Source organism: Glycine soja, chromosome 4 (genome assembly GCF_004193775.1).
Source record: "Glycine soja cultivar W05 chromosome 4, ASM419377v2, whole genome shotgun sequence".
NCBI lineage: Eukaryota > Viridiplantae > Streptophyta > Magnoliopsida > Fabales > Fabaceae > Glycine > Glycine soja.
Genome location: NC_041005.1, coordinates 49,859,235 through 50,000,445, shown reverse-complemented (window position 1 = coordinate 50,000,445; position 141,211 = coordinate 49,859,235). Strand labels below are relative to the sequence as shown.

The following is a 141,211-nucleotide window of genomic DNA, read 5'->3' as shown; positions in this document are numbered from 1 at the left end:
CAGTATTTCCTTTCTATTTTTATTTTTTAAACATGCTGCATAGTTACTTGATTCGGAGAAGAGGAGGTGTTGGGACTGAAATAATATTTTTAAAAAAAGTTAGACAGAATAATAAACTTTTAAGCTATTTAGATTTGTAATGTGTGAAAAATTAACTGATTTAAAAGAGTGATTTCACTTTTTTTTTTATCAACAAAAAAAATTCATTAATTTGGGTACTGGAAATACCCCATCGGATTTACAAATTCAGAGTAACTTCCTATCCTCTAACATAGTATCAATCACTGGTTATAAAATATTTACAAAGTGCATTATAAATAAATTATAATCGATGGTTATACATGTAGACAAATTAGACAATGACATCCTCTCAAATCCACGCCTGTTATAGAGCATTTGCACACCCTCTTTTAATATCTTCAGCAAAACATGATATGCAAATCACCTGCTTCATATTGACCAATTCCTTTTGTGCCCTTATATCCATTAACTCCCTTGTCACCCCTTCCCCCGAGCATGACCAACTTGGTTGATAACACCTCTTTCCTTCACTGCAATTAAAGAACACGGTGCAGTTTTTGTCTCCTTCATGCCGATAATCCCAACCAACCCAATTCCTTTTAAATAGCAACATTCAGTGTATCATTTTCAAGCAATATGAAGGGTTAGCATACCATTCATAATATGAGAATGAAGCTTTCTTCCACCTAGTTGATATCCAAGACCATGCTTTATACCTATATAATTCTATTACCTCGTTAAAATCCTCCCTCTCTTCTGCAAAAATAACTCTGTTTCGATGGCTCCATAGGGTCCAAGCCACTGCACACCATACTGCAAAGGATCGCTTTCCCAACCAATAACAATTGTGTTGCTGAAGATGCATACAGGGATCTTTATGGCTGACCCATTGTACTCCCAGCCTAGCCATTTATAGCAATTTGCCCACACTGCCATAGAAAATTTGCATTTAAAGAGCATGTGTGTTAGATCTTCCTCCTCCATATTACAGAATACACACCGGTGTTGTAGTCCTCCTAGTCGAATCCCACGTTTTTCTAGGTTCACACTAGTTGGTAATCTATCTTTGAAAACCCTAGCTCCAACAAAAGAATGAGATAAAAGATGGTAATTTCATATTCCACACCACTTTAAGTCGTGGCTCATGTTCATTTTATTCAGGGTGGATCAATGAGTTGTATCTATGTTTTATCGAATAGCCTCTTATGGTTGAGTCTTTCCATAGCAACAAATCCTCTGAATTTTGACCAATATTTACCTGTTGCATCTGCTGCATTAGGTCCTCCACCATTGGGGTTTCCCATTCGAACCATGCTCGCCTCCACACAAACGACCATATCCACCTCCCAGCAACCCATGACCCCATCTCCTTGATAGTGCAAACTTTCTGTTAAGAATTCATGTATACCCTCGTGTAGTTAGATGCAAAGTTATCAGTCTCTTGCCACGGGTAATGCCAAAGCAACATCTTCCCCCATCACCCACTTTCCACACCAATTGTTTATCAAACCACATTTTATTTTGCCCCTCCCCACAAACAGAAACAAGGTCTCTCCACCACCAAGAGTTGAAATTGTTGACTCTTATGACTACCACCACCCCTCATTTCCCATATAAAGACCTTACTACCTGCACCCATAAAGATTTTTGCTTTAAAGCTAACCTCCATCTCTATTTCCCTAGGAGCGCAAAATTGAAAGGACTAACACTCTTGATACCCAAACCTCCACACTCCCTAGAACGACACACATCACTTCCTCTTATCCTCATCACCTTCAACCCCAAAACAACCTCAAACCATCTCAATATAACTTTTATACACATGTCATTTTGAATGGTAGATTTAGCTATAAATAAGGAGTCATCCGCAAATTGCAAATGAGATCTCCATTTTCTCCTTACCCACTTCATAACCTCCATAAAGACCCTCCTTAATCGCCTTTCTCATCAAACCCGCCAAACCCTGGGCCTCCGCAACAATAAAAAATAAGAAAAGACCAATTGGGTTCTCATTGTCTTAAACCCTTCTTCTCAATAGAAAATTCTTCGGACAGACTACCATTCACCAATGTAGATACCGAAGGCGATTCTAAGCCCCCTTAATCCACCTTACCCACCTCTCACAAAAACCAAGCCTCCTCATCATATAAAAAAGAAAGTCCCATGACACAGAGTTATAGGCTTTCTTAAAGTCAACTTTAAAAATTAGACACTTGTTTTTGTTGGGATATGGTATTGTTTATTACCCCAACTCCATCAGTCCCCTCCATCATGTCTAGTCTCCCTTTCTCTTTAACACCTTCCACGCCAACAAAAGTGATTTTACTTAACGAACTAACTGAAAATCCATCTTTGGATTTGGCATTGTGGGAGTTCATGCGGATTCTCAGGCAGTTGCTAATTGTTTATTTAGAGACAGAGAAGGGTGTGCATCGTGGTGGAGCATTGTAAATGCTATTTGCAGAATGATTAATACAGGATGATAAGTTAGTTTTTCTCATTCTATCAAGAGGCTAACAAGTGTGGGGATGCGCTTGCAAATCTTGACTTGTGTTATGAAGGAGGATCAAGTGATGTTAGATTGTGCACCAACTTTCTTAAAATAATTGTTTCTCTTTGATGTTTCTGGAGCTGTGACTCAAAGACTAATTCATTTGTAGTTCTTGTTTTCTTGGGCTTCGATCCTGTTGAGTATCAAAAAAATAAAAAATAAAAATCCACCTTTGCGGAATGAAAACAATTTCTTTTACCACTCATTTTTCCATCCTTTTTCAAATTATCAAAATTCATCTTTCTTTTTTTGTTTCTCTCTCTCATCACACGCTAGCTCTCTCTTTTTTTCCCCACACTTCACAAATTTTAGCACATCAAAGTATTATGCTCTAAGATGACAACAAACCCCTATTTGTGGGTATCTTCCTGAATTCGTCTTGATTTTGCCAGGTATTATTTGTTTTGAATGAGTATAAATATGGATGTTATACGACTTCTTAAATTAGGGACGAAGACAATAATGAGTATGAGTACATAACTATTTGTCTCCTACTAATACCTATCTTGCTCACCTTTCCACTCCAATATGAAAATATGATTTCATTTGTCCTCTTATTGCAACTATACTTTCAACTAGTTGATGGAAGTCCTTATATATTTAAGCTTCTCCAACGCTAACAATTTTATAGTCATGATTTTTCTAGTTACATGTATTCTTTTCAAAGCCAATTATTCTTATCTTCCATTGAAAGGATGGAGACTTGATTTCAATTAGATTCACATGAATCTAAACATATATTAGTATAAGTCATAATTTGACAAACCTTAGTTGCAACTTATATAACTAGATGAAATATTCAACAGTGTTAAGGAAGTCAAACTTGCCAAAACTTCTTTATAATCCGGCATTCAAAACCTAAGCGGAAGTTTCAAAAGTATGTATCCTTTCTTGGAAATTTTCAGTAAGAGGAAAAGTACACACAAAGTATTGAGAAAGATCCATACACCAAAAACTTTGTTCAATATAATGTGTACTAATAATTTAATACAACAATTAAGGGTGTAATAGGTAAGAATTTATCTTTAACAATATAATTTAACATAATCTATAAATTTAAAGTTTATATTCAATTTTTTAAGAGAAAAAAATAAATTAATTCATTTAACTAACAATAGGTCTCTTTTTAAGGCACGATTTGACCTAAAAAGCCTATTTATATAACAGCTTATATTGAATCCGTTGTTGTATTTTTTAGATTCGTGATATTTAAAAGTTATATTAAATGCCAAATAATTTAAATTGAACTGGATGAGCTTGTTTAAAACGGATAAAATTCTTTTAATGCTTATTTATTTTATTTATAAGATTCGAACTGAAAGATTAAAAAACATTAAAAATCTTTATCATTTGAATTAATATGCGTCGGAAAGAGCTCATTATCTTATCTAAAATTTATATGCTTTTATTGGCACATTCAATTATTTAAGATCAAGTCATTTTTTTATAAGCAAGATCAAATCAAAATTTATGTCATATAATTCACTAAAAAAATCATGTCATATATAAACTGTAAATACTAAATAGTGTCATCGACTCGCTAGAATATATATGCATCCAATAATATTGGTTTGCTTCACGAAAAGATTTCTTACAAAATGGTTTTGGCACAGTACTTTGCAGTCAAACACTTAAATATACATAATTTATTTTCCTTACTGTTTTTAGCACTGATATTCAACGTTTCATGCCGGTTGTATCCTTATCTAAAGTCTACCTGATATCATTCTAAATCTTGTTATGAAAACTTGATTGAATTAAGTTTTGGGTTTCATATTTTAATTATAATTTAATGTTTGTCTTATTCGGCTCCTCCTATAAACTTTTTTACTCCCTTTTTCCATTATTTGGATCACCCATCATTATTCATTAATCTTAAGAGTGAAAGGAATTCCCATTATTAAATTAAATGTGTACATAAGTCGTACTCCCCTGGTCTACGTGGTTTTCGTTTTATAAACTGATTTAGCAAACCACTGATTGATAGTAGCTCGTAATTCGTATCATATCCTTCCTATCTCAAAGCAGGGTAGTTACACTCTCTGAAAATATGTTTGAGACTTCTTTATTTTTATCAGTTTCCAGAGTTAATTTTTTTTATCAGTTTTGAGAGTCAAATTTTCTTAAATAAATAAGGAAAATAATTTTTATTTCTAATGAAAAAAAAAATATTTTTTTTAAATAATAATAAATCAACATAATCGCAGTATGCTAATATTTTATTTATTTTTATAAATGCTACTATATATTTCTCTTAACTTTATTAAAAAAAAACTATCTTTCTTCCTAATTAAAGTTACGCCTCCCAATCATAAACAAGTGTAAAACTTCCCAAAACTTTATGGTTGGATAATCAGTAGATAATACATCCAAAATTAATAATAACAGTTAACACAAATTGTAGAAACTTGTGTTATTTAATTAAATGATCTAAGATTTCAGATTTTGAGTAAGAAATAAATTATTGTTAAAAAGAGAATATTCATATTACGTATATTCACGATCACCAACAAAAATTAGTAATGACTTATGACGAAATTAGTTTGTATTAATACTATGATTAACAAAATTTAATTGTAAATTCTCTTTTTCAATTATATTTTTTCATTTATAAGATTCAAACTTAAAATGATGCATATAAGGCGGATTGTCTAATTCCACTCAAACAAATTACATGTTAATATTTTTCTTATTTAATATCAACATTTGGAGCTTTCCCTCTAGCCATACAACGCTTTCCTCCCCCTCCCAAGGGATCCTCTCCCTCCATGGAAGTGACCGATTCAAAGGGAGACAACTCAAGATCCTTGGTGTATATGTGAAAAAAAAACATTAATGAAGAAAAATGAATAAAAAAATAGATTTTTGAGTTAATATTAAATTAATTTTCTTCTACTAATAGATTCTATCTTTAATTTTACATATAAAATTAATAATAAATATTTTATTAAATTTATTATTTATTCAATAATTATTTATTAGAATTTGATTTATAAATAATTATGTAAAAAAAATTGACTCTCTTTTAATATACTCCTGGATTTGTCCCTGTCCATGGGAGACTTCCTTCCCCCTCTCCACAATGAGAGGTTTTTCTCTTTCCATCTATTTTCTTTCCAACATTACCTCTTTGCCACCACCTCTTTCTCCAACCTCTCCTTCCCTTTTTTAACTACTTTTTACATCTCTTCTAGTCTCTATTAGTCTCTCAGTTTACCTGTATTATCATCCTCTCTGTTGATAATTGTCTATCTTTTTTTTCCTTTTCAATGAAGCTTGATAGAGGCCTTATTACAAATGGGATCCTTATCACTAGAGGTGAGTTTTATGTTACAATGTTTTGAGTTGTTGCTAAGCACGTGCAGATCAGGAAGGAACTACAAAGAAAAGAAAAATTGAAGAAAAACTTAAGGCTCTATCTAGGTTTCTTTGTAATTGGAGGAAGTGATTTCTCTGCATTTCTATTTTTGGTGTTTGTAATTGTAGTCTTTGTGAAGTATGTCAAAAGTTCCAAGTCTCACATTGAGTAGTTTAGCTTCTCTCAAAGAGTATATATATCTACATGAGATGAGTCATAAATGGGGTGAGTTAAATTAGTTAACAAGAAACAAGGTTCTTGTGTGCATGAGATTGGATTAAGTGTCTTGAATGTATTACAAATCATCTAATTATAATTTTTATGTGATTATTTTATATAATGAAAATGGTTGATTAATTAATAAGAGAAGAAAATTAGGACGTGTGAATCACGTGATGATGTTGGCAAGTGAAAAAATAATCCAACCAAAGAAACGTACAGAAACTTGATGAAGCGCAATAATGACAAGTGAAAAACATGTAGTTTTTTTTGGTAACGTGCAAAAAGGAAACAAAACAACAACAACAAAGAATTTAATTTGTTCCAATTTATTATTTAGGTTTAATTTATTCTTTTAATTTTTAAAATTAATTTAATTTAATTTTTTAATTTTTTTTCAACTTAGTCTTCTAATTTTTAAAATAAATTTATTTATTTTTTAAAAATATATATTTTATAATCATTTAAAATCACTTATTTTTTGAACTGTCACAAACAATATGTAATTTCTTATCATCTGAAACACTAAATTAAAATAATTTAAAATATTAGAAGATTAAATTAAACAAAAAAATTAAAAAATTAAAATGAACCTAAATAATAGTTGTGAGTCATGTTTGATCATTGATGTGATCGAGATAAAAAATTATGTATAAATTTATTAAATAAAAAAGTAGGATTTATAAAAATTCAGAGAATAATAAAAAATTAAAAAATATTACTAATTTATTTTCTTTCTCCCCGTCTTAGGCATGTCATCCACAAAATTATCAATGTCTGTTTAGTTTTTAGAATCCTTTTACATAAAAGTGAGTAAATGGTTCATTGAATAAAACATTGCAGTGATTGCACGTTGTTGTGCATTTAAGCTTTTCTTATTTAAGATCCTTGCAAAAGTAGAAAAGCAAGATAAAGCAAAAAGGAGCTCCATTTTCTCTTAATACGGAGTCATATCTTTGTCTCAAGAAAGAGAACGAGACTGTTAATTTCCACGAGAAAAAACGAAAGCAAAACAAGAATGAAACTTAAAAAGCGATCCCTCGTATGGTCATTTCTTTTCTGGATTTGACTCATTAAAAATTGAAAACAATACAACGTACTTATTTTTATATTAAAATAGATTAATTTAGTTTTAAATTAAGAATATTATTATTATTTATTTTATGCATTTTATAATAATTAAATATATTTTTTAAATTTATATTTTATTTATAAGATTCAAAAATAATTATTAGAAGCAACCAAAGTCTTTATCATAAATCAAAAACAAAAACAATGGTGGAGGTCCTTTCTTTTGGCTGTTCCCAAAACAACTCTATTATTTACTGAATTGTCAAAAGATCGTGGATGCCATTCTCATATTCTTCCGATTCTCAATTACGATGACATTTTCTTTCCATGGTAGTGCGTATGTAGTTTGATGAACAGAAATTAAGAAAATGAGTAAAAAATAATTTCACTTGTGAAAGTTGTAACTTGTATTAATTTAATATTAGAATTTATTAAATTTATGACAGAATTATGGTATGTTAGTTTTCAAGTTTATTAACTTCAATTTTAATGTTTAAATTTGATCGATTTCACATTTAAATCACTAATCTTTTATGAAATTAATAAACTTACAGATTAAATTGTAGGGGTACAGATTTTTAAAAACTAAATCAACCCAAACTCTTACTTTAGGACAAGAAAAATAATCTATTTTTTGTTTGTGAATACAAAGTTTAAATGAGTTAAACTTCAACCCTCATTAGGATTAGATAAGATCTCATAACTTAAAAAAAAACTTACAAATTACTTATTATTTACAAACGCGAGTCTCACAATGATGATACGTGAATTTGAATTCATATTTGTATGAGATGAATCACATTTTTATCAATTAGACCAATATTCATTAGTATATATCTCTCTTGTTACTTATCACGACCTTCGTATCATCAACACCCATATTTCATAGCAAGTGAAACATATAATGCAGATAAATGCATGACAATTTAATAATTGTTCTATATTTACAATTATAAAAATATTGACTGGTGTAATATGTTATACGGTTATCATTTAATCCCTCCCATATAATATATAGTGTTTAAATTGGGTTATTTTGAAAAATATGAATTTCAGAAGCATTAAATATATTTTATTTAAATTACTAAAAAAAAATATCAAATAATATTTATATTTTCTTTTTTAAAATAGTTTAAATTGCTTTTTTTTTCCTTAATTTATTTAGTAACTTTAATTTGATCTTTTTTATTTTTAAAAGATTCACTTAGATCTCTTATTTTTTAAAATAGATTCAATTTAGTTTCATTTTCCTTATGTTAGTTGTGAACATTTTAAAAAATGGGTTTAAATTTTGTTTAAAATGTAACTAAATTGAGCCTATTTTAAAAAAAATACAGAGCCTAATCAAATTTTTTTAAAATAAAGATATCAAATTGAATCTGTCCTAAAAGAATCTAGTTAAAACTTTTAAAAATAAAAGAGATAAATCAAACCTAATAACTAAATTAAGGATAAAAAAGAATTTAACCTTTTAAATAGTCTCATTTCAAAAAAATTATAAAAAATCAATTGCAAAGATCCTCCTTTTCCGTCGGTGATCGTTGACTCGTTGTCTGTCGGCTTCTTGTACGTAGGCTAAGCAGACTTTAATCCCCAACTTTGCCTGAGTCTTTGTCTGATTTTCTTAACCCATTTTGTTTTGTTTATTTAATTATGGTTCTAACAAACCATACACTTAGCTATCGATCAATTTGACTTCTCCAATTAAAAAAAAAAGGTATAGAATTATTTGAACGAGGCTAGGAATTGGGACTCTTAAGACATCATAACCCAACAATTAATGATTTTAAAAACTGAGGCTGATCATAAAACACGACATCTTCCACTTGCATAGAAGCATTATTAGGGCACATTGATTCTCTTCTTGGTATATATGAGTGAAGATAACATGTGGAGACCAACTATCCAACACCTGTTTAGAAAGAGACGCATTTAGAGCAATAAAAATTAAAGTTGTTATTATTCCCATTATATTGCAGTCATGCCTGAACAACCAGCTCCCACGGTTTGTTATTATCCGAATTATGAACTTCTTGATTTCTCCAGAACCACAATTTATAGCAGTCCTGAGCCCAAATACCACTCCATCTATCCACCTCAGAAGTCAAATTAAGCAACATCCAAGACTAAAAATCTGAACCAAAGAAAGTATAACGATACTGAGGAGCAAGTAATTAATTGAAACCAAATCTGAGATGCCAAAGGACAATCTCTCAAAATTAACATGTTAAGTGATTTCTTGGAACTGAATACAATGATGACAGAAAGGTAGACCAATTCCCCACCTATCCAATCTCCTAGCAGTACTTAACCGCTGATGCATAACCAATGCAACCAGATAAAAAGTATAGCTTTTATAAATATAAAAAACGATTATATTATCTACAATTCATATAAAAATTAACATATAATTTTCAAAATAATAAACAAAAATGGATTGTATACAGACAAACTTTTCATTGTTAGTTCTTATATATTTTTTTTAATACGTAGCATAATTTGACTCGATCGATACTAAATATGAAATTATATTATTCATACAAGCAAAAAATCCAACTTAATTGGCTTAGTAGTGTGCGCAAATTGTCATAAATTCTTTCGTATCCAAATTTGACTTTTTCTGATAAAAAAAACTGCCTTATTACTTTTCACAACATCAACCATATTGTATATTATCAATATTAGTATAACACTCCCTTTCAAAAAAATAAATTAGTATACCACTCTACAAGTGTAGGCCAAAATACAGCTTTAAATATGACCAAGTATGTGTTTGGATGAGCATATTTTGAATGAAATTTAATTTTGTAAAATTGATTTTGGTTAAAATTAATTTTAAAATTATGGGATTTACCTTTGGATGTTTTATTATAAAATAAAATTAAGATTAACATTCAATATAAAATTTTAAATCTAACGCATAATTTACTTAAAATATGTGTTTGAATGGTTAATTTTCCTAAGCTGTTGTCAAACAAGAGGCATAAGAGTCGCCCCTTGAAAAGAAAACAGAATAGAGAGAACACATATATAGACAGTACAGTCACACAGTACTTGTTCTTTGCTAGAAATGCAGATACAGGCATAGTTTCAAGCTCTCGAGGAAGATTCAAGTTTAAGATCACATATACTTTTGCCCCTAAATTTCCCTTGTCGAGTTGTCGTCGTAGTAATCTGGATCCTTACCCACTTTCTTTATTTCTTGTTCAATAAACCATACACTTAGCTGTCAATCAATTTCAGTTATCCAATTAAATTTTTAGGGTTAGCCAGGCACCTATCTTTATCAAATTTTCAAGAAAAGTAAAAATTAATGTTTGCCACGTGCATAAACCATTTTTGGAATACAATATTCAAAATGGTTATATTGTTTATACTTTATATAAACAATTATTATATTAATTTAAAAATGACAGAAAATATAATTATCGATCTAGAAAAGAATTCCTGGTTTCTTCTCTAATAGAAAATACATGCAGTACAATTTGATAGTATATACCAATAATACCATAGGGATTTTTTTGACTGATCTCATCAGGTTTGTAGTTTTAAAATCTTAAGGGAACAGATGATTTAAAACTAATCCTAATTTTCCTATTCAGTTCAGTTTAATTCAGATTTATCGGCTCATGACTCGTATTCATCCCTACGTTATATACTTCTATTTTTTTTTCTTTGGTGATACACCGGACAAGCTGAGTCCGTGATTCTCAATAATAAAAATATAAAATGCATAAATAAAAGTTGAATAACATTTTTTTCTTTTCATAAATTGTAATGAATCTTTATGAAAAAAACAATAATCTATGTTTTCTAGCTAAAAATTAAATTTAAACCTTTATAAAATTAAATTAAGAAAAATTAATTTAGAATTATTTTATTTTATTACATGTTAATATAAAAATATTATATATTATTTAATAATATATTTTCTCATTATTTAATGAATTAAACATCACGTATATTGTTAAATTCTTAAAATATTTTAACATCAAATGATAAAATTAATAAACTCTTTTAGATGACTGATTTAAATGAAACTATTTAATTTATAATTTATAATATCGTAGAAGCTAGTTAGAAACTTAGAATCAAAGAATGAAAAACACAATTTAAAACATATAGCTATATATTTGGGTTTTGGGTTTCTCTAGAACACTGGGCCAGGGAGATGCACTGCGTGCTGAACTCATGGCTGTTAATGTTGGTCTCGAGACTTGTTGGCAGCATGGCTGTAAGTCATTAATTTGTGAAACAGACTGTTTAGAGGTGATCTTGTTGTTTGAGAGGAATGGTAGAGATTATCATCAAGATGAGTTTCACAAGCATAGATGCTATATATTAAGAGGATATATCTGCTACTAATGTTTGCTGTGTGTTTGAGCTAACTAGTTTCTCGTGATAGATTAACTTTCTTTTAGTTTGTTCTTGTTTATTTCTATATTAAAAAACAAGACATACATAGCTATATATTTTTCATGGTACACATGCATATATACGTGTGTGTATGTATATATATATATAGATTGGATGAGTTCATGAATCAAATATTAAAGTTGTCATTCCACTGATGATTTTATTTTGATGACCATTGTTTAAAAGACTCTGCTCACACATGATCGATCATGAAAACAACCAAACACTTCCATAAAGAAGTGATAACAACTTCATAAAGGATTTAGTGCGTGTTTGGAAAAAAAAAATAGTTCAATGTGATCAACATTCTCTCTACACATCCGATATCTGAAGTACTAAGAAATTCTAGATCATTGAGGCCTTTAGATATGAATTTTGTTGCAAATGTAGTGCATGTTTAGAACCGCGTCTTCCACCTGCAAAAAATTAACGTCCAAAGGTTCTTTGATGCAGAAAACTAGCTGCTTCATCTTTGACGTTGAAAACCACATCCCGGATGCCACATCAAACTAGCTCGCTGGTAATGTGTAAAACACCATTCCAAACACGCTGTTAGCTACTTACAACTTTTAACTGTGTATGTCTACGGGAAATATTTCAATAAAAAATTACTATCTCAAATTAAGATTGTTACTTCCGTTTCTTTTTAATTATAATATTAAGAAATATAATTAATATTTTGTTTATATTCAAATTGTTATATAATTTTTATTATGTTTTTTATTTTATTGATTACGTTTTCTATCAATTATTATTCTTTATTTCTCTCCTTTTAATTTCATAAAAATGTATAAAATGATTACAAATTAGGTGAAGGTATATGAATAAATATATATAATTAATATTTTTAAATTTTTTTAAAATAATAGTTGAAAAGGAACATTTTATCCTAAAAATCTAACATTTGGAAAGGAATGAAAGTAGTACAAATTTTGAGAAAACTTGAAAAGTTCTCCTCTAATTTATTATCCCACAAGCTTTTGTACTCCACATTCAAGAGTTATGAGAAATTATAATATACACAGTTACACACACTCACATACTATTAATGATTATCGCACACTTTCCTCACTTTTCTTGAACTTGTATGTTTCAAAATTTTCATATCAAAATGATTGAGTTCCACCATAAAAATATTCTAAAAAATAACTATTACTATACATTACAAGTCACTAATTAAGATTTAAAATTTTAATTTGTTATTCCTAACATGCATATATTTGACCCTTAGTCATCGGTTCCGGTCTCTTTTGTTTTCCCTTTTCAATGTACAGAATGTATTTATTAAACCTAGTCATTTGATAACTCCAATTCGTTTGAATTCATGATGCCCAGCTGTATAGAAAAAAATTCTCCAAGAGGATATGTTGTAATAATTCATACAATTGAGGACATATTAATTAGCTGGGGATAAATTAGCACTCTATGAGGTGGCAAAATAAGTATTTAATCCACATGTGGAGATTGTTAAATTTTTCTTAAGTCTAAATTGATTTCAACCACCAATAAGTTGTTGGTTTGAGTGATTCTGAACTCCATTCTCTTAAATAAAGTCTTAGATTTAAGTTTTATAGATGAAAAAAGATGACTATTCAAGCTTTTTGACAAAAATTAATTATCAATATCATGATATAAAAAAAATTGATTTCAACCTATATATTTATATTATTGTGTTGTGAGAAAAGTACACACGATTACCTTGTATTTTATAATTATTCTTTTTTAGTTTTGGTTTCGCTTTTGGGGTACGTTTACTTTGGGAGCTTGATAAGATCTGGTGACTCACAATACAACTCTACCTGTTCAATTCTTCAAAACAACCATTAATTTATCCATTCCATCTCTTTCAAAAAATGTCCTTCCCTTTTACTAATTTTTTATGCAGCGAAAGATAGGCAAGATTAAATTGCACGCAGAACATCTCATAACAAGACAAATATCATACTTTCATACATATACATATACGTAGGTAAAAATAAAAGTGCTGCCGCTTTCATCATTGTACACAATGAGTTCATAATTTGTTTTGCGTAAAATGTTTCAACCTTTTTTTTTTTTGGGAGGCTATATGAGTGTATCTTGCAAGTTATTTAAGTAGTTTATATGCTGCTTTAGCTAGTTTATACTGTAAATGGTAGCAATCGGTGACAAAGCAAAGACCCCATGCTTATACATAAAAAAAAAAATGACCACATGCTTAAATTTTTTATACACCGAGTGGTACAAAAGTATAGAACATCTGGACAGAAAAAAGTTGCATGTACGGAACATCTCATATAAAGAGTATCATATTTACCACACATGCATATAAGTAGGGGAAAAAGAAGAAGAGGAAACTGTTGCCATTTACTTAGTGATTAGTCAGCAATCAGCATGAATTCATAATTAGTTTTGTGTAAAACGTTTAATGGAGACGACAGAGAAAGAGAAAACATTAATTTTTAATGATGTACATGAAATTTAAATTATTTTCTTAAATATTTTTTATTTTGTTTTTGCAAGGTATTAATTTATATTAGTTTTCACAACTCATAAAAATAGTTTTCAACAAACTTAAGGACTGTAAACATTGTTAAGGATATCCCTATGCTGTAAACACTACTGACAAATCATTTTTCTTTTATTCTGAGTAATGGGCCAAGTCCCTTCTAGTCATCCTTTACTGTTTGATGAGTTAGGCCCATGTTTTTTTTTTTACATGTAATTAACAACGGGACTACCGCTCAAAAGTAAAAACTTTCAGTTACAAATTTTTGGACCCGTGCACGAGTTATTTTTTTTAACTATTATATATTATATAAGAATTACTTTGTATTAATATAAATCAGGAATAATTATGAATATAGAAAAATCATAAAAAAATATTCATGTTATTTTCTTATACTTATACTTATGTTAAAAAACTTGAACCAAGTATATCCATTTAAGTCATGCACTGCATTCAATGACATATTCTATATATTAGTCCACCTTTTTCTTATAATATACAATTTCAATTAACTAATAAATATATACTACACTAACAAAATTGACTTATGTATAAATATCCACACACAAACAAGGTCACTTCACGTGATGTGCTAATATGCATTGTGAGTGTATTTTTTTATTTTTTATTTTTACTTTTGAATCCACTTGACACAATTTTGTGAAATATATATATGTTCATAAATTAAAATCAAACACATACTTAATTTAGGAAACAAATCAGGTTTGTTATTATCCAAATTTATTTTCCCCTCCCCATTCTTTAGCTTTCGTTTTCCTTATTTCTGAGCCTATGACAATAGACTCATAATAGCATACAAGTTAATGTTAATGTGTTTGGATTTCAATTTCATTCAACCCAATCCACTTTCAAATCAATTCAATATTCACGTTACTACTTCTTCGTGTGCATTAAAAAATGCAATTCTTCCGTTCAGCACCATTTTAACAGATATCCAAATACATCCTTAGTAGTTACCCAAACTATGAAGTTAGGGTTTTTACTTTTTCTTTTATCACGCTGGATTAATAATGCTATTATTATATTCAATTTACTTTAAAAATTTAATTACATGATATATTAAACTCCCTTTAAAAATAATTTAATATAATCTACAATCAATTTTTTTAAAAGAAAAAGTTAGGCAGGCCTTGGTGTTTGGTGTTTTTACTTTATCCCTGGATTAGATAAAGTAAAACTCCAATACCAAACACCCCATTTGGTGATGAGCATAAGTAATCTTCTGAATCTAAAGACAAAACCCTCTCTGAACCCTATCCCAACCCTATCCCTCTTCTCAGATTCATTCCATCATGGCTCTCTCCAAAGCCACCTTCTTGACGCACCTCAGAACCCTCTCCAATTCTCACCGCCGCCCTTCCTCGTGCGTTTCAATCCGCCTCCTCTCCTTCTCCTCCCCGGAGGAGGCCGCGGCGGAGCGCCGCCGAAGAAAGCGCCAGCTCCGCATGGAACCGCCCCTCTCCGCCCTGAACCGCACCCAAACCGCTCCAAAGCCCCTACAATCACCCTATTATCTAAACCCTAACAACCCCAAGCTCCCGGAACACGTGTCTGCGCTCACCGGCAACCGGCTGAACCTTCACAACCGAATTCTAACCCTAATCCGCGAGAACGACCTCGACGAGGCGGCGCTGTACACGCGCCACTCGATCTACTCCAACTGCCGCCCCACCATCTTCACCATTAACGCCGTCCTCGCCGCCCTCCTCCGCCAGTCCCGCTACTCCGACCTCCTCTCCCTCCACCGCTTCATCACGCAGGCCGGCGTGGTCCCCAACATCATCACCCACAACCTCGTATTCCAGACCTACCTCGATTGCCGCAAACCCGACACCGCCCTCGAACACTACAAGCAGTTCCTCAACGACGCCCCCATGAACCCTTCCCCCACCACCTACCGCGTCCTCATCAAAGGGTTAATCGATAACAGCAAACTCGAACGTGCAATGGATATTAAAACCGAAATGGATTCCAAAGGGTTTGCCCCTGATCCTCTTGTTTACCATTACTTGATGTTGGGGCATGCTAGGGTTTCCGATGGTGATGCTATTTTGAGGCTTTATGAGGAGCTGAGAGAGAGATTGGGTGGGGTTGTGCAAGATGGGATTGTGTTTGGGTGTTTGATGAAGGGGTATTTTGTTAAGGGGATGGAGAAGGAGGCTATGGAGTGTTACGAGGAGGCTCTGGGGAAGAAGAAGATGAGTGCTGTCGGGTATAATTCGGTGCTCGATGCGCTTTCTAAGAATGGGAGGTTTGACGAGGCGTTGAGGCTTTTTGATAGGATGATGAAGGAGCATGAACCTCTGAAGAGGTTGAGTGTGAATTTGGGGAGCTTTAATGTGATTGTGGATGGGTATTGTGATGAAGGGAGGTTTGAGGAGGCCATGGAGGTTTTTAGGAAGATGGGGGAGTATCGGTGTAGCCCCGATACGTTGTCGTTCAATAACTTGATTGATAGGTTGTGTGATAATGGGAGGATTGTGGAGGCTGAGGAGGTTTATGGGGAGATGGAGGGGAAAGGGGTGAGTCCTGATGAATTTACTTATGGGTTGTTGATGGATGCTTGTTTTAGAGAGAATAGGGCTGATGACGCAGCTGCGTATTTTAGGAAAATGGTGGACTCTGGGTTGAGGCCTAACTTGGCTGTTTACAATAGGTTGGTTGGTGGGTTGGTTAAGGTTGGGAAGATTGATGAGGCAAAGGGTTTCTTTGAGTTGATGGTGAAGAAGCTCAAGATGGATGTTACTAGCTATCAGTTCATAATGAAGGTGTTGAGTGATGAGGGGAGATTGGATGAGATGCTTAAGATTGTTGATACGTTGTTGGATGACAATGGGGTTGATTTTGATGAGGAGTTCCAGGAGTTTGTCAAGGGGGAGTTGAGGAAAGAAGGGAGAGAAGAGGAGTTGACCAAACTGATGGAGGAGAAAGAAAGGCTGAAAGCTGAAGCTAAGGCGAAGGAAATCGAGGCAGCTGAAGCTGCCAAAAGAAGTGCAAGAGCAGCAGTAGCTTCTTTGCTTCCATCCAAGTTGTTTGGGAACAAGGAAACGGATTTAGAATCTAAACGCGAGGGTGAAATTCAAGCTCTCAATGAAGAGAACACTAATGCCACTGCTTCCGAGGCGGAGTTGGTGGAGGAAACGACTGAAACTGAGGGTGATAGAGCAAGTGAACAGTTAACAGGTTGAAGTTGTTGCAACTTCTTGGTGCTTAGATGGGGAGGTATAATAACGTAATTGTGCATGGATGAGGAGGTATGATGTCTGTGTCTCTTTACCAGAAAATAGTTTTGAATCATCAAAACCTACGTTACCAACATTTTGAATCATTTTACATGTAATTAAATTTGTTGGAAAGGATTATGCAATTTACGGTTTTCCCATTTTACAGTGCCTTTTTATATTGGTGTTCCTGTACTGGAGCAACAAGATCAGCCATTTATTTCTAAAAGGGATAGTGTTTTCTGGGGATTATGATGGATTTTCTTAATTTGCAAGTAAAGCAATGTTGACATTGGTGGTAGATGACAGGTTAGAAGAAAGATGAAGCAACTTATTGTATTTTGGACACCGAGATGAGTTGTGAACAACATTGTGGTGCGTAAAAAGCTTACTTCTTTTCACTGTTCTGCTATCAATGATCTCCTGATTCAACTACCTTTAAGATGCGTGCACTCGTACACACTCTTCCAAACTTTTAAATTTTGAACAAATCCAAATACCAAGATGTTGAATCAAATCTTACAATTCGTTGTGGGTTTGGATGGAATTAGATTATTTTAATACTCCATTACAGATATAATTGATTTAGGCATGTTATGGGAAATTTTTTTATAATAATCTATTTTGTTTCTATATCCGAAACAATAATTTTTATGGCAATTTTTTTTTAAGAGTAGGCTTAATTATCAGTTTAGTCCTCAAGTTATATTAAAAGATTAAAAGATTAAATATGATGTTGAAGTTTTTAAAAGATTCAATTTGATCTTTAAATATTTTTAAAATATATCAATTTAATCATTTTTGTCCAACTAAATTTTCGCCTATAGAAGGATGAATTCCAACGATTTTTGTTTATAAACAGTGACAGATTTTAACCGTCATTATATTTTCCTCATATTTCTCATATCAATCCATCAAATTAAAAAAAAAAATCCCACAATCTCTAAACAATCCATCAAACAATCTCTCAATCCCTGATAAATCAATCAATATTAAAAAATACTCCCCAAATTAGTCAAATTAAAAAAACCCCAAATCTTGGATCTAGATGTCATTAGCCCCATCAGATCTGGAGACCAAAGAAGTGTTGGGGTTGACAACCGATTTGCCTCTCTACATGTTGAGGGAGGAAATGATAGTGACGACGAAGGAGGCTGATGTGGGGGCATGGTTGAGGAGGTCGTGACAATGGGCATCGTAATGTCTGCAAGCGAGGGTGGTGGAAGAGTACGTGATGGGTTAGCTCAGCATCTTCGACGACAAGAGACTCACAAAAGCCATGTGCTTCCCTCTCCTTATCTTGCTTTTGGCAATGGTGATGAGCACAGATCTATTCATAGTCCAGACGACAGACGACAAGTTTTTATTTTTTTAAAACTATTTTTGATGATTTTTTTAAAAGCTTCAATAAAAGTTCATTTTAAGAGTTTTTAACTTTATTTTTTTCTCTTTATTTAAATTCAAGATAACAATTATTAAACACTGTTTAGCTTTTAGCTTATAAGTTATAAGAGTCTTTCATTTATAAAATTCTACTATTTAAAACTTTTCTAAAACATGAATTGAGTGCTCGAGAGTTTATTCAAATTGAATCTTTTTATTTTCACGTAATTTGAACAGTAAGAGTCATTTTCTAGTCTAGGACCCGATATTATATTATGTATTGCATAAGACCATTCAAAATGTCAAAACTCTCCCTTTGAATGTATCTGCATTCTCAAACTTGAATTAAAAATCTAATTAAGCTAGAATAGCCCTCAACCAGTAGTTCTTTTTTCCATGTTTGGTGGTTATCTCTATAGGAGTCTACTGTTCTATCGTGTGATTTATTAATAGTATTCACCAATCTATCAATTATGCTTCTATTAAATTTATGGCAACTGGCAACTAACTTAACTCGGGTGTTCAAAGCACGGAATACGAATTCCAATCAAGCAAATTTTGAAGGAAGAAAATCTTGTTTATTACACAGCTTATGAAATCTGAAAATTTCAGAGCCACCTTAGTGCCTTAATCTATTACAACATGCACAAAGTTGGTACAAATATATCTCAAAAGAGTGTCAGAAACACATGTAAGAATTCCTTTCAAATAACATGTCAACTACAGAGATTTGGCATGCACACCCCAGCATCTGAATTCTGTTCTTTCCATATTCTTCCTGTGACTCTGAGCTTCAGCTCCTTTCTATCCCCACCAGAGAAAAATAGGGCCATATTTCTTTGAATAATGAGCCCATCATGGCTATCCCTAACCTTACGGTGACTATCACGAACACTTCGTGGTGTACCCTCCCAAATGAGTTTCCTACCATTGGCCCCAACCTCTAGGCTATAGCTATAATTCCGAGCCTCATTTTCATCACCCATAAAACGAAGGAATGCCATGTATACAGGGGCCATGCCAAGCTGGAAAGCTTCAAAATGAAGGCAGAAATATTGGCCAAAACAATGAAATACCTACCATACAAAATGAGTTTGTGCAAACAAAAGAATCAGAGGCAGTGAGGAGTATAATTAAACTCAAAATAAGATTAAATGTTGCTGCTACATGATAGGGACAAAATTTAGATATAGTTCCTTCAGGGCTGTTTGTGCTATGTTGTTCAATCAGAATTGAAAATAAGATATAGAAGTTTGCATTCAAAGATTATGTGGATTATCTAAGTGAAATTCTAATTCTAATTGGAGAATAGCACAAACAACACCTAAAGAACTATATGTAAGTTTTCTCCATAAAAGAAAGTTGTCCTTAACCATCATTCTTCAATAGGGGCCAAAAATTGTTTAACTAATCTGATGAGACACAAATATGGTTGAGCCATGTAAAACAGCAATATAAAGGAGTGATAGAATAATTGTCATGAGCATTTAAAGCATTTTGCCATAGCATCAGTTCCTCATCTCTTCTCTCAACAGACCACCTATATGAGTTTTATGAGCAAATAAGTGGTGGTAATGAACATCAGAAATTGTATTCCCATATACAACAATTTTTTAACAGCAAATATATGACAAAGGGAAACAATCTCCTCCCCCATCGTCTTCCAGGATTCAAAAAATGAAAGAAAAACAAGACAAAAAGATGTGATACACTTACTGTGAGCATCCAAGTGGCATTCTCTACTTCTCGTGGATTTGATTTCACATAACGATGGTTGAATGTGCATCCTGTGTGCATGTCCACTTTATGATCGTCCCTCAAATGAGCAACAAGGAAAGGAATATCCCCAACAACAGAACACTCCGATCCAGCATAAGGACAACTATATGGTCTAAAATTGCATACTGTCTCATGCTTAAGCTTGCTGTAGTATGGAAAGATTTCTGGACATCCAAGGGAGTAGTACTTGCAAGGTAACTCAAGTGATTCAGCCACCTTCTCCAGTGCCAGACACCTAATATCTCCAAGCTCTTGTCTACAAGTGGGACATCGGTTGTGCACCCTAGTTTTACATGTGGAACACAGTGTGTGGCCATTGTGACACTTCAAAGAAACTAATTGTTACATTTTATCCCCCTTATGGAAATACACTTTGCAGCTTCAATCATGACAAGATCAACTTTTGGACAACTTGATGAAAATTAACACAAGAATTGCAGAATCAAAGATTGGCTAAAGATGGGAAGAAATTTTGGGTTATGGCCCTCTATAGGTCAGATGCTTAAAAATTCACTAGCTTCACTTTGTATGTCTGTAGCTATGCAAACATGCACGCAAATATTGACTATTGAGCAAACTAAGGACCAAGACATCTGAAGAATAAACCTCATTCAATCTACTTGTACCTATTCCAAGGTAAGTTGTACCCAGCAAATTAAAAGATGCTCTCAACTTTGGAGAGAAGTCTAAGGTGTTGTCATTAAACCAAAATAACTTCCAAGTAACAGTTATATTTTAAAAGGGGTGATACAAATACGTTTGTTTAATTTCAATTATCACTCCAGCATTAGGCATGAGAACAATAGGTATTTTCAATCTAAAGTTTTTACTTGCATATCTTTTTGGGTATGGACTTGCTTTACTAGCCTGTGTATTTTAGTTCACTGATATTTTAAAGGGCTTAATTAGACATGCTAAGGGATTGGAGGATAGGAGATCCCTGCTTGAGTTGATGATTTGGTCTTTCTGTTGTCTGTGTTCTTTTTGGCTCTTTTGCTGTTTTTCCTATTTTTAGTCATTCTACCTACCCTATGAAATTTCTGATAAAATTTATGTGCCTTCCGAGTTTCACATTCAGGTATGATTACATAAAGATACATTGAATTAACCACTTTCAACATTATCAATAAATTACAACCAAGACAATACATCTAGCATCATACTAGCATGCCATATGTTCGCATTGTGAATACATTGACATCCAGCAACTCTGAAACCTATCCAACATGAAGCATTTTTCACAAGATATATCTATTAAACAAAAATCTATTAAAATTTTGGGTCTTGCTCTCTCGAGAAACAAATGATCATGCTGTAAAGATCAGAAATTCTTGTTACCTAACTCCAAAAACCTAATACTTTACTCAATGCTTGAAAGCAAAATATGTAAACTATCCTAAAATCATCCTTCCCTCAAATGCAAAAACATGTCTAGAGTTACAAACACTGCCAAGCAATAAGCAGAAAAAGGAGTGTCAAACAGCACCAAGAAGCCCTCCGTAGCCAAATACATACAGCCAAGACAAGATTAAAATTTGACAACATAGCAAATCCCTCTATTTGACACCATATCACCATGAATTGCAAGTAATCTCATAATTCCACAATCAACATTGCAGACTCATCAATTCTAGTCAACCAAATCTAGGTTGTCCTTATCCCCTGCCCCTAGAAAAACTGAAGAAAAACTCAAAATCTGCTAAACCAAATCCACTCAAACCCCTTCTAAGAGTCATCAAATTCACCAAAAGATACCAAACATGAGATGTTAAAATTGGTGAAAGAACATACCTGATGAATTGGAGGGTACATTGAATTAGTACAAACAGGACATTCCAGCAACTCATGGACGCTGGTTGCCGGAGCAATTCCGTTGGGGCCCACAGAATTGATGTTACTAGTGCCTCCATTGCGAGGCTTTGTGGAAGAAAACTCAGAGTGATGATGGTTGGCGTGGATCTCATCCTCATCCATGCCGTCCGAGGATGACACACACTCAACGCTCATCAAGTCCATCAACTCACCAAACCAAACCCCCTTCCTTCCACCACTGAAGGTAAAAACACGAAAAGAGAAACACCCACTTACGAAAATCCGAAATTTCACCGAATTAATTATCTGGGCATTCCCCCTTTTTTCTCAATCTTCTTCCTTCAATTCCCTTTTTTCTTCTCTCACTTTTTAGAAGAAGAAAAGAAAACAGAGAGAATAGGAGAAGAAAGATGGGGATGGACGTGGATCGATAAATGGATGAATAGGAGGGTTCCTATAAAACCAAACTCCGTTCTGGTGAAGAACAGGTTCTTTTCTTCGTTGTCTCTCTCTTTCTCTCTCTTCCGAGGTTTAGATTGTGTCGTGCTGTGAAGAGAGAGAAATGAGAAGAGGACCGTTAATTTCAGAAAAATTAGATTGTTGATGAGTCGATCCAACGGTAACTAAAATTCGTCTAATTTGTTTGCTAAAAAAAATAACAAGTTCACGTAATATTTGTTATTAGTAGTTAGTATTTTGTTAGGTCACATGTTTGTTTTAAGAAAACAAGATAACTTACTCCCGTTTACTACAATTTTTCAAATTTCTACTAAATAACGTGTTTGTAGCTCCTCTAATATTTAAATTGTTAATCCTATTTCAAATTTAAAAACATAGTGGATACCAATTATTGCAAATTTGATGTGAAAACTTGGCATGCAATGGAAGAACTGAATTGGGTTATCCACTTGACATTTTTTTCCACACTAAACTTTACTTAAAAACAGAATAACAATGATATATAATGGAGACTACCTTAGCCTTTTTCATTGAAAAGGAAAAAAAAGTCATTTGATTTGGAACTTTGTTTTTTTTTATTTTAATTAGAAGCAATGATCATTATGTTGGTGGTCTACTCGATTATTTGTGCATTTCTTCTAAAGTAATTACAGGGTACGTACCTAAAAATAAGATAAGGTTAAGACACAAAACAAAACGGAAATATTGTCGTTAAGTTACACCTAATCAAAGTTATTTTTACAATGCATTTAACAGTTACGGGTTAATTAATAGCATAACTAGTGTTGTTAATAAATTAATTGAACTGTGAGAAATCATCTTAAAATGGAAGAGCCAGACGGGATATCTTATTCGTGTCGATGCAAAGCCGTAATCACTGGGAAAAGATCCAACGCAGTAATCACTACATAGAAGTTGACACAACGAAAATGAAGTAGATTTAGTTCTCATTTTCTGCATTCGCACCTCACCCAACTTTTTAGAGATTTTTTTTATAGTATTAAGTAACATTGTGAGAGATAGAGAGACTTTGGCACGAATGATGATGAAGGTTATAGGTTTTGGTATAGTTTCACAACTTTATTTTCGGTGCACGTGGCTTGGCTTGCTTTGGTGTTATATTTGATGATTGATATTGCGATAGCAAATAATACCAAATCATAAATGCAATAAATATGCTAGGCGCACAAAGCTGACAAAATTAAAGTAAGGGCATAATTAAAAGAATGAAAATAGTCGTAAGAAAATAGTAATATAAGAGTGAATTATACTCCTATTTTTCTTAGAGATGCTAACCAACACTTATTTTTCTTCTTATTTTAAAATATATTTGTTCTTGAGAAATTAATATAAGTTACACTTTGTGATCTTTTCAATATAAATAATTTCTTTAGCAATCAAGAATAATCATAAAAGTCTCTTAATGATATTGTGAATATCTTTTTTTTTTATGACCATGCTATTGTGAATATGTTATTGTTGATTTTAGTATTTTAGAAGGCAAAGTAAATTTTAAATATTTTATTATTGATTTTTAAATTTCATTTAAGACCTTTATTTCTTATTTTAAGGACACAAATCAATAATGAAAATCTAAAATTAACTATTAATTGTATTGAGAATTACTACGAGAAATAAAAAATATCTATGATACTCAATCAATAACACATAAACACTTATTTTTTAAGGAAGATGGGAGAGGATTGCAATTTAAATATTTCTCCAAGGAGCAGACAGAAATGCATATTAATGTGAATTAATATACACAGGTAACATTCTTTAATTCAAATAGTTAAAGAGTAACGCTACAGATAGAGTTATTAGTTATACTCACCATGTTGCACTTTATTATTTGATTAAATTATTTGTAGAATAGTCTGGTTAAGGATTTTTTTTTTATTAAAAAAACTCTCATATGTGTGAAAAGTACTTTATCTTATATAAGTTGTCTTCTAAGACAATTCACATTCTTTATAAAAATATAAATTACAAAAATTATGAAAAATATTTTTAAAAAATTCATCCTTATTAAATAAAACATATGATTGTCTAATAAAGATAATTATTCCATTTAATATACATATTTGTCATAACTAATTTATCCTTCAACTACTTTTAAAATCACTCACAATAAGTAGTTAATGTCTAATCATGAGAGTTATTACAAAAACAGTTAAGGAACAAGACACTCAGCCTGCTTTTCAACTAGTAAATAAATAGATAAGATACTAATAAATAATTAAAATATTTAATACTTAATTTCCAAAATAATAAGTATTTAAAAATAAATAATTTTTTATTTTCTAAAATAACCAACATTTAAAAAAATTGAAATACAAAACAGACATGTCACAAGAGACAAAATACTAACACGTACTTTGACAAGGCTAGTGATTGTTTCAACTTCTAAATGCAAATATAGAAAGTTCGTGTATACTGTACTATATAAAATATAAAATACTCATAATCGGCACTTGTTCATTGAATCATTCCCCACGTATTTTATGCAGCAAGAGCTGTACCTATGTTAAAACGAATTATGATTTTTCTTAACACTCACGAATGAAATGTTCAATAAAACTTGCAATTATCATGTTTTATTGAACCAACCGGATGTTGCTCTACTAAAAAAGTTAAGTTGAACTTGAATGGCCTAAGTCAGGAACAAAACCAGGAATAAAATGAACCCGAATCATTTAACAATACACATTTTTGGTTCTTTAAATAATGCCACTCAACATTTACATAACGAATCAGGTACTGCACACTTATAAGAAGTATGTGGCATTTAGTTTACCTCACTATGATTTGTGCAAAAGCAACCACGGAGTTTACCGTGGAAACTACATTGATTGATGGTACATTGATTTCAAGCCCAAGCCACATAAGCCAAATGTATCAACTATATGTACAAAGACAACTGTAATAAATAATTTGCAACAAGTTACATGCTGGCAACAATGGAAGGAAGTTCCGTATCTGCTTCATTATCTGCGGCTGATGCCTCCATGGTCTATGTGCACAAACAAAAGCATGAGCATGATTAGGAATGATTTGATAGCCGCAGAAAGAAAATTCATGTATCCCACAAATTATACACACCTCTGAATCATTTTTCTGCTCCGAAAGATATCGATCCAATGCATCCTTACCATAAAGGATTTTAGCCCCTCTCCCACGCCCCTCACCTCCAACAGCCTCTTCATCAACAACAACAGCATCTATAACATCATCGCCTGTTCTAATATCAGGAATCTGCACAAAAAGTTCAACAAGCTAAGCTAAACAATCTACACATTTCATGATGCAGTACAATCCAATAAACCCAATTCCTAATGAACAGAAAAAGATCATGGTTTAGGAGGTACTTGTTTCAGTTTCAAAAGTCGTCTATTCTCTAAATAATATTAATAATAATAACAGAGGTTAACTAATAACTAGCATGTAGGTGGATGCCAAGACCCAAAGCTTAAAGATTGCCCAGTGTCACTAAGTTTTACTGTCTTTAATGTTATGCACCCTCTCTGATCCTACAAGACACCTGCATGCCATGTCATACACTATGAACAAATTATTTATCCAAAAGAAAATTTATAGCATACCTCATACATGGCATCTACCAACACATTTTCTAATATTGATCGTAATCCCCGAGCACCAGTATTTTTAGATATTGCCTTTCTGGCAATTGATCTTAGAGCGTTTTCTGTAAAATGTAGCTTTACCTGAGAAAAATTACATCAAATTGTTGTTAGAACAGCCATTTCAATCCCAACAAAGCCTATTATAGCCATTCAAAATCCAATCAAGCAACTGATTCCCCTATTCCTTATAATTACAATGAACAAATAAGAAATAATTTATAAGTGGAAAGGCCCATAAACTTAATGCGCTAAGGTTTTGCGTCAATATGCAGTATCACACCAATTATTGTATCTTCTCATTGGAGAGAAAACATGTTACCTGTAAAATATCAGGAAATAAAAGGAGGCTGGTAAAAACTTACCCCATTCATTTGGAACATCTTCTTGTATTGCTTCCCAAGAGCATTCTTTGGTTCTGTGAGGACCTATAGAAAGTTAAAATCATTAATGGCATTACGTAGCAAGAAAAATGGCCTTGTAAAGTTTAAAAATAAAGCACTATTAAAGACATTTTTAAATAAACCACACAATTTAATTTACAGGTGAAATAAAAGAAAAAAATTCAAAATAATGCCAGATGCTCGTGAAAAAGCCAGTCCTTCTGACTTTCTCACCATTTGTCATTCAATTATTTAATCAATCAATATATACCTAATCCACTACATGGATACATCATTCAGTTGTGAACACAGCCAAATGAGAAAAGCATTACAGATACATTTTTTCTGAGCGACCAAGTTGAATTGTTACACACATGAAGCCTACCTGAATGAGTTGATTTTCAGTTAAAGCTGACAAACTGACAAGGATAGGAAACCTCCCAACAAATTCAGGTATTAAACCATATGCAACAAGATCACTACTTTCAACCTGCCAAATAATAATTTTAAAAAATGTAAAGATCCAAGTTGAATCTAGTTGGGTTAGTAAAAGCCAGGCTATCCTTACAAGATCTGCCTCATGAAACTTACAGTTTGTAATAAAGATGATGCCACAGCAGCTTCTGTGACTTTACCAGTCCTCATGTTTGCACGTATAGGCGCCCCAAATCCAATAGAAGAATCATGACGGCTGAAAGGGAACCAAAAGTTACTAGTTACATACAGAAACACCACAGACTCCATAATATTAATATCACTACTATTAAATTTTCAAGATTTGTGCAACCTTTCTGAGATTGTTTTCTCTAAGTCAACAAAGGCTCCTCCACAAATGAAAAGTATATTCTTTGTGTCAATCTGTGAAGAGACACAGATGGCACAACAGCTATAAATAAAATGTTAACAACAGATGTCTCTTACGTAACAGTATACCCAAAATGAAATTCAACCAAGCCAGAGTGCATATATACACAAACATGTAAACAGACTGGAGAATGAAGAGAAAAAAAGAACAAGAAACATCAGTTAAGCTCTCTCAAAGGTTTAAAATAAACAACACTCTTAAATATTGAAATGTGATTGCACCCATGTACCAGCACCATAAATATATCTGATAATCCCTACAAGCACATAAATAGCTGAAATTGTAAGGCACCAAAGACTAATGTACACATACCTGAATATTGTCACCCCTAGGATGCTTTCGGGCTCCCTTCTCAGGAACATTGACAACCTTGATTGGAAAAAATGCAACAGGATCAATATAAAATGAATTGCTAAAAATACAGAATTAGAAAAATAACCAGGTGCTTTAATTATGCTTCACTTTGCTACTCCAACATCATTTTAGTAGCAGTTTCACAAAACTATATCCAATAGCTTTCAGTGTTGATCATTATGAAAAGAACTAACCGTCCCCTCAAGCATCTTTAGTAATGCCTGCTGAACACCTTCACCAGAAACATCTCTACTGATATTAAGGCTCTCAGCCTGAAATGTAAAGAGTAGATGTAGAAAACAGCAGACATATATTTGGTTTTGAAATTTGACAGATGGGGAAAAAGTCAAAACAGGGAGGAACCTTTTTAGTAATCTTGTCAACTTCATCAATGTAAACAATGCCTTGCTGTGCAGCTGCAACATTATAATCTGCAACCTGGAAATAAACTCATGCAATGCTTGATTCAGACTACAGTTTGTGATGCTATGTTTGTTAATTTATGATTCTTTCATCAACTTGCAACCAGTCCATCTCACAAAAGAAGCAATCAAATTTTATAAGATCAATAAACCATGGAGAAAACGATACTTTGAAGATATAAGAAACTAATTCCCAATAACAAAGAAAATTTTGCAAAAGCATGCATAAGTACCATCAGGCACTATATACTATGTTCAAATCATAAAAGTACAAGAACTGAAACCGTATGATCTACTGAAGGTTGAATCACAAATCAAACCCCTTAAACCCAGCTTACGCTCCACTTCTCATTAATAAAGCTTTGAAACATTAACCCTCTAAGATTGGACACAGAATCATTGATCTTGTTTAATCTAAAGATACCCAAATTACTATTTTGTATTAAAAACACAGTCAGTATTCATCAGAGTATTTACCATGAGGAGCTTGTATAATATGGATTCTACATCCTCTCCAACATAACCTGCCTGTTTGAAGGTGACACTGAGGTTAGACATGTGACATAAACATGGCTTCCACAGAACAAAAATTAAGATGAAAACATTTTTGAAAGATGATTATAATCACAGGAGAAAAGGAAAGAAAATGATTCCCAAAGTACCTTCAGGGCACTTTGAATTTGATAATGAAATGTTTTGGATATAATCTCAATTTCTCTGTTCATTATTTGCATAAAACGTTTACACCTTTTGATAACATAAGATTATAGGATTGCAGAATATGTCTTTCATGCTGAAAAGTTACAACTTACACACGAGCTTTACAAGTTTTTCAAAAGAATAAAGCCTCCAAACAAAAGCATTTTTTCCCCTGTTCCCACCTTACTATTTTTCTTTTATTTTAGGAGATGAAAAAACAGAAAACAAAAATAAAGCTCACAAACTTGCCTGAGTGAGTGAAGTTGCATCTGCAATAACAAAGGGAACATTTACAAACCGAGCCAAAGTTTTGGCAAGTAATGTCTTCCCTGTCCTTGAAACAGCATCAAAGAAAAACAAGTTACACTAGAAACAAGGCATTAATGATTGTTCAAAGAAATGATATAAAAAGCAAAAGGTCCCAAACTGGTCCCCCAACTCAACCTCAATTATTAAAAAAAAATGATTTCATGGTAGAAAATAGCTATATAACCAAAGGGCTCAGCACAAAATTTTAACATATTGGTGCAACTGACTGAGAAACTACATGACTGAGAATCATCTATTCTCCACTCACTCAAGCAATTTGTTATTCCAAAAATGGAAGCATCATATCATACATTATACAAAAACTAGACGAATATAAACACTAAACACCCAACCAGAAGGCAAAAACTGATTTACCTGATCCTGTTGGCCCCATTAGAAGGATATTGCTTTTCTCAAGTTCAACTCTATCATCATCAACAGCATCAGTCTTCACATTATTATTATCTGAATCTCCTGCAGGCCTAACATTCCAAATAGTAAGAACACGTGAAAATCAGTCAATACCTACATACAATCAACATAGTTAAAAGCTCAGTAGAGAATAATAACACTAACCACTTGGACGAAGAGGTTTCATTAAATATCCTCTTGTAGTGATTATAAACCGCCACAGAAAGCACCTGATAAACACAATGGAACCACAAATAAGGACAACAAAAACAACACCAAAACTCAGAAACAAAAGTGTCAAAAAAGGATAAAAATTGAGAATTTGAGGCACACCTTCTTTGCCCTCTCTTGTCCAATAACGAATTTGTCTAGCCCCTTGCAAATCTCCTTTGGCGTAGGGAAACTGTTCCCCAAGTTGGAGCCACCCCAACATCCCTCTTTCGAATCGCCGGAATTCGGGGCGGCGCCGCCGCCGGCGACATCGAAATTCGAATTCCCGGGGCGAACGACAATCCCGCCGCCGGACCAGACTTCGGGTGGGTCCCCCAACGAGGAAACGACGTTGTAGCCTCTCCGAACCCCGAAGCCAGCGCGTGGCGGGCACCCAGAGTCACCGGCGCGTGTGAAGTTGAAGACCAAGTGCCTGAAGTGGGAAAGTGCGAGGGTCGCTGTTTCCTTGTAACTGCCAGGCTTCAATCGAAACACAAGCATGGTTGGGGTAAGATGTTGAACTGGAAGGTTAAGATGTTTGGGGTGTGAGGAGAATCGAAGAAGAGATAGAAAAGGACATTTGATTTAGGGGTAGGTAGTGTTGAGGTTGCCGGAATAGGTGATTTGATTATTTTGATGATGATGCTGTTGTGAGTAAAACGCCACGCCACTCTACCGAACCTCCTCAAATTGTTATTCGTTTCGACACACTAAAAAACACTTTCAGAAAGTGAAGTGAACGATCACAGGTTGACAAAATAGACTAAGATACCTCTCCCTGAAATGGAATCGATTATTTTCTTTAGGATAAAATAAATCACCATCTTATAAATATCTTTTCAATTTCAAAGATTTTTTTTCTCTTCTTCAATTACTATTTTTATTTTTTGTTGCATTTTCAATTTGGATATAAATTAATTTTATAAAATAAAAATCAAAACAAAAAAACTACATAGAGATATTTGTTGTGTTAAAAAAATGTTTATGATGTGTATAACTCACTTTATATTTTATATGTTAAAATTATAAAAATAACTAATACTTTAGCCATTACACAGCATAAATACTTATTTTAGACATTTGAGGAAGGAAAACAACTTGCAGAAAAGATTTGTTCCTGGACACTCTCTTTCTTTTAGCCTTCTCTTTTCTCTCACCGTGTTGCTCTCAATCCTTTCTATATTTGTTCTAACATTTTTCAGAAGCTCTCGTAAATTTTATAACAGTTTTGACCTATTTCGGGAGGCACATCATTGTCCCTCCAATTACATGTTCAACCTGCTAATGCTTTTTCTCCCTTACACTTGCTCCCATTTGAGGCGTAGCTTGCTTTTAGGTAGGTATTTGCGATGACAAAATAGTGAAATACCTACCAATTATTTCTCATCAACACAAGTTTACATTTCTCTTGTCTTCTCTTAAACCATACTAGATTAAGAAACCTCTCTTTTCCTTCCCTTCTTTGGACCACACTCAGCTTATGGATTATTGGACTAAACGTAACACAACCTCTAATCTAATAGCCGAATCAAGTACTGGAAAATATATCCAATCCAGTATACTTTTGTAACCTTGTCCTCTCGTTTTGGTATATTAAACTCATCCATTTTTATCAAATCGATGTTATTCGATCTAATTTTTCTTGAAAATATTTTTGCCCACTTGAAATTATTCAGACATCAATTAAACAATCCACAGATTCCCCAGCGAAGAAGAAAGAAAGAAGGGGGATAGGGGGGGCCTTCGATCCTCCAGAAACTGCAGAAAAAAATGAAAAACGAAGGGCTACAGTTAAATGAATTTTTTAAAACTAAAAGCGGAAAAAAATGAGTTAACAGAGATGTACAATATTCACAGCCTCTAATCAACACTCAATACATGAGTACGAAGAGCTAACAGATACACAAGGAACCAAGAAAAAGGTTGTCCTAGCCTGTATGTCTGGTCTAGAAACCAAGCAAACTGAAAGGTAAATCTTATACCGGTGTCATGAAGGCTAATCTGATTTTGCTTTACAGCAAAACTTGGAAGAAAAACAAAGTCTTAAACTGGAGAGGTCTCCAGCTTCAAAAATCAATGTGCTTGTTTTACTATCCAAAATTTATCTTCCAATTTAAGAAATCAAAATGAGAAAATTCTCATTCCAGAGCCAGATTACAAAATGGATAACTACAAGCTCAAGAACAAAAACAAAGTTGCCAGCCACAGGCTCTCTTCTTCATTGTATGCTGTCAGCCATGATTCAATCATCTACAAGCAAATCTGTCAGGAGCAGTCTGAGCCTGATGATGCCATTAAATTAAAGAAACATTACAACAGTTAAAGTCAGATATGAAATGCTCCCATCAATTGAAACCACTATGTGAACTAGATATTTGATAAGCTTGGAATTAGATAATTTAACATGTGCATGCATCAGTATTCAGTATGAGACTCTTTGTTGAAGTTAATAGTCAAAAACCATTGCTGAGTTTGATAGTATTTTAGAATATAATCATCCATCATTTCCTCAGAGAAAAAGGATCTTTAGTGCTCTTAGTAGAAGTAACTTAAACCATATTCTAAAACAATCCAAATAACTTGGGTGAGGTCAAAACAACATATGAATTAATCACCTAGGTTTAGAAATCCAATTTCCAGATAGATTACCTGAGTTGCATCTGATGAACTTTGTGCCAAAAACTTAAGATAATCAGCCTTCTTTTTATTGTAATTGAACCTCGTCGTGTCCAACAATATTTGTTCCCTTTTTAATTCCTCCATAATCTTTTCTTTCTTCCATTTGACATCCTTCAATTGTCTCTCAATTTCAATGTGGTGGTTATCAAGTCTCATTGATCTTTCTGGTCTGGGGAATCTCACATCAACATCTTCCCTGCACATTCCCCAGATTTTTTTAATTGACATATTTAATGATTGTATTCTTTTGAAAACAAATTACAGCATACAGCGTCTAAATTGAAGCTTAATTTTTTTAAAAAGAAAAAGGTTCTTTAAACAGATTTGAAAAACATAGAACAGTTCTTCATCAATAAACACAAAAAAATTATCAACTTTAGAACCTACAAAACCTTAAATTTACAAGATTTAATGATCATCTGTTGAGGTTCCATGTTGTGTGACAACATATCAAGACTGCATAGTTCATATCATGAATTTCTATACAAATTCTAGTAAAAGATTTAGATAATTGACATTGCTAGACCTCATTATGGATAGAATTTTACAGTTAATCCAGCTGAATCACCCAATATTAAGAAATAGAAAAGATTTATGTGGGATACAATTGCAAGAAAGGTTATTCTCTCGTCAATATCTTCAGTTTTCTTCTTAAAATGGAGAACACCAAAGTTATTCCCATTCCCAGGATGGCATAATTTAAGGTTTCAACCTGCCATATAATTCTCAAAAGATAAAGAGAGACAGAGAGATAAAATACACACATCATGTATAACTAAAAATCTGTCGTTCATACTCTTACCTATTGCCCAAAGAAAATACACCACAACTCCTAACCATTCCTCCATCTAAAGAAAGAGCTCCTTCACTTATGCAAGGAAGTGCTTGTATCATTTCAGCCCTTGTCTTATATACTTGTAGACGAGAAAAGAGATTATAAAACAGAGTTTCTCTGAGGCCATAACCGCTGGGAGTTACACAAAATAGGTTTGAGCTATCTAAATTAATCATATTCACTGCAAAACCAAGAAATCCAGATGGAAGCTCCCCATTGGGCAATCTTGGGATTAAAAAATCCAACTTCCGTTGTGCATCATTAACCACGTAATTACCAGCATAAGGCCTAAAACATACAAAATGAAACAAGTTAAAAAACAACAAACAAAACTAACTTATCCACAACCACAAATGAAAGGTATAAACACGAGACTTTTAGAAGGCATGCCTCAGATATTCAAGACATATCACTAGAAATCGACCATCCAAAGCCCTTCCAATAGAAGCACCTAGCCCATGAAGACCACAACTTTTATTTATGCAGCCTTCCATATCATACATTTCAAGAGCTTTAACCCCTTCATAAGTTTTGCAAACAATTGCCAGCATAGTCTCCACTCCTAGATACTCCGAGAAAAGTCTGCAATTCAAACAAGTACAGTGAAACTATCTGCATCTGTGCTTACATATTCATAGATATTAGCAACACCAACAAAAGCTTTATCCTACTAGGTGACGTTTGCTACATGGATCACATGACGACATTCGACTCGGTTAAAAACCAAATTTTCAGAGATATTAGCAATAAAGAGACATACGTTATTTTCCGTCCTCTTTAAAGATAATTCCACTGATACCGAAGAAAAGAGAAGTTATTACAGGTTTGATATAAGTGTGTGATTTGCCAGAATGAAAATATTGCCAAATATACCTGCTAAGATTGTCATCCTCAACTTTGCCCAGAGTAGCAACAATACCCACAACATCCTTTGTCAATGTAAGATGAGAAGCCTGAGCTCCATGACGAATCTTAAGCTGGCACAAAATACCAGCAGCAGATTTTTCATGCTGCAATATCTGTTTATTTACTTCCTCATCATTTGTAGGGTTGGGATTGTCCATATCACCAATTGTGGCCTTACTTGAAGACTCTGATTTCCCAATAGTAATTATGAATACAAAAAGAAAAACATAAATGATATTTGCTCTTCATTAGTAGATAATAACAAAATGGAATGAAAGATTACTTACACAAAAGAGAAACAACATTTAACAAATAAAAAATTGAAAGTTTATTACATCCTAAATTGCAAATGGCTACATTTGACATATGCACCTCAATTTTCAGTCTATACATATAGTAAGCTGTAATGTAATATGAATAATATCAACAGTTCTCCATTAACCTTATAACCAAAATCATGATGCTTAAATGAACAGATAAAACTAGTGCACCACCCTTCAGAATCCTCTGGAGACCAGAAAAAATATTACTGAACTGACATTTTACTTTGTTGTCATCAGAATACCTACTTTGTGATTGCATGCAACAATATAAAAGCTTACAACATTGGTTCAGTAAATACACCTTACAGAACAGGATCATAAATATTTTCATTATAAGTATCTTCTTGCCCACCTGCCAAACAGGCAAAAAATCCTTAAAATGCACAATAAATGTACCTTGCAAGTGAAGAATGGAGTCATCTAATTTGTTTTTTTCAGAGTTTAAATGATATAGGTTGTTCTCATGCTGCTTAATTTTTGTCCCTAACATACGTAGATCATCTTCCAGTTTCTGCAAGTATTACATGGGTATGAGGTAAGTTTGTATAAAGCATCATCACTCAATTGAAACCCAGAAACTCAACAGAACAATGCATCTGCCATAAAGTAAGATAATACAACTTGTTCTCACACAAAGAAGTAAGGTGAAATTAATTTAGTAACAAGCAATTAGTAGGGAAAAGCAACCTGGGAGTGTCGGAAGATGGATTGCACTTGTAGCATTTCTCCATTTTGCACACTTTCCTTTGCATCAACAGTGCCTTCATTCAAATCCACTGGCACCAGTGCTGAAGAAGCTCCTTGGATGGATAGTGGATTTGTATGAAGAGAATGCTGCACAAATGGAGCTTATTGACATTCATAAATACAGATTAATGCTTGCACAAATGAGCAATAGTCCAGTACTTGATTAGAGAGGGACAAGGGAGTTCCACCGCATAGAAAAAATATAGGTGTATGTGTGTAAGAGGTTTTCATAATATGAGTCTCTTCAAGAAAAAATGCAAGTATGAATTATGAAAAGGTGTTCTTTCAAAATCACGTGTCTATAATATATTCATGTAAAGATGCAAAATACTTATAAAAGTTTGTGTTCTATCATGAGAGTATATGTCTCTTTGAAGAGTTGTTTCTCCTCAGCAAAAAGGCATGAGTTGATATATGAAAGGATCCACTTTACTTGTAGATTCAAACCTGAAATTGCATAGTTTTTACACTCTATATGACTTCTATCCTTTCCTTGTGCAAAGAGAGAATTAAGAAAACATGTTATTATGTAAAATATCATTGTCTTGATTTTGGGTGTGCAATACTGCAAACCAAATCAAGGAAATTCCACTGTGTCCTAGAGGGCATTCATGATTACATCTTTGGCATCTAGTTTACAAAAGAGACTAGTGGAGACAAATCAAACATAAACATTAGTATATACATACGCCTTGAAGTCCTGCAGTACGCTTACGCTCTCTACTTTGTTACAAAATCATCACCACCAACAATGTGTGTTAAACAATTGGATATAGAAGTACAGAGCAATGCATGTGCTGTTCCGAATAACTGTAGGGCATTTAACCCAAATTGCATGAGGCAACCATTTCTTCTTATTATAAAATTTTTACTTGCTATCATGAAGAGCATGTTGGAAAAATGTTAACGACTAGCCAAAATCATGTTGAGTTTCAATTTCAAAAGAAGGTAAAAAGGAGAAAAATAGCTTCCACTATCAACGAGAATGCGAGTGGAAAAAATGCAGGTTACAAATGTGTCAGGAATTTAATTTTCTGGATTTGTTAGTATGGGCGAAGAATAATAATTATAATAATAATACTATACCCTAAAATAAAGTTAAAAGAGAGTGATTGATTAGAATTAAAATCGCGAGCTGCAGGACAAAAATCTCCGATCAATAATTATCTAAACCCTTGGGGAAAAGCCTAGAGTGTTGAAAAGATGCGATTAGGCCTCGGTCAAGCCGTAAGAAAAATAAAGAGGAAACTACGCGAGACAAACGACAAACACAGTGGTTTTATTTTGCATGGAGAGGGAAAATTAGAGGAGAATGCAGAGAGAGAGACCTTGTTGATGCCAGTGGGAGTGGGCGATTGAAACATGACTGAGTGAGTGAGTGAGTGCAGAGTGCAGAATAGAATAGAATGTGAAAATTGAGAAAGGAAGAAAAGGGGCAACAGCAACAGAATCTTCCTTTGTTCTCCTTCTATGCTTTCTCAATTTAGTTGCACTGTTGACTCAGCACTAACCAGCCACCTCCCCGGTTATATTCCAACTTCCAACTCCAAATAATATTCACTCATTCCTTTTTCTTTAAATAGTCATTTTTATATTTGCAGTATTCACAAATAGTGTTTAAAAGATAATAAAAAATTTAATTTTAATTTTCAAAAACTTAAAAAAAAAATACTATAAATTCATTCATCTATTAACTTCAATCCATTCACATCAAAGAAAGAGCCTATCTGACACATCCAAGGACTTATTTGTGAACATATTACACATTAAAGGATATAAATGACTATTTATAAAAAATATGATTTAACCTTATTTTTTTCCTTTTTTAATCATTACAAACATAACATTATCATAATCACTAAAAAAAAATAGGAAAACAAATATATATTAGAACAAACATAAACATAATATTGATTAAAAATTTAATTTTCTATTCATCTTTTGAGATAAATTTATAAATGCGGTACACATTCAAGATGAAAATGTTTATTTAGTCTTGTTTTTTTCATGTCCGTATGATGTATAACATTTAATATTGATAAAAAAAACATTAATATAACATTTATTTGTTTATTTGACTGAAGTAAAAATATACATACAAGATACAACATTTAATGTTATTAATTTTAATATTCATACAAATATGAAAATAAATAACATTTTATATAATATGACATAATTTTGTTATTAAATTAAAATTTTGGAAAAATAAAATTTTAAATATATATTAGCATAATATATAGAAATTGATAATATATACAAGTAAACTAGACTTGAAAAATCTCAATATTGCATTTAATATTATTAATATAATATTTATCAACGTGCGATGCACGAGTAGACGCACTTGAAAAATCTATATCATCTTATGCATCAGTGCTTGGCATCACTTAGGATCTTCGCACCACAATGAATTTGAGGAAAATAATCCCAAACAAGACGAGGAAAACTTATCATTGATTTATGTTTTGTATTTAATTATACATTTTGTAGTTTATTTTTTATATTTTGTCATTGAATGTCGCGTTATGTATCTATGACTATTTTAGTACGATTTCTTCTGTATTCTTTCATCCATCTATATTTATCAAGTTATTTATGAAAAGAAGTTTAGAAAATTGTTTTACTTCAACTCCTTAAAAATAAAATAAAAATAAAATAAATATCAAATTAATGACAAAAACAAGTTTATGTTGTACAGTAAAGATGCAAAAAATATTACATAATAAAAACTTATTTCTATTATGCACAAACACTCAACTACACAACAGAAACAAGTTAACAAGTTTTCTTGTGTTGTAGGTGGACATACACAACAAAAACTTATTTCTATTGTGTGGGCGTTTTTGTCAATATAAAATACCAATTATTGGGGGATTTAAATAAAACACTGAGAGGGATGTTAATATTTAAGCCCTAACAAAATGAAACCAGTTGAGATCAACGGGCTTGAGACTGGAGATTGTTGTCAGATTTTTGGGCTACGAGGGAAGGGGAGAAAAGGGTATTGCTATCGGCATTAACACTTTTGCTATTAGCACTACCATGGGGGTGTATTTTTGCTTTATTACGAAATTGTCTTTTATTCAAAAACATAATAAAATCATAATCCTGTTGCCTACCTAAGGGGGTGAAAACATAACAGGACAACGGAAATATAATTTCATTCCACGAGTGTGTAACGAAATCATATTTCTGTTACACAAGTGACCATAGCAACTCCCGGGAGAAAAAGATGAAGAACATGTTTGCTCATATATTGGGCTTTGGACGGCTCATAGAAAGGAGAGAATAACTCATTTGAACCACAACAACATTTAAACTCAATCTACTAATCTAATACTAGCCTACTTAATTGAATTTAATCCAAAATACATCAAAATTAAACTCATTAATTAATAAATCAATAACAAACAAAAAATGAAAGGTGTGTCTCACCAAAATTATAAGTTATAACCATCTCAAATGCATGAAAAAATAGGGCACATAAATAAGAGTACCGGTCTTCCCAATGAATACCTTTAACCTTGTTCCCTTTTAACGCAAGCAATATCTTCCAAGCGCCAAAGTCTTCCATGCATGGTTTAATAATAAAGTAACTTTCGCATCATCACACCTCAACAAGATAAAGAAATATATAGTTATTTATCGTGTTGAACTGTTTCATTGGCCGAAGAATATGGTGATATATATACTCTGAAAGTTTGTAGCAGCCAAAGAACAGCGAATTCGACTACAGCAGCGAGTAACTTGTATATAATTTTATTTTTGAATTAAAACCTTTTATTGATTCATGTATTTAATTTTACTAAATTAAAATTGATTGAATAAATAACCCGACGTTTATTATAATTAAAAAATCACGATTTTATTTTAGTATCTAACTTTATTCAAATATATATATTCCTACATCCTTTGACAGAGCTTATATATATATATATGCATCAATAATTTTAATATCTAATTTTATTCAAATCTATGCCTGTGTGATTTGTTAAAGTTGTGGGTATGTATGTATGCGATGTATCAGTTACTTTAATATCTTGTTGATTCAAATATATACTGTGTTTTGACAACACTTACAAGAAGGTTAACAATTTATATATTTGAGGGTGAATCTTATATAATATAAATAAATCATATATCTCCTGTAATTTTTTTTATACATTATCTTCTGTTATAAACTGTCATATATATATATATAACATTCTTTCGTTGTCTCGTCAGCGCTCCTCGACTGTCCTGAGGAAGCTGAAAGAGTGAAAACGAAAGTGCATATGAAAGCTCCATGATCTATGAGAGGGAGAGATATTCTATTTGTTTTGTCTAATTAAGTTGGGAAGAGAGAACTTGGCTTTTCTTTCACCACATAAAAGCTTTACAAAGTAGACAGGGTATAAGAGGAATATAATATATATTATGAAGAAGAAAATTATATGACAAAACATATTGAGAGTCTATATTGCTGATCAAATCAAGTAATCATTGGGTTGAAGTTGCGTATCCACCTCGATATCTATTAATTGAGGCATCATTCATGATATCTTGCGACCATTACCATATGACTAATTGCACTAGTAATTTATGGTATTCACTCTTTTTAGTGCCAATTCTTCTACTTTAAATATGTTGACATATTTAAGAGATTACAAGTGATGTCATGTTTGTTACTTTGTTCTAAAAAAATATTTATAAATTATTCTTTACATTGACTTTGAAAATTTTAAGGTCATCTCCAGTGAAAAATACTTGATAAATTTCTTAGGATAAAAAATGAATTTTTATTTTCTTTTATTATTAGAGAAGTTCAGATAATATTATGAGTTTCGTAAGTTTTGAAGTTTTAATATGTGAATCTTATATAACTAACTCATTTCTAAAAACAAATTAAAATAAAAAAACAATTACATATGCTCTAAAATACTCAAAATCGGTATCTTAAAATTTTAGCCATTGAAAATGCCTTTTAAGTGATGTAATACTCAAAATCTGTTATACGCATACATTGTCTCTGTCTCTTAATCCTTCAATGACCAGTTGTAGTTGTAAGCCCCTAATCTCTGTCTGTTTTCTGATTAATCAAATGGGAAAACTAGTTTTCGTTTGCATTTTAATCTGTGTGGTTTGACAGATTTTTTTATTGAATTCAGTGGGACTAATTGTTGAAGATGAAGAAAGAATGGACAAGCCAGCATACATGACGTGCGAGCAAGGGTTCAAGCTCGTGACTCGTGACTCGTGACCTACTTCTCAGTCACGTGAAGTACTCTGCAGATAAATATATAGGTTCATTTTTCTTTGCCTATATATTTTAATATAGTTGCGATGTTCTGTTTCTACCTTATTACAGGGCAATGAGCTCTTCACAAAATGGATGAGGTTTCATGAAAAACAAAATGGCTACATTGATTGAGACTCAATTTATTAGAATTTTTATAGATTAAGTAGGTTACAATGTTTAAGCAAAATTTTAAATTTTAAAATGTTGATATGTTGGGATGAATTTAAAATGCATGCGAGAGTGTGTAGAGATCAACCTCAACATTTCAACTGAACTCCTCTTAATCTTAACATTGAAATGTTGATCAATATAACTAGGCACATACAAACTTCTAGGTGATTCTATTCTATTTATGAAAGATATATCTCACTATTCAACAGTTGTCAAAGGAACGATATTCCATCTATGATGCACACCGCGATATGAATGGTTCAACCACGTCTTTTCTGCTATTAGTAATCTTCAGGCTAAAAGTTATCTAACATTAAGCGATAGTTATTACCCCACTTTTCCTCAACAACAAAAACTTACATATGTACACAATACACATCAGTGTATATACTAAAAAAGTTATTTTACGAGTGAAAAAAATATTATTAGATTTTACTATACATCAGTGTAGTAAATGATAAAAATTAAAACACATATATGTGATTTTTTAGGTAATTATGTAATTTCAAAAACCCTTTAATCTTGGTAATCTATTTGTTGGACGGCTCAAATGTGATCATTCTACTCTCTTTATATAGATAGATATAATTGTTTTTTATAAAATAAAAATAAATAAATATTAACCATTGTATCATATCATCAATTGCCTAGATTATAAAATAAAAATCATGTAAGTTTTTTAAAAGGTCACATAATTTCTTTAAGTGATCTTGTAACTAAATAACTTTTTATTTTGACAATCTATGTATAACTAATTCTTACAACTTAGTCACATTTAAAACTTTTAAGCATTCAATGTGGATTGTAAGAAAAAATCGTTATTTCAATTAAGAAGTTTTCATAAGTTAGAACCTAAACCAAGCAAAATCTAAATCAGACTCATAAATTACTCAGAGTACCGCAATAGATTAGCTAATTAAATAAGTAAACCGACATCACTAGATTTGAATTAGTTTTCTAAATCGGCCTAAACCATGTTACTTAATGAAAAAGTCAAATATGATATATGTTAATTCTTACAACTTTAACCACTATGCTACAATTATATATTGTATCACAATATTTTTATTATTATATTTATTTATTTCATGATTATATTTATATTCAGTATATAGCGGAAAACAAATTTTAACTTAAAATGAGAAAGTTTTTTTTATTATTGAAAATTAAATGTGAGTGTATTTAAAAATTATAGGAAACCACAATTTCGTGTATCTCAATGATTTTTAGTTTATATTTGCCTAAAGTTTATTCTAAGATTATATAGTTACTTAAAATTTGTGGGTGTGTGAATTTTTATATTAAATGGTCTTGTAAATATTCAGCGTAAAAAAATTCCACTCGTGTATTTAATTAGTTTAATTATTGACAGACTGATTAAATAACTCAGTTTCTCAACTCGAGAAATTGAAGTTTAATTGATACTAACTTTGATTAAAACATTTACTTTTAATTATCACAAAAAAAATATTTTTAACTTAAAAAAAATACTCCTATCTAGATACTAACATAAAAGTTTTTACATTATCATTTACTTATGTCATAAAATAATTTATAATTAATTGATGAAATAAATTAACCTTCACAGAATCACATTTGACAATATAAAGTGTGGAACTTAGATCCGATTTTATTTCCTCCTTGTATTTGGATTCTCTTAAGCGATTACGGTTACTACCAATTTGTCTCTCTCAATCTCATGTACTGTACACACAACAAGCTCTGCCTCTCAGAGACTCACAACACCATCCCTTCTTTCTTTCTCTCAATTCTTCACAGTTTCTCGGACTCTGCTAAATGACCAAACACCTCTTTCTAATGAATCTCAAATATGCCAAGTAAAGGCCATACACCAACATTGTTTGGCCTCGGCAACAGGTACGTACGCACGCACGCGCACATGTTGTTTCATAACATAAACCCATTTTTTTTTGTGTGTGTCTCTGAAATTTAGTACACACAGATACACGCCTTCTTTGCTAGCTACATAACGTAGCGTGTCGTTGGATGTTTTTTGGTTGGTCGAATGAGACTTGGGATGGTTACAATTCACCTTTTGAGGTTCTGACGTGTCTGAATTTGTAATGCATATGATGATGGCGGCGGCTTAAGAAGTAGATCCTTTCCTCGACGATGGGGAAGAAAGGAGGGAGCTGGTTCTCGTCGGTGAAGAAAGTTTTCAAGTCCTCTTCTTCTAAGGACTCGCCGCTGCCGGAGAAGAAGGTGATCCATTCCACTGTTTTTGGAAAATTATTTGCTATTTTAGAATTTTAATTTCATTCTTTTGATTCATCTAAATTAGTCTTTCTTAATTAGGATTTTCCATTTTGATTGGAGTTCCATAAGCATAATGAAATTCTTGCCTTGTCTTTTCTTTTTGTTTTTTGTTTTAGTCATTTACCAGTTGAGTAAATACGCATTTTCATGGTTTGAACTTTGAAGATTTCCAAAATTGATTTTAATCTATTCCTTTAAAGATTATGATATTCGTTTCACTGTTAAACCATAATTTTTTTTAATTTAATTAGAATGTTGTAAAGATTTTTTATAATGTTTTTCGACTACAAATTGTGATACTCCGATAGCATTATTTGAAGAGTAATTCAAGGCATTGATTTTCGTACAATGAAATTAACTTTCTAAAAATGTTTTTTTCAAATAAATTTTTTTTATCATCTTATGGGTAAAACTAAACTGTTTAACCTTGGAGAACATTGAACCTGCATCAATTAGTACTAGATTCTTTTAAATTTATTGATATAATTGTGATAAATACTCAAATGAGTTTTGTGGGTAGTTAATTCTTTTTTATTAGTAAATGTGAATTCACTATCTTTTCCTCCTCTCTTCTCTCTTCATCTTTCCTCAACATGAATCAATCTTATATCTCCATAGGCATAGTTTTATGTTACTGAAACATGATTATTTCTAAGATTGTTTCTAATACAAAGATAACTGTGGCCTTGTAAAAAGAAAAGAGTTAACTCCAACTTACAGGTCGACGACTTAATTGTGTATATTATGATCATTAATACCGATTCAACTCCAAGTTATATTGAACCAGTCACGAGTCATGACCTTTCACTCAATCCCCAACAAACCTTAAGAAAGCAGAAATTGCGTAATTAATGCCATCACTGCATTCTACCTTACACATTGAAGGCCAATAGCTCCTCCGTTAGGATACTAAAGTAAAGTCGACTTCTTAGTTGTTGTTTTTGTTGTCTTTTTGTGCTGCCACATAAAAAGGATGAGCGACCTAGTCCTAATAAGGACCATCGACCCAACACAGTGTGTATTTACGTGTACATGGTCCCCTATCATGTGACCATGTATATCAAATAATTTACTAGCATTCGTGTCACATAGTTATCATACCACCCACCCCATCACATCATTCATCTTGATCATCATGTGCTTCCCATGTCAGATCTCCATCACGTGTTAAACAAAACGCATTCTGTGTTGATGTTGTTGTGTTAGTCCTTGTGATTTTCCCCAAATGAGTGTTAATTAGGAGTTTGATGGATGTTGGTATTTCCACTTTCAGAAAGAGAACAACAAGGAAGAACAGTGGCAGCATGTGGCGCCAGAGGAGGTTTCTGTGGAGCATTTTCCTGCAGAGAGTTCTCCAGATCTTACCAATGAAGGGAGTGTCACGTCGTCAACACCAGTGACTGAAGATACAAACCCTGCCGTTGCCTTTGCAGCAGCAACTGCCGCCGCCGCCGAAGCGGCCGTGGCGGCAGCTCAAGCAGCCGCTAGAGTTGTGAGGTTGGCGGGTTATGGACGCCAGTCCAAAGAAGAAAGAGCTGCAATACTCATTCAATCATACTACAGAGGCTACCTTGTATGTCCCTCCATTGTCTTTCTCTCACAAAATTACTGAAGTAATTATTTCTTGTCTTCTTTGAGTGAAGTTGTTGTTAATTGTTTAATATCACGCTATAACTGTGTAACATATTAGTTCATTGGTTTGGTATGGACCATATATATGCCACCCACTCCCAAAGTTTTACAGTTACTTGTATTAATAATATATGAATCACACTTTGCATGCAGTACTTATATGACCCCCTTCGTCTTTAAACATTGATTTATTATACACATATGGTAAACTTATGGGGAAAATAATTGAATTCATTGTGTACGGAGTAGCAGAAAACTAACCAGAAGAACACAAAATTAGGTTCGGATAATAAAAGGGGGGTCATCTGCAAGTACAATATTTATGAACTCTTAGAGTTAATAATTAACTTGATCATTAGAAATTCTTACGTGACTACAACTAATAAGTTAAGAATAATATTTGTTGTGCAATGGAGAGAGATTTTTACTTATGGACTTTGAGCACAACACGAACTGACACCATACTTTAGGTAGGTCTTTTCTTTACTAATATGTTATTGTTCACCATTTTCATTTAAATTCAATGTGAGACTTCATTTCACTTATATTTAGAATAATTATATTTAAAATAATTTTTTTTTTCAAGTGTGAGTGTGTTCCACATGATAATTTTTCCCTCACGCGAAAGCCATTGTGGTAATTAGTACAGAATTATTCCCTTAAACATTTTGTTAGCTTTTGATTGATTGTGTCTAACTTGAAGTAATAGCTTCCCAAGTAAGGTGAATTTGTGTTGAATTGTGCAGGCTCGACGTGCATTGCGTGCTTTGAAGGGATTGGTGAGGCTGCAAGCGCTGGTGAGGGGACATAATGTGCGAAAGCAAGCGCAAATGACAATGAGATGCATGCATGCATTGGTCCGAGTGCAGACAAGAGTAAGAGCTCGCAGACTGGAGTTGACTGAGGAGAAGCTTCAGAGAAGAGTTTATGAGGAGAAGGTCCAAAGAGAAGTAGATGAACCTAAGCAGTTTTTGAGCCCCATCAAAATGTTAGATATGGATGGTTGGGACAGTAGGCGCCAAACTAGCCAGCAAATTAAGGATAATGATTTGAGGAAACATGAAGCTGTAATGAAAAGGGAGAGAGCTCTTGCTTACGCTTTCAACTGCCAGGTATTCTTTTTTGTCCTTCCTTCAGTCAACCCCACATCCACCAAAATAATCTAGTCTTTAAATGGGTAGAAAATAGGACGTTCTGTTATATATATAATTTAATATCAAATTCACTATTAAATTTTACAATTTAATATCTAAATAATTTTTTAACTTTAAAAAAATGATTCATGAAAACTTAATCACCAAACTAAATTAGAATTTTTGTTTTTTCATTCAGGAATTAAATTGTAATTGTTTTATCCACTCGTAAGTTTTTCAATAATTTGCGAGAAAAAAAAAATCATTAGTTGAGAGCACGATGGTGTTTGGATCACATAATAATATCTCCAGATGCATGCATTGGAATAATAGTTCCATATTATTTCATTATCCTATATCCATTTTCTTCATTGTTGATCATTTGGTGTGCAGCAGCAGCTGAAGCAACACATGCACATAGACCCAAATGGTGATGATATAGGAAGCTATAGCACTGAGCGTGAAAGAGCCCAATTGGATTGGAACTGGTTGGAACGTTGGATGTCATCACAATCACCCAACTTAAGACCACGTGAGACCCTTTATAGGACTCTTGCTACTGCTACTTCCACCACTGATGACATGTCTGAAGAAAAGACAGTTGAAATGGACATGGGTGCAACTCTGGACTCAACTCATGCTAATATGGGCTTCATTAATGGAGAATCTTTTGACACAAGCCCAATTTCTAATAGGTACCACCAGCGCCACCACAGTGCTGGTGTCCCTAGCTACATGGCCCCAACCCAGTCTGCAAAGGCCAAGGTTCGAAGTCAAGGCCCGTTTAAGCAACGTGGTTCACCTGGGCCTCACTGGAACTCATCCACAAGGAGAGGTTCTTCTGTTGGTTTGGGCTGTGACTCATCTAGCTCTGGTGGGCCCACTGCAGCCCATGTCTTCCCAAGAAGCCCAAACCCAAAAATTAACGAGATTCGCCTCCAATCTAGACGGATTTCAGGTGGCAGCCCAGATAATGTTCACATTGAGGATTGGGCCCTTCCCCTTGGAGCCACCAACGGTTGGGCTTGACTTGATTAATTATTTTTTTCTTCTAAATATCATAATCATAATAATAGCATGTTTTGTATGGTGTGAACTTTGGTCCTTGATATGCAATGTGCTTACTATTCAAGGAAAGTTTAATATGTCGTGGTGTCGTGTCATGAACAACAATATTTGAGATTGTATACCCCCTCCCCCTTAAACACACCCAAAAAGTGAGATTGTAATGTCTAGTAACCCCATTTTCTGTTCTGTTTCGCATGTAAGAAAATGTTTGAATTTTGTTTTTTTTCATAAAGAAAATATTATTTGTTTGAGTGCTTTCTTTTCATTGAAAATGCACAATTTTTATTTGTGATAAAAAAATATATATACAAAATTAATAGCTTATTTGGGTTCACATTTTTTAATGTAATTTTTCACATCTTATGTAATGATTATCTTCACTCTTAATGTCCCAAACATAATTTTTTCGTCCATTTAAACACAATTACAAATCGAACAAAATAAAAATAATATAATTATATTTAAGTTTAAAATATTTTACACAATGAATATATAATCCTTTTACTCAAAAGGAATTATTAAGATTAAAATCAATTAAATATAAGTATAACTGTATAAGTATAGATTAAAATAATATTACATTGTGATATGGCCAAAAATAGAAAGAAAGGTAAAAAAAATATCTTTAGTCGTTTTCCTTCACACAAAAAACATCGTTAATCTTGGTTATGGGTTTTGGCGCGTATTCAGGATCTAACGCATGGTATTCGTACGTATTTCTCTTTCCAAATCTAACTTGTAGCTTACATTACTACATGTCATGTGAACTTGTGCTGGGTGCTTTCTTTTTGCTCTCTGGTTTCCTTTTTGGTTCAGAATCCCTTCCCTCCCGCATTGGATTTGTCTATGGAGTCTCTGGAACTTGTTCCTCTCCTTCTTCTTCTGCGTCCTCCACCATCTCAATCTTTCAACAATTCACGATCAATAAGGCAACTTCGTTTCCCTTCTCTTCTCAATAGTAAAACTAGAAACGCCAACTTGCGATCATTTTCCGGTAACCTTCAAGGTGGCGGCGGTGCTACTTCACAAGACGGACCCTTCGCTTTCGAAGACCAAGTCTCTCACCACAAAGACGATAGAGCTCTTGTATTAGCCAGAGAAACAGACGATTTTGGCTATCTCGTTGGCTTTCGCTTGCTTCCTAATTCTGGTTTCATACCTTTCTTTTTCATTAAATTTTCATTTCCATACTAAAATTCATAGACACATTTTTATTTATTGGCATGCATGTGAAATTCTTGCTAGTACTTACTCTAATTCCGTTAATTTTAAGTCCTCTGTTTTTATTGAATTGAAAATATGGTGTATTCTTGTTATGTTGTGACAATTAGAGAATAATGTTGCATCCAGCAAGTTTTAGAGGATGTTATATATATATATATATATATATATATATATAGGTCTTGAGGAGTTGATCAAAGTGTTGTCACAGGTCTTGAAGAGTTTATGAATGTGTCACACTCTATAACTGAGGAAGATTCTAGTAGCGATGAGGTTGAAAAACCCAAGGTTGAGGATACAGAAGAAGAGGAAGCTAAGACTAGAGTGTCACATAACATTGTTGTTGTGACTTCTGAAGCGGCACCGTATTCGAAGACCGGTGGCCTTGCCGATGTTTGTGGCTCTTTGCCAATAGCACTGGCAAGCCGTGGACACCGTGTCATGGTTGTCACGCCGAGATACATTCATGGTACTTCTGAGGATCTCAAGTTTGCTGGGGCAGTTGATCTTGATCAAAGCACCAAAGTGTTTTGCTTTGGAGGTGCTCAAGAAATTGGCTTTTACCATGAGTATAGGGAAGGGGTTGACTGGGTATGAACTTCAGATTATTTGGTTTTAGGCTTTTGTTACTCTAGAGTTGTTCAAAACCATTTGATTTTTTACATCGTAAGATCTACTTTGTTTCTTTGTGGATGATGCTTGGTGCTGCCTTGTTGTTTTAGGTATTTGTGGATCACCCCTCATTCCATAGACCAGGGAATCCGTATGGAGACAAGTTTGGGACTTTTGGGGATAATCAGGTATATTCTTGTTAAATTCTAGCTTTGATGCTAGATTAGTATTATACATCCATGAATAACGATGAACTTCTTTCTCATTTGGTTTTACAGTTTCGGTTCACTTTACTTTGCCATGCAGCATGTGAAGCCCCATTGGTGCTTCCATTGGGAGGGTTCAGTTACGGAGAAAAATGTTTATTCCTTGCTAATGATTGGCATGCCAGCCTAGTTCCTATGTATGCATACCTACTTTTATCCACCCTTTTTTTTGCAATTGAAGAAATACAATGAGTTATTTCCCTAAGCATATTATTTCTGTTATTAAAATAAAGAAGCAAATACATTTGCTTTAGTAAAGACTATCTTTCTTCCAATGGCTCCCCTAAAGTCTAGCAATTTGTTATCTAGTTTGGAAACTACATTTTTTCCTTTTTATAATTAGAGTGAATTACTCTCCTCTCATATAGATGCTTCAATTGCACCACCTTCCCCTGAGAGATTAAGATGTGTCATACTTTAACCATTCAATTGTAATGTAAACAAACTTCTTAGGGACAATTTTTCCCTCTGTGATTCTCAGCATCATCAAAAACGATGGTAAGGATGATTAAAACTTCATTTCATCTTATAAAAACCTATAATCAATAATAGTTTTTGTAGTTAGCCGTCTATGCCTCTGAAAGTTGCATAGAAAAGAAAATGCCGCTAGAAGGGTTGTTCACAGTTGCTCACCATCACGAAGGAGTTTGTTTACATTAAACTGAACTAAAGTGTAGCTTATTTTGTCTCTCAGGGGAAAAAGTATAATATTTAAAATTAGGGGAGTGGCAATGTAGTTTAAGCCTCTCTCAAGAGAGGTCAGTGTAATTTATCCATTTACTTATTATTAGGCTTCATTATGGCATGTGAGTTTTCACATTTTTAAGTTTCATTTGGAGGATATTGTGATTTGTCATATTATTGTCTTACTGAGGATGAGTACTAGCACTTTGTTTGTGGTGCAGACTTTTGGCAGCGAAGTATCGTCCACATGGGGTATATAAGGATGCACGTAGTATATTAGTGATACATAATATAGCACATCAAGTAAGTTAATTCATTTTCATTTTATTTTGTTGATGTTACTAAGAGCAGCGCAATAACATCATTCTTTAATCTCTGTTTCTTAAAATGAGATTTCAAGCATCAACAACAAAAGTACAAAACAAGGGTCTTTATGAGTTCTATTTTATACTTCCCATCCAAATGCCTTCAGCTGGGCTGCCTCTTATCAGTGATTATTAAGTCACATTCTAGAAATTAGACAGATAGGTCCTGAAAGGCCTATAATAACAAGTACATTGTTAAAAACTGAAAATTATTACTTTTATCTTGAAGTTTATGTCAACAGCCAAGCACAAGCCCATTTGGCTGGATTTATTTTAGACTTCATTAATATGTAATATACTGTTGTGTTGGTGGTTGTCATATTGAAATGAATGAATTGAACATGATTGTGACTGTGCATGCATATCAAAGATGCTAATTTGTGTTAGTGAACAGTCTTGGAAAATGATGTAGTGTTTGATCTGTAATGCTACAACTAGGGTCCATAATGCTTTGTTAAATATAATGTCCATTGATATTAATTCAAGAAGTTTGTAACATAAGGACTCTGGTGAGACTGTGTTAGCAATAACCTACAGAATTAGTTGTTATAAATTCTTAGATGGTGTATCTCACATCTTTAAGTTGTTTAGTCTTTTATATCAGTAAAGAAGCTGATTAACTTATATGTTAGGGAGTGGAGCCTGCAATTACATATAGAAATTTGGGGCTACCTTCAGAATGGTATGGAGCACTGGAATGGGTGTTCCCTACTTGGGCAAGGACGCATGCTCTTGACACGGGTGAAGCTGTCAACTTTCTAAAAGGTGCTGTTGTTACAGCTGACCGGATTGTTACAGTAAGCAAGGTCATAATACTGCAAACTATATATTCTACTTCTGTTTTATTGTGTCAAATATTGGGTATTTCTTTGTTGCTCAGTATCCTTTCTGTTCCTCATATTGGATACTCATTTTAAAATGTTGTTAATCACTCAGAAGATAAAACTTCATCACTATGATGTATGATATCATAACAAATTAACAATTTTGTAGAAGACAAGTGTCTTGTATTTACTATGTAATGATATGCAATGCATAAAGATCTGCCTCTCTTTTCCAGGGCTATTCCTGGGAGATAACAACTAGTGAAGGTGGATGTGGTCTACATGATTTATTAAGCAGTCGAAAAAGTATTCTCAGTGGTATGTTTTTAATTTTTTGCATATTTTTTTTTCTTATAGCATACAGTTTGAAGCTCATCCTATCAAAGATTTATTTATGACTAATATTTTGGAGTTGGTAACATGTGGTTTATACTCCTAATTCCTAGAACAACTGTAAATCTTTGAGCAAGTTAAACTCAAGCTTGGGCCAAATAATTATCGTCAGTGCAAATGCGTATCTCCAATAAAGTTTCAGATTATATGTTTTACATTTAAGCTTGATGTTGCTGGTGGACATTGACACCCATAAAAGCAGCTTTATTTCAATGTAAACTTACAAAACTGATCAACAGGGTGATCAACAAATTTTGCTATTCTTGTTACACAAGTACCTTGTGATCTTCTCAATTTAACAGTCAATACATATCTTAAGTATTTTTTTCCTCTGTTGTGAATCAAGTCCCATTTGAAAGCAGTATTTCATGTTTACTGGATTTGATGGCAAATAACTAGTGTCACAAATTTGAGACACTAATGTGACTAGAAGTCTTCTAATTGATTAGAAGACTTTCATATCTGTATATCCAATTGCAAGATTTTTGTTCCGTAAAATGCATAGAATCCTGTCCAACTTTCATTTTCTGCAATACTGCACCTCAGTTTTTATTTAATTGTTATTGTAGTTTGTAGAGTGACTAATTTTAACAGACTTTGGTTTCTACACAGCAAAATTATTGTGATGGTTTGTTCATCGGTGTTATTATCATTCAAGCATAATACCATGTTTATTGTTTGGAAGGAAAGAGAAAATAGAGACAAATGAAAACTTTTGAAATTTGAAAAATTGTATTGTTTGATTGAAGAAAAAGTAGAAAGAAAGTTTAGAGGAAAGAAAATTCGAGAAGCAATTTTAAAAATTTTCTATCCTCCCTTATTTTGTTGCGTCTCATGCAAACATACATAGGGTAAGTGTAGCATTGGTGGCAAATCATTAACATAAAATATACAAAATGAGGGAAAGAAAGGGGAAATGAGCCAGAGTTAAGGAGGGTTCTATTCATTTTCCGTTTTGTTTTGCCATCAACCAGTATAGTTCAGATAACTTCTTGCAAGTCAATTAGGTAATGCATTTGGATAAAATGCTAACGCTGCTTTGGACCAGTCAAAGTTGTGTGTTTGTTTGTCAATCTTGACTGGTGTCATAGAATCTGTTGTATGGATACTGGTCTCTATTTTGAATAGAAAATTGTTGAAAGTCCCTCTAATTTATTGTCAGAATAACATCCCAATTCGATTTCACAAATTCACTACTTGAGTAGCAAAGGAATTGTTTAGTTTGCAAGCACTGCGAACTCTAGAAGCTTCTTTTGTCATTATTTTTTTTTTCTCTCATGATGCTGTCTTATGCTATCAGTTGTACTAGTAGTTGTGACTTGGGAATCAATGAATGTGAATTTGAAAGCAAAACAAAAAAAATAATTCTTTACTGAATGATGTGCCTTGATGCTCAAACTTGTAACAATTTTTATTATTGACTAGGGATCACAAATGGAATTGATGTCACTGAATGGGACCCGTCATGTGATAAACATATTGCTTGCAACTATTCTGCTGATGACCTTTCCGGGAAGGTTGCTTTACACTTTCCCTTTATCAGTTATCACCCTTCCTTTGTATCTCATTAGCTGAAATTGTTTTATCGTAATTATATGTAATGTACAGGCCGAATGCAAGATTTCTTTGCAGAAGGAATTGGGTCTTCCAATGAGGCCTGATTGTCCAATGGTAAGTTTGTTATCTGCAATGCAAAATTCTTGCTCACTCTTTCTGGTATTGACTGTTGCTGAAACTTATAGATTGGATTCATTGGAAGACTGGACTACCAGAAAGGTATTGACCTGATTCGCTTGGCAATGCCAGAGCTCATGGAAGCTGATGTTCAGTTTGTAAGTGATTTTATATATGTGTTCTATAAACACATGCTGTGGCAATCAATAATTAAATTCATGGAATGGTGGTATCTGAATGTAGGCTGTGTTTACTTGTAGGGTATAAAATATATCTTGAGACATTGCAGACTATACCTGCTAAATAAAATTTTAAACATCTTGATACTTACCATAAAAAAAAATCATGTGATTGATCATTCTTCAAATGCAACCTCCTTGTATGAATAATTTCATTTGAGAGTAATTGAGGCCCCTTGAATTCTAATTGATGGATGTAAGTAGAGCTTTTGAGTTCTGCGGAGTGTGTTGTATATTTGTGACCCTCCTATATGGTTAGTTATTTTTCCTTATTCTTTTCCAGGTTATGCTTGGTTCAGGAAACCCTATTTATGAAGACTGGATGAGAGCAACAGAATCAATTTATAAAGATAAATTTCGGGGTTGGGTGGGATTTAATGTTCCAATATCTCATAAAATAACTGCAGGGTAATCCAAAATTTATGAATCTTTTATAGGACAATTGCAGTTCATTCAAAATTTCCTTATTATATCTACATCAACTATGCTTCTTACTGTATTCCTGGTATGGTCAGCTGTGATATACTGTTAATGCCATCTGCATTCGAGCCCTGTGGACTGAATCAGTTGTATGCAATGAGATATGGAACTATACCCGTAGTTCATGAAACTGGGGGGCTAAGAGTAAGTCAAGAAAATATAAACAATTGACTAGTTCAATATGATTTCTTTGCCTTGATGCCTTTCTCTTCGTACAGGATACTGTTCATAATTTTAATCCCTATGCTGAAGAAAGCAGAGCTGAAAGCACTGGGTATGTTGTCCATGAGCTTTGATTTATTATTCTTCAATTATCGAATTGCCATATTTTCTTAATGAACCTTACAGTTCTTTGGTCCAGGTGAAACTAACATAGTTATAGCATAATACAAAAACGGAACCTGTATAATAAGCATGGCTCTTGTTTAAATTTCTTGCTGTGAATCATGACAGTTAGAGATTTTCTATTGCTGATTACTAAGTATAATACAGTGATTAAAAATAAATTAAACTTGTAAAAGTAATGTAAGCATAAAAAAGTGATCAGATAAACTCCCATAAGCCTGTAAAAGCCTGGATAAAATATGACCGCATGTAACATTGCCAATTATAAATATACGTTGTAAGAACAGATTAGGTGGTCACAACTGTCGACTGGAATTGTGGTAGGAAAAAAATAGTATCTAAGTTAACAAAAAGCAGGTCCATCTATTCAAACTTAGTTTTATGAAGCCTTTAAATTTTGGTCACTGTTGTTTTGAATTCCTTAAATTTAAATTTGTATTTTTAGTCTCTCAATTTCAAAAAATGTTTTTTTAGCCTTCCTGTAATAAAAAAACACACCACAAATTATGTATTCAAACTGCCAAAAAATCAGCCTAGAATTGAAAAGAGCATTTTTCAAAATTGAAGTCTAAAAGAAGCAAGTTTAAATTTAGGGGATAAAAAACAAGAGTATCCAAATTTGAGGGAATAAAAACATATTTAAGTCTTTTCTGAAATATAAACTAATGGTTAGCTTTCTAAATCTATTGAACTGCTTCTTGCTATGTTTTTTTTTTTCTGACACTGTCAAGGATAACTTTACAACCCCAGGATTTCACTAATACAAGATGAATATGCTCATTATATATTTTCTGACATTATTTTGAACTTCACTGACAGGTGGACATTTTCTCCACTAACAAAGGAGAGCATGCTAGCGGTAAGCTTAATTTCTGGTCCATTCAAATTCATTGTTTTTAAATTAAGCATAATTTGATAGCATCTTAATACAATCATGGCATGCTTGGTCTAGTTTACTCTGACTGATGAAATAGTTCTTGGTAGGGATCATTCATCTCTAATTGGCATTGCTATCATTCATTGTGTTGGCTTTTTGAATCTCGAGTCGGCCTCTAGACGTTAAAAACAGCCATATGAAGTTACTAAAACATCAAGGAATCTGTTCCATTCTCATTCCATACAGTCTATGGTGGACTAACATATTGGAATGTGGACTTGAAGCCTTTTTTTCTTTTCTTTTTTTTCAAACTTTCATCCTTTGTTCTAACAATATTGTTACAACAGGAATGGCTAACTTTTCTCATTTTCATGATGTTCCGACTAGAATGTTTCACCTCTTTTGTCATCATGATCTTAACTTTTCTATTAATTTTGACAGGCTCTAAGATATGCCATTCAAACATACAATGAATACAAGTCTTCTTGGGAGGGATTGATGATAAGAGGCATGACAAGAGATTACACGTGGGTAAATGCTGCCACTCAATACGAGCAAGTCATTGAGTGGGCATTCACCGACCCTCCCTATTGCTGAAAGCTGAAATGAAGTTTGCATAAAAGATCTACGCAAGATTTTCTTTCAATACTCAGGCTACTTAAGAAGATTATCATGTTCATAATTATGGCTTAGTGATAACAGGAAGGAAGCAATTTTTCTTTGCTCGTTTGAGTCCACCAGCTTGGTGTAATTTGATTATGAAACGCAAAATTTATTTTAGGAATGCACATATCTCACCCGTCTTGAGGCCGTACTCTTTTGATGATATGATAGGGTACATAAACTCAGCTAGGAGGTCCTCTCATAGAATAACTCGACTTTGTAACTATGCCAATATTATTAAATGCTATTACAAGTTTTTTTTTACCGTACAAGGGACAAATGAATAATCAATTGTGATGCTTAGTTATTGCTTTTTGAACTGGAACAGGGTTCTAGAACCGGTCATGTGCCACATTGGAATTTTTATAAATCCAGAGCTGTTTATTAGCATGTGCGTTTATTAGCATTGGTTAAAACTTAAAAAGTATGAAAAATGACCGACACAATTTGCAAGATGCGTCAATCTTTGTCTTGTGCATGCATCTCTTTGATATCCAAAGGCTGACCCCACCCACTTTTGTCTTAGCATTGTTTAGGCAACTCCATGCTAGTTTGCAACTAGGGGTGGAAATGAGTCAAGCTAAGCCAAGCTTTACTAGGCTTGAGCTCGACCTGAATTGAACACGTAAGGCTTGAATTTGGCTCATTACCTGATAGGCTTTTTTTTAAGGCTCGGCTCGGCTTATATAAAAGTTTGGTTTGGCCCACGAGCCTATTTAAAAGTTTGCTTAAAAACGTCTTTGATTAATTAATTATTTTAAAATCTAGTGAAATACTAACTAAAAAAAGAAACTTATAAAATTTCCTATAAGTAATGTACAAATCCAAAAATAATTGATAAACAAAATCATATTAAATTCAATTCGTTAAAGCATAAAGTATATCAATAGAAAATAAAAAGAGCATAATATTAATAAATGTATGAATTAGAGATGATTTGCAGAAAATGAATTTTATCCTACGTGAACAGTGTGCATGAACAGTAATAAAAAATGGAATTTTAAGATTCTAGAATTATTCTCCTCTCTGAAAAAAAAACTCTCTAAACTAAAACCTTGGTGCTGTTATATAGGTCCTCAGCCTCAAAGCTTACAAATCTATTTTAAGTCCAAGCCCATAAATGAAATAAAATAAAATCTGGACAAGATTATAAGATGGGATGAAATAAAACCTGGACTAAATAAAATCGAGATAGAATAAAATCTAGATAAAATAAAATCTAGATAGAATAAAATATGGATAAGATAAGATTTGATAAAATAAAGTTATTATTATTATTATTATTATTAGTTAAACAAGTCGGCTTGTCAAGCTTAACAAGCTTTTTTTATGGTTTGAGCTTGGCCTTTTTATCTAGAAAGGCTTTTTAAAAAGCTTGAGCTTGACCTTTATAGTAAACAAGTCGAGCCGAGCCTTACATAGGCTGAGCCAAAGAACACTCGACAAGCTGCTCGGCTCATTTCCACCCCTACCTGCAACCCAATAATCTTTGGGTCACTTTTATCTAATTCATTTGGCGATTAAGTTATACTAGACTTGATGAGTGATTTTGACAGAATATATCCTACAAAAGGAGTAAAAAAATTTAAGTGTGATGAGGTATTATACAGAATACTAGTTTTTTAGCTGGTCTAAATAACAGAAACTTGTGGAGGAAGGACTCAAAGGAGGATACATCATAGTCTTATTAAGGAGACAAATGCTATAATTTATGATGGTCATTAAAACAATATAGAAATATGAACATTTTTTAGAATTACTTAAGTAGGATAAGACTTGAGGTTTTTAATATAATATGTTGCAGTAAAAAAAAAATATAATATGCTAAATTTTTGTTGAATGCTATATCGTTTTAAAAAAAGCATATAAAGTTAAAGTTGTTTGACTTATTTAAAAAATATAATATAATATAATGCTAGTTTTTATTATTTTTTTAACGATATAATTCTTAATTGTAATTTAAAATTTAATTTAATTTATTTAACATTTTTAAAAAAAATCAATATTAGTGGTTAATTTGTTATTTTTTATTAATTTTTATACTAGAAAAAATTGGAACCTATAATTTTATCTTTTTTTTTTCTTCTATCATTAAATCAATCTTATAACTCTTAACAATTAATCTTAACAAATATTTAAGTTTAAGTTAAATCAGTTAATTTATAAGTTTTTGTCCATCTTCTAGTTTTTTATAAAACTAGTTAGTTTTACTACAACATAATCTATATAAAAATAAATACTTATCCTCCACGTTACACAAACTAAAATATTAGTTAGTTATTATAAATAAAGTAACAAAATAAAAGGAGTGGAATCAAATTTGTTGCTCAATTTTTAAAAAATCCTTTTACGGAATACTAGTAATAATATTAAAAAGTGATAATTTTAGAAAAGAATAATGATTGATAGTGGAATCGTGATGCCTGAGAATTGTTTAATAAGGAGAGATGTAAAGAAGAGAAAGGCAACAACAGCAGATGGGTTGGGGCAGAAGAGATAGGAGGACAAGTTGGTAATTTGGTTGGGGTTGCGGTTGCGGTTGGGCGCGGTGCGTGGCCACCCTTGTTTAATTTTTTTCAAAATCCCTAATCTGAATCCCAATGCCATTGATGTGAATTGGTGCAAAGCAATGATTTCGAATCCGGAATTGATCCACTACGCCTGCATCGCTCGATCGGAGACTATCCTGGGGCAGCACCAGAGCGAGAAGGAGCCCAACATGGAGGCCTTGGCGGCCCAATGCGTGGCCCAAACACCTCCCAACCACTCCCTATTCTCCCACACCGTCAACCACCGCACATACACCTTCCTCATCGACCCTCCCTTCGTCTTCTTCTCCATCTCCCACCACTCCCTCCTCAAATCCCAAACCCTCCCCTTCCTCCACCGCATCAGATCCTCCTTCCGTCAAACCCTACCCCCCACCAACAATCACCACTTTGCCCCTCTCTCCTTCCAATCCCAATTCCACACCATCTTCCAAAACGCGCTTCACGACAACAACAGATCGCAGCAACAACAACAACCCTCTCCTCCTCTCAACCCTCCAGCTCAGGGCTTGAAGAAAAAGAAAAGGCCCAATGACGCGCCCGCCACGCTCGACGTCTCCGACGACGCCGTTTCGCTCAAGCCCCAGCTCCACAACCACAGCAACAAGGCCAAGCACGTTTGGAAGAAACACGTGTGGGTCCTCCTCCTCCTCGATTTGTTCGTCTGCGCTGTCCTCTTTGTCATCTGGTTGTGGGTCTGCAGCGGCTTCAAGTGCATGGCCTATTGAATCATCCAATCCAAATTTCTAAACACTCTACTTTTTTTTTTCTTCTCTCTCAAAATTGAAAAAAAAAAAAATAAGTTCACGTTTTTTCGGGTTCGTTTTTGTCCCTTCTTCTTTCTCTGGAGGTAGGGATTTTTAGCTTCTTGTTTTTTTTTTTAAAAAAAATTATTTTATTCACACTTGATAACTGTGAAAGTTGCAGACTGCAGAGAGAACATACGCATACCTGTTATGTATATGTAATATGTAATTGGGGGGTTTCGGTTTTCTTCTTCTTCCTTCTTTTTTTATCTCCCATTTCCATTGGAAATTTCCTTCTTTCTCTTAATGGGAATTGCATATCCAACCATCAAGGATCCATCTTGTTAACCTATCATGTTCAATTGTGCAAAATTACAGATTCCACGTGTTGACTATCATATTATACTTTCTTTTCTTCTCTGCTTGCTAAACATTGTTATTACTATCGTAACTTGATTTATTATGCGATGCGGCATGTCTCGTATTTGGTTCACGGATTGTTTACTGATTATGTTAATTCGGGTATTTGTTCTGAACTTTGATACATGTGACTGTTCCCATGTATTGATATGAAGGGTGGAATTCTGTTTTAGAAACTGCAGAGTGAGTGACTGATCAATTAGGGATTCTATCCTTGTCAGTTGTCATACAGTTAATTTCTCTGCTGTCTGATGTGGTCAAAAGATAAGTTCTGTGATTTCTATAAAGGTTACAAGGAAAAAAAAAAAAACCAAACCCGTTTGGCCATATATTTGGTTGGTTTGGTATTAATTAACATTTAGTAGGAATTGTTCCTAAAGATCTTTAGTTATAGTTTGATTGATCAGTGAACGTACATGCTGTTAGGTTGGGGGTTTCGATATGTAACTTTCACACCAGATAGTCAGATACAGCAGGAGTAAATTTTTTATTTTTAGTTTTAAAATACAATTTCAAAACATAAATGTGTTCGGTGAAATTGACACTGAATTTGTTAATTTTTAATAATTTCAAAACTAAAAACAGAAAATCATTCGAACGGGATACTAGCTATTGTGTCTTTAGGGTCGGTGTGGTGGGATAGGGAATGGCAATTTTTGTGCTGGCACATTGATGTGGCCAACTATGAAGGATCCCTTTTAGGGTTGGTTCATGGTCGACAAAAGAGTTCAGTTTCAGGGTTACCAGCACATGGGCAGCGAACACGTTTCAGAGATAAGACCATATGGATGCCAAATTATGGGACTAATTAACAATTTTATTTAGGGGGGGAAAAAACTGCAATTATTGTGGCAAGTTGGCACTCGAATATTAAATATTTTAACAGATGCGGCATAACAAAACAATTGTTAGCTTGAAATATCTGATTGACGTTTCCAATAGTGTGTATTTGCATTAGTGCATATGCCTCCTTTTCATTATCGATTGCGTGTTATACTTGACATTAATGTCTAATATCTATCCAACTCCATATATACTTTCTCTTTACCTATACGCTGTATTTTGAACTCTTGAACGCTCTCATGCTATACACAGGTTAAAATCTATATAATTTTATCATCTGACTATAATTAATCATACATCATTAGCTGCATATACATTTATATTGATTTGAAGATAGATATGCTTGGGTCAGTTGTATGGATGACCTTTTCTAGTATAATTCAAAATTCAGAAGGCATTTTCTCATTTTACACTGAAGTTTTTTTTTTTTTGTTAGCTTTTGATTTTTACACTTATTATGTATTTTTTATCATATGAACATGAAACCAAACATGATATAAATAGTATATATAAGACAAGCGACAACAACGCACTATTCAATATATGTCTTTTGATATACTTTTTCTATTGCATTTCTAATGTTGGTTAAAATTTGTTAAAAAAAAAACAAAATCACTAGTGAAAATCATTAAATATGAAGTGGGTTCCCCAATTTTTTTATAAACAAACTGGAGTTTTTCTTCTTTTTTTCTCATGAGGTGATTTAGACTTAAGATCAATCCATTTTAAGTTCAATATCTATTAGTCTAAGTGATAGAGAATTTAGTTTTATTTAAATAAAGTTTTGGGTTCCAACATTATGAATAAAAAAATATACGCATTCAGAGACTTCATATTTTGTCTCTATCGAATTTTTGAGTTCATTGAGATCCAATGTGATTTCCAAATCTGAGACCAAAAAAATCTATTTTAAGATATCCCATGGCAATAGCTCTTTATCATATTGGCTTTGAACTGCTTTTAGAAATCTTTATTTCACTTTCTAAAGTTTTAAAATTAATTGATTATACTAGAGTTTTTTTTTTTCTGTGAATGATAATAATAGAGAGTTGTAGTAAGGGGAATTTTGACTTTAAAAAACTCGTTTGCATTAAAAAAAAGTTAACATACGCTATATTAATTTTCTTGAAAAAAATTAATATTTTAATATAAAAGTATAATTTAATCATATATTAAAAATGAGTGTTATTTACCCAAAATTAAAAACTCTCTGACAACGGCCATGAGGTTGGCACTAAATAGGCCATAGATTAGTTGACATTAGATGGGCATGTGTTCATAACTTTTTTCAGTGTTAAGGCATGCCTAGATCATAGAACTAATGGTTGAAAGCCCGTACAAACAATCATTGAATGTCCTTGTCATGTCAAATGAAATGGACTTCTGAATAAAATAAAAAATGAATCACATCCTACCTATAATACACCGTGGAATCCTTCCACTGGATGTTTGGGCAAAACTGAATGCCTATCATTTTCTTTTTTGAATTTAAGTGTATGAACTTTCTATGATCAGATCATCGTTACTTGTAACTTAAGGATTAATGTAATATAAGATCTTGTTGTATAAGTAAAAAAATGATTTATTTAGTGAAATAATTTTTAATTTTTTTAGTTCATAAAATTTCTTTGAACCAATTACACAGTGATGTATTGCATGTGTTATTAGTGTCTCTCCCTATGTATGGATTTGGGTAACACTCATAAACTAAAAAAAATCATTGTTACTTGTATCATATGCAACCACTTTTGATATTCATGTAGTGTAAACTTTTTCTTTTTCTCTTACTAATTTTAAAATACACATAAAAATATAATTTTGTCCCGTTATTCATTCACACGTATCTGAGCAATAATTAAAAAACAGCAAAGAAAATACGGTTCTTTTTCACTAAGCAAAACTTCATGCCACCTTTTCACATTGAATTATCGAATAAACTTTATGTTAGTATAAATTGAAGGGTAACTTTTGTTTTGGCTAAATTATACTTTTAATTTTTTATTTTTTTCATTAATATTTAATTTAGTCATTTACATTTTAATTTTGCTTCAATTTCATTTTCTCATTAATTTAAAATTTACATTCTAATAATTTTAACATAATGACCATTAAAAATCATCACAAAACAATACTTATAATTTGAACATATTTCTACATTTGTAATTAACAAAGTGACATTTTTATTTATCACAATAATTAGAAATTACAAAAATTTAAAACATCTTTGCAAATAATGTTAAAATTTCCTTGCTTGATTTCTCTCGTACACTTCATTGAATCTAGAAATTGATTGAGGATTATTCTAGATCGATGTATTCCAATTATAAGACCTTAAATTTTGTAATAGATAAATGTCTACATGAAAGAATTAAGTGGATCATGTGAAACCCATGCTTTTTTCAACCTGAAAACTTGACCCAATCCGTTTTTTTTTTATTGGAATGATTTTCTTTAATATGTTGGTTATATGGAATAAAAACTAGGTACTCTTATTTTTCAATCATATTTTTACTTTTATATCTTTGATAAATAAAATAAAAAACAGTTTTTTGAAGGTGATATTTTTGTTTAGGAAGTGGCAAGGTGTGAGTGGAGGGCGCATGTGTATGTAGCGTGCACCCTTCCACATTCTTTCTCGTTCTCGATCTCTCTCGATTTTTCCTTCCCTTTTCTCCATAAACGAGGTGCTTCAGATTTGCTCATAATCGGAGGGAATCGAATCGAATCGAAAGGAAAGGAAAGTGCAGAATGGATGACATGCCGTTGCCGGCGCTCTTTGAGCAAGCCCGCAAGATCCACGCCGCAGCCACCGATTCCGGCGCCGACCAGGTACGCTATACTCTTCTGTCTCTCTTTTTGTTTTTGTTTTTGTGTTCTTCATCGGATGGATATGCTTTGTTTTGGGGTTCAGGAGGTTGTGAAGAAGGGGTGCGAGGCTCTGCATAGATGCGAGGACATGGTCAATAATCTAGGTTTGTTCTCTCCCAACGAGACCAAAGAAGATATCAGCACCACGAATCTCAAATACATTCTGGTTCGTATGTTTGAGTTTAGTTACTTTTACTTTTAATTAACGCCATTATTTTATATAATCAAGGAAAATGAATACCACCATGAACCTATTTAGGTCGTGTTTGGAAGAGTTAAATAGGTGTTTTTACTTCATAGCAATAGAGCCATCGTTGGAGAAATTATTTTTAACTCGGACACTCCATCAAAACATGTCATGTCGTGTCGTGTGAGGCAGTAATGTGCAGTTAGGTTAAGTTTATGATGCTTTTAGAGTGAAACTTGAACCATAACTGTTTCATGCTGAAAATCTGTTATCAACAAAATCCAAACTGGAGGAAAATGGTTAGTGAAGATTCTTTCAATATGGTAATTGAAACTTGAACTAACTTTACGTGTGCCTATAGGGGCTTTATTTCAATTTCTTGTTGAATGGTTTGGATTGCCATGCTCAGCTGCTATTCAGCTTCTTGAAAGATTTAGTGGTGGGTTTACTAATGGAATGAGTTTCATTACGGGAATGCTTGTTTTTATGCTGTTCCCCCCTGAGCAACAGAAAAGGAATGTGCAACAATTAGTACCAACAAATCCAATCATCACTATGCATTTCTTCCCCTGATTTGTTGAACCAAGTATAAGGATATGTATAAATGTGGTAAGGCTAGACATATGCACCACCCATGGGATATTTGCTTCATCTGTTTTAACTTCTAACTTGTACAGATTGGTAAAGATAACTGAGTAGTTAATACTTAACAATGATAGCCTTTTACTATTTTACTAATTTCATGTCATAATTACCTCAGGTGCCATTTTATCTTGCGGAGTTGACAGAAAAAATAGCACAGGATGACAGGATACAGATTCTAAAGTCTTCCCAGGCAAAACTTAAGGTGAGAGCTGATCTGTAGAAAGGAACCCGCTCACCTTTTCACAACAGCCAATTCAACATAATATGGACAATTCCTTATTAAATTTTCATAACTTTCATTTCAATCAATGATTACTGAACACAGCCTTTTTGTAGGAGTTTATCTCATTTTGTGAAGCAATGGAGCTGGTCCCAAAAGAGGAGTTAGAATCTTACATTGATGGGGCACCAAAAACTGTTGCTGATCAGAGGGCCAGGAAGGTGTACATTTTTTATTTTTTTTTGTATAAATTATATAACATGATTTTGTATAGAATTCAGGCACTATAAGTTTGAATCCTATTGTGCAGATCGCTAGGTTCAAACGTCAGAGAGCTGCAGAATCAAAGTTGTTGGAAATAAAAGAGCGAAAGGAACGACGTGGGCGTTCTACTAAAGCAGCTGCCCTGTCCACCCCTGTTGAGGCAGGAGAGGAAGAAGTATTGGATGATGATGGGGAAGAAGAAAGAGAGGTTTGTGTCTGATCTGCTATTTATTTTAGTGTAATACTGTATTTTGTGAGCTTATGCTATATATATGTATTGCTGAAAACCTGTTTTTATGTGATTCATCCGCTTCCCATTAGATGGGCATAAATTCAGCTTACTTCTGTAAACATTGGTAATTAGCACTCACTGAATATATTTCAAAAATTGGGATAAGCTCTTAAAATTTGGTTTCTGAGACTTATAGTGGTCTTATATGTTGCCTGAATGGATTGTGATTTATGAAATGGATTTTGGCTGTTTCAAATGCCTTAAACAGTGTGTGTGTGTGTGTGTGTGTGTGTGTGTGTGATTGCTATGAAGTATGAACTATATCTGCTCATTGTAGCATTCATTTATTTTTCCCCCTTTTTCAGGCTTGGATCACTACCATATCTTTGGCAATCTGTAAGGTTGGTTTGTACTTATGCAACAGTTTCAGTTGTTGAAGCTTCTGTTTCCATTGTTCTCATGTTTATCTTGTGCCATATTCAGGCACTAGATATGCTGGATATGTTGAAGAAAGAGGAAGAGATGCTTTCTGCTGTAAAGGATAGACAATCCAAGGTAGTACAATGCTTGGTGTGTCAAATACTTCATGAAGCACTGTTGTGTGTATCTAGTCAGTCAGCTGTGGGCCTGTTGCTACTATTTTACATTGATAATATTATTACACTGGAAATCTTTATTACTTTATGAAACATTGTTGAGTTGAAAGTTAAAACTTGAAGAAATGTTACGAAGTAGCAGAAAATTGATACTTGGCTAACTTTGTTAAGAGATCATAGCATGTTTCTCAAGCCAAATGTAGCATATATAATTAAATATAATAGACAGGTTCTATTTTAAAAAAGGAACAGGAAATTGTACATTCCCATACATACTGTCTGTATATCTGGTTGTACAAATTGCATAGTATCATAAATAGCTATTCCGAGTATCCCCCGGAAATTTATAAACAGATACAAATCTTTATACTTAATTTGGTTTTATTTATTGTTTCTTATGATTTTGGCATGTTTTAGGATGGGGATAAGGAGTTCTCTAAGGATGTTCTTGATGAACGTGCCAAGAAAGCAGAAGCTTGGCATCGTGATTCTGCAGTTCGTGCACAGTACACTAGGCCATCACCACCAATCACATGTGCCACTTTCGCCCAAGATGTTCTAGAAGGAAGAGCAAAGGCTTCACAAGAACACGATCACAAGCATCAACCCCTAATATTTGGACCAGCTAGCCTTGTAAATGGAAACATAACAACTGAGAGAGAAAGAATGGCAGCTCAGGTCTTCCAACCTAGTCATAGGTACGCATTATCCCCTTTATCAATAAATGCATGCAACCTGGCTAAGAAAGGCTTTGGAATAGGGAAATATAAGTGTTTTTAAACAGACCATGTGCCCAAAAAGAGATGAAGTTTTATTTCCTTGTAGTTTTCAGTGTTATATTGCCTAGGACTCCCCATTGGTTGCCTATGATTGAGAGAGTAGAGTTGTACAATATTACTAAGGATGGACTTTACTTGCACTCTGGTTACATTTTTTGAGATGCTAAGCTGAATTTTTTTATGAAAGGATGCCAACTATGAGCATTGAGGAGGCCGGGCTAAAAGAAATGGAAATAATGAACAAATGGCAAGAGAGAAATGTCAAACTCATGGAAGAAGTCAATTCATCTTGGCACAATGATAGGAAGTCAAAGCCAGGAGAAGACGATGATGATGAAGATGATGATGCTGCACAGGAGAAAGCAAGGGCTTGGGATGACTGGAAGGATGATAATCCACGTGGTGCTGGAAATAAGAAACTTACCCCTTGTGGGTAAACTGAGGTCTTCCCTGGCTTAAGTAACGGGCTTAGGATAAAACTGTTTTTAACGAAATCCCGTAATTTGGAGTTGATATACTACTTGTAGTTAGATTGTGTTAAGATTATATGTATACCAGGATTTTCATTTGATTTACATGTGTTTTTCTTGTGAGTGCTAGTAGGGTCCTACCCTACCCCACCCGGTTTTGCATGCTCTTTCCCAAGTATATTTGTGGAATTTGTAGCTTGCTTGGCAATTTACACCAGAGGTTGCATCATACTAAATTTTCTAGAAAGACAAATAGCTTTTGAATAATTTTGAGGGAATAGTTACATCTCTTTTAGAAAGTTTTTCAGTAAAATCTTTGATTATACAGTTTAGTTGCACCTCAAATTTTACCTTTTAGAATCATGTCTTCAAAAATTTGTATTCAATGAAGGTTTTAAATGAATACACTGTGAACCTTGGTGAAATGACAATGAAATTATTAATCCATTGGTTTACATGTGTATAGGAAATGCGTGTGTATGTATTTCTCTACTATCAATAGAATAATGATAGTTTCAAGTTTTTGATTTAGTTGTTCTCTGTTTAATCGTTGAACAAAGCCAGGCGTCCCCAAAGATTTGTGTATTTTGTTCAGTGTGCAACTGTGCATGATGTATTTGAGTTGATAGGTAGGGACTAGTTTTGTTTGGAAATCGAGAAATAGATTTTCAAACTTTTTTTTTATATATTCACAAATAGAATATACAATCAATTCATTATGAGTAACATTTTCATTTTGGAGCACGCATATTAAATATATTTATCTATTTAATTATTTAGTTAGCAATATAAAATGTTTGAAAGGGGAATTTTAACTTATTGATAGATCATAGGAAATTGTCAGTGACCGTGTTTTACTTATTTTAATTATATTTCACATTTAAATATATTAGGTAAAAAATTATTTTGAGATAATTTATTGTTTAAATTGACTTTTTTTAAAGCTTACTTGTAACACCAATTTGTCTAAATTTTATAGTAAACTTATTAAAAAATATATGAAGTTGTTTGCAATAATTAATTTTATATTTAAAAATAAGAAAATAAAAATAAAATTTCATTAAAAAAAGTTTCTGTTTTTAATTATAAGTTTCAAAGTTTAATATTAAAAATTGTTTTTTTTTTGTTGAAATTATATTATTTTTTGTATACAAAAATTGTTAAGAGTGGGGAGACACCCCCAAGGACAAGATTCTCCCAAGAATTGTATTTCAGTTGAGACCTACATAGAAAATAGAAATTATATCTGAAGATTATAATTTAAATCATCACAAACATGTTTGAAGAGTAATGATCATAGTTTTTCTTTTTCACCAATCATGTCATAATCTCAGGAAAATCTTAAACCAAACCTGCCAAACTTCTACCTATACTGAACTTCATTTCTACAGAAAATCTCTGTCCCCCTCATATTAAAAAAAAAAAATAGAAGACAGAAACAGTAGCTAATAATTGCTCTCTTCCTCCCCCTCTCTAGGGAGGTTAGAGGTGTTTTTCCCTTTCTCTCTAGGGAGTTTTGATATGATTTGATGTAAAGCTCATTTATATATTTGTGCATTCACTCATCACCGATGCAGCACTGCTGTCTGTGATATCGTATCAATTTGCATGGGCCCAAAATAAGCATCACCAAAAATTCGAGATCCGTGGTGGGAACATATATAGGCCTCGATTTTCTTCCTTAAAGATCAAAATTTTCTTACACTTTGCTGTCATACTATTGTAGTCAAGAAGGTGGATAAATATCAATATCCACCGGTATGGTAACCCCTCCAAGCTCGCGTTATCTTTGAAGTTTTAAAATCAAATTTCAGAAGAAAAAATTATAAAAAAGAACATTTCTATAATGTATTGGAGAATTTGAAGCGACATTACCGAGTTCACATTCCACTATCAGATCTTGAATTTTCGAAATTATAAAACCTTTATATACAAAACTGCAAAAGGTTGGGTGAGTCATCCTCCGGTCAATAATTAAGGCAAAGGTATATATGATATGATATAGCTATACATACATAAACAATCATTGTCGTCCTCTTCCAATAAAAATATCAATGATACTTATGTCTGGCTGACTCTGCTATTAATTATTGAATAATCGTTAAAAGAGTCTAGTAAACAATAATATTTCCACGGGTTTATATCAATTGTTTGAGGTTGAGAAAGTTTTTATGAGTCAAAAATCAAAATTAAAATATAATATTAATTAGTGAAAAATTCATTGTAATGTATTATGTATAAAAAAAACACATTAACCATAAAAATCCATAAAAGTTGAAAAGAAAACATAATTGAAGTTCTGTTTTTCCTTTGGTACTAGACTTTATTGGACTTAGAAAAAGCCACCTACTTAAAGTATCTCAATTTTTTCTGCTATGTATTAAAATGTATATGACCCTGACATTCATAATTTAGTTTGTTGTTGTATAGCTTTTGTTTAACAGGTTCCAGCTTTTGCACATCTCAATTCTCAAAAGGAAACCAGTTAAATAGAAGCTTCAAACATATCCCTCTAGTGCATTGCGGGTCCATCATGACCGTTGACACCTTTATTGCTTGGATATTGAGAAATATGTACTGAACGCAACATATATTTTTGCCCCACAACAACTATCAAGGATCTCAGATATTGTAGAATTGGTGGCATCTCAACATATTTGAATTATTCCTAACTTGTGAAGGTATTATATTTACATGGATGCAAACAATTCCCCAGTAATCGTAGGATTAATTCACGCATAAGATACGTGGTCCAGGAGAAGGTTACTAATTCGCTTGTTTGTATTGTTGTTGTTATACTATATACTACCAATCATGACAGGGACCGAATTTTCAAAAATGGGTAAACCACGTTGCAAAGCAACCAGCACTTGTTCTCAACTTGTATACGTATAAGGAAAACATAAAAATATACTTTGTGTAACTGCTTCCATGCACTTTCATATATGTACTGTCCATGATAATTTCATTTTTTATTTTTTTTATCTCCTGTTGAAACTCTAGCTTGATCCCTAGGAATCAAAGCCAGACGTATCCGACTCAATCAATTGAGCTGGACCCTTGACAGTTGAAACTCTGGTCTTGCAAGTATTTTTTATTACAGAAATGTCTTATTGTATATTTTAATGATCAATAGACAGGTAAGCAACTCTGAATTTATTCAATATTCTAAGCCAAATTGATTTTGGATATCTATTCTTTTTGTTGCTGAGTTTCTCTCTCTTGAAATTAATGGTGACAAGCATCCAGGAATCTAGTGCTTTTGCTTGCTAAATGGTTAAGGCCTTAGGCAAAGAGAAAAGAGTGTGAAACAGTGGGGGGGTTGGTGGTGAAGAAAGGGAAAATTAAAATAAAAAGAAAGAAAGGAAGGAGCATGTGGGGTTGACAGGGCAGTGTTTCACTGAAAACCAGGGAGCATAATTCATTAGATTTCTTTCTATTCAGTGTAGAGTAGTGGAGTACCCTTTTTCAACCGAATGTGCAGTGTTACACTTGTAAGCGCCCATCTTTCATGGCCCTTTTATAGAAGAAGACACCTTTGACATTAGTTTACATAGAGCTTTGCTGTTTGGTGTGACTGGTTGAGTTAACTTGTCCATTGGAATAACACTTTTTCCCTAGCTGCAGTTTCTGCTTCACTGGATGTGAGTTGCAGCAGTGGGAAGAGTAAGTTGTTGAATTTTATTTTTTTTAAAGGAAACTGTTGCTTTAGTCACATTCTGCACCCATCAATTTCACCGGGTATTGCTGTTCCTCAATTATTGCACTGCCAATGTACTAAGCCTAGTTGGTTTGGTTTTTCCCAATTATTGAATCATTTTGTGATCTGTTTTATCCGAAGTGGGTCTGTGCTTTTCCCCCATTTATGTGGTCTGAATCATGTGAGTTGTAAGGTAATGTGGGAATTACAGTCTTTGCTGGTTTTGTTTCCTAACTTTTGGTTTTCAGTTGCAGAGGTGCCAGGGAATCCGATCTCACAGGAATGGGTGAGAAGGAAGTTTCTGTTTTGGATAGAGATGGGTGTGACAACAAGAGTGACACTGAAAGCATGTATCCCATGTATTTTGGTGTTTCTTGTGCATTCTTTGCACTCCAAGTCCTCACAGAAGAACCACAAGTTGAGGTTGAGAAATGGTCTAAAATCCGTGACACAATGCTTCAAGGGAGTGCTCGACTCTTGGGGTTGGTTGTGTGGAAGCTTCAGAAGGGAATGCGAAATGGGGGAGAATGCAAACTCAAAATTGCTGAGGGAGAAATTGAGAATCTGAAAAAAATGAGGCATGAGGATGCCAAGGCCAATGAGAAAGTTGTGGGAATCTTTGCAGCACAAGAGCAAAGCTGGTTGAGTGAAAGGAGGAGACTTCGGCAGCAGATTGGGGCTCTACTGAGCGAGCTGAGAGTTTTTGAGAGAAACAAGGATGCTGCTATTTCTGAATTAAATCAGAAATTGAAGGACATGGAATCTTTGGTGGAGTCAAGAGACAAGGAGATTGAACAAGAGGAGCAGAAGAGGAAGGAGCTAGAGGAAAAGCTGAACAATGTCGAGAAGGATGCTGAAGAAACGAGAGAATCTGCTAGGCGCGAAGCTCAAGAGCATTCTTCTGATCTTAGGAAGCACAAAACTGCTTTCATTGAGCTTGTGTCAAACCAAAGGCAGCTTGAGGCTGAACTCGGTCGCGCGGTTAAGCAAGTGGAAGCTACTAGACAAGAGCTTGCTTCTGTGGAGGAGAAGAAGGAGGAGTCGGATTTGATGGCGCAGAAATTGTCTTTGGAGATCACAAAATTTCACAAGGATTTGGAACAGAAGGATAAAATTTTGTCAGCAATGTTGAGGAAGTCTAAGCTGGACACTGCAGAGAAGCAAATGCTGTTGAAGGAGGTTAAGTTATCAAAGGCTAGGAGGAAGCAAGCTGAGCAGGAGACACAAAGGTGGAAGGCTGTTTCAGAAGGAAAACATGAAAGACAATCCTTAAAAAGCATGTTGGTTAACTTGAGTTCAAGGATGGATGTTTTCCCTGGTAATAGAGGTGTGCAGCATAGTTCCACAGGGTCCTCACACATTGCAAATGAACCAGACCAACTTTCACCCTTTCCTGATCACTATTTGCAGCAAAGAAATGGAGACTTATGTAAGATTAATTTCTTCAAACTTGTATTGTTTCTGTTTGTATTTGTTGTTGGTGTATAGACTATAGAGTTGCCTTGACCCTTTGTCCTATTATTTTGTGTCCAGCCATTCCTGCTAATGCTAAGCGTTTGGAAGATTGGGTGAGAGCTGAGGCAGAAAGGTATGCAACCTTGATTGAACAGAGGCATCACTTAGAGCTAGATGCTTTTGCTGAACAAATGCGACTCAAAGATGAAAAATTAGAGGCATTTCGGTGGCAGTTGTTGAGAACAGAATTAGAAATGAAACAGATGCAGGCACATGTGGAGGGGCTGGTCAAGGATGTGACACAGCTAAGGCATGACAAGATGAGATTGGAGACCTTACTTTTGGAGAGAGAAGATGAACTGACTTCCCTGAAAGAGCAATTTGTATCAAAATTGAGGCCCTTAAAAAATAACTCAAATTTGCCTCCACAATCTTTAGAAATAGCCCAAGAGGCTGTCTGGTCAAGAGTGAAGGTTGTCAAGAGAAAACCAGGTGAAAAAGTGCTAGAAACGATGGAAACTTTGGTTGAGGAAGATTGTGAGAAGGAAGTACAGTGTCAGCCCCATGACCAGGTTAACGGTGCTAATTTACTAGTTCAATCTCCAGAAACTGAGATTGAAGAAGAAAAGAGTATTTCTAGGGAGGATAGTCCTACTACTCCTATGCAAAATCAAAGTCCAAGTAAAGTAGAAGCTGATGCTTCTGAAAAGATAGCATCTACCAGCCAGACCTTAAGTACAACAAAACAGTCCCTAGGGAAGATGGACCTTCATGCTCTTGGAATATCCTACAAGATCAAGAGGCTGAAGCAGCAACTTGTTCTTGTTGAAAGGTTAACAGGAAGGCAAGCCAATGACGAGCATGCAGAAATTACTGATGATAGCAAAGTTGGTATGAAGGCTTATCTGTCCTTGACAACGTTGCTGAATAAACAAGTTGGAAGATATCAATCCCTCCAAGAGAAGACTGACGATCTTTGCAAACGGATGGTAAGTAAGCATTAATTCTATTTAGTTCCATTAGTATTTTTTTTGTCTCTACAATCCATTGACAACATCCTCAGAACAATCTTTTATCCATGTCAACATTTTTGGCTTCTTTTTAATACCCATTTTTGATATATATAAAAAATGGACTAATGTTAAGCATCACTCAATAATTTTCTTGCACATTATTTCAGCACGAGAATGACCTCTATGCAAACCGTGGAGATGTGAGTGCTGCAAGAGCAAAGGAGAAAACATCAACACTGGAGCACTTCCTAGAAGAAACATTTCAGTTACAAAGATACATAGTTGCAACAGGACAAAAACTGATGGAAATTCAGTCCAAGATACTTTCTGGCTTTGTTGGAGTGGCAGAAGAGATGGGGAAAAGTTCAGGCATTGACATGAACCGGTTTGCCGACAGCATTAGAAATCTGTTCCATGAAGTTCAAAGAGGTCTAGAAGTTAGGACGGCTAGAATTATAGGAGACCTTGAGGGAACTCTAGCTCGTGAAGGAATGACATGTTTGAGAAGGTAGCAACGGATTCTTGTGGTCTAGAATGGCCTTTATGTGTTTATTTGTCTATACTATACTTATATTACTGTAGTTATTAATAACATCAATTTGTATATGGATGTTACACAAAGATTCCAATGGTATTGAAACTTCCATGATTTTTCCTGTCTCCTTAGTTGACTTGAACGAACTCATAGACCCACCATATTAAAAGGTGACAGGGCATGCCCCAAAAAAGAAAAAATAATAGTAAGCTTAATGTATTTTCCTTATAGCGTTAAATAATTTGCCGTTTGTTAGGTTGGATAAATAAATGAAAAGATAAGTGTACTGTGTACAGTGCTTTTATTTCAAAATTTTCATGTTCCCATGTTTAACAAACTCGACCAAATACACCTACCTTTTTTTAATTAGCAAGATATATGTCACATCCTTTTCACTTTAAAAGCACTATGTGTAAAAATTAAAATATTGAAGTATTATGACACTTTGATCTATATGGATAGTTATCTGTGCAACAAGACAGAAGATTATTCTTTGAATCAGCTGAAAATTACACTACAAACCATTTTTTAACCTTTCTCACTTCTAATCACATGAGCTTTAACTGGACTTCGTGGAATGTTTTCTTTTTGTTGATATAATATTTCCTCCAATAAGGTGCCTTTGTATATGGTATATATTGCTGTGGTGATGTTGCAAGTTCTCTCTTCTTTCGAGTGTTGTCATGGAATAAGTCTTTTCCTCATCTGGCTTTGCAAATTGGAAAGTAGAAGAAAAGCATAAATATGAAAAGAACAACAAAAAAGTGCAAGCACCAATTCTTCTGGTCCATAAACTGACAGCATTTTTTTTTGTTCATCCATAAAAATCAAGTTTCTTTTTGGGTCGTGAAAGTGTGAAAGAGAAATGTTCAAAACATTACAATATGCTTATCTTTTCCTTTTGTTGGGCCACTATCGGTTGGATGAACCCTCAAAAGTATCGTCGTGGGCTCGGAAACCATACAACTTGCCTAAAATCTAAGAAGCAATTCGTCACCACTTTGGAAATATAACAATTTTCGGCTTTATTATAATATGCTTGGGCTCAATATCATATTCCTTTCTCTAACAAAAAAAATAAATATCATATTCCTTCTATCTTACACTCCCCAATCCCCATCACTGTTATTAAGCACTATCCAACTAGCTAATGTGGTTGTCATTCTCCAACCAATACTATAGGGTTATTTTGGTAATCCTGAAATTGAAAGTAAAAATTAATTAGGGATATGCTTTTAATATAATTTATGAGTTTTTAAGGTTGAGAAATCATTAGGTAGTTTTGAACTACTATCTATTTATGATGCAGATCAATTTTTATATAACCCGTATTTAAGTTTTTTAATTTAAAAAAAATATTTAATGATACTTGAATATGTGTCATATGGAGAAGGATTAGAATTATAGACTAAATGATATGTGTCATATAGAGAATGATTAGAATCATAGACTAAATGATGGTTTAAATCCACCTAATAATTTTTTCGTTTTAAGACTATACAAAACTATCTATTAGATATGTTCACCAATAACTACGAGGTGGATATTTGAACGTTTACTTAGGATAACCAAACATATACTTGATAGACAACTCTCATCAATATATCGCATATAGGGTGTGATTACTTTTTCGTGACATTCACAGGAACCTTTCTACTTTTCAAGACAAATATGTAGAAGGAAGAGATGTCGGATTAACCTTCATTTAAACGTAACTGAAAACAAGCGCACATGTAAATGCAGTTATTAAATGGACAACAAACTTCCTTAATGAGTTTTAGCTATTCAAATCAAACATTGATTTCTTGTCTCTTTTTTCTCCTGTTTTAAGTGTTTCATCCCTTCAACTAATTCTGCTTCTTTTTCTTTTCTTTTTTTTATATTATTATTGACCTACTACGAAAGTACTAAAGAATCTACATCAGTGAAAAGCCTTTCAAAACTCTTAAGACAGGTTGGACCGACACTATACATGATTACATGGCAAAATTCTGAACATAATTAAAGTTAATTTTATTGGATCCACATAACTTTAATTCGAATTAGTTAAAGCTTTATGTACTGGGCTTCTCAAATTTATGGGAAAGCTAGGAATGATCTTCTAAAGGCATATATATATATATATATATATATACTCATAACCATGCACTGCAGCATCAGATTGGAATTAAGACAGTGGTGAGGATGGGCTTGCTAGTCATAGTCACCAAGAATCAATACGCATGTTCCCTATATGTGCAACAGTATCTATTAGAAGTGGTTGTGATTGGGTTCGATCTATTAAGTTCTATGGAAGATGAAAGATGTTCTAGTTTCGGTTTACTTGTCAAGAAGCCCTGAATTTGGCACCCATCGATTAAAGGTAACCCTCATAGCACAAATTGTCGATGGTATATAACATTACTATTTTTAAGTTGCTTAAAATTCAATCAATAAACGAAATTGAAGGAGGAAATTCACTATATAAATAGTTGCCAGTTTTATAGCGGTGGAGAAATTTAGAAAACGAAAGCTTACTATTTCTGGTACATGTATCTCATGTGTTCCTCAGCAATAACCATCACTATACTGCATGTCCTCAGACCATATGCATATATTACAACTATATTACTTCATTTGATTTCAAATTTTCAATGTATGGAATATATGATGTGATTCGCTTGTTTGGTCCTAGTTTGGAGAACATTAATTAAGGTGAGGAACCAATAGTTGTGAGAATGAGTGGAGCAGTGGCACCTTTAGAATGTTTAGAAGTTGAGTCCGATTAAAAATAATGTCATTTACTTATGTAATGGATCGATAAAGATATATTGATAGTTAAACTTGTTTTTTTTTAAATTAAAAGTTTAATTACCTATTTAATTTTTATAGTTTTCAAACTTATCCCATTTAATTCTTATAATTAATAAGTAAATTTTTTAATCATAAGTTCAATAACTAAATTTTTTAATCTCTAATATTTATATTTTAATTTCCCAAAAATTTCTGTCCTTACAAATTTTTAACTTCATTAGTTAAAAAATTTTAATGACAAAAATCTTTTAGAAATTGAAATATAATTAAATTTCAAATATTAAAAAAATTCACTTATTAATTATAGAAAATAAAAAAAATAAATTTGAAAGCTATATGGACTAAATAAATAATTAAACTTAAATTAAATTATTAACACAAACATCATAAATCAACATTATTCAGTTTATTGATAAACAAACAAACAAATTAATTCTTTTTCTATATTAATATTAGAGGAATTGTTTGTTAGTATAATGTGTCTAGTATAAATTCACTTTATGTATACTAATATGTGATTTAATTTTCATTAGATAAACTATATATCTCAATGGAAATTATTTTAACTTTAAACTGTTAGTATATGACAATATTAAGTTTCCATAGAATAATAATTAAATATATCTAACTGTTACTTTATGATATAATGTTTTAGGATTAAATTTTAGATAAATTAAGCATTTATATAGAGAGTTTTTTAGAAGTTGATAGGTATTTAATTTTATAGTTGATATTTACTTATAATTTAAAAAATATTTTATATGCCAAATTGACTGATAAAGTATTAAGTAGTTTATAAAATATATAAAATGTTATTATATACTTGATCTGTTTAATGAAAACTTTGAATTCAATGGTTAGATGATAAAATTCCATTTTACAAAACATCTAATATATATATATATATATATATATATATATATATATTCTAGAGTGTTACTTAGCACCCTCATATTCATTCCCTTCAAATAATTCAGTTAATGTTGATTTTATATTTATTTTATTTTATTATATTTCTAATAAAATCTTAAATCAATTATACTACATAAAAATTGTATGAATTGAAATATTTACATTTTATATTTATTTTATTTTTTGAATTTTATATAATAGATATAAGAAGCGTGTAAATTAAAATGACATATTTTTTATTGATTAAAAATATGTAAAAAAATATTCAATTACAAGTATATTTAAAAATATAGTAATTTGTTCTATTATAAAACACATGTAAAATTTAAAAAAATTCATTAGTAATAATGATTAAGAAAAAATTTAATTAATTCACATTGATAAAAATACACATACACAGTAAAATTTAGATCAATTCACACGGATATATTTTACTATTATAAAACATACATGTGTACAATTTTAATTAATTGTTCGATAAAAAAATTTTAAATCAACATTAATTTATTCTATTGTAATTAAACAAGTTCATCCAGTTTTTGTTATCCCAAATTAAACATACAAACAAAAAAAAAAGAATAAAATAAACTTTTTTAAAAAGAAAGTTGAAAGAAAACATACAAAATATCATTAAAATGAATGATATCATACGAAGGATAACACTTTCAATAATAATAATTTTTAGAACATGTCTATATATAAAAAATATATTTAAATATTTATTGAAATATCTAGTAACTTATATTTGTTAAAATTTAAACTAAAAAATTAATAATATATTAAAAATTTAAATAATATAACGGAAAAGTAAGAGCTACCACATGGTGTGTTCTTATCAAGGAATGATTATTGACTTATTGTCAACGTCACATGATCATGTGATTTTAATAAATAATCATGTAATTTCCCCAACATCCTATCATTCTTTTACAAGATTGTGAAACGTGTCCTAATTTTATTTCTTCTCAAAAAAATTTCATGTTTTACTATAATTGAAAAAGAAGGAAGACTTTGGAGAAGACGGAAGAGGATGCACAAATTTGAAAAGTAAATTAGGGTTCTGAATGGTCGCAGTATAATTAACAAAAGATTGAGATCACGTTGGACTTAATAGGGATTTCATTCTTTATCTTCTTTTTTGCTCCTTCCGCTTCTAGGTTTTATAAGATTGTAATATTATATTTTGGTTCAGGATTAAGTCTTGATTTATCAACAACTAAATCTCTAACATAACTAGGACTATAATAGATGTTATGTTTTGATTGAGATATTATTATTTTATTTCAATATAGTATTTTTTCCCATCACAATTAGGATTACCTTAGCACTTGATTTCATATTTGGCAAATTTTATACTTTACTTGATATATTTTCATGACCACTCATAATTAGTTAATGGAACCCTAAAGTGATTAGGTTATGATTGTTAAGGGATCAATTTGCAATTAAAAAACGAATACATGCACTTTGGATTCCTATTAATAATTGAAAAGTTAAGAAATGGACTTTTATATACTATGTAGATAGATATATAAAAGAAAGTACAAAATATTTTTATTAAGGAATCTTTTAATATCTTATTGTTGTTGTCATGTATAGGATCAGTTTACACTAATTCCAAATGTTATAAAATGAAATTTTTAATAAATTTTCATAAAAAATAAATTTAAAATATGGACAATTAAAAGGTTATAAACTGAAGAAATAAAAAAATGGAAAAATGAAGTTATACAATAAAAAAGAAAATTAATTCAAAATATTGATATTGGTAAAAATTGTAAACGAACTTTTATATAATATATAAAATAGATATATAGCAGAGAGTAAAATAATTTTTTATCAATGGATCTTGTAATATCTTATTGTTGTTGTGAACAATTCCTATCAATGTCAAATTTATAAAATGAATTTTTAATTAAGTTCTTTATAAAAATATGTTTAACTAATTGAATAACTAAATTTAAAATTATAAAAAATCAACTTTATAAAATTTTATATAATTTATAGATAATGTTTTTTTATATCACACCACTTTAGTTTAATAGATAATATATATCACCAAGTTATAAAAGTAGAAAATAATGCTGCTAAACAACAAGGAGTGAAAAAGGCCTAGTATGTGCGCGCTGGTATTCTCCGATCCTTTCCTTTTGTTTCTTTTTCAACTTTTATGAGCTGGAACGTTTTTTTGTCGGATCGAACTTTTTCCTGGTTGGCTATAGTGTTTATGTTTCTTACGGGATCAATTCTTTTTGTTATATATATACGTTTTAACATATATAAATTTTATGATAGAAATTAGATTAAATATGTATTTAAATTATGCTTAATAATTTAAAGTTAATGTTATCATATTTTAAAAAATCAGACATTAAGGCTCTCTAGCTAGCTAAAAGGCATTCATTCTATTAGGATAAGGACGACTCTCTTCGTGCAATATTTTCAAATATTTTCTTTGATATCCCAAAGTTTATTCATTAGTCATGTAAATTATTTAGAAAAATGGCCTCAAAAGATTCTCGGGATCAACAATAGCAAATTCAAAACTCCTTTACAACCCTATGACTATGAGTACAAATAATTTGTATAAATTTTAAATTCTTCTTCTTCTTTTCCTTTCATCAACGATTTCCTGTTTGTTTGTTTCTTTTTGATTAGTTTCTACTTTATCAATAAGGCATGCACTTTTCTTTGACTCTCCTAATTGCCATTTCATTTTGGCGAGCTTATGTTATAATAATAGCAGTCTGCATCCACATTAAGAATAAAAAAAGTTGTCTTGGTTAAAGTTAAAATAAAATAAAGAAGTTATCAACGTCAAGTTCCCTCTAACAAGAAAAGATATAAAAAAATATTAAGAATATTTGTATTTTGAAAAAGAAAAAGTGCATTCATATTATCCATATAGATTTATTAATGTAATATATGTTTACTTGTGATGAATTATTGACAGAATTAAATCATCTCATATTATTGAGTAATATAATAATATTTTCATGATGTTATAAATATAAATTATTTACTGATTTTACCATTAACTAATTTCTATTAAAAAACTTAATTAACCATTTTAGTTGAATTTCTCTTACTTATTTTTATCCAACGCTAATAAGATTTTGCAATATATTCTTAAAGTTATCTATGGTTCAAGTAATAGTGATTTTCACAATAATAATTTTAATCTTTCCAATTTTTAATGATCAATAATCTCGTGATTTATCTTACAATACTCATAAATTCTAATCGGTACAATTTTTCTTAAAAAAAAAAAAGAAGAAGAAGAAGAAGCAATTCTCACTGTTTCAACGTGTCAACCTATATTTGTACCGGACAAAGCACACAAATACAGAAATATATGCATGGTATAGGCACCTACTTCTGATTCTGTTTTTATTTAGACTACATATATTCTTTTCTTTAAATATTTAATGTAACGGTATATTTAGGATTCAAATTCTAAGATCTCTAATTATACTTAAACAATACCAAACAAATTGGTTCAGCGGTTCAATGATTCTCAATTTATGAATTAGCTTATTGAAAGGGTTCTAAAAGTGTGAATAAATCAAAATAGGAGAGTAAATTAAGTTTGACCCCATGTGGCGCACACCTTGTGTGGGGATTGGTAATTCAATAAAATATATATATTTTTTAAAAAAGTTTGGGTCCATATGTTAAGCGAAACAAATTAAATTATTGATGCTTTGGCTAAGTATGGCTTAGATTTTTGATGTGATAGTCATATTTTATATGTAGCTCCTTATTTCATTTTTAACATCTTGGAGACCAATATATCTTGTATTTCTAGGTTTATTAATGAAATTTCCATTAAAAATCAAATAGGAGAGTATATTATCCCCATTTTGTGTTTCTAGCAAAATTCAAGTTATAATTAGTATCTATATTTTTTTCGTAAAGATGAATTACATTCATCATTATTATATTATTTGTTTGAATTAGATCATAATGATATATTTGAAATGGCCTATCTGAAATGAAAATGTTGATGTCCCAACCAAAATTCAAGATTTCTTGGCTGAAATCTAAAGTCTCTTGCATGAACTGAACTTTGGCACCGTTGAAATTTTGTAAAAATAGATAAATATTTGCAAAAAGTCTGACAGTAAATGTTTGACTAAAATAACATTGTAAAATAACTGCATATATCGTGGACTAAGTTACAGACAAAAAATTAATTTTATAATCCATCTAAAAAATCAAACCTTATATAGATATATAAGGATTTTAATAAGAAACTAAAAGTCTTAATTACAGTAATTATAAAAAAAGAGTATTTTATGCAGTATGTAATGATATTGATTGCATTTATATGAGTCTAAAATAGACTTGATTACTTGAGACAAGATTTAATCCCTCTAGAAGATAATATTCTCCTGTAGCAATAAAGTATTTTTTTACTCTACAGTAATATATATATATATATATATATATATATATATATATATATATATGCTTGTATATATACTGTTTAAATAACCCATTATACGGATTGTCCCTAAGCCCAATCCTCAACAAGTTTCATTTATGTATGCAAACATTATCATGAGTCATTCACGGCAGTTCTATTAAAAGTTTCGCCAATCAGGAAAAATTGATAGTCGATTTTGAGTGTTTGCATTATAATTAGAGAAGTTTTAAATTATGGTTTAAGTAAAAAAAATATTATCATTTAATTTTTTTTTCGTTCATATGATACGGAGGTTTCCACCTAAACGATGGGATCTACACAGAGAGAGTCAACAAGGATCACGGGGTGGCTCTTCTCCCAAGAAAAACTAAAGAGAGATAATGTTTCATTTTGACTTTATATAGATTCCAAAAATGACAAAACTCATAGATGTAGTATTTCAAGTGTTTCAATTTTATTTTTCATTAAAAATATTATTATACTTAATGTTAATTTTTTAGATCGAAATTTATTATGAAAGTTATTAAGCCAAAATTTTAATTTTAATTTCAATTAAATGACAATTAACAAAGAAAAAACTTAAGTTGTTATGTATTGTCAATTAATATTAGACGGTAAACATTACCAATAAGATTCAATACACATGTTAGATTATTGGGTTTTTTAAATATGTTGACAAAGGTTTAATTTTTTGTATGAAAAAAACGTTATTGAGAAAGACAAAACTAAACTTGCTTTAATTATTTTTAAATTTTGATGGTTAATCTTATCATTTTGGACTAAAAAAATATCTTACTTTCATTAAAAAAAATCAGAGAGTCAACGTTGATTTCTATCTAGTCCTTCCTGCGGTTACCCTACAATTGGGGGTAGAGTAGAGTGCAACTTGTTGATTTCCTTTCTACATTTCTCACCTCTACCACATCTACAAGTCACAAACCAAACACACGTAATTTAAGTCATTTCCATGACTTTTGAAAGGACCCCAGCAAATTTGTTGTTCAATATAACAACCACAATGCACAGTCATTCACCACTCTTCTCTCTCTTCATTGACACGTTTCAATCTCAATAAAACCACACATACCCACTTCACACTAGCTAGAGAGAAGTGAATTGAAGTAGTAACAACTACCACCATTGATGGAGTCAGAGGATAACAAGTGCAGTGATCATCATGTGCCAACAAAGCTCTCTCTCTTAATCTCACGCCCAACCATGCCGCCGGAAACTCCACCGCCGCAGAACACAATCTCGGTTCCCTTCAAGTGGGAGGAAGCACCGGGGAAACCTAGGCATTGCCACACCGAATCGGAGCCCGAGGACAGTGGTAATGCTGTTAAAAAAACCTTGGAGCTGCCTCCGAGGTTGTTGTTTCTGTTGGACACCAACAAGGTTTCCGACGTTGACGGTCCCTCCCCTATCACCGTGCTTGATGGACCTTACGTGGGCCGGGCCATGTCCTTCACCACCTCCTATAGGACTCCCAGGGACTACTGGAATTCCAATTTTGGGTCCTCCAGGTGGACCGGTTACAAGAAGATCACCACAGAGGACGCTGAGGGCACTTTTGACTTTTCATCCGACTCCAGCTCTACTATGCCTAACGTGAAGATCACAAGAGTTCCCAGACGAGGAAGCTTCTGGGCTCTGTCTAAGCCAAGGTCACATATGTGGGTAAGTCTTCATACTATAAAATTAACAAGACTACTTTCTAACTTTTCGTGAAATATTTTTCATTTACATTAACTTTTTTGATAGAATATACGGTGTAATATTTTTCAAATACTATTCGAATAGTTAAGAGATAAAAATAACAAGGAAATTTTGTTCAATAATCGTTCCTGTTCGTTATTTTTAACAAGAATTTTCTTGATTGATTCAATATATGCTCAATCCATGGATTCCATGTTCGTGGCAAAGTAAGGGTAATAATTTTGATCTGTGTACGTTTAAACCGTCTATCATTGGACATTTCACATTATTTTGTTGCTTTAAGGTGTCATGATATATTGATATATCATCCAAATCATACATAAATTAAAGCAGAGCCAGCTAAGGCGTTAGGTATGCATTATAAATGGCATGTTGTCTCATGAACAAAAGTGATGTTTGACTATGACTATAGAGCCACCGAAATTATAAAAGCTTGTGTATTAGTATGTTTGATTTTCTTTGTAAAAAAGAAAAAAGTGCTGATTTCGTTTTTAAAGAATGTTTTCCGTGTTAAATTTTCTTGAGCCGAGTATACCCTACACTTACGCAAGAAATGGAAAGACTTGCTTACTTTCTGTGAGTCAAGAAATTAAAACTGTCAAACAGCAGCAACATTTGGGTACCCAAAGTTGGACTTTCACTACCTGGCTAAAGAAAAAGCACCAACTGTTGTTGTTGTTGCTTGTGGGAGTAAAATACATTATTTTCTCCTAAAACATAACTCTTATTTTTATTTTATTAAACTAAAAAGACTTATAATAAGTGTAACTATTATAGTACACAAAAAATAAAGTTCTTTCTTCATTGGATTTTCTTGCTAGTTGCGAGTGAGAAATTCTTGTTGCCTTTTGGGGAAAAAAAAAAGAACAAAAAACATTTTAAGAACATCCCCACCATAATACTTTTATAGATATCGCAAATCATTCAAGTCAATGATGAAAGGTAAAGGTCATTTTGAAGGAAAAGAATTAATGTGGACACTATTTTTTTTTTCTTGGTTGAAAGTTGAAACGTTATATGCCTGGATTTACTAAGACTTTACAAAACTAAAATCAATGAGAATAATTGGTTTGTCCACCAATAAAAATATCGAGTATTTCTTGGTTTGAGAGATTTTTTTGCCTGCACCGTTTGGCTATTTACTCCTTGCCTGGGCCTATGACTTGGTTAGGTTGATATCTCATCTTATAATTATATTTTTATAACTGCAGGCAAGCATTTATGAAAGCTTTAAGCAAGTGGTCCCATGGAGACGCAAGCAACAAACACAGAAAAAATGTGCTTCCCAATTGAAAACTGTTTGATATTTTAGATTTTTACTCTTGTCAAATGGAGTTGTTTAAGTAATTATATCCTTCTGACAGGAAAAAAAAAACGACGTCCTGAACAAAAAAAAATACCATTTAGTATATAAATAAAAAATTATTTTACACGTCAAAGTCGTCTCTCATAGCATATACGATTCATACTGACTGTATATAATATATAATCAACTGTATATGTGTTCGAGATTAAAATTATTCAACTATGTTAAAAATGAAAAAAAAAATATTAACTCTATAAGTTTAATGATTATGTATTATCAATGTAAAATATTTACATTGTTGATTAATCAGACATCATCAATAATATGACTTGTAAAAATAATAAATTTACTTACAAAATCTTTTAGTTAGATGATGAAAATATTTCTTGAATAATCTTGAGTTGTCTACATCTTGAGAGAAAAAAACAATAATAAATTGATTTGATTAATGATGTAATATAATAGGAAGAAAAAGATAAAGAAAAAGGATTATTGATTAAGTGTTTAATTTTTTATATATAAAATATAACTACTCTTAGATGATAATGTAACATTATCAATACATAATTTATTTTCACTTACTCTATATATTCATAATTATATAGATAAGATTTATCATAGCCATAATAAAACAAGTGAAAGTAATTCTCCATAATATATTTTGGCATGACCCTAAACACACCTAATTAATTTTCCCCTAATTCTCCAATATATTTTGTTAGCAATCATTTATATAACTTATTAAAAAAAATCAACGAACTTATATAATGATGTGTGATTCAATGATATTACAAAATTATTTTATAACGTTTGTGTATACATTACAAAAAAATAACCTTTATTACCCATGGTTATTTTTTGATAGGCAACATAAACTGCCAAAAATAATGTGGTTTATATCATTAGCCTCCATAATTTAATGTTTCTTTTATTCAATAAAATATAGGACTTGAGTTTAAATTAAACCCCAATTTTTTAGCCAAATCCAATCATGACCAACGTGGGTTAAATTTGTAAAAATTGTCAAAAAACTAAAAAAAAATAGACTTTTACATGACTTTAGATTCATTTTTTAAGCCCAAATTGAATTTGGACTTTTTAGCCTAACCCGCTGTAGTTTGCAATCCGCATCAAGTTAGATCACATGAGCGCAGGTAGTCCATTTTGCCACCTATAGCCTTGTGTAAGACTCTTGTATTTCTGCACACCAAAATTTTGTCTTCAAAGCCTTCTCGCTATATATTTTGAAGAAAAAAAATGCAATAATTCTAAAAATTCTCTATTGTCTTTTTATCTTTTTCTCTCTCTTTCTCACCTTACCTTAGGTCAGCCATTGTCACCATTAGTACTAGCCACCATAGAAATTGTTTTCTAGATCTAAACCAATAGAATCTCTCCTTTCATCAACCTTTATCATAGCCCCATGAAAATTTTCCCCAATCAAAGTCTTGACTAAACCCTAGTTTCAATCTTTAGAGACATTTTTGTCCATCATAGTAAGCATCTCAAAAATTTATTATGATTAAAACCTTCTTCATGTTAACTACAATAAAATCATATACTTTTTCTCTTGTTTTGGCAGTTCCAATGAAGATCTCATTGACCTTTTTTATGGTAACTCCTCGATAACCTATCATTTATTTCCATTTCTCTCACAACCTTTTTCTTTGAGATTTTTGTTTCATCTTTTTTGCGCTATGGTTATTTGTATACATTTGGTGATTTTTAATTGTTATTTATGCAATAATTTTGTGATTATATGATATTTCTAGTTTTACGTTGATGTGTTTATGCTCCCTCAGGTTTTCTATCATCATTATTGATTCCATGCACCATGGAAATTAATTTTTAGATTTAAACGGATAGAATTGCTCCTCTTGTCAACCTCTATCAAAGCCCCCATGAAATATTTCCCCAATCAAAGCCTTAATTGAGCCCTAATTACAATCTTTAAAGACATTTTTACCCACCACAATAAACATCTTAGAAATTTACTCCGATTAAAGCCTTCCCCGTGTTAACCGCAACAAAATCTTATACTTTTTCTCTTGTTTTGGTTGTTCTAGTGAAGGCTTCATTGTCAACTTTTTTGGCAACCCCTCAATAACCTATATGTTGTTTACATTTCTCTTGCAACCTCTTTGTTTGAGTTATTTGTTTTTATGTGCTCGTTTGCTTTGAGTTTCTAATTTTGGGTGTTTTGATGGCCACTAATTTTTGTTTGCCAAGGTCTTGTACACTTGGGAAAATAGCCTATTAACTCTTAATCCATATCATTGTAAGTGTATCTTTCTTTTCCCATCCCATTTGGTCTTAATTAAACCTTGTGTTGTTTGATTGCAACTCTATAGTGACTTCAAATGCCATGTAATGCTTTCTTGTAATGATTTCTAGAGCTGACATTTGGATTGTCATTTTCCTATAGGGTGTGGCTTGATTTTCATGATGAATTTTTCCTATTGTTCCTAGTACCTCCTATCATATTATATCCTCATTGATAGATGCAGTAATTAATTTTTCTCAAGTTTATATTTATTTAATCCATGTCCTCTGACTATATTACCATGTGTTTTTCTTAACTATGTTGCTCAGTTTGGGTTCAACCTAGCACCATTAAGTCCCCCCAATGTGTTCTCTTTTCTAGATATGTAATGTTATGTTGGACTAACTTTTGACTTAACGTTAATAATGTGGTTCCTTCTAGAGTTCTCACTTTATAGGATAATATTATATTAAATTACAGTGAACATGCAGCTTACTAACATACTCTAACTAAAAAAACAAGTGCATATATGTTAGCAAATACAGTTAATCCTCGATTCAACATCATGGGTTCTTCTTATAACATTCATCCCTCTGCCTCCTACACCTTTACCCCAACAACCATCATTTCCTATTTCAACTACCTCTCAACCTTAACCTTTGTCATTGTCTTTTGTTCTTCTTCCTCATGATTTGTTTGAGCATGTGCCATACAACCAAAAGAATGATTTGCAATCATTCAGTTAGAAGTCTAATATGTCACTCTCATGTATGTAATTGTTAATGAGGAGCTTTAGCATAATCCAAAGTTTAAGAAAACAGTCTTGGTGAGCAGAATGAGTTATTATTTCCCAAACAATTTTTCTCTGTATTATATATGTGTTATGTGTGTCACTGACGGTGTAAAAAAAAATTGATACTATCATCCAATCATAATTCGCTGTTAATATGACTTTTAAAGTAATTATCGTAAAAGTCAATAAATTTACTATACATGGTAGGTTATGATTGGATGATAGTGTAAAACTTTTTGTATTGTCAATATATAATCCTTTTCTCTCTCTCTCTCTCTCTCTCTATATATATATATATATATATATGTGTGTGTGTGTGTGTGTGTGTGTGTACAAAGAAATGATATAATATATTGAGAAAAAGTGTTAGGGGAAGTGTATCTTTCCATCCACCCACACTGTTATCCTAAACTTTGGATTATGTTGAAACTCCTCATTAATTATTACATCCATGAAAAATGATATATTAGACTTCTAAGTGAATGATTGCAAATTATTCTTCTTGTTGTATGGCACATGCTGAAGCAAATCAAGAGAAAGAATAACAAACGGTTGAGGTTAAGGGGTAGTTGAAATGTTAAATGATGATTGTTAGGGGGTAAAGATTTAGTAGACAAAGGATAAATGTTAGAGGAAGAATCCATAATATTGAATTAAGGATTGATTATATTTAATTATTAGCATGCATGCACTTATTTTTTAGTTTGAAGACATTAGCAAGTTATATCGTTAGTGTATTTTAAGATAATATTTAGGTATGACTAAGCATTATTTAAAGAGAAAAAGGTTGATGCACTTACAATGTAAAATAATTTTACACAGTCATCCAATCACAAGTTATCAAGTATGATAAGTTTATTGAATTTTTTAATAATTTCTTTAAAATTTCATACAAACCGTGAGTTGTGATTGAATAATAATGTAAAACTATTTTATAGTATCGAGGGTTATACACTGACAATGTAAAGACTATTATACAGTCATCTAATCATAACCCAACATGTATGGTAAGTTTATTGATTTTTAAAATAATTATCTTAAAGTAATTCTATCGGTGACTCCTAATTAGATGACAAAGTAAATATATTTTATAATGTTAATGCATAGACATTAAAATTTTAAATTAACTTCTATTCATAAATTTTATTTAAATCATATATATAACAAAAAAATTGAAAGTTACCTAATGTGTTGAAGACAAACTTAGACAATATCAAACATGAAAACAATAGAAACTAATTTTTTTATTTATATATGATATGTATTTCTCGTCATTTTTTTTATGAAATAAAACAATTTTTCAAATATTTTAATATTTATTTTTTCACACTTATTATTACATTATATATATATATATATATATATATATATATATATATATATATATATAAATGTGAAATACATTATGAACTCACTAAAAGTAAATTAAGAACACAAGTTGGGTTCTACTATTCTCTATTAGAGAGAAAACTAGTGGGTGTTCTAAAATCGTACATGATAGTAAATAACTTTCAAAGAGAGTTAAAAATCTAAATTGAGTTCTTATATCATACATATTCTTAATACTTAATATTTGTAAAAATATTTAAAATATGAGGAACCATCTTGAATGATATGTTATAGTAGGTCATTTTAACCAATTAGTTTAATTAAGGATTTATATTTATTGTTTGGTCGTTCCTCTTTAAATTTTCTTTGTTTAATCCTTAACACATTGAGTTAGTGGTATGGAGTTGTGAGTTGGCCACTCCTACGCCCTCTCCCAAACCACTTGGGCGCCTCACTTGCCACGAAGGAGAAATGGGTCATCAAAGTGGGCTTTTCCACTCAGCCACATGTGTTTGGTGATATTTGAAAGCTTCATAATACACATAACGAATTAATTTGATCGTCCGTTTTGAATTTGTGCTAGTTGGTATTGGCATTCATCTATGACTTTCTTCCCGCACAGTAAACTTAAAGTGTGGATCTAGTAGCTGCGATCTTTTTCTTTAATTTAATTTCTTCACACAATAAAATATGGTTTTTTTTTCTTAGTTTGATGAAAGGCTTTTTTTAACTGACTCAAAAAACAAGGAGTGATAGTTTAGGAAGGTAGGAATGTGGAACAAATCAATACTCTTGAATGGTAAATAACTTTTCCAATGATGACCATTAACAACCATCGCCATTCCTGTTGAGTCACAGCGCTCCAACATCGAAAGAGTCCTCGAAGATTTTCTTTATGCCAACTAAAAGTGGACCTGTAAATATCTCCTATAATTTTATTTTTTTAAGAAATCAATTCAACTTAAATATTCTTTCATAAGTCTCTCACAATTATTTGTCTCCATGGGAAAAAAAAGGGACATACGCCCCCAATCCACTACATGTTCTAAATATATGCAATGGTGTGTTAATATATTAGTGTTTAAAATTTCCATCTTTCTTTCCCCTTACCACACTGCACCCTTCTTTAAAATAACTGCTTCATCATGGATCATGGATCATGGACGGCTATCCTCTTTTAAATCACCGAAACCGTAAGGCCGACCATTGTTGTACCAAGAAACAACCGACAATATTAATAAAAGATAACAGGCCAAAAGAACTCATTAACATTCTACTCCGACTGAAGTCACACGAAATAACATGAGCTGTGCAGTCAAATTAGTTTCCTATTTCAAAATATAATCCTAAGATAGCTACTAGAGTCCTTTCCTAACCTATTTTATATGGTTTTTCTAATTTCTAGATCCATATACAACTAGCCATATCTTTTGTTCACCCGCAAATTCATGGCAATAACCACAAAGGTCAAGCTTGGAGTGATGCCATGCACCTTCTCTTCTTGTAATTAGCTTTAAAGCAAGCTTGCCTCAGCTTCTTGGCTTCTTCACTTAGTTCCATTCCTGGTAATTTTTCCAGCAACCTTTTATGCTTCTCCAACCTTGCAACCTCGTCTTCCAAACCCATTTCCTGTACCACAGAACAAATTAAACACTTTCAAACATTGACCACTGCCTGAAAAAAACTAATGGTTAAGACTTAAGACCAACAAATTAGTAAAAATTAATATAATTTCTCAAGTATCATATCCGCGTGGGGTCCTACTCCTGGAATAGTAAACTTTGAATTGGTCATCAAGTAAAAACAAAATTGTTTACTCCTTGACTGATTAAGACACGGGATATTGGAAAAATCCAAAGAGAACGTTGTTCTCAGTTCAGGTCAGGTTCATTAAATGTTTGTCATTCTCATAGGACATAGTAGCTAGCAAGGTACCTTAACATTGTCGATGAGTAATTGCAAGCTCTTGAGTTTCCTATGTGGCCACCTCTTCACGTTGAGCTCCCTGCACCTTCTCTTCAACATGGTTAGCCCCACATTCAATCGCTTCGCAGCTTCAGTTATAGGAACACCAAAATGCTTCCTTATCTCATCAAATTTTAACACACATGTCTTCTTCTTACTGCTACTAGACACCGGCTGTGGCCTCTGATGAATAATATTCTGCACATAACTCGCAGTGGCTGACCCATTTTCAATCGTGAACGAAGAAGCTTCACCAAAACCCTTTTCCCGATTACAATGGACCCCTTGGGAAACAACAATGTTCAAGGGCTTTTGGTCCAGCTCCTCCTCCAAATATTCACCAAGGGGTGGGAGGCTGAAATCGAGGTCCAGATTTTCTAAATCTGGAAACTCATTGAAGCAAAGGTGGTTGCTTGAATATGGCCAATCAAGCTCGGAGAAACCCTCCAATGGTGAAATCTCCATTATTCTGGAGTTTCATACTCCATTAAAAATAAATAACACACACACGAACGAAAAAATAATGAGCTATAATAAAGAAAGAAACAATTTTGTACTAGTATAAGACAAAAAAAAAAAAAAAACAGAAAGAAAGAAAGTTGCTATCAACCTCGAAAGGAGAAATATCAATCATAGTAAAAGCAAAACAGAAAGAAGAAAAGAGCTTACTTGTGAGTGTGGTTTACTTGAGCAGAGGAAAAAGATGAGTTGAAGGTATGAGGAACGATATCGTGGTCGGAGACAAAGACAAAGCCCATATCGGAGACAGAGAGAGAGAATGTGGGGAATGCGCGTATGTTTATAAAAGGGGTTGAGAATGTGTGTATTTATAAGTTTGGGAAAAAGAAAGAGCGAAGGGAAGGAGGGGCTGCATCATAATCATAATCATAATCATATGCATTTGAGTTTGCATTAACGCCTAATTACTCATTAATCAGTGGCCGGAACTAGCATTATTCATCCATTCTCTCTCACGCGCGCATACATACATACATACATTCATCTGCATGCCGTGAACGTACAACTCAACTTTAACTCTTGCTTCTCCCTTATCTTAACTAAATCTACAAATTAACCATCTCACTAATAACAATAATAATGAGTGGAGGCACATTGGTGACTATGGGAGCAATTGCTCTCGTAAAATTATTATTTTCTACTTGTAATATATTAAATAATTATTGTTTTTATTAGCATAAACTAAATAAAATATTTTTTCTAAAAAATGTAAAAAATTATGATAAATAAATAAATTGGGACTAATTTTATTCATTGTATCTTTTTAAATTTGTAAAAACTCAAGTATTTTAATTTTTTATTATAAGATTGTGTATTTTATAAAATTTTATAATTTTTTTGCATATAATAATAAAAATAATTTTCTCGCAACTAATTAATGGGGAAATAAGTAAAATCCAACCCAACATTTTTTCTTTCTTTCTTTTGAAGTAATTTTAAATCTTTTGAAAACATAAAAAAAATGAAATCTTTTTAGTAGAATTAGAAACATATAGAAGTATTCTTTTGTGTGTACGTGCATGTGGGTGAGGGGGTTGTAAAATCATCATTTCATTTTTAGGAGATGTTGTTATGTACTTGCAGACTGCAGACAGTTGTTCATAAAACACACGAAAAAAAATACTCCCTATGTTAAGATTATGGAAATTCATTAATATTTTTATTACTCAAACTAAGTTTTCAAAATATTCTCTATATATAAGATAAAGACTTTACAGTAACTATTAAAAAATAATTTGTCACGTATTAACTTTAGCTGAAGGAGCATTGAAGAATTTGGATACGTATTTGGTATATGGGATGAAATTGAAGCATGAAGAATCATTGGCCCTCTCAAGGCTAAGCTCAGGATTTGGCTCTTGCTCATGCTCCGTTCGACTGATAAGCTAGGCTGAAACTTAACAAACAAAAATAATAAAAAAGTGTTTTTTTTGGGGAGCCAAAAAAACATAATATTTTAATAGGATAAATACATATTTTATCTACTAATCCCTTAAAACATAAGAATATAAATTTAGTTTCTACATGTGTAAAAAAAATATAACATTAATTTTAGCTTATAAGATTCAAAGGTCAATACTGATAAAAAAAATTCTGTTATAAAATATTTTTAATCATCGATATTTTTTTTAAAAAAATTATGACCTAATAGTTAAAAATATTAATTATATAAAAAAATAAAGGGAGAATAATTAAAAATGATTGGAAAAAATTGCATGGGGCAAAGTAACGTGTATAATACATATTCAAATAAGAGGAAAGAAATAACACTGAATATATCTAATTTAAAAAAGTAATTTTTAAATTGTACATTGTTATCTAAAATTTAGAAGAAGAAGAAGAAAAAAAAATACTTTAAAAGTAATTTCTAGAAGAATATCTGATTAACTGATAATGTAAAAATATTTGAAAATTAATCTCTGATTTAACGCGACAAATTTGTTAGGTTTTAAACTACTCTCTTTCATGTTTTGAATTATTATTTTAAAGAATGAGCTCGAGCTTAAAAATAAAGAGTTTTGACACTTTCAAATCAAGAACTTACCTTAGAAAATAAAACAGACTATTAATAAACATTTTTTTACTGCAAAGTTATTAATAAAAATAAAGAAATAATTTTAGTGAGTTATAATTTATAATATGTTTTGGATTAAAAGTAAACTTTATTAATATTATTTAAACATAATTAATTATATTAACACACGTGATTTGATATTTATATCTTTTAGTTGGGATTTGATTCATGATTTGAAATTATAATTGTAATTTAAAGTATTGATTTATTATCAATCAAATTTGATCTAATTAATAAAAAAAACAAATTCTAATAAAGATAAAGATCTAATTTTTTATTATTGATATGAGAATTTTATCAATAAATAATTTGTAAATAATTCTATAAATATTGTTTAGGTAAACCCAACTTACCTAAAGTTTGAATGATAAAAAAAGTATTGATTTACCTTAAAATGAATCGAATCATTAGAAGAAGAATTAGTGACATTACATGTCAAATAAAAACATAATATACCTCACCTCCTCCTGATTATTATTTTTAAAAAAAAAAATACTCCTACTTTATAGTAAAGTGGAATTAAATGCGTATTGATTGTTTAGGCGTACTAGAAGAAGAGCATGAAATTTGCGAGGAGAATCAAATGATGAAAAATGTGATGGAAGTTCATTATAGGAGTCAGTGCTGTTTGAAACTTCAATTGTAGGGAGTTTCGTTGTTGTCTGCTGCACGACAAGACGACAAGAAGCTGCTGCTGTGTTTTTTCCATGCGCCACTCTCTCACTCTCTCATCAACACCTTACGCAGTACACACCACGCTCCAACGCCTTGCCTTATCTACTTTTCATTTATTGTCCTTTTTTTTCTAAAAAATAAATCATTTTTAAGTTTTTATAAGGAATTTAATATTTCCACATAATTTTTAAAACTTTATTTTTAGTTAGTGGGTGTCTCAAAATATTAATGAAATATAATGATAATACTAAATATTTTTTTATAAAATATTTCGCTGTTAATTTTATTGGTTAATGTCTTGAAAATACTTATTAAAAGTCTATCCCTTTATTTCCTCTTCTTTTTTTTTTTGTTTAACAAACAAAGTCTTATCTCTTTCCATCGATATTTTTATAAGCTCAATATTAGAGATCTATTAGTGTACTAGCATAAAACATGTTTGTTTTTATTTAATTTAAATATATAATAAACAAATTTTTTCAAGGAAAACTATTAATTCATCATATTTTTATGAAATATTAGACCGAATATGTAATTAATTTTTGGTCGAACCGACTAGTTCGGTCTGGTTTTCAAACGACTAAGAGTCCAAAAAGAGTGAAATTTTAACTTTTCCAAATTTTATATTTAATTTATAACATAAGACCGCATTTTATATTTAATTGGATTTTGGTAAAACAAATTTCTTTTTTTTGTGTGTGTAAATTTTAGAATTATGATAAGTGTTTCTACACTATTATACGATAAATAGGAAAATTATAAAGGACAATAATATAAAATGCGAAACAAGAATGTTCAAACATAATCCTTATGTATTTATCAAAACTTGAAATTGACACACATTTAAACATGGCTAAGCTGGGACACGTTGATCGAGAGCAAGTTTTGTTAGAAAGACAAGAAAAGAAATCTAAAAAAAAAAATAATAATTCACACACTCAAATAAACATATGAGTTAAAAGTGTCATGTGTATTTCGTAAACCTTGAATAATATATCTTATTTCAAGTTTTATAATGTAGGTGTGTCTATAAACATTTTTTTTGTGGAAAGAAAACAGCACTACTCCATTTCATTTATAATCATAGAGTAAATATAATTTGGAATCCAATCATGAACTTAGTTGTGAGCATAAAATTTGATACTCTTATTAAGTTAATTATGAATTGTTTGTCTCGTAATGAAATTAAATGAAACTACTCCCCAAAAAAGTTTGGAAAATGATAAATAAGAGCTTTAAAAAAAGATAATAAAACATAAAAATCAGTAGCTCCTTTATTTTCATTGCTTAATCCATCTATCACACGTTTGCAATCCAGCTCAAAAATAACGTTGTGCACTTGGAGAGTTTGTAGCCATTCCAATGCGTGGAGAAAAGACCACGACTCCACCAACCTCTGCTTCCTCAGGTTCTGGAATTCCTTGGATGCAGACCGTCTATAAACATATTTAAAGAAGTTAACAAAATAAAACAATTTATTAAAAATATTCATTACATAAGAACATACAAGTTAGTAATTTATTCACCATGTATCTGTACGATCGAACACCTAATAAATAAATAAATAAAATCAACATTGTTGCTTATGTTGAAGGATAAACTTTAGCAGGTTCAGCATGTGACAGAGTGACAGTGTGTTATTCAGCAAAAAATGATTAAAATAAAACCAGTTGTTTAAACTTTAAATTGAAAAAAAATAATTTAACATTTTTAATTAATCAATAATTTAAAATTTTATATATTAAAATTAAACTCTAAAATTATTAAATATGACTTATATATTCACTTCGAAAATAAGAAATAGAGCTTTAATGTAGTATCTTTTTTATTTTATATGAATTGAGGTGCTTTAGCTTATCTTTAAAATTTAAGAGTGACTCAGCTGTTGCGGTGGCTCTGATTTTGGGACCTGAAAATCCAAATCATCTCTATAGAGCTGCGTTGATGCAGACCAAAAACTGGATATTATATTAACTTAAACACACTTTATTGTGTTTAATTATTGTTGGCCAAATCACTTGGAAGTATAAATGGTTTTAGTATCACGTTATTTTGATTTCATTAGAATTGAGGTCAGACATTTTATGCTATGCTTGATTGCAATGACAATAAAAGGAAAGAAAGAGGGGAAAAAATATATAGTTTTCTTTGTTTGGTTCACTTATAAATATAAAAGGAAAGAAAGAGGCGGTGGATTTCATGTTAGAACCCGTTTCTTTCTAATTTGGAAAGAAAGGAGCATAGAAAATGTAAATTTGAATTAAAACATAAAAAATATTTTTTAAGTTGTAAAATATTGTTATTTTTGTTTTTATTTCAAATAAATTTTAATTTAATTTATTTTGTATCTTGACTTTTTTTTTTTTTTTGCATTTGAACATATTTTATATTAATATATATTTTTCTCTTTCTCCTCATTTTATACTCAATCAAATAAAGAGAAAAGAAAACTCATAAATTCAGTTTCTTCTACTTTTCTTCTTACTAAACAATTATTTTTTTTTTTTACTCTTTCTTTAGAGTTATACTCTTTCAATTTACTCCTTACCAAATAAGTGATAGAACATAAATGATTACTGTACTAAAATTAAAATTAAATTATTTTGGTAATATTTAAGTTTGATTTTTAACAAAAATAATTTTGAACAAATTTTATGTATGTCTCGATTGAATTCCAGAACAATTACAATTTCTTCTTTTTGATGAACCAAAATATTAAGACAAAAAAATTAGATTCTTTCTTTCATTTTTTTTTCATTTTTCTTTTAAAATCATAATGTCAAGCAAGATCTTAAGTTCAAGTTTTATGAACTAAAAAAGTGATTGAAAAAAAATTACTATTTAATTTTAATTTTTTTAACAGAATAATTTTTTTTTGACAAAATTGATATATGTATATTAATCTATATATTAAGTGTGGTAACATTAACATGCTCATTACGCATGATAACATTAAGTATGTTTGGATTATAACTGAAAAAGTGGTGTTTAGTTGAACTTAATTTTGTAAACCTAGTTTAATTAAAGTAGGTTTAATGTAGTTTAATTTATGTTTGGAGTTTTTCGCATTCAACCGAAAAGGAAAAGAGATATAAATTTGAAGTAAATCTTAGATAAGGGAAAGTTATATTCAATTCAATAAAAAATGATTTTCTAAACAATGTCATGCAACTTTTTTGAGGTGTAAACCTCACATTGTGTTCAGTTGGGATGAATGAAAAATAATGAAAGAGAGTGAAAAGAGACTATTTAGTAAAGATAAAAAAAAGTTAAAAAAAGATACAATATTTAAATTGGAGTGATGTGGCCGATAAACAAGTAAAGATAAAATAAACAAAAATTAAGTATTTATATATTTTCATTTGTGCCGTCATGTTGATTGATGTGTTTTCTTTCGTTTCAAAAGCTTTTTTTTAAAAAAAATAAAAATTAATAGACATAATCAATCATAGTCCTTGTGCTATTTTCTTTTTTTGAAAATAAGAGCCATAATCGATTATATCTGTAGTATAATGGATTATGCTATTTAAAAAGAAAAACAACTTCAATTGAGGTGCAAGGGGGCAGTATCATGAGCTCGAGAAGGGTAATGTCACGAGCTCCAGAGGGGTAGTATCAAAACTCAACTGTGAAGTAATTTTATTATGGACTTTCACCTTATTTTTTTAGGAGAAACATTTTAGCGTGGACGATCTTTCTCCATTTCCATTGCTATTTACAACCCAATCAAATAGCTGCGCACTTACTTTTAGCCTTCTTTTCATTCCACTCCCAACTGAAAGTGCACATTTTCACTCCAATCGAACGAAATGTCAGTTAAAATGTTCAAATGTAAAACCAAATACACCCCGCAGATGTTAACATTAACATGGTAAAAAAATAAAAATTCTTCCTAGGATTAAAAATCATATTTAGAATGTGAAGACTCTGCGGGATACAATGTGTGATATTACATTTTTTCAAAAAATAGTTCTTTTTAGATTGTTTTGAATCAAACAATGCTAAAATAATACTAGTTATCGGCTTATTGCATGTGGAATGATGGTATATGTTAAATTTACATTATTCCTGTCAGTCTCGTCATCCACTTTGGACAAATTCAAGTCAGAAAACCCGCAAAGATAAAAGTAAAACCTTGTGTGTACCTGCTACACCTTTATGAAAAACCAAACACGCCCTTCCAAAATTAAAGAGAAAAACAAAAGGAAAATTAAAAAAAAAAAAAATGGTGCCATGAGATGACAATGATGCGAAGTGGGGTTGTCTCAGCCAGTTTCTGCTTCCCAAAGCAGCAGTGACTCATTTTTATTTTTCTCTTCCATATTTTTAATTTTATTTAATATTTTCAAATAACAAAAAATAAAAAAGACCATATTAAAAATTCTCCGGATTCCTCAGCCAATGTTCCGACGTGCTCTCCTCTCCCTCTGTTCTCTATTCTCCAACTGTACATGTTGCAAAACTTGATCTGTCTCTTTCCTTTTCTTTGGTAAAAAACCCAACACCTAACCGTTTTGGTGAGTGCTGTAGTGAAGGGGCATCACACAGTGTCTTTTCTTTGACATTTTGGTTTCCAATGGGAACTAGATTTCCACACTTTCACTTTCCATACTCCTCTTGAGCACTATAATAGCACCAAAAAACTCGTTCAAAAGGAATACAAGGTTGGTTTTTGCATACCCATTTCCCGGTTTGTTATCTTCACTGCTTAAAGTAAGCAACTTAGTTTCTTGCAATTGGTTTTTGTGAGCTGTTAGGAGAAGGGTTACTTGATTGTGCTTTGGAAAGTAACCACCTTCACTTACCCATGTTTGCTTTCTTGTTGTTTTGAACTTGTTTGTTGGAAATTTTGCAACTTTTGATGTTTTTAAGGATTGGGTCGGGTTTGCTTTTGAGGATTTATTTTATTTAGATTTAATACAATGCGAATGATGGTGAAGATTCCGCTAAAACTGGAATTTTGCTTTTATGTTTAAATTTTTTTTTGTCTTCTGTGGATTCAAAATTGTCTCAGAGAATTGTATTTTATATGGATGCTCATGTATACTATTTCGGACAACTATATGCTTTGTAGGATAATCAGCTTTCAGTATCTTATTTGTTGTTAGAGAAGAGGCTGTCTCCTTCTTTATCTGTCTTGTTAACTTGGGTTGTTATCATTGTGTAATTTATCAAGGGTTTTTAGCTTTCACTGTCTTGGTCTAAAAAGGTGGTTCTGATTTTAATTTTGATTTTGATCTGTTTCTCTTTTTCTTTGGCAATGCCTTTCCTTTTTACCCTCTTCACTCTGGCAACTTGACTATGAATTTGCAATCATTTTTTTTTTTTTTTTTAATTTTTCCTTTATGGATTAGGTGGTCCTTCTTCCTTTAGTTTCATTCATGGGAAAGGTCGCAACTTCTGCAACCCTGCCTGTATCTCAAGAAGCTTCCAATTATGATGAGGTTTTTATGCAGCAGAGCTTGCTCTTTGATGATAGTCTGAAGGTACTTATGATCTTTTACTTGCTGTTTAGTTGGGAATATTGGTATCTTTTTTTATGATAGCTCTTTGATTCAAGAGCCCTTGTTTTCACTGTTAAGACTTAAGATCATTGTCTAATGCATCTGTGGCTTTAATTTATAGTCTTCTTAATTAAGTGGGCTCTATTAAGTGTTTTGCTATTTGTTTTTATTGTTTCATCTCTGTTCCTAGGATTTGAAGAATCTGAGAGCACAATTATATTCAGCAGCTGAATATTTTGAACTCTCATACTCCAATGATGACCAAAAACAAATGTGAGTTGCTGTGCTAGAGCTGCTCTATATTTATGCTGATACTGCCATATCCTTAAAACCCCCTCTTTATTGTTGCTTTCTCTTATGTTTGCAGAGTGGTAGAAACATTGAAGGATTATGCCATCAAAGCTCTTGTAAATACAGTGGACCATTTAGGTTCCGTGACCTACAAAGTAAATGATTTGTTGGATGAGAAAGTTGTTGAAGTTTCTGTAACAGAGCTACGAGTGTCTTGTATTGAACAGGTATACCTAATCATCTCCATTCAGCTTCAGATAAATAAAGTCTACTCAAGCAAGGCTGAAAGTTGTGGCTAAGATGAAAAATTGATACCACTATCATATATTGAAATGAGCATGACTTGTTAGTGACATAATTTCTTGAGATATGGAACATTTATCTTTATTGCTTGTGATGCTGAGAATTAATATCATCAAGGCATGCTGAAAAGCATTTCATGTATAGCTCTTCTTTTTTCACTTAAAGACTCCAGGACATTTATAAAATATCCAGTTATCCAAATGTTTTTATTGTTCAGTGCTTAGTGCTGTATTCACAGAAGCTTCTTAGAGTTATCTGCACATATACCAATTGATGACCTTTTCATTCAATTATCCCCACCCAGTAGTTTCATTCATTTGCTACTCTGCAGTCAGAAAACAGTTTTGGGTCTTATTGAGAAACTCTTGAGAAGTTTCATTTGCTATTTTATCGTGATAGTAGTATTAGATGAACTTGATGGGTATGTTCAATTTGCTAAAAAAGTAAGCAGAAAACAGCAAAAATATTTGTTCCATGTTTGGTTTTAGAAATGGTCATGTGGACAAAACAAAACAATAGATGAAGCACAGAACAAAGTTGTAAATATTTGTTACTCAATAAATCACAATCAGTTGATAACTTTTCACGCACATCATTCAAAAGTAAAAGAACCCACTAATTTGGCTAAACGTTATATCACAAACCCTTCCTCCACCATCAAAACTGCTTGTGTTGTGCATCAACCTCTAAACACCATATGAAATGAATGCTATAACCCAGCTTCTTGTACCGTGTTGTTTTACTGGTCATGTCCCTCAGTATGTGTCAAACACTACAATCTTGATAAAGTACATTTTTGTTCTTTAGCAAATGGCAACTACAATAACAACTTGGAGAGTAATATGATTTTATTACATCAGATAATGGGAGTTGGTGAATGTACCTTTGGAAAACTGTATCTGGCAAAATGATTCTATAACAACTATAGGAACATGAAGGATCAATGGAACTGTCATCCTTAGCTATTGTGGTTGATGGCTGATATTGATGGCCATAGTGAATTATCTGTATTTTATTCACAAATTTTTGGTAAAAGGTTTGATTTGACAATACCATGGTATTTGTGTGGCTGTTTGGTGCTCTATTAAAATACCATGCCCCTTTCAATTCTATGCAGAACTTTGCATCTGCAACTATGCCCCTTGTTGATATTATTGAAGTTTGAATTATTATCATATTCAGGAAGAGAAAATTTATGAAGAACACTAACATTGTGTTTCCTTAATGTGGGTACATTAGAGAATAAAGACGTGCCATGAGTATATGGATCATGAGGGGCGTACGCAACAGTCATTGGTGATCAGTACTCCAAAATATCACAAGCGTTATATCTTGCCAGGCAAAGTATCTTGAATTTTCCTATACTCTTTCTTCTTATGGTGCTGCTTTCTTTTTCCCTTCTATTATATTTAGTTTCTGTTACTGTTGAAAAGTATGTTTATGATGTTGAATGATCACATATTCGCATTCCTTAAATTCATAAGTTCAGTTGGGGAGACCATGCATGGTGCCAACCACACAAAGTCAAAATATGTGGGGTACAACCTAGATGACGAAGGTGAATGGCCTCACTTTAGGAATGGTATCTCTTGCTACCCTAATATTTTAATTCCACCTATCTAGGGATTAACTTAAGTATAAACTTATATGCCTTTTATTACGTTTTGTATCCCAAAGCTGTTCGAGCTACTATCAGAGAAACACCACCATCTACAGCGAGGTAACAACAAATTCCGTATATTATTATAGGATTGAGTTAGTCATTGTCTCAATGAGGATCTTGATGTAAATCTTTACTTTGATGCAGAAGAGGACGTTCCCCATCACCATCTTTACAACCTCAGAGTTCTGGAGCTTTTTCATTCACTTCAACTATGCCTAAAAAAGATTTAGGTTGTATGCACATAGTATACCACTCTCACCGGACTCGTATATAAGCAAAAATAACTATTTTCACATTGATTAAGAAAGCTAGTTGAAATAATTGAATTTTACTACTCTCAAGTAAAAAATAACATTATTCCTAAAATGTCCTTTGATAGGCGTAATTGCCTATTCTATCATTCTACCAAAACTAAGAGAGAAGATAAAATAATAAAGTTGATATTCTTCATTGATACCACAATAGATACCACAATAGAGTGCAAACTTTACAATATATAATAACCCTAATGAATAACAATCATACACTTGTCATGATCTAGTATTTTAAGAAAATTAAAATAAAACTAAATAATATCATAAGGATAATATCTAAATTATCTTTTCTAGAAAAGTCACCTATTTGGGGTTTCCTAGGTCCAATCCTATCATTTTTCATTGGAACTTGATATCACAAATAAAATAAAATTCTTGAAAATAGAGTTGCAATTAAATGAAGGGTGTTTTAAGAATGATATCATTAAATAGGGATGAAATTAATTAGATTTACTTATATTTGAATCTAAGATATAAAACGATTTCTTTTTTTTGCTTATATGAGTTCAGAGGAAATATATTTCAATTCTCGAGTTTATTTTGGTTATTACTGATGTCTTCCATATTGATTTCGTTGTCATTTTCACATAAAAGATGAAGATATAAATCTTATTATGTTTGGAATTACCATCTTGTTACATGTACTGAAGAGAGGCGATCGGTTTCACCATACCGGTTCCCCCTTCTACGCACTGGATCTCGGTCAAGTAGGCCTCCAACACCTAAGATAAGTAGACCAACCACTCCAAATCCAAGCAGACCCACCACACCAAATCCTTCTAATGCAAGACAAAGGGTGAGTAACATAAATCAATGATTGTTTTCTCAGCATATCACCTATAAATTCTGTAATTTCCTTAACTGCATCTCCATTTATGTTTCTACCAGTACCCTTCGGAGCCGCGCAAATCATCTTCAATGCGATTATCTGCAGAAAGAGACCATGGCAAAGACATAGAACAATACCCTAGTAAGAGTAAACGTCTCCTGAAGGCCTTACTAAGCCGACGCAAGTCTAAGAAGGATGACATGCTATACACATACTTGGACGAGTACTGATACTATAAAACCTATAGAAAGCAAGGGAAAGATGTCATAGAATCTTGGAAACAAGTTTCAATTTTGCTTGCTAGTTTGATAGGTTGCACTTCTTTGTCATTTAAAATGAACGTTTATATGGTAATTTTCCATCATCTGTATTTTAAATTAAGTGTAACTAAGCACACAAAATTATGATGTGTGATAGTGTAATAGTTCAAACTTTATTTTTAAGATGAATGCTATATAATCAAGTAAATTTGGCTGCATTTCTCTTTGTTTTTTGTAGCAAGTTGAAATTCAAGGTGTCTGTTCCACGAATTATTTCCCCTATAATGTCTGATGTAAACAGAACTCTAATGTCTGGGATTTATAATGTTGAGTGTAATTTTTCTTTTGTCGCTCACCGTGGATCTCCACAAACAGAAAAGTTCGTGGGTCAATTATTTTCACTGTGACCAACTAATTGCATTTTAATGATTTTACATTTATTTTTCGGTCTTAAATATTATTAAAAAAAAAGTGAAACATGTCAATATGTCCTTGTCAATGCTCATAATTTCTTGCACCTAATGTGGATGAGCATCAATTCAGATTCGAACTTACGGCCAACTACTATAACCTACTGTCATTTTCCTTCCGAATAAATGCATCTAGTAGCTATCGTTGTTTTTAAATAATGTACCAAACATAGTTTCATAACTTTCATTTAGCTCAACTGATAAGAGGTGATAAATTTAAATAATGTTGTGGACCCATAAATACAGTTTATAACTTGGATTCAATACTTCCATCGCTAATCAGGTACAATGCTTTTGAGATTCTTTAGGATGCCTTTTTTTTTTTGTCTCTCGATCTCTTTTTTTATTTTATTTCAAACACTTCCAATTTTAATACTTTCTGAATTTAATTTTCAGAATATGTTTATTATTTTCCAGAAACTAAAGACTAAAATGCGGGTACGTCATAAGTTATTGTTCATGGTCAAATGAGTTGCAAAGTTGATGTAAATATTTTTTTTCCTTCGAATATATTTAATGTAGTTGCTGAAACCTGAAACCAATGATTAAGCATTCTTATAGTATTTTTAGTTTTTGGGACTTCCATTGCCCAAATTCTCAGTGCAAAGGATGGAATGCGGCTCTTCAGTCTTCCCAATCATCTCTATAAATTTCTGCTAAAGTTATTACATGATATTTTCTTTTTTTTTAATTCTTTTTATTTAATTACTTCATTTAATTTTTTTTTATCAAATTTTCATATATTTGAAGTATAATATTTTAAAAAAATTAAGCTTTTAAATTTCAAATTTTATTTTTTTGTAACTATTTTTCTTAAATTTTAAATAAATAGAAATTAAAAAACATTAGCTTTTAATGAATTAAAAATAAAATTATTATTTTATGATATATTGATCTCAAATAAATCAAGAATAATAAAAGATATTTATTCATAAAATATTTAATAATTAGTAGTTTTAATTATTTGTAAATTCTATTTCGTTTTAATATTGCACATTTAATATTGGGATCTTTTTATTTGTTTATGTAACTATAAAAATCCTAAGCCAGTAAATTAACAAAAAATGAAAGGCTTGAAACTAAAAAAAAAAACATATACGAGAGACAAATGAAAGGAAAACGTACGCACCTACTTATATATATTGTACGTAAAATGAATTTTTATTAGAAGAATGGGTGCGGAATTAATCAAATTTCTACTACTAAATTAAATTGGAGATTAGAGATTCTTATACCATGTCATCAATTTACCATAATTCCAAAATCTTAGACTATCAGCGAACGATGTTTTGTAGACTTAAATATGTTTTAATATTTGATAAATACTTTATTTTTGAATTTATTTCTTAATAATTTTATGTTTTTGTCGAGTTCTAAATAAAATAATTTTATTTTTGATTCTTAGGTATTTAGTTTTCCTCCTTGATAAATTATCAAATTTAGTATTTATTTCTTCATAAATTAACTAATTTTGTTTTAGTCCCAACTATTAATAAACGATTTTTTAATAAAAAATAAACTTAAAATTCGTTAATTTATTATGTATTAAAAAAAGTGTCAAGAAGTAAAGATAAAATTATTATTTTATTAAGGATTTAAGACAAACAAATCATATATTTATTAAAAATAAAAACATATTTAAGTTTGTTTTACATTGTATCTCTAAAACTCTCCACCCGAGAAAAAGGAATCCAATTTAACTTTTTGATATGGCAATCTATGGTGCATGATGCATTTTTTGTTGAACTGTGGCACCATCTTAGATAACTCTTCTAGACTACTAAAATAAGTATAACGAAGGTTTTAAAGGATGCACTATTTAAACAATGTATTTGAAGTCCTACTTACGCTTACGCTTAGAACATCAATTATAACAATTTTCACAGTTAAACAGGAAAGGGTGCACTATTCACGAGAACATTAATAGATCGTTCACAAAAGGATACTCTGAATAATACAATAGAGAGGATACTCACATTATCATGCATCGTTTCACTTTGTTGGGTTGCAACTGAATCAAAAACTAGTTGAGAAACTATCGGTATAGCTTTGAAAAGTTGTTTCATAACTTCAGACAATCACCTCCTAATCAACGACTGAGGTTGCATACACATCTACAATGAAAGCATTCTCTTCATATCTACAATCCATTTGAAGAATTGTCTTTTCAGTTTTCAGTTATTCAATATAATATTGTTCTAACCAATTTCCCCATATAAAGGTAAGTTTTCAAAGCAAGATTTTCTCAAGTAGTGAATAATCTGACAAATATGGACACTGAGACTTGCATGATAGCATGGGCAAACTTTAAGTACCCTATTAGTATTTGTAAGAGATGGCCAAGTTCAAGTTTTTAAGAGAAGGCAGAGACTACTCTCAGATCAAAGAAAAATTAATAAAGGACTACATATGGCCTTGTACATATTTCAAGTAGTTCAAGTAGCTAAGTACAATTTGATATTTAAAGCAAACAATATACAAATCTACCAAACGTATTCCTTCTGCACTACAACAACAACTAAACCTTTTTCCTATAGGTGGATCTTTCTACACTATGTTAAATATATACAACTAATGGTCTCAAATGTATGAGGAGTATTTACAAATGATGGCAACGGAAACCATGTTTAACATCATATATCCACTCGTGTCAATCTTATCAGCACAACAACAGAACTCAAATTCCAGAAAAGCATAGCAGAAGCCTGCAATTGATGTTAGTCAATGTCCTTTATAAGGGAGGAAACATCCATCCCATTGTCCAACCAAGAAGCAAACCAGCACCAGCGAGGCCTAATCCCACAGCAAAAGCAACAGCACACTTTGTAATCACACATCTTCTGTTACTATTCTTCCTCTTCCTAGCTTTGCTATGACTTTTCTTAAGCAGCCTTCCCCTGCATGGGTCCCAGGGTAAGGATGCTGGAAAGAGATTTGGAAATGACTGGTTTTTGTTTCTGAGTTGCAGACACAGGTTCTCGAGCTGCAACATGTGGAGCCACTGCTTGTAAGCAAAGAGTTGTGAAGCCTGTCGAAAAAAGAGACTCAGGATGTGCTCCTTCTCGCTGTAAGCTCGCTGCGCTGCTTTCTCAGCCTCTCTTGCTCTTGTTTGAGAGTGACACAAAGCTTTCAACAGCTCAGACACGCTACCGTTCTCAGAATTTATTTGGCAACCTTCGGTGCTTGAGCTAGAATCTTTGCTCTGACTGGAACTAAACATATGGAGCAGAGTTTGTTAATAAATTGATCATAGAATAATCATGAAATTTCAACTCATCAGTATAAAAATAGTAAAACTTTTTTTCCAAAACAAAAGTCACCAAGTTGTTGGTATGCATCCTAAATTCCAACTTGATTAAAAAAAACCATGTATGTTTCATGAGTCAGGAATTCAATATATCCAGTACAACAATTATAATCTATCATCGTATCTTAAATTTCCAATGATTCTTAGCACCTGTGCAACTTTGTCTACAATTTATAACCTGAATATAACTAACCTTAGCCATCCATATACATGTCTAAAACATCACAGAATCTATACACTACTTTAGATGATGGCATACAAAATGCAACCTACAGGTTTGTAACTGAAGCTAGGGTGATGTCAGATAACGGTTAAAAATCAGCTAGTGCATATCAATGACTCAGCAGATCTTGTAAAAAGAGAAAAAAGGGGGATCAAAAGGTTAGAAGGAAAAACATATCTTTCAAGGATTGAAGTATAGCTTGAAAAGAGAGTAGGGAGCAACAAGATATATTTCTAAAGGATTAAGAAAACCCATCAATGCATTTTTTTTTGGTGAATCAAACTTGCAAATGTTGGTAGCTATATACATTTATAAAACTGAGTTGCTCATCAGCTACAAAAACAGGTTTAAATTCAGCTAAATAGTACGTCATCAAATTCCCTGTTAGCATGAGATGGATAACTAAAAGTATTTTTAGGCAAGTAATCAGAGCTAAACACCTGTCAAAATAAAATACAATAATTTTGAAACCTGTCCATATTAGTAACAATGAGGTATCTTCATGATACTTGAAGACCGCTATTCCATTTGGGTTTAAAAAGGAATAATGGATACAGTAACATCTGATATATATATAAAAAAAAAAACAAACATGAACTATCTCGTACGAAAAATGTAAGGTTTGGCACTGAAAACTAGCATCAGTCCCCAACAAATAGCATTGGAAAGAGCATAGCATAATGTAGTTAGCATCTATAAATAACAACCCTTAACCCTAGTCAAACGTCATAGTTAATTAGGAAGTTCAATACTTTAAAAAACTAGGAAACATCAAATTTCTTCCAAAATAAACTGACCATGATGGCCAAGATTGCAGAAAACAATTAATTTCTAAAAGTATCCCTCTACTGCTCTACAGCATTACCTGGAATGCTTGTTTGAATCCTGAAATGAACAGTCAGAAGTGGATATCCCAGTTGTATAACTATCTGCATAGGAAGAACCAGTCTCAGTTTTACGGTTCAAAGAAGATGGTGGAGTATTATCATGGTCAACACCCTTTGGGTAGGAGGGTCTCTGACTGACATGCTTAGTCTGGGGTTGAGGGAGATCACAATTCTCAATATGCTCAAGTGACTTCCGAGCAACCAAGGAAGCCAACTCATCTTTTCCAGTGGTGCGCCACCAAGCCCCAGTTTTCTCTGCTCCCATCAAATGTGATTCTAGATCAGATGATGCCATTTTGCCTTGTTCAGAGACCAAGAAATTGGAAATATCACAATCCATAAAATGACTATCTTGAAAATAGAATTCCTCCTGATCTTTCTTCTTAGGAGTAAAATGTAAATCAGTATTCAGTGAAGCCTCAAATTTTGGCATTCTGGTATTGTTGTTTTTCATACATGTAGGAGAGACAACATGCCACGGCTGCTCTATAGATAAATTGGCACTTTGAATATTAGAAAGAGCATCAAAGTCTTTGACCAATTGATCTCCCCCACTCTTGACGCTGCCATTAAGAAATTCAGAATAGAAGGTACCAAGTTCAGACTCGTAGGAATTCAGCTGTTGACATGTATAATTTGCTTCATCCCCCAAGTCACTTTTCACATGTAGCCACCATTTCATTTCTGGTAGCTTATCAGAATTCAGATTGTGGGGGATACAGACTGCATTGGCATGAATTTGATCATTAATAGAATTACTAGGAACCCAATCAGATAGTATTGTTTTTGAAACTGATGACGGATGATCAGGAGAACTCGGGGGAATCCGGAAATCTTGAGTAAAACAATTAGCTGTATAAGGAGCCTTCCCTTCTGCTGATGCCATTACTTATTGTTATTGGCTTCTGAGTAATGACCTACTTTAAGAGGAAAATTTTGGTGGCTACAGCATCTGTTGAATCAGTAAGACACTCAAAACATTACATGTAACCTAGGAAGATTTCAAATTCACATCTCAACGAAATTTTAGGAAGTAGACAATGTGCAAGACCAACACATACTAATCTTCAAATTTAGCTAAAAAGGAATATGAGAGCAAAAGGAACACAGGAAAAGTAGGTCCACCAGCTACAACATTTGTTACCAGACCCCCCACAAAAATCATTGTAGAATGTCAATTGCTAGCCATGTTTCTATTTCCCTATCAATCAATCCATGGGAAAAAAGTTTTCTTTCCTAATCATCAAGGGGGCATTTTATAGAAGGAAAAAAATTCGTGTCCAGGAATCATAATTCATGAGAAATTGAGAACCATAAATCCTGTGAATCTAAGATTCTTGGGAATGACTAAAATCTGCGTAGTTGGTCATAAATATTTTGGGAATATTTATACATGTTTCCTCGGAATCAAAGAAATTATTTATCACATTTAATAAGACAAGGAACATTCATCTTCAAACATGAATCAAGCAGGAATGCAAGGACCAAAAAGTCAACTACTCACAAGTAATAGTATTTCTTTTGATAGAACAAATGAATCCAACAAGAGAAAACTTCCTTTGCCTTTTTTTTCCAAGGAAGAACTAAGTTGCAAGAACTTAATGATGAAAACTAATTGTCAACGCACCATGGACTAGATCTAGAGCCATGAAAACCCAAAATCAATAAAATAGCTTCTGGTGAGTAACATAGCCAATGCAGTAGTCAAAAGGAAAACTTTGGATGGTTATTTGCAAGACAAGGAACATGTCCATTTTGGGTGTACAAAATTCCGCTTAGAGATTCTGGAAAAAAGTGAGCGTGTCAGGGCGAACATCATCACATACATACATGTCAAAGGTTGATACTTGATAGTACAAAGGTTGTTCATGTTCAGCGAAAGAGCATCATCATTCATTCAACAGGTGAAGGTGAACAACACAGAGACATGAGATCACAAAGAAGCAAGGAAGGACAAGAATATTCAATTAACCGATTAAAAGTAGAATCACACAGAGACTAAGAGAGAGAGAGAGAGAGAGAGAGAGAGAGAACCTGCCTTGTTGATTATCATCTTCTAAAGTGAACTTCCATGTTCCTTCTAACGCCGAAACATGTCATACACTTTGCTTGTACACCTGTCCAAGAGAAAGAGAGTGCGTGTTTTGCTACGAGTAATGTAAAAGCATGGTCGTTGTATTGACAACCGTGTCAACAAAACACTATCAATAATTGTGTTACTTACTTGCACCCATGCGCCTAAATTTATATAAAAATATCTATCTCCTTTCTTCTCGTCTGGTTCTCATAGTCCCATGCTTTCTGAACTATTGTTTCCTCATCCTTGTATTCTATTCTTTCTCTCTAATATAATTGTTCTGTTCTCGATAGATTATATGCTCTTTTTTTTTTTACTTTTTCTGTTTAAGTTTATTTACTTAAATACATACTTTATATTATTAATTTAAACATCAAAATTACTTATAAATTTTGTTTAAATTTCGTGTAAATTATTTATTCTCTCTTTCGTGTCCAAGTGTCCAAATTCTCGGGAACTTTGTGTCACCATCGCACTCAACGAAGATTGGAAAGGCTGCTAACGGTGACACCTATGCAGTCACCTTGTGACTCGTCTTTGTAATATTAAATAATTTTAAAAGCTCTTGCAATATTTTTTTTATCAATCCTCGTATTTTTTTATGGTAAATATTAAATGTATTTTATATTTTTAAGATATTAAATATCTTTTTATTTAATATTTTATATAAGGTAATACAAATTTGTAAGAGAATGAATAAGAGTGAAGCTTTTATTCCCTTTGCAGAAAAGGTACCGGCCACCGATATTTACTTATCTTATTTAGTTAGCTATCCATTTTTGCTTATTAATAAAAGAAAATTACTGATATTTGCTCATCTTATTTAATTAGCTATCCGTTTTTGCTTATTAAGAAAACGATGCTTAAATTTGCATCCAAACCATCCCTTTAATGTCACTCTCGTATAAGATAACCTCCATTTAGGACTTTTTCTCCTCATTCCTCACCGACTTGTTGCATTTTACAAGTCAATTTTATCTTCAAAAACGATGCACAAAACAATTTGAGAGTATGTATGGATCACGGCTTCTCAATATATTTAGTGCATGTTTAATAATGATTAAATCTGAAGAAATTATTTTTTAAGCTCTCTTGAATTTTTTTTAAATACTTTTTAAAAAATAAACTAAATCAAACCCATGCTGATACTATTTCTTATTCGAACCCTAACAACACTTCTCTTTCTTTCCATGTTTAGGGAATAGTGTTAAGATATGGTGTAATAATTTCATCAAGAATGATTATCCAATCTAATGAAATTGAACTTATCCCATATTTATTTCTTTCCCATTCGTTTTTTTAGTATATTATTTCCTATTTTCGAGAACAGGTGTAAATTGTTAAAATAAATTAAAACATTCCAAAATATGTATAATTATTACGAAGCTGAAACTTCTAATTTTAACAAGGCCATTAGGGAAGTCTGAATTTGCACCCCCAGTCCCAACGCGCCTTACAAATGATGATTAAGCTCTAAAAAGAAATAGCACTAAGGCGTTAGGCATACGTACCCCCTCACTAGAAAGCAACTCATGGAAACATTTATCCTTGGTTTGATTAATAACAAATAGGTAACAAAGGAGAGAAAAATTCAAAATTTTGTGTGGGTCCCACACCTTTACTACACTGCTTTAATTCTCTTTCCTTTCGTTCCATTTCACACGACCAAACTTAACCCTTGGAGAAATACTTGAAGCATAAAGGAAGGATAAAGATCACAATCAATCAATCATAATCATATTATAATACCCCCTTCAGTAATTAACCATCTGCTTATACTTTTTACTAAGCACTGACAACCTTCTCTGAAGGGTAAGCTTTTCATCTTTTTTCCCTAGTTTATCCAAGTAGTATACAATTTTTTTCAAGGTAACCAAAACCTCCTCACTCTCACGTCCAAATTCTCTCTCTTGAATATTCAGGATCCTTCTAAGCAGCTCGAGTAACTCACTTTCATCCCTACCAAGTCTGGTTTGAATAGACACCAAACAATCCAAAGCCTCCCCTGCCATGCATAATATATGATAAATATAAATTTCATCCTAACAAAGTAAAAAAATGGAAAACTTAAGGTTCAGTTTTTCCCTCTTCGGTGCAAGAATTGGATTACTACGCTCATCAGTGAAATGCAACAAAATTAAATGGCCTGAATAATGAATAACTTGATCATATTAACATGAGCCTGATCAGGTTTTCAATGAGGCAAGGGAAAGCTTACCAACGGGAAGAGAATTTTTTCCAAAGGCCTTCTCACGGATGCGCAAAACCTCCAGGGCAAGTTTCTCTGCTTCTTCATCTTTTTTCAAATGGTAGAGTGTAACTGCAAGGTGTAGCATTGGAAAGCTGATGGACTGGTCATCAGTTCCCTTTTGTTTTATCATGATTTGCAAACTTCTTCTCAACAAGTGCTCGGCATCCGCATAGTTCTTTGACCGTGAATATGAAGTTGCAAGATTTATCATGTGTGTCACTAGGCTGGGGTGCTCCTTTCCCTTGTACCTCTCAGTGATCCACAAGCACTCCTCTAATAGCTCTCTGCCTTCTTGTCCTCTTTGAAGAAAAACAATACAAAAAGCTTCAATTAATAACCTACTGTGTTTTTAGTCTTACTTTTTATCCCTTTATGTATCATTCTTTATTTCCTTCCTTTTTTTTGGGTTATTTTTTAGGGAGAGAGGGGTGTTGGAGACTTTATTCTTAAATTCCAAAAAATACTTAAATCTTTCACTCCTAACCAAGGTTAAAGAGACGCTTACCTCCCAACAGTATGAAGTAATTCGGCTAGATCTACCCTCATCTTTTCCATTATATTGTCATCTGGTGACAAGTAATTTGAATCCTTCATGACCTGAATAGCACGTTTAAACAGTTGAATTGCTTCATCGGATTTCCCTGGACACCATTTAAATAACAAATAGCATCACCAAGTAATTCCCATATATAACTTAAGACCAAATAAATCTGAATATAAGTGTTTATTCCACCATTCTTCTACATGACACAGGACCCACCATACATGAAAGAAATTCTAATCAACATTCAAGTTCACTGTGAAAACAGGTAAGAAAAATAAAGGGTATATAAAGTAAAAATGGAATATACAAAGAACAAATAAATTGTACGTGCAAGTTTATAAAGTTACCTTGAGCACACTTAACTCGGGCTAGGGAACTCATAGCCATTCCAATTTTTCCATCATTTTGTCCATATAATTCGGTGTATATGTTGAGAACTCTAGAAAACAAGAAAATAAAATAAAAGTAATATAGAAGAAAGAAAAGTCAATAATGCACTGAATATGGAAGGAGAAAAAAAAGATAGGAGGCTTAACCTAGTAAAATGAGTTTCAGCGTCATTGGCTCTCCCTTCTTTGAGTAACAGATTGGCTAGACTTAGTAAAGGTACAACCAAATCTTTACTTTTGGTACCTCTACTTGATTCCAAAAGAGTGATCACACGCTGGTATGTCTCTATTGCTTTTGTTGCTTTTCCAATAGAACCAAGAACTTTTGCCATACCTAAACAGGGTGTGACAAGAAAAGTGCTATCCTTACCTAAAAGAAAAAATTATGTTGAGAACATCAAATTTTTGAAAAAAGGAACACAGCTATTAAAAGCAAAGTTGGCTTCACCACAGATCATTTCTACTAAGGTTCTGGAGATTGAAACTGTTAAAACTTAAAAGTAGCTTCTAACTTGACATGCAAAACTGAAAAATCTCAAGAAAATAGCTCCAGTTTTCTAATCAAATAGATCAGCAGCACAACATAACCACAGCCACAATCATTCACCATAGGTAAATAAAATCAAATACTACATAAAAATAATAGGTTTAAGATCTGTTTTTGCTCCCTGTAAGTTCGTATTATTTCAATTTTAGTCCCTGTAAAATTTTTTGTTCTTTTTTAGTCCTTGTAAATTTGCACTTTTTCAATTTTGGTCTTTGTAAGATATTTTGCTCATTTTTAGTCCCTATAAATTTGCATTTTTTCAACTTTGGTCCCTATAAGCATGAACTTATGAGGATTATAAATGAAAAAATTGAAATCTTCAAGGGACTAAAATTGAAAAAGCACAAACTTACAAGGACTAAAACAACTTATAGGAACCAACATTGGAAAAATGTCAACTTACGGGACTAAAATTAAAAAAAATGAACTTATCGGGACCAAAAATGAAAAGGGCTAACTTACAAGGACCAAAAACATATTTAAGCCATTAATATTACTAATTGAAAAATGTACTCACCATAGGTCCTCTCCATAATGTAGACAGCCCTCTGATACACATCCAATGATTTTTCAAACTTGCTCAATGTTGCATACATACTTCCCATATGCATAAGTATTGAATCTAGACGAGGAGCATCATCCTTCAAATTGTCAACAACTTCTTTCATCTGGCCATCAATGAAAACATAAGAATGCACTCCACGGAGAAAAGGGAATTAGTCACTATAATTTTAGAGGGAACAACAATATTAAGAGGTGTGCAAACGTAGGCAGAAATGTGGAACATATAATTAATTCCAATTATCAGTTGGGTAAATACAAACTAAGACAGCCATAACAAAAACTATTTCAGTACAAGGGAGTCAAACATGTGACACTAATAGAAAATTAGTAACCACTAACCAGACTGGTGGAAAAATTCAGCCTCATGAAAGAATGTCAGTCAAGAGTGACTGCAGATAATTAACTGCATACATTTTTGGTGACCAATGATCATTTATTCATTCTAGACTTAGAAACCATGACAAATTCATTAACTCGCGATAGAAAAAATAAAATAAAACCAACAATTGGCTTCCTCATTATACTCACATGTAATCTCATTATAGTAAAAGCCGGTGCATTAGCATCTCATATATCATTATGCTGAAGTCTTATTCTAGAACAGTAAAAAAGTCATGCAGATTCTGAGAGTTCAACTAATGGCATGCCATGCAGACATAAACTTAAGCTACTCTGAATCCTGCGAATCTAAACTGCAATTATACAAGATATCAAAGTGACTGAAAAATGTACAATAACAGAAGGAAAGGGGGAATACCATGTTCAGCAGAGATCCAACAAATTTTAAGTCTCCAACAGCCATGTAACCTAGTGCTATGATGTCCAAAGTTGCAGCTTCTTCTATGCCTTTAGTACCTGCATTAAGGCGCTCTTTCACCACTTCATAATTTGCAGTTAGCAGGTCTATAGCATCATTTTTGTTTCCCATACTAATCATTCTTTTCACTTCATCAAATAATTCTTCCAACTCTTTCTCTAAACTGTCGATTCTGTGGAATGTGTAATTTGCAAAGCCAAGGAACATTGTCAATTGGAGAATAGGCAATTTAAGTTATAAACATGGCACAAAGATGCTTTATCCTTAGAGGATAAAATTCTAATACAATGGTAAGAAAATTTAGGCACAAAATTGAAATTTGGAAATACTTCAAATGCAACAGGAACAAGCAATAGAAGGAAGGAAGACAGACATTTGAACCAATTCCTACCTCTGATAGTCATTTGGAGCTGAAAATCCTGAATAAGCATCACTGTGTGTGCCTGTCCCACTCAATTCCACTGACCCAACTGAGGATCTTGAGATGCAGAACCGAACACAAACAGTTCTAACGGGAATAATGTAAAGCTTTTGATTGTATTTTTGCTTTTGATTACAAACTGAGAAGCATGTTATGCTTTTCAACTCACACAGTGACATCATATGCCGAAGCTCTTTGCTTGTCCTAATAATAGATAACATAAGACATTAAGCCAAGCCGTCACAAATTCTTGTAATCAGATATGCAAATTGAAATCAAGGGTAGACAACTAAAAACACTGAGAATAATCAGAAACAATCATTTGCACTAAGAGATTAAACATGTATCCTAGGCCCTAGCCAAAGACTTGCACCTAAATTATTAAAAGAAATTCTGCGCCGAACTATATGCATTAGTGTGCCAGTGTCCAAATAATTTGATGGTTCAATCCGTGAAAAAGACAGTATGATACCGTAAAAGCGTCACAAAACCCGACATAACTCAAATCCATAGAATCCAACATTACAACATAGTCTAGCCAACTTAACTTCATTTCCACACTTGCACCAAATGTTATCTTCCCTAATCTCGTAAAATGATAAACAAGCCCACCCAAAATCAACAAGTTCCTTTAATACAGTTGCTACTTCACCTATGAAGCAATTACGCAGAAATTTGAACGGTTCATTATCAAATACCTTTCAAACTTTTAAAAACAGAACATCAAATAGGAGGTGAGTTATCCGTTCCTTTCAAGAGACCTAGAAAATTAGTTGAACAAATCGAAGTAACAAAAGGAGTTCTATTCCAATAAAAGCATGTGTTACTTTTTGAGTTAGTAAAGCTCATAAGTTTCAGTCAATAAAGTTGAAGTTATTATCCTAAGGTGATTTATTGAGAGAACAAAGAAGTGGCATGGAAATGGAATGGAAGTAGCACAGAAGCAAAGCATTAACACAACGTAAGCATAGTAAGAGAAGAAAGAAAGAGAACCTGATTCCGGTGAAAGAGGACGTGAGAAGAAGACATGAACCTTTCATTCTACACATAAACCTCGTCTTCGTCTTCGTCTTCATCTTAGGATCAAACCTTAGCAAGTGAAGATAACGCGCGTTTTTTTTTTGTGGGCTAGTTATGTCCTTTTGGGCATTTACTTCGAAGCTGACTTGAGGCTTTTTCTTTCTGCACCCTTCGATAGTCATCCAACACCCCTTTCTTTATTTTAATAGTATTTTTGAAATTCCTAAACCCATTTTTTTTTTCTGATTTGCTCTTCTTTTTAGATTACCAAATTTTTATTGGTATTTTAAATGCATTTGAAAAGAGGTGTTTTTTTTATCAGTGAGAAACGAAGACAATATCATATCAAAGAGGTTTACAATAACCCATACATATTGACTTAGACCCATTGATGATACTCGATAGATGTTATTATTGTAGTGTGTATATATATGTATGTAAATATGTAAATAATAATATTCATTATAATGTATTTATTAAATTTAAAAATATAACATATACATTTAATAAAGATTTGACTTTGTTATATAAGTCTATATACATTAAAATTATCATATTAAATGAATTAAAAAATTTAATCACCCTCTTTATATATACATATATATATATATATATATATATATATATATATATATATAAATAGAGGAAATTTGACTTTCTATATAAATCTATTATATTTAAAAACATAATATATATTTATTAGAGATTTGACTTTTTAATATAAGTCTATATACATTAAATTATTTTATTTAATAAATTACAAAATTTAATATATATCTCTCTCTATCTCTAAAAGATCAGAAAGTAAGAGAACAAAGATTGATCTTCGGATAATGGCTACAGAAGATGATCAATCTAAGCAATTTTTTTGGAATTGTTTGTATTGCTTTCCTTGTGACTTCATGTAATATTTAGGGTATGTTTAGTTTAGCTTTATGATTAAAAGTTAATTTATAAAATTATTTTTCATTAACATTAATGAAATGATTTGAGAGAGAATAAAAATACAAAGAAAATAGGAAGAATAATTAGGAAGAAAGAGAGATAGTGGGTAAAGAGAAAGCAAAAAGAACCAAGAATTTTAACAGGAAAAGGGAAAGATTTCGACTAGTGATTTTGGTTGGTTAAGAGAAAAAGAAGGAATGAATTTTAATGATATTAGGGATTTTAATGGAGGAGAGATAACTCTTTTACTGCTTGGTTCACAAGAGGAGGAGAGAGATTTTAAAAAATATTTTACTTTTACTCTTTTAAAATTTAAAAATCGAAACATAATAAGTAGGATTATTTTAGTCATTATACTTGTAATGTTTTAAATTTCTTTTGCTCTCCTCCATGTCCCTGAACATTGAAAGGGGTAAAAACTAGATAATAAGAGATTTTTCTCCCCTTCATTCATCTCCCCTCTTCTCTTAAAAATTGAAGCACACAACACAAAGAAAGTAGGAAGAATAAATAGGAAGAAAGAGAGAGAGTGGATAAAGAGAAAGCAGAAAGAACCAAGAATTTTAATAGAGAGGAGAAAGAATTTAGACTGGTCATTTTGTTTGGTTAAGAGAAAAAGAAGGGATAAATTTTAATGAGATTATGGATTAAGCACTTTATTTACTAATTGTAATATATAATTAAATTCAACAATATTATTAAGTATAATGTATTTATTCAGTAAAAAAAGTATAACACATTTTTTACATTCAAAATATAATATATTTATTAAATGTGTAACTTTTTTTGTAAGTCTATATGCCTTCAAATTGTTTGATTGAATAAAATAATCATTACAATGTAAAATATAATTAAATTTAACAATATTATTAAATTTAACACTGTATTTTTCTTCTATAGCATTAATTGCTGCATGGATTTTTCCTTCTATAGCATTAATAACTGTATTTACTAATTGTAATATATAATTAAATTTAACAATATTATTAAGTATAATGTATTTATTACATTTAAAATATAATATATTCATTAAATGTATGGATTTTTTTATAAGTCTACATTTAAATTGTTTTATTCAAAAAAAATATATTACAATGTAATACATAATTAAATTTAACACTGTATTTTTCTTCTATAGCATTGATCACTTTATTGACTTTTCCTTCTATAGCATTAATCACTGTATTTACTAATTGCAATATATAATTAAATTTAGCAATATTATTAAGTATAATGTGTTTATTCAGTAAAAAAAGTATAATGTATTTATTACATTCAAAATATAATATATTTATTAAACGTTTGACTTTTTTATAAGTCTATATAAATACAAATTGTTTTATTAAATAAAATAATTATTTCAAATCTAATATTTATTTATCTCTTTATATTAAAATCTCCATGTAAGTCTATAAAGTGAGAGAATCCAGACTCATCTTCACACAAAATGACTACCAGAAGAATCATTGGTCTTTGTTTTGTCTTGGGAATTGTGTGTATTGCTTTCCTGTCGATTTCAGGTTAGTTTATTTTTTTTAAGTTGGTACTTTCAATTTTCATTAACTTAAAAGAAATAATTTGAACTATCGAGCATGTGGATTAACTGGGCTAATATTGTTCTAACTTAACCAATGACCTTGATTGCTTGACTCTTAAATTTGCAAGTGTTAAATTCTTTAAGTGAAAACCTTCAGGTTCATAATGATCCTATCCCAGAATTGACTCTTGTGGAGGATACATAAGAATTTTATGTAAAAAAATTAGTTGAGAAAAAATGGAGAGAGAGAGGAAAGAGGCAAAGCAAGACAAAAGAAAGAGCGAGAGAATAACTTAATCCATCCATGTATTTACCTTAAACAAAGATTTTTTTTCTACTAATTTTACTCCATAATTGTTAGTACACATGGAATGATCAATATAGATTATTAAATTCTCATATTTGAATTTATTAAAATAAACTATGATTTGCATATAATTTCTATTGGCATTCCATTAATTTCAGGATCCGCAGGATTTGTTTATAGTTGCACGAAGGCAGGAAATTGTCCAGATGGTAAAGCTTGTTACACTTTGTGTCAATTTTTTGGCTATAAAGATTTTGGTGGGTTATGCATTGAAGATAAAAATCAGTGTTGCTGCGTAAAGGATGATGGCCCTGGCCATCCTTAGCTACATACAATATCAGTGTTTTGTTACCATGGTCGTAACAAAAGTTTCCATATTAAAAATGGAAATATAAATAAAGTGTTTCAATTTAATTAAGTTACATGGTGTTGTTTTTTTCGACAAGGCACAAAAACCACAGAAAAAAGAAATAACGACACATAATTGAATCCTAGCTGGAGGATTATAAAAAAACCTGAACACCTGACAACTTGACTCTCTAACCAATAAAAGGTAATAAAGGATGTGTTGATTAAATTAAATTTTAACCTTGATCGTATGATTAAAACATTGGATACGGAAATCAATATTTCTTATGAATTTTTAATCTGATAACGTGTATCCATAAATACATGATAAAAAATAAATATTACAAAAATAATTTATTATTATTATTTTTAATAATTTAATATTTTCAATAAGATATATTTTAATGTACATATACAAATTCTTAAGAAAATAACCATGCAAAATACATTACATTAAAATTGAGATATTACGAACGGATTCTAGGTATCAACATCACCCCAACTTTGAAAAGTAAAAAAAAAAAAGAGAACTTATAAGTTGACTTAATTATACAATTCATCCTTTAGTTATAAGATTTTTTTTATCAATAACATACTTTTTATCAACTCCTTAATTATAATTAAAAAATAATTAGATCCCTCAATTATTAAAAATTTTAACTAAATCTTTCAATTGTTTAAAAATATTTTACTTAAATTCTTCAATTATTAAAAAATACAATCAGATAATCAAATTGTTTAAGAACACTTCAATCATATTATTTTCATCAACTTCATTATTAGTTCAATCGCATCCTCTCATTGTTTAAAAATACGACCAAACTAATGAAGTTAGATGTTCATCCTAAGCCGAAATTGAAATCCCCGTAATTCCTAGTTACATATTAAATTTATATGTAACACACTATATTTCCAACTAATCTCTTTGAGATGGTCCTAAATTTGAATTATTTTGATTTTAAAAAGTCATCCATTTTTTAAATTGTTTAAAAAAATTACCCTTTAAAAAACAGCATATCCTTTGAAAGATGAAAATATAAAATAATCTTAGTACTTTTCATTTTTTATCTTTTAACAAATATTACATCACACGTGCTGATTATACTCGGATTTGTTAAATGAGGTATAATTGTGTATGGTGTTAAATGATGTAGAATTGTGTAATGGTCCATGGAAAGCACGGGATTGAGAGGGGGAAGCTCCCTCCCTATTTGCAGGCTTTGAGTATTACTTACTCAAATTAATATTAGATGAGATAAACAAGGAAAACAACATCCAGGGGGTAGCTAACAATTGCTCCCATGCACTAGCTAAAAAGACTAACAAAACTAAGAAGCTCTCTTGTACAACATATACAGTGAGATGCTTCTCTCACATTGAAAATTTCAACCCTTGGCCACAACAATCTTGTAAACATATGGAAAACCAATCAGTGCATGGAACAAAATGCCTCAGGCACTAAATCAACGACACTACCCAGCTTTCGGAATTTCAGGTAGTTTAAGGGCCGTCTTCTTGTGCTGTTAAAAAAATATATGTATCGTTTCAAATTTTTAATTTACAGAACATGGTGTTTACTATTTAAAAACCAAGATAACAACGAATGCATTCGTGAGGATAAAAACAACGTCTGAAACATGAAGAGAGGACTTACTGCTCAAAATAAATCCTTGGAGCAAGCTCTGGGCTCTCTCTGCCTGCTCTGGAGTACCAGATATCTGAATAATCTTCTGTGTCACGTCTGGTCTATCCTCTACAAGGGTTACATTGGCTCCTGATAACTGTTACCAATATGAAAACATGAGTGAAAAGAAATGACTATCAGTTGAAAGTAAATGTAGTAATACAATGATAATAATTTCTAGAATCTTGATCTATTGGGAAGTTGCTGTTGAGTAATTTTGCTTTTCATGCTTGAAGCTAGAACAAGTTTTTTTTTTTAAAAATACATTTAGTATGATCTAGAGACAATCCCAGAAGTCAAGCAACGTAAAGAGCAACTCATATATTATTTGAAAAAACAAATCTATCATTCTAGCTGGGGGGGGGGGGAGCTCCCTCAATGATGTCAGAGAGCAGAAAAAAGTAAACATGAAATTATAGGCTCCAAGTCCAACTACTTAGTATAAGAATGCCTTTTCTAGCACTTTACAATTCAAATATTAAAGTAAGGGACTAATAGATCTAATCACACACACACCTCACTTATTTGGGCAAGCTTGCTTTTGGATTTTGCTACAAGCTTTGGTACTGCGTACTCTGGTAAAACAACTTCAAGTGTACTCCTCGTAACAAGAGGCACAGCAATCCTAGCCAGAAGTCAGGAACATAAAACATTAGAAAGAAATAAAAAAACATAGACATAGCACATCAACGTACTGATGAGAAGGGTGAGATATCATCATGTCATTCCATATTAGAATACAATGTCCTATTATAAAATGAAGCAAGGACCAGTTACCTATTTAAACCACTAAGCAAATCATCCCGGCGGTCACTTTCTTTCTGCTTTCCCGTCTCAGTGCTAGATCCTCCAGTTTCCTACCCAAAGAAAAAAAGAAAAGAAAAAAAAGATAATTTTTTCTTCAAATAAAAAACAACATTCTGTATAAAATGGCTCAAGCATCACACATTTATATGATTTGGCCACCCAAAATTGTAGAGAACGTCTGATATAGTTAACTGTACTTAAATAGACATTGCAAAAAATATAGCTTGTTTTAAAAAAATAGCTTGGTCATTAGGTAATATTATATGACTTCATATATGACTCTCTCTATATCAATGGTACTGGTCAAATTCTTTTTTTTAATGATACAGCTTAACTCAATCACACATCTTTCATAGGACAAAAAAAGAACTTTTTCTATTTCCTGTGCTCAAAGGTTATTTTCGGAGAAGACAAGACACATATACAAAAGATTACTAATAAATCTCCCAGATGACAATCATTTAAATAACAGATAAATAAAGATGATGGGCAAAATTGAATATAATATGGCATTTTTCATTGCATCAAAGAATACCTTTGATGGAAGGGCTGCTGCAACAGTTTGCAGATTTTGATAGGTTGTGGGAGTTTCAGTAACCGGAACTATATTATTGGAAGAAGATGCCGCCGCACCAGGTAAGGGAGCTGGTAGTGGTACTGTGTCCCTTTGAAAGAAATCCCTGTACAAGTAACTCCTTAATCTTGAAGTCACCTCAACAACAGCATCTCGGGCTGCTTTAATCTCTCCTACGATCTGTAATGTCAATAAAGAAGCAATTGAGAAATGTAGAAAGCAGAACTTGAATATACGGGTCTTTGTTTTAACCTTGTAGAACTGGAAGGTAAGGTTTTGGATCCTCTCTATACCCTAGTGCATGAAGAGGCTCCCATCTATGGGGGGTCAGGGGAGGGAGGATAAATATATCCACAGCCTTACCCCCACAAGTGAAGAGCTATTTGCTAGATTTAAATCTATGACCTCTAGGTCACGGGACAATAACCTTATCATTGTGTCCAAGCTCACTCTCATCTGGATCCTCTCTATACCATTTATTGGAAATATCTTAATGAGAAAAACCAATGAAATCAGTACATTCTTTAGTTTGCAAAAATTAGTGGTTAATGTAGTACACATACAATCCAGTATGATGCTTTGAGGAAGAACATCTATTATAAACCTCAACATTTATCATTAACTCTTTCAGCCTAAATTTATCAAAGGAATCTAATAGAATATATTGGCAAGCTGTAGGTCAAGTGACAAACCTGTACCAGTTCATCAGTTTTTGCAACACAGAGAGGTAGCTCGTCTCTAGGCAAAATTTGAATATTAGCACCAGTCAACCTCCTTATTTCCGATAGAGAAACATCTTTTCCATCTAAGCATTCGATTTCGCTAGATGGGACAACAAGCCTGGTGGTTATAGTATTGTCCTTATCTAGAACAAGATCAACAATGCGAGTTTGTACATGTAACAAAGCTTCCTGAGCTGGGAACAGCTCATCGTCAGGACCCTTGGGTACATAATAGTAACAGTTAGAATTTCAAATATGCAACATATATTATGTCAAATTGCACTAAAGAAAAGTTGAAATTAAGCAGGGAAACTAGTGCCCCTATAACAATTGCAACCTGCACTAGTGACCCATAAGAATTTTCACTAGTTATACAAACTACACATCAGACAGAGAAACAGAAAAAATAAGAGAAAAGTACCTCCTCTGAAGTAATGATAATTATCTGTTCATCTGAACCACCAACAGGATCAGTGACCTTAACATCTACGCCAACTTCATTCTGAAGGAACTCTACAATTCCTTCTGATTCCCCAATAATACGATCAACTTTCTCAATTGGACAGAGTATACGGAAAACAAGTTCCTCCCCATAAAAGCCCTGCGAATCATCAACAACAGGAGCAGCCCCAGGCTCCATTGCATAATTCAATGAGGGGTGGTTATTATTTCTACTATTTGTGTTAGATCCTCGTGATCCAAAAGAGGCCCCATCAACAGAAGATCTGCGAGATCCACTAGTCACATGAGGAACATAATCATCGTCAGGAGAGAAAAAACGCTCTGGTGAATGTACACGTCCATGGAAATGACTGCGGTCACGGTGCTGACTCTCCCTCAACCGTGATGAAATAATTACTAGAGCATTCTTTACAGCATTTACATCGCCTACAACCTGCACAAAACATCATATAATTAGTAAATTTCCAGATGAAGTACATCAGATCTTTAGACAGGCACCAAGACACACCTCCATACTTTTCATATCACTATCATGGTTTTAAAATCAGTAAAAAAAGATATTATCCTCAAATTGGCATGGTACTGCCTGCTTTCTGTCTCAGTTAGCAGATTAAATTCACACACACACAAAAAAACAATCAACAAACACATACTCGATCTAGCCAAGTTCAACCAGATCATCACAGAAGCACAGGATCCACCACTAAATCAAAAGCAGATTTCTAAAAAAACTTGGGTAATGCAGCACAAATCCAACGATCAAACATAGAATAAACTCCGAACCCTCAATCCAAAGAAATATTGCTTTGAACATGTCCAACATGTTTCCTCCTTTCCAGCTCTTTAGCTGAAACTTGAAGGTAATGTTAATAAAGGAGAGCTTCAAGTTCAAATGCTCTTCACGCCTTAGCCAAAATCAGTTATAACCCATGCTTTATGACATTAGTTTATGAGAAGGCGATCAATCAAGGGAGAAATAAGCAAAGTGAAGAGTGAAACTGAAAAAAAAAAAAAAAAGTCATTAATATCTTCGGTTCTGCAAATTTTATTTAGTATCCTCCAAAAGCAGAGTAACTTGCTCCCTCACAGTCCAAACTGATGTTCAACGAAGTTAATGAAGGGAGTTTCGTTTGTTCAGATTTCAGAGCACATCATTCATTCATGCATGCAATTTAAGTATGAGATGAAAAACAGTTCCAAGCTGAATTTTTTTTTGGTTTCTGGTGGAGGCACCTGAACAATTTCTTCAGACATGGAAACACAACGAGGAAGGTTGTGATCTCTAGGGAGTATCCTAATTTGCGTCTTCGTTTCCATCCTCATTTGTTCAATAATCTTCCCTCCTTTCCCCAACAAACACCCCACATGCATCCGCGACACCACCAGCCTCGTCGCGATGCGGTCCCTTCCGCCGCCCCTTCCGCCGTACTCCTCGTCCTCCTCCGCCACCCCGAAGGCAGCGTCGCTCTCGAGAATCCGCTCGTGGATCAGCAGCAGCGCCTCCTGCGCCGGCGAGAAGGACGGCATTCTCCCCTCCGGGTCGCGGCGGCGCGTGTCGGAAATCTCGATGATCCGCTCCTCGTCCCCCGGCATGAGCTCGTGGACGTTGATCCACGCGCCGGTGTGCTGCCGTATGGACTTTATGATGCTGCCGGACTTGCCAATGACGCCACCGGCCTTCAGGTCGTGGCATAGAATGCGGTAGCTAGTGGTGACCGTCAACGGCGAGTCCTGTTGGGTCTTTGCATGGCGGGCGGCGCCGCCGCCGCGGTGGCGGTGGTTCCCGCCGGTGCTGTAGTGGTGGTTATAGCGCGGTCTTGTCCTTGCCAAGGTCTCAGAATCATAGTCTTGGTCATAGTAGTAGTTCCTCTTAGATCTAGACCTCTCCATCGCTTCTGATTGGGTTTTTTATTTTCGGTTATTGAGTTCGAAAAGTAGAAATTCAAACTTGTTCTGTTCCGCTGCGCTTATTATCTATCCGCACGCACGCAGCGTGAAGAATCCGAATGAGTCAACAAAATCGCATTGTTGTCAAGGGAAATGAAATGGGATTATAGAAATTTGTTTGACTAAGTACTATTCAGTTTGTGTTTGTGCAATCTCATCTCCATCGGAAACCCTAGAAACAACTTCGGAGTATCTTTCCTTTGCAGACTTGAGCAGCAACGTGACCCAAGTGAGTTACTGCTTTCTTATTTATATCTGCTAATATTAAAATTTACTAAAATATATAAAAATAGTAGTCGCTCGCTGCCTATATTGCTATCACTGCCACTCAACTCAACAGTCAAGCTTCAACTTCGGCTGCTCTAGATAAATACATACATATATAAATTTATTTTAAATATTTTTGTGTTTAGTACTATCAGTTTCTTTTCTGAGCACAATGTACGGTTAACTAATCAGATATCATGTTTGGTGTATAATTTTTCTTATTATACCAAGCACTCTTAACTAATGAGATGTCATGTTAAGTGTATGATTTTAAACTGATTAGTTAATAAATTATTTCTTTTATTGAAGTAACAAATTTACTATGTATGATCATTACTGAATAAGAAATATACAAATTATTTTATTATTTAATATTGGCATAGATTTATTTTTTCGCATTCACGTCGACTTTATCTGTCTATATGTGTGTTATATTTTTAAAATGATTTTAACATTTTGAATTGTTTCTACTGTAATCTAATTTATTTAGTGATGCCATTATACTGGGTGCCTTTGCATTATCTCCTGTGATAGTTTAAAGTTGTGATGCGACAAATATTTTTGTTAGAAGTTTATTTTTATTTTTATTTTTTTGATAAAATTTTTTGTCAGGAGTTTAGCGTGTGTTACATTCAAGGTTTGCGCATTTTTGTAACTGACTATAGTGTTAATATTACTTATTAGGAGTGATTCTCATTTTTTTTACAACTTGGTATTTAGATTCGTTAGAAGGATATATGATGGGAGCGGGATAGGATAAATTATTACATTTTATTTTCAATAGGATACAATAACATAATTTTTTTATTTTATTAAACAACTAAAATTTTATCTTATTATATATGAAGACTGTATTAGAATTCAAAGATATATTTTTTCACTTACTATTAGTTTGCATGCCATTCATCTCTATGTTTCTCTTTTTTTTTTCTTTGTTATGTTTGATTTAAGAAAGAAAATAAAATGAAAAAGCAAAAAAGCAAGGAAAATAGTTAAAAGTGATATGATTTTGTAAATTGTTTAATAGAAAATTAAAGAAAAAAATTTAAATACATATATAAAATAACTATATGCCCAGTAAAAAAACTAAAATATATAAAAATAAGGATAATTTAATCTTCTAATTATAAAATCACTTTTCTATGAGTTTTTCTTGTAACATTGAAAACAATAATGGATCCACTTTTTACGTGATACCAAAATATGAAAAGAATGAAAGTGTAGTAGTTAATTTCTCTCCCTTATGATTCATATCCATTTCATGTCTTCCAAACATAATATACACATTTCATTTGTTATTATGCAGTCACTATTAAGTTCCTTGTCATTATGCACATTTCAGTTCCTTGTTATTATGCCGTCTCTATTAAGTGATGATAAGTTTGTTAACTTGACATGTCACTCTAGTATTAAATGACCGTATGATACCATATTGTTGTTGTGTGTACAAATAAGAATTTGTCAAGTGCATATCTATGTGGAGTATCATCTAAATGATGAAGTTGTTAGGGTTGGTCTAGTTGAAAACCAAGTTAGGGATGAAGTTGGTGGGGTTGGTCCAATTGAAAATTAGAGAGGTTATCAAGTTGATGTGGTTAGTTCAATTGAAAATCAAGGCAATGAGAGGAACATTGATAGCTATCATGGCTATGAAGATGTTGAATTTGATAATAATGAGCATAACAAAGCGAAAGATGATGATTTTGATGAAGATGATGAACCAATTGTTAAAAGGGTTGTTAGTAAAAGAGAAAGAATAATACTTTGGAATGACTAAATGAGAGTTAGAAGAAGGTTGGTGAAGAGGGAGAGAGCATGATCTCCCTTGATGGACATGAAATGTTAGATGGTTATGAAACTAAATATCTTGAAAAGTGGGGATTCAGATGTAGAGAATATTGCTAAACATGAAGATTCAAGAAAGTATAAATTAATAAGAATTTTACCTTCAAGTTAGGTATGAATTTTGGGAGCACACGTGAATTTAAAGAAGCAATACTTCAACATTCAATTTTGAATGACGAACAAGTGAAGTTTACAAAGAATGATGAACAAAGGGTTAAAGTAGGTGTGATTGTGAATTTTTGACATAGAGTTGAGAATAGTCACACTTATATAAGATAAAGATTGTGAAACCCAAACACACTTGTGGCAAGGATGACTAAGAATAAATAAAAACCAAGTAGTGATGTTAAATATAACATTAGCACTTCATGCCATGAATGTACAAAAATGACTTGAGCTACTAGAGTTAGGTGCATGTAAAGTCAATCTACCATTCTTACTTACACAGGTGAAGTTGGAGAAGGAAAAGGTGATACATATGATAAAAAAAAGGTATGTAATGCATAATTTTTTTTACTTGTGCCACTATAAAAAATTACTTGCTAATAAAACCTGTAATTTAATCCCAAACACATCCAATAAACTATACCATCTAAAGATATATAAGGACTCCTAAATGTATTTTATATTTTCTTATTAAACATTAATTTTTATTTAAAATATAATATATGTTTATTTTTTTCACAACTCAAATCTAATTAGACGATGATATGACGAGTTAATAAACACATCATCACTTATTAAAGATTATGCAAAAATAAGAATTAAAATCAAAAATAATTTTTTTTGTGACTAAAAAATAAGAACTTTTTTTTATAAAGAATCAAAACAAAAATTCAATTAGAGAGTGATGTAATCAATTAACAAACACAACACCACTTATTAAAGAATATGCTTGATAGCAACTAAAATCAAAATAATTTTATTCCATGACTAAAAAATAAGATTATTTTATAAAGAATCAAAACAAAAATTCACCAATACTTTAAGAATAAAAAACATATTTAAACCTTAAACTTATTATAACTACATATTAAAACATTCAACTTGAGATTTTTTTATTTAAAAAAGTTTCCATCTCTGTATTATTATATTTAATGTATCCCTAAATTATATTTAATAAAAAAACACATTTAAACATAATGATGTTACATTGGTTAATAACCGACTAGTTTATTTAACCATATTATTGATAAAACTTAAGGAGACATTCGATTATTTTTTAGAAAATTTTTATTTATATTTATGATTTTTTTTATCTTTATAGGGTTTTTCAATTTATTTATTCATGAAAATCTTTAAATGCTTTTTAATATATAGGTTTTAGAAAGTTTTGATTAGATTCCAGATAGCGCGAACACTCAACGATGGCTATCCGAATCAACTCCTTGACTCTCTCTTCCGCTTTACCTGTAATTTCCTATGTCTTTTCCCACGGCAAGTAAATTTCAATTCATCTCCTTTCAAATATATATATTTTACAAAATATTTCTTTGTGCAGAAGATGGAGTTAAGAGGTGGAATTTCGGGCCTCTGGGTTGGCTCGCAGGTAGAAGAATTTCGAAAATTTTCTCTCTTTCCTTTGACCCCAACTGAACTTGTTTATGCATTCATTGGTTTTGCAAGATGATGCCCCAAATGCGAAAGGAGGCTCGTGGACGACGAGTTTGGAGGCGAAGAAAATTGGTATCCTCTGTCCCCATTTTCTTTTCTCTCACAATTATTGCTTTCTACCCTTGCCTCTTACCTGTTTGTCTAAATTCCCAAATGAAAACAAGTAAAACGAAGTTTTTTGGTTGTGTTGTTGTACTTGCTCTGTTCAGAAAGTTTTTTCTGGATGAAAAGTGCTAGTTGTGGGACTATTTTTGTGCAAAGTGTTAGTTAGGCGTTTGAATTTATTTAGCTTGAAGGGTTGGTTAGAATTTTAGAGTGCAGTAAATTTGTACTTTTAGTTCTCGTGGGCGTCAGCCTCAACTGGAAGAGGTTTTGCTTTTAAGTGCAACTTGATGGGTCAGGAGATGGGTATTTCCTACTAAACATTTACCCATGGCTGTTCATTTGCTAGAAAAGAAGGGTTTCAGATGAAGTATTCTGAAATTTTAATGCCAAAAAACACCAAGAAATTGGTTCAAATTGGAAAAAAATAATGTACAAGAATTTCTGAATTTGTGAAGCCAAGAAACACCAAGAAAGGAAAAGAAGGACTGTTGGCTTTGGCAAGGTTCTGCATCATAGAGCTACTGTGTTAAAGAGGTGTATTTGTTGTTGCTGAACCAGAAACAGTGTGTAAATTTGGCTTTTTTTAAGTGCCTCTGGTCTGCAACAGTGCCATCAAAGGTTATAGTCTTCTCTTGGAAAGTGGTTCTAGATAGAGTGCACACAAGGCTGGAATTTTGTAAGAGAAAAGTTTTGAGGGAATTTGATGATATCTCATGTCCTTTTTGCAAGCAACACATGGAAACATGAAATCACTTGCTGTTCTCATGTCGGGTATCTTTGGATGTGCTGCTATAATTGGCTTGGATTTGGCATAGTATTGCCTAACGAAGTTATTGCACACTTTTGGCAGCATGCAGGGCTAATAGCAGGCACTAAAGAAAAAAAGGGCATGGAGTTCGTTGTGTATGGCGGCTATGTGGTCTTTATAGACCCATAGAAATGATATAATTTTCAATGATGAGGAGGTGAACATGGAGAGTGTTTTGGATTTGATCAAGATCAGATCATGGCAATGGTTAAAGGCAAAACTTTGCTAATTTCAAATGTTCTGTCTATGAAACTAAATGTGTAGGGCCAAACAGATTGGCCCTACACATGTCGACCTGACCTTTTTGTGTTTGCAACATGTGTAGGGCCAATCTGTTTTTTACAATAGATTGTTATCTGTTAAAATGTTTACAGAAGATACAGCAATGTAGAAAAGTGTAGAATGGTGCTAATTCTAATTAAAGAACTAAGAAGATGGAGATTATGGGGAATGCAGTACCATGCTAGATGGAGGGTTCTTAGGTGGCAAAATTACTATGGTAATGATGACGGATTTAATAGACATGTGGTGGCGGCACTTTTGGTTTGGATGGAAAACAGTAAGCGGATGAGGCAATGAAATGGAGGGAATTAGCTTATGTATGGATCACACTTGTTTACACAGGCTGATGTGTTTTAATTATGATATGGATGAAAGCAGGCTATGGATCAGTGTGTTATATTCTGTTGCTGCTGGTATAACAGATTTGATGATGCAGTGAATACGTTCGTTGGGTTATTCAAGAGGGAATACACTTTCTGAAGCTGGTAAATGTCGGCATACGTAGAGTTCAGGATGTAGTTTAACTGATGAGGACATGGTCAAATGTACGGATTATTTGCTGTGTAGGCTCGGTTACTTTGTATTTATATCTTTAAATATAAATACTGTGTAACCACTGGTCTATGGGGTTAGTCGGTTTACACTAGTTTTAGTTTCTTTTGTTGTATATGGGTTTGGGTACCCCATGTACCCGTTATTTATATAGTTATGATCTTCTTTGCCGATAAAAAAAAACGGTGATTGGTTCGTTTGGGAAAGCTTATTTATAGGACTTATCTTAATGTAAGTGTTGGAATAACTTACGAAAATAATTTATGATCTGCTCATACTGGTTTCAACTTATTTCAATAAACTCTCCAAAATAGCTTATAAAAATAATTGTCAACTTATAGGAAAATAACTTTAACATTATTTTTGCGTCGATTATAAATACAATTTATGCATAAGTAATTATTTGATAAGTGCTTAATTAAACTATTTACCCAAACAGGATGTTATTGGCACGACCTTCTCTAATATCATGTGTTATTAGCCTGAATGTTTAAGCAAAAATTCATTTTGTTGCAGATAAAAAAGGATGAATATATGCACCCCAAAATGGAGCGCATTCCTTTCATGGAGGAGCAGGTAAGGATGGTAAGGGAACAGGGAAAGCTCTTGACGATGGACATAGAGAGGTTAATGTTGTCAGAAGATAATCGGTTTGATTTTGTGAATGAGATAGCAGCTGAGGCCAATTCTTATGTTGAGAACAACAGGGATGAGTATGGAGGTGAGAAGAAGGCCATTCTTCATGTTTTGAGCAATCGAATGAATGATACTGGAATTTACAGGCCAGAGGCATATTATGAGCCTGATCCCTTCAAGCCCGGACCTCATTATTTGAGAGAAGAATTTACATAAAATGTTATGCTGGCATCTTAAACTAGTGACAAGAATTTACATCTTTGCTTCACTTAGCTTAATTGATTTTCTTCTTAATTAGCTGCTGTTGTTTGTATGTATGCAAATCAAAGCCATCTTCGAACCGGAAATAAATTACAATTAAGAGGTATTATTTTCTACTCTTTTCAAGGAGATTGAAAATGGATTATAACTAGCATTGCATTTGTTTTAAGAAAAAGATTAAATCTTGACCGGACTTGGTTCGGTGGTTTTTTTCTAGACCATGGATTACTATGAATTTTTAAATTCTTGTTTGCAAGTAAATATATACAAAGGAGAGGGATTAAGTTGTTCTAAAAGTATCTCAAATAGTTTATTTGTCATTTTCATCAATCATTTTCTTTTAATTTAACAGTTAAAGATGTGTTACTTGTTAAAATTATTAAATTAGAAAAAGGTGAAGATGAAAAGTCGGGATCTGGATTCCTGTGGTTGGTAAAATAACGCAATCACGCAGTTAGATGATAAGAGTCGTATGGTCTTCATCAAATGGTGCATATATCATTTCAGTAAAGTCAATTTAAAAAATACCTTTAAATACTAATTATTTGATCTTTATCATCACACGGTCTAGATTCATGACCATGTAATTGTGTGAATACATGGAATCCAAATTCAAAAAGTTGGAGTAACTCTCAAAGTACCATAAACAGATAAAAGTAATGTTTACTATGATTTCTAATTGGATTACAATACATATTTTTAACATTAACAGTGGACATAAATTAAATTCTAAAATAACTTATATTATGATTTAAAATATTCATTAAAATTTAATATATAAGTTAAATATATTTTTAATTGTAAAATTTAACTATAATATGATTTACATATTAAAAAAAAATTTATTTATTCATTATAATTTTCATTTATATGAAAACAAACCTTTCTGTAGTACGCACATACTAAAACATTAGGATGCACAAATGCTCTTTCCGCTGACATGCAACAAATGAAAGATTTTATATCCAACCTAAGATCATGTTACCAATCTAATGTTTTTGCTCCACATAAATGTTTTTTGCAGTATAGTTAGAGATTCAAATGGCAGCTAACTAGTTGCTGAATCCAGTAACAGCCATACTTCATCTGATCTGAACTAGAACCACGCACTATGTAGAAAATAAAAGGAAGGTATTCTAGTTTGACCACTCAAAGTAACATGGTTGAGTAAAATAATACATGGCCAGTAGTAGGGCCCAGGAACATGACGTTGCACGTTCCTGTTTTGCCACGTGTTTTTATTAGGTTTTATTATGCATTCATACATACATATAACAATACAAGCTTGTAGAGAGAGAGAATCTGATCCGTTAATGCAGTTAGAGGCTTCTATTAACTTAAACTCACTTATCAATCTATCTATCTCCATCCACACCAAAACTCAACACTCTCTCTCTCTCTCTCTCAGCTTCCAAACCCTCTATCATGGCCCTGTCAAGTCCTCACATACAAAGATTCCTCTTATGCAAGCTTCATAGCCGCTCCACCGCTAAGAACATACACAGAAACAACTTTACCACCAGCAGCAGGAGCAGGTGCTGCTCTGCCATAGCCATTGATGCTCCATCGTCTTTGACCGAGGTGCCCGGCATAAGATGGGGGTCCATAGCCTTGCAGGGTCTCCGTGAAGAGATGGAAGATGATATTATTGTTCGGCCTGAGGGCCTTCAGGGCTTCTCTTTTGCAGCTGTCTTTGATGGCCATGGAGGCTTTTCTTCGGTTGAGTTCCTCAGGTACGTCTTTGCAAACATTAATTTTTCCTATATGCATGCTTTGCCACTTTATTTTAATGTCTTTTTGCTTGTTTGATTGCTCGTCCATTTATTTTAATGTCTTAATGCTCGTACAATATAGTTATTACTTGCTCTGGATTCTAGTTGGTGTTCATAATGAATGAATTTGGGGAGTGTGAGTGGCAGTGTGTCTATTGGAGTAGAATGGAATGGAGTGAATTTAAATTAAGTTAAATAAGTTACTAAATAAGAAGGTAAAATGACTTAAGTTTCTCTCATAAGTTACAATTAACTTATGCACAAGTTAATTTGTAGAAATTATCTCATTTAGTTTCTCTAAAAGCTGATTTTAACTTGAGCATGAGCTAATTTTAATTTATGGGAGAAGTTAAATTCATTTTATCTTCTTATTTTTATATCTTATAAGTGCTTATTAAGAAGTTTTTCCAAACATGGCCATAGTTTATTTCATTTCATCCCTTACATCAATCCAGACATATGGAAAATCCACCCTTGCACTCATTGTTCTTTGTGTTGTGTGGATATGTGATTTCTTTTCTTTTCTCAATTGAGTCTGGTAAATGAATTATTATTCTTTACACAATCTGAATTGTTGAATTGGTCTGCCAAGTGCCAACTACAGGGATGAGCTGTACAAGGAGTGTGTTAATGCTTTACAAGCTGGGTTACTATTAGTCGAGAAAGATTTCAAAGCCATTAAAGGGGCATTACAGGAGGCATTTCTCAAGGTTGACGCAAGGTTATTAAAACGGTAAGGCAATACATTAGTCTGCAATGGATAGTCTCCATAGAATGTGTCTAGTTAGATAGTTCCCATATGATTCTAGATTTGGTATGATTACATTGGAGGTTTAGACATTAGTATTTCATTTTCAAAGGCTTGAAATGAATGGAGAGGAGGATGAATCAGGTGCTACAGCAACTACCGTGTTCATTGGAGATGATGAGCTGCTAATTTCACATATTGGTGACTCAACTGTGGTATGTATTATTTATCCTTACTGTGTTCCCAGATGATACATTTGACTCCAGCTTTTGATGAAAAAAATGTACTTCTTCTCTTTATATATTTTTCTGTTTACAAGAATTATGAAGAAAAAAGCTATTACTTGGACTATTTTGATATTCATATCTAGGGGATTGAATGTCTTCAAATTACCTGACTTCTATTTAAGCTTGTTTATTCTTGTAGGTTCTATGCAGATCTGGAAAAGCAGAAGTTCTGACTAGTCCTCACCGTCCAATTGGGAGCAACAAGACTTCTCTTGATGAAATTAGAAGAGTCAGAGAAGCAGGTGGATGGGTGTGTTTTCCTTGTTCCTTCATTTTTTTGCATACCTTTTTGACCATCATCCCAAGTCAATATGACAATGTTCTATACAATAAAACCAAAGTTCTGAGTTGAAAATTTTGACAACTTAGGATGTGAAACAACTTGATGTATTATGGGGCATATAATCATTCTCTCTTTCCCAGTCTTATTATTTATGAGTTGTGGTTTTATAGTTGGAGAAACCACATGTAATAGAATTTGTTTCCGGCAAGGAAACCACATACAAATACTATCATAAACATCAATATAGCATTTTCCAGCTACAGCACGCCATGTGATAGGAAACTGATAAAAAAAATTTGATTATATTGAAGATCATTGTTTTCAATTGAGCTGGCAGTGGTTTCTTTTTCTTAATTTTTACTTTTTTTCACCAGAATGGTGGGAGCCTTGTGCACTTTATAATGAAAATCACCACCATTCTTTATATAAGTAAACGGCCATTATATGGCTAATGATAACACAAATATATGTTGTCTATAGATTAGCAATGGTAGAATTTGTGGAGACATTGCTGTATCTCGTGCATTTGGGGACGTGCAATTCAAAACAAAGAAGAATGAGTATAGTCCTTGATCTCTTCACTATTCTTTCTAGTGTAAAGGAATTTCTTCTAAGTTTTTTTATAAATGAACTACCACTGTTGAAGTGTTTCCTAAAGGGTATCTACCTTTTGCATGTGGAAAGGATGCTGCAAAAAGGAGTTCAGGAAGGAAGATGGTCGGCAAAGTTCATTTCTCGGTAGGTACTGTGTCTTAATAATTGTTCCTTACATTTTCTCGAATGTGGGTTATGTTACGTTATCAGTTAGTAAAGAGAACGGCTATGGATTGTTTTACCTTGATTTATATCTAGCTAGAAATCAACTACTAGAAAGAGAATACGCAGTCCTGATTGTTGTCTACTGAAGTACATAATCAAGATCTGAATGAAGCTCCTTTTTTTGTGGGCTTCAGCCTGATTCTGCAAAATACAACGAGGACAGCATGATATTTTTGGACTTTGTGTTCTACTGTCACATTCAAATTGACCTTTATCTAATTTTAAAACAAAACTATAAATTTTAACATAAGGATGCCTTCATGACACAGTGTACAGCTCAACAATGACTTGGTTGTTGCATACCCTGATATTTATCAAGTAGCTCTTGGCTCAGATGCAGAATTTGTGGTATTAGCATCCGATGGCTTATGGGATTACATGGGCAGGTCTATTGCATGATCCCTTGAATCAGTTCTGGCACCTTTCTTTTTCTTTTTTTTTGGTTTTTCAGAGAATTACCTTCACACTCTTCTTACTATTGCAGCTCCGAAGCAGTTTCTATAGTGAGGGATCAACTGCGAAAACACGGAAACATTCAGGTAAGCATAATGTTTTATATTTGAGGTTACTAAGCTAGTATCATTAAGCAATCGAAGTTGCAGCAATAATATTTTGCTTGTTCTTCTTTCAAATTCAGCAAGCATGTGAAGCACTTGCAGAAGCCGCTTTGGTAAGTTTTAACAAATCTCGTGGCAGTGGTTATCATAATGAACTTATTATATTGACACTTCACAGTTTTAGTAATATACAATGACATTCTCTGCAGGATCGACGTACACAGGATAATGTCAGCATTATAATTGCTGATTTAGGGTACGTATTTTCTCATGTATATATTTATGATTTTGGACTTTGGTATTTAAGTCCTGATTATTGGCCAGACCTTTGTGTAGAACAGAACTGGGGGTAGCATATAGTAAAATTCACAATCTAGTTATGGAAATTCTTTCCATCCCCAGAGCATTTACAAGTTTAGTAAAATGTGGTCTAAAGTTGAACCTGTTGCATAAGTGCTATTTTTTTTTTATCAGTGACAAAAAAATCAATTCTTGTTGACCAAATATGATTTTATTTTCATCCACTGATTGCACTGTGTCTTCTTTTGAGTGATTGCAGGAGGACAGACTGGAAGAATGCGCCTCTGGAGCGACAAAATACTATACTTGAGCTGGTCCAAGCTCTTGCAACCATTGGAATTGTGTCCATTGGAATCTGGTTTTCATCACAGCTTTCTTTATAGATTAAAAAAATACCAGTCATGTACATAAAACAGATATATCATTCTGAACTTCTAGCCTGTATAATCTTAATTGTACATGCCTCACATCTTAGAATCTACTTGGTTTAGGGCACAAAGAATTGTTAACAATAAATATATTTTTGAAGGATTAATCTTATTCTGATTCTAAAATTCAGTTATTGCTTTGCACTGTTTGCCCAAGTCGATCACGTGCTTCTTCCACTTAAATTTGATAGCACACTTCTTTGACTAATTAAATCTCTTTTCTAAAAAGACCATTGAAAACTGGTCACATTGACCAAGATTAAATTTGTTAATTACACTATCCGAATGAGGTCTGACTTCTTCAAGTTTAAAATGAACAGTTTAAGCACTTTGGTTTTTTACTAATTAATTACAGAAATAGTTTTTTTTTTTTACCCAAAAATACTCTTTGAAACATTTAATGTAAAATAAGCTAATTCAAGTATCTGTTTCGACTTCTAAAATTTTCTATTAGGATCCTACAGTATTATTACACTATGACAAAAAATCATACCTAATTACAAAAGCTTGGCTGTAAGACATAAAATAATCTAAGTTTAGCTTTTTTATTTTTAGTTTTTATTGTGTGTTATAACTGGATCCAATTATAAAAGGGTTGTTCTAATTTGACAACTTTGGATGCTCATAATTTCAGAAAAATAGTTGGAGAAGGAATTGGCATCATTGCAAGGTCCAAATGATGGCTTTCAAGATGTTGGGCAAGCAGGACAAATTAGCCTTTAAACCGACTAAATTTGACCAAAATTAAGGAAGATAAAGTGTGATGTCCTTGTCAATGTTTACCACAAAAATGGGTCTGCCGAACACTAACAGTGTATATGGATCTGCACAATTAGAAACAACAAGAACCTGACTTTATTTCCTTCCTATAGTTTATGAATCAAGTTCTTTAGGAAACGGTATGTCAGCCACAGGAATTGGAAAGCCAAATTTAACTTTTTTGACGTTGATATGTCAACTAAGTATATAAATTGATCACAATTTAGTGTATGTTTGGTTTCCCATTCCGTTTGCTGCAGCGTGCGTTACGAGACACATCCAACTATCGTTTGGAGAAGCAAGGGGGTAGATCCGCTCTCAACGGATCTCCAAACGTACCCTTATATGTTAGATTGTTTAATTGACAACTTTGCTATTTAAACTTGAATTTTAACCAAACTTTGTCCGACATAATTAGTTGAAATACTAACTGATAATTAAACGTTGAAAGGTTAATTAAAAGATAAAAAATTAGTAGAGACTAGTTAAAAACTGAAAGTTGATAAGTTAATTAATATTTAATTAGAAGTGTAGTCAAATCAATTGATTAATTAGTTTTTTCATATAAAAAGATATAAATAACATGCTCATGTTCATAATAAATAAAAAAATAACATGCTTATGTATGTGTTTATATAATAATAAAAAATTAATAAATTTATATATAACTGTTATTATTTATTATCATTCATGAAAAAATTGATATAAATTAAACATGCACACATAATTTAATGAAAATAAGAATATAATTAGAAGATAAAAAGTTACTATTTTTAAAATTAACAGGGGCAAAATTTGAAAACTGTATAAACTCTTACTTTATAAATTATACTATTTTTATTGCTTTATAAGGTTATACCTTAATCAATGGTCTTGAATTTGAGTCTTGAGTATACTACTATATTAAATACTTGAAAGAAAAATTTTATTACTCATAATTATTCTATCTGACTTAAGATTGCCTTTAGTAAAAATACTTGTATGCTCTAGAGCTTAGAAAGAAAAAAAAAAGAGACTGTTAAAGTAAGAATATTTCCCCCCAACTAAGTTCCCTAAAAAAGAATAAACAAAACAGTGCCTTTTAGAAATAAAAAATAAAACAAAACAGTGGTAAACAACCTACAATAAACAATCTACTGCGGATTGAGCCCCAAGTTGACATTTTAGTTGTCCAAGTATAGTATAGAAAGTCTATTTCATGCCTGTGATGGATTATTAGTATTTAGTACTGTGTTAAGTGTAAATTAGTATAGTAATAAGAGGAAATATTTTCATCAGTATTTTAATTTCAATATTTAAAATATGAGAAATGGTAAGAACCTATTGTATTATCTTTAAACATTTCTTTTTAATTGGTTGAACTCTATTACAAATCACAAAATTTTGTGAATTCTACATTTTATCTAATAAATCTACCATATAATTTTATATTCTTAAATAAATTATAACTAATAGTAGAGAGTGTATTTAAAAGTGTTTTAAATTAAGATTGAATAAAAAAATGTTTTAACGACTATGTTGCTAACACATATCTTAAAATATTTCTCTCTCCATTTAAAAAAACCATTGATGTTTATAAGGTTTCTTTTTACAAGGATTAAGGAAATCAATAAAAAAAATAATTAATAAAATAATTTTACTAAAATATTCTTATTCTCATTCTCAATTTCTAAAAATGTACTATACAATTTTCTATGGATGCACCTTGATCAGAGGGATACCCTTACCTAATATAGGTCACAACAAAGTATCAACTAATGCCATAAATGGAGGATTAATGTTTGATTGTTGAAAAATTGATAGATATAGTACTAAAAAACTATTATATTAATTATTTATTTGCTTTAAAATTGAAATAAAAATTAATATTTTATTAAAAATGGAAAATGTATGTTAAATTAAATTTAAACCCTTATTCAATATAAAAAATAATTCGAAGTAAGCGTTGTATGTAAGAATTGACACATATATTTTAACTAATTTTCGCTGCTACTTCTTTCTGTCTTTCTTTCTCTCTTGAGCGAGCAAGTCTCACAATTACAAATTTCATCTATTCTGTCCTAGAATCAGACTCAAATTTTGTTGCTACGAATAATATAGAACTTCCACACATCATAGTCTTTAAAAAGATTGCCAATTGGAAAGCAGATAGATGATAAAACTTTATTATAATATTCTCAGCTTAATGGTCCATAGTCCATACATACGCACCAGGTGTACATAATAAAATATCATACTAATTTATTGCCTCATAACACACACAAGTAGTGGCTCCGATGAAGAAGAAACCCGTTTACATATCTCCTCATACGCGACCAAAACATTGAGTAGGAAGAGAGATGATAGTATATAGATTAATTTATTTCATTATTTGGTGTAAGGGTATTCAAGGGCCCTTGCCAGGTTTCTTTGTGTGCCTTGGGTTGGGTCCTGCCTCATCATAATCCAACACAAAATCATGAACCAAAAGCTTCCTCGAGTTCATCTTGATACCATCCTTCATTCAAAACCAAAATGAAAAAGAACTTGTCAGTTAAAAGCACTATATATATAAACATCAAATATTGAATTATAAGACATAATGTTTTTCAATTCTCAAATTGAAAATTATTGTGGAAACCATGTGCCACTTTATAAACTCAAGCAAGCATCTATATGTTTCCCTCAATGTAGCTCCCTCCATATTTATTTCCAAGTATTCTGGCTTACAAAGTCCATTATTCTTTACCATTTAACTAAAGTAAGAAGACAAACGCATAGTAGGGTACCTTATAAAGTAAGCCATGAGTT

General features: G+C 32.3%; 16 protein-coding genes, 1 long non-coding RNA gene and 2 pseudogenes across 33 annotated transcripts in view; 11 read left to right on the top strand and 8 right to left on the bottom strand.

Moving 5' to 3' along the window:
• Positions 1-15,335: 15,335 nt before the first annotated feature.
• LOC114410295 (pentatricopeptide repeat-containing protein At3g49240, mitochondrial-like) lies at positions 15,336-17,808 on the top strand. Its single transcript, XM_028374181.1, has 2 exons — positions 15,336-17,399; positions 17,536-17,808. Exon 1 carries the CDS (start codon positions 15,438-15,440, stop codon positions 17,331-17,333), a length of 1,896 nt encoding a protein of 631 aa, XP_028229982.1. The 5' UTR covers positions 15,336-15,437; the 3' UTR covers positions 17,334-17,399; positions 17,536-17,808.
• A 1,462-nt stretch (positions 17,809-19,270) lies between these two features.
• Positions 19,271-22,908, bottom strand: LOC114410294 (annotated as a pseudogene). Its single transcript, XR_003666287.1, has 3 exons — positions 22,320-22,908; positions 20,466-20,852; positions 19,271-19,825 (listed from the first exon to the last, which is right to left on the bottom strand). The product of XR_003666287.1 is annotated as an E3 ubiquitin-protein ligase SINAT3-like (transcript).
• A 2,551-nt stretch (positions 22,909-25,459) lies between these two features.
• Positions 25,460-30,897, bottom strand: LOC114410293 (CLP protease regulatory subunit CLPX1, mitochondrial-like). The gene is made up of 15 exons (XM_028374179.1): positions 30,217-30,897; positions 30,049-30,113; positions 29,848-29,954; positions 29,413-29,492; positions 28,942-28,992; positions 28,406-28,480; positions 28,237-28,314; positions 28,001-28,057; positions 27,611-27,681; positions 27,415-27,514; positions 27,209-27,313; positions 26,806-26,868; positions 26,402-26,524; positions 25,902-26,054; positions 25,460-25,812 (listed from the first exon to the last, which is right to left on the bottom strand). The coding sequence occupies exons 1-15, from the start codon at positions 30,592-30,594 to the stop codon at positions 25,744-25,746; spliced, it is 1,575 nt and encodes a 524-aa protein (XP_028229980.1). The 5' UTR covers positions 30,595-30,897; the 3' UTR covers positions 25,460-25,743.
• Positions 30,898-31,116: 219 nt separating this feature from the next.
• LOC114410291 (protein DEFECTIVE IN MERISTEM SILENCING 3) lies at positions 31,117-37,118 on the bottom strand. Of its 3 annotated transcripts, none has more exons than XM_028374177.1 (8): positions 36,912-37,118; positions 35,524-35,670; positions 35,233-35,347; positions 34,481-34,700; positions 33,998-34,189; positions 33,575-33,895; positions 32,743-32,968; positions 31,117-31,851 (listed from the first exon to the last, which is right to left on the bottom strand). In XM_028374177.1, exons 1-8 carry the CDS (start codon positions 36,945-36,947, stop codon positions 31,777-31,779), a joined length of 1,332 nt encoding a protein of 443 aa, XP_028229978.1. In that variant the 5' UTR covers positions 36,948-37,118; the 3' UTR covers positions 31,117-31,776. The 3 variants fall into 3 exon arrangements, with proteins under 3 accessions (XP_028229978.1, XP_028229977.1, XP_028229979.1); XM_028374176.1 differs by having other exon boundaries at positions 31,119-31,851; positions 34,481-34,718; positions 36,912-37,117; XM_028374178.1 differs by lacking the exon at positions 31,117-31,851 and adding an exon at positions 31,880-32,375 and having other exon boundaries at positions 34,481-34,718; positions 36,912-37,115.
• A 5,539-nt stretch (positions 37,119-42,657) lies between these two features.
• LOC114410290 (protein IQ-DOMAIN 1-like) lies at positions 42,658-47,410 on the top strand. 4 transcript variants are annotated; one of them, XM_028374173.1, is made up of 5 exons: positions 42,658-42,913; positions 43,148-43,258; positions 44,586-44,885; positions 45,691-46,056; positions 46,471-47,410. In XM_028374173.1, the coding sequence occupies exons 2-5, from the start codon at positions 43,169-43,171 to the stop codon at positions 47,104-47,106; spliced, it is 1,392 nt and encodes a 463-aa protein (XP_028229974.1). In that variant the 5' UTR covers positions 42,658-42,913; positions 43,148-43,168; the 3' UTR covers positions 47,107-47,410. The 4 variants fall into 4 exon arrangements, with proteins under 4 accessions (XP_028229974.1, XP_028229976.1, XP_028229975.1 ...); XM_028374175.1 differs by having other exon boundaries at positions 42,664-42,913; positions 42,999-43,258; positions 46,474-47,410; XM_028374174.1 differs by having other exon boundaries at positions 42,664-42,913; positions 43,151-43,258; positions 46,471-47,106.
• Positions 47,411-47,888: 478 nt separating this feature from the next.
• Positions 47,889-56,091, top strand: LOC114410289 (soluble starch synthase 1, chloroplastic/amyloplastic-like). Its single transcript, XM_028374171.1, has 15 exons — positions 47,889-48,295; positions 48,578-48,957; positions 49,089-49,166; positions 49,257-49,381; positions 50,150-50,231; positions 50,926-51,099; positions 51,354-51,435; positions 52,936-53,027; positions 53,119-53,181; positions 53,253-53,342; positions 53,707-53,831; positions 53,939-54,047; positions 54,122-54,177; positions 55,068-55,107; positions 55,567-56,091. The coding sequence occupies exons 1-15, from the start codon at positions 47,992-47,994 to the stop codon at positions 55,720-55,722; spliced, it is 1,956 nt and encodes a 651-aa protein (XP_028229972.1). The 5' UTR covers positions 47,889-47,991; the 3' UTR covers positions 55,723-56,091.
• A 2,130-nt stretch (positions 56,092-58,221) lies between these two features.
• LOC114410288 (phytolongin Phyl2.2-like) lies at positions 58,222-59,481 on the top strand. The gene has a single exon (XM_028374170.1). It carries the CDS (start codon positions 58,418-58,420, stop codon positions 59,063-59,065), a length of 648 nt encoding a protein of 215 aa, XP_028229971.1. The 5' UTR covers positions 58,222-58,417; the 3' UTR covers positions 59,066-59,481.
• Positions 59,482-62,917: 3,436 nt separating this feature from the next.
• LOC114410287 (PP2A regulatory subunit TAP46-like) lies at positions 62,918-66,736 on the top strand. The gene is made up of 9 exons (XM_028374169.1): positions 62,918-63,175; positions 63,258-63,380; positions 64,162-64,248; positions 64,383-64,487; positions 64,577-64,738; positions 65,128-65,163; positions 65,246-65,317; positions 65,776-66,056; positions 66,325-66,736. Exons 1-9 carry the CDS (start codon positions 63,095-63,097, stop codon positions 66,572-66,574), a joined length of 1,197 nt encoding a protein of 398 aa, XP_028229970.1. The 5' UTR covers positions 62,918-63,094; the 3' UTR covers positions 66,575-66,736.
• A 2,784-nt stretch (positions 66,737-69,520) lies between these two features.
• LOC114410286 (myosin heavy chain, striated muscle-like) lies at positions 69,521-73,437 on the top strand. 4 transcript variants are annotated; one of them, XM_028374167.1, is made up of 4 exons: positions 69,521-69,747; positions 70,556-71,736; positions 71,841-72,751; positions 72,943-73,437. In XM_028374167.1, the coding sequence occupies exons 2-4, from the start codon at positions 70,590-70,592 to the stop codon at positions 73,285-73,287; spliced, it is 2,403 nt and encodes an 800-aa protein (XP_028229968.1). In that variant the 5' UTR covers positions 69,521-69,747; positions 70,556-70,589; the 3' UTR covers positions 73,288-73,437. The 4 variants fall into 4 exon arrangements, with proteins under 4 accessions (XP_028229968.1, XP_028229967.1, XP_028229966.1 ...); XM_028374166.1 differs by lacking the exon at positions 69,521-69,747 and adding an exon at positions 69,756-70,101; XM_028374165.1 differs by lacking the exon at positions 69,521-69,747 and adding an exon at positions 69,756-70,273 and having other exon boundaries at positions 70,562-71,736.
• Positions 73,438-82,367: 8,930 nt separating this feature from the next.
• On the top strand, positions 82,368-84,590 carry LOC114410284 (uncharacterized protein At4g00950-like). Its single transcript, XM_028374163.1, has 2 exons — positions 82,368-83,121; positions 84,372-84,590. The coding sequence occupies exons 1-2, from the start codon at positions 82,588-82,590 to the stop codon at positions 84,462-84,464; spliced, it is 627 nt and encodes a 208-aa protein (XP_028229964.1). The 5' UTR covers positions 82,368-82,587; the 3' UTR covers positions 84,465-84,590.
• Positions 84,591-90,096: 5,506 nt separating this feature from the next.
• On the bottom strand, positions 90,097-91,679 carry LOC114408239 (protein RKD4-like). Its single transcript, XM_028371299.1, has 3 exons — positions 91,486-91,679; positions 90,787-91,285; positions 90,097-90,480 (listed from the first exon to the last, which is right to left on the bottom strand). Exons 1-3 carry the CDS (start codon positions 91,572-91,574, stop codon positions 90,319-90,321), a joined length of 750 nt encoding a protein of 249 aa, XP_028227100.1. The 5' UTR covers positions 91,575-91,679; the 3' UTR covers positions 90,097-90,318.
• Positions 91,680-98,450: 6,771 nt separating this feature from the next.
• Positions 98,451-103,472, top strand: LOC114410283 (protein ABIL2-like). 3 transcript variants are annotated; one of them, XM_028374162.1, is made up of 10 exons: positions 98,451-98,748; positions 99,439-99,570; positions 99,779-99,861; positions 99,956-100,106; positions 101,422-101,521; positions 101,672-101,740; positions 101,860-101,902; positions 101,990-102,075; positions 102,810-102,955; positions 103,048-103,472. In XM_028374162.1, exons 2-10 carry the CDS (start codon positions 99,466-99,468, stop codon positions 103,216-103,218), a joined length of 954 nt encoding a protein of 317 aa, XP_028229963.1. In that variant the 5' UTR covers positions 98,451-98,748; positions 99,439-99,465; the 3' UTR covers positions 103,219-103,472. The 3 variants fall into 3 exon arrangements, with proteins under 3 accessions (XP_028229963.1, XP_028229961.1, XP_028229962.1); XM_028374160.1 differs by having other exon boundaries at positions 98,452-98,748; positions 101,672-101,764; XM_028374161.1 differs by having other exon boundaries at positions 98,452-98,797; positions 101,672-101,764.
• A 2,622-nt stretch (positions 103,473-106,094) lies between these two features.
• On the bottom strand, positions 106,095-110,470 carry LOC114410282. Of its 5 annotated transcripts, XM_028374157.1 has the most exons (4): positions 110,360-110,470; positions 110,174-110,252; positions 108,114-109,087; positions 106,095-106,930 (listed from the first exon to the last, which is right to left on the bottom strand). In XM_028374157.1, exons 3-4 carry the CDS (start codon positions 109,019-109,021, stop codon positions 106,450-106,452), a joined length of 1,389 nt encoding a protein of 462 aa, XP_028229958.1. In that variant the 5' UTR covers positions 109,022-109,087; positions 110,174-110,252; positions 110,360-110,470; the 3' UTR covers positions 106,095-106,449. The 5 variants fall into 5 exon arrangements, with proteins under 5 accessions (XP_028229958.1, XP_028229957.1, XP_028229956.1 ...); XM_028374156.1 differs by lacking the exon at positions 110,360-110,470 and having other exon boundaries at positions 110,170-110,350; XM_028374155.1 differs by lacking the exon at positions 110,360-110,470 and having other exon boundaries at positions 110,174-110,350.
• Positions 110,471-111,742: 1,272 nt separating this feature from the next.
• On the bottom strand, positions 111,743-116,864 carry LOC114410281 (nephrocystin-3-like). Its single transcript, XM_028374153.1, has 9 exons — positions 116,739-116,864; positions 115,716-115,949; positions 115,265-115,496; positions 114,461-114,611; positions 113,544-113,766; positions 113,355-113,446; positions 112,969-113,104; positions 112,431-112,762; positions 111,743-112,217 (listed from the first exon to the last, which is right to left on the bottom strand). The coding sequence occupies exons 1-9, from the start codon at positions 116,819-116,821 to the stop codon at positions 111,967-111,969; spliced, it is 1,734 nt and encodes a 577-aa protein (XP_028229954.1). The 5' UTR covers positions 116,822-116,864; the 3' UTR covers positions 111,743-111,966.
• A 2,227-nt stretch (positions 116,865-119,091) lies between these two features.
• On the top strand, positions 119,092-119,976 carry LOC114408238. The gene is made up of 2 exons (XR_003665862.1): positions 119,092-119,230; positions 119,713-119,976. It is a non-coding gene; the product is annotated as an uncharacterized LOC114408238 (long non-coding RNA).
• Positions 119,977-121,066: 1,090 nt separating this feature from the next.
• LOC114410280 (RNA-binding KH domain-containing protein RCF3-like) lies at positions 121,067-126,347 on the bottom strand. Its single transcript, XM_028374152.1, has 8 exons — positions 125,385-126,347; positions 124,111-124,584; positions 123,660-123,908; positions 122,929-123,147; positions 122,364-122,443; positions 122,103-122,211; positions 121,557-121,683; positions 121,067-121,422 (listed from the first exon to the last, which is right to left on the bottom strand). Exons 1-8 carry the CDS (start codon positions 126,039-126,041, stop codon positions 121,403-121,405), a joined length of 1,935 nt encoding a protein of 644 aa, XP_028229953.1. The 5' UTR covers positions 126,042-126,347; the 3' UTR covers positions 121,067-121,402.
• A 3,149-nt stretch (positions 126,348-129,496) lies between these two features.
• On the top strand, positions 129,497-132,597 carry LOC114410279 (protein PLASTID TRANSCRIPTIONALLY ACTIVE 7-like). Its single transcript, XM_028374151.1, has 4 exons — positions 129,497-129,622; positions 129,712-129,759; positions 129,837-129,896; positions 132,088-132,597. The coding sequence occupies exons 1-4, from the start codon at positions 129,578-129,580 to the stop codon at positions 132,421-132,423; spliced, it is 489 nt and encodes a 162-aa protein (XP_028229952.1). The 5' UTR covers positions 129,497-129,577; the 3' UTR covers positions 132,424-132,597.
• Positions 132,598-133,782: 1,185 nt separating this feature from the next.
• LOC114410277 lies at positions 133,783-137,792 on the top strand (annotated as a pseudogene). The gene is made up of 11 exons (XR_003666286.1): positions 133,783-134,201; positions 134,845-134,973; positions 135,101-135,203; positions 135,415-135,525; positions 136,039-136,118; positions 136,243-136,296; positions 136,647-136,763; positions 136,862-136,916; positions 137,015-137,047; positions 137,144-137,190; positions 137,494-137,792. The product of XR_003666286.1 is annotated as a protein phosphatase 2C 57-like (transcript).
• Positions 137,793-140,551: 2,759 nt separating this feature from the next.
• Positions 140,552-141,211, bottom strand: part of LOC114408236 — a 941-nt gene continuing 281 nt past the window's right edge. Inside the window, exons 2-3 of the mRNA XM_028371298.1 lie at positions 141,190-141,211; positions 140,552-140,918 (exon numbers count right to left, since the gene is read on the bottom strand). The exon at positions 141,190-141,211 is cut by the window's right edge and continues 34 nt beyond it. Coding sequence (XP_028227099.1) covers positions 140,808-140,918; positions 141,190-141,211 — 133 coding nt within the window. The 3' untranslated portion in view covers positions 140,552-140,807. The remainder of the gene's footprint in view (positions 140,919-141,189) is intronic.

Bases quoted from the DNA above. Each gene is read 5' to 3' on its own strand.
- LOC114410284 (XM_028374163.1), top strand. From the start codon at position 82,588: ATGGAGTCAGAGGATAACAAGTGCAGTGATCATCATGTGCCAACAAAG. The intron at 83,122-84,371 runs GTAAGTCTTCAT...TTATAACTGCAG, and splicing joins AGCCAAGGTCACATATGTGG to GCAAGCATTTATGAAAGCTT.
- LOC114410288 (XM_028374170.1), top strand. From the start codon at position 58,418: ATGATTTCGAATCCGGAATTGATCCACTACGCCTGCATCGCTCGATCG.
- LOC114410279 (XM_028374151.1), top strand. From the start codon at position 129,578: ATGGCTATCCGAATCAACTCCTTGACTCTCTCTTCCGCTTTACCT. The intron at 129,623-129,711 runs GTAATTTCCTAT...TTCTTTGTGCAG, and splicing joins CTCTCTCTTCCGCTTTACCT to AAGATGGAGTTAAGAGGTGG. The intron at 129,897-132,087 runs GTATCCTCTGTC...ATTTTGTTGCAG, and splicing joins TTTGGAGGCGAAGAAAATTG to ATAAAAAAGGATGAATATAT.
- LOC114410291 (XM_028374176.1), bottom strand. From the start codon at position 36,947: ATGTTTCAATCGCCCACTCCCACTGGCATCAACAAG. The intron at 35,671-36,911 runs GTCTCTCTCTCT...CCATTTGTGCAG, and splicing joins CTCCCACTGGCATCAACAAG to CATTCTCTTCATACAAATCC. The intron at 32,969-33,574 runs GTAAGAGTATGA...GGGAATGTGCAG, and splicing joins GTATTTTCTTTGGGCAATAG to GGAAGATGTTGATGTGAGAT.
- LOC114410287 (XM_028374169.1), top strand. From the start codon at position 63,095: ATGGATGACATGCCGTTGCCGGCGCTCTTTGAGCAAGCCCGCAAGATC. The intron at 64,739-65,127 runs GTTTGTGTCTGA...CCCCTTTTTCAG, and splicing joins ATGGGGAAGAAGAAAGAGAG to GCTTGGATCACTACCATATC. The intron at 65,164-65,245 runs GTTGGTTTGTAC...TGCCATATTCAG, and splicing joins TATCTTTGGCAATCTGTAAG to GCACTAGATATGCTGGATAT.
- LOC114410293 (XM_028374179.1), bottom strand. From the start codon at position 30,594: ATGCTTGTGTTTCGATTGAAGCCTGGCAGTTACAAGGAAACAGCGACC. The intron at 27,682-28,000 runs GTATGTGTACAT...GTCTCTTCACAG, and splicing joins CTAGGGGTGACAATATTCAG to ATTGACACAAAGAATATACT. The intron at 25,813-25,901 runs GTGTGTATAATT...TTGTGCACATAG, and splicing joins AGCAGAAAAATGATTCAGAG to ACCATGGAGGCATCAGCCGC.
- LOC114410289 (XM_028374171.1), top strand. From the start codon at position 47,992: ATGGAGTCTCTGGAACTTGTTCCTCTCCTTCTTCTTCTGCGTCCTCCA. The intron at 49,382-50,149 runs GTATGCATACCT...TTTGTGGTGCAG, and splicing joins CATGCCAGCCTAGTTCCTAT to ACTTTTGGCAGCGAAGTATC. The intron at 54,048-54,121 runs GTAAGTCAAGAA...CTCTTCGTACAG, and splicing joins ATGAAACTGGGGGGCTAAGA to GATACTGTTCATAATTTTAA.
- LOC114410295 (XM_028374181.1), top strand. From the start codon at position 15,438: ATGGCTCTCTCCAAAGCCACCTTCTTGACGCACCTCAGAACCCTCTCC.
- LOC114410282 (XM_028374157.1), bottom strand. From the start codon at position 109,021: ATGGCATCAGCAGAAGGGAAGGCTCCTTATACAGCTAATTGTTTTACT. The intron at 106,931-108,113 runs GTAATGCTGTAG...CCATATGTTTAG, and splicing joins GATTCAAACAAGCATTCCAG to TTCCAGTCAGAGCAAAGATT.
- LOC114408239 (XM_028371299.1), bottom strand. From the start codon at position 91,574: ATGGGCTTTGTCTTTGTCTCCGACCACGATATCGTTCCTCATACCTTC. The intron at 91,286-91,485 runs GTAAGCTCTTTT...ATGAAACTCCAG, and splicing joins CAAGTAAACCACACTCACAA to AATAATGGAGATTTCACCAT. The intron at 90,481-90,786 runs GTACCTTGCTAG...TCTGTGGTACAG, and splicing joins TACTCATCGACAATGTTAAG to GAAATGGGTTTGGAAGACGA.
- LOC114410280 (XM_028374152.1), bottom strand. From the start codon at position 126,041: ATGGAGAGGTCTAGATCTAAGAGGAACTACTACTATGACCAAGACTAT. The intron at 124,585-125,384 runs GTGCCTCCACCA...TGTTTTGTGCAG, and splicing joins TGTCTGAAGAAATTGTTCAG to GTTGTAGGCGATGTAAATGC. The intron at 121,423-121,556 runs GTAAGTCCTCTC...TTTTTTTAACAG, and splicing joins CCAAGGATTTATTTTGAGCA to CACAAGAAGACGGCCCTTAA.
- LOC114410283 (XM_028374160.1), top strand. From the start codon at position 99,466: ATGGGAAAGGTCGCAACTTCTGCAACCCTGCCTGTATCTCAAGAAGCT. The intron at 99,571-99,778 runs GTACTTATGATC...CTCTGTTCCTAG, and splicing joins TCTTTGATGATAGTCTGAAG to GATTTGAAGAATCTGAGAGC. The intron at 101,903-101,989 runs GTAACAACAAAT...ACTTTGATGCAG, and splicing joins ACACCACCATCTACAGCGAG to AAGAGGACGTTCCCCATCAC.
- LOC114410286 (XM_028374167.1), top strand. From the start codon at position 70,590: ATGGGTGAGAAGGAAGTTTCTGTTTTGGATAGAGATGGGTGTGACAAC. The intron at 71,737-71,840 runs GTAAGATTAATT...TTTTGTGTCCAG, and splicing joins GCAAAGAAATGGAGACTTAT to CCATTCCTGCTAATGCTAAG. The intron at 72,752-72,942 runs GTAAGTAAGCAT...ACATTATTTCAG, and splicing joins ACGATCTTTGCAAACGGATG to CACGAGAATGACCTCTATGC.
- LOC114410281 (XM_028374153.1), bottom strand. From the start codon at position 116,821: ATGAAGACGAAGACGAAGACGAGGTTTATGTGTAGAATGAAAGGTTCA. The intron at 114,612-115,264 runs GTATTCCCCCTT...ATTGATGGCCAG, and splicing joins TTGGATCTCTGCTGAACATG to ATGAAAGAAGTTGTTGACAA. The intron at 112,218-112,430 runs GTAAGCTTTCCC...TATGCATGGCAG, and splicing joins AAAAAATTCTCTTCCCGTTG to GGGAGGCTTTGGATTGTTTG.
- LOC114410290 (XM_028374173.1), top strand. From the start codon at position 43,169: ATGGGGAAGAAAGGAGGGAGCTGGTTCTCGTCGGTGAAGAAAGTTTTC. The intron at 43,259-44,585 runs GTGATCCATTCC...TTCCACTTTCAG, and splicing joins CGCCGCTGCCGGAGAAGAAG to AAAGAGAACAACAAGGAAGA. The intron at 44,886-45,690 runs GTATGTCCCTCC...TGAATTGTGCAG, and splicing joins CATACTACAGAGGCTACCTT to GCTCGACGTGCATTGCGTGC.